The following is a 144,179-nucleotide window of genomic DNA, read 5'->3' as shown; positions in this document are numbered from 1 at the left end:
GGTTTTGCTTCTCCTTCTTTTTCACTAAGATAGACTTGTTGGGACTTTTCAAATTGTCCTAAATCATTTATTTTTAATGGTTGAAAGCACGGTTCGAAGTATATTTTCTCTTTGTAGGGTTTGTGGAACCAATTCTTTTTTGATTTTTTTAAAATTCAATTTAGCTAGGGCTATCATTTTTTCATGAGTAGGTTTTTAAAGAGCAAACTGATTAGATGAGGAAAAATGAGAGAAATTAATTTGAGAATAAATGAAAATGGAAATAAGCAGTATTTGTCATCGCGGTTTCCATATTTGGAATTAGTATCAAATATGAAAGTTTTTTGTATATGAAAATTGCGTAGGCGTTACTACTGCAATATAAGTCTACCACATTCTGCAAAAATTATTCTTCTCAATGGCAGCTGCTATGTGTCAAGTTCTTCCCAGCTTTCAGTCAGATTAAAATAATGAATCATTATTTATTACTGTTTTCAATGAATTTTAGGAAAAATACTTAGTAATCCAAGATTATTTTGTGCCTACTCACAATTTTTTTTGTTTCATGGAAAGTTACAAATTTCAATTAAATTCAATAGGAACATCTCTTATCAAAATTCTTCAGAGATTAGACAAATATCAAAACATTTATCAACAAACTGATTGTCCTTACACTTTGTACAAACACAGATTGTATTCAAGTAATGTCACATCAAGTCGATACGTATTCAATCAGCTTAGCTGCGTTGTTCAGCATAATTTATGATTGAAAGGAGCTGAAAAAACACCAAGCGTATCACGGAAACGACTCGTTTGGAAAAAGTTCAGTAAACCTTATCTAAGTTCTAATCAAAAACTTGCATCTACGCAAACTCTGGGTTCAGCAATTTTAGACAGAGTTTGAAAAAATCAAAATTCAAATTTTGAATCTGATTTGTTCAAAATAACTGATTGTTTTATGGATGGTTATGGTTCTGTAAATACTGAGCATGTCAATTTTTCTATTAAATTTTCAATATTTTACATAAAACTCTTTACAAGTTTTATTTCAGTTAAAATGCTTTTCAACGAATGAATTTAGGTTATTTTTTTTACAAGATGCAAATAGGGTAATAACTTTTTAACAAGTGGGCTGGTTTTTCGAAAAAAAAATTGCTAGACGCAAAAATTTGCAAAAACCTAATTTATTTTTTATTTGGCAAATGCAAAAAATGCAAAGTTTTAGTGATTTTCCTAATGATAAAAAGTGATTCTCCTAATGATAAAAACCAGAAACTTGCCTATCAAGTTTTTTTTCAAGTATACAAAAATTCATGTAAAATTTTTTAATAGTTGTCAAAAATGTTTTAATTTTTTAACACGTATGCGAAAATTTCCAGAAAATTTTTTGCAAGATGCAACTTTCTTATGATCTTTAAAAAAGCATTTGCAAATCCTAACTTCCTTTTTCTTATGAGCACACAAAAATTCAAAGATTTCATTGTAAAAAAAACTTGATAAATTACTGTTTAGAAATTGTCAATATTGATGACTTCAAGTGCTATTCTCTGTCTTAATGCATTGTTTTTTTGATGATTCAGAGCCAAAGACGGGCAAAAATTTTCTTCGTAATAAAAACCAAAAAAAAGAAATTCATACATTTTTTTGATCAACAATGTAAGAAAAACTTGTATAAAAGTTTTTTAAATGCGAAATTTTTGGATCAAATATACAAAATTTTGAGTAAAATTTTGTACAACTTGTCAAAAATGTTTTAATTTTTAACAAATATGCGAAAATTTTTGAAAATTTTATTTGCAAAATCAAAGTTTGTTTATAAATTTCAAAAAATGTTTGCAAAACCTAAACTTCTTTTTTTATGAACAAGCGAAAAATCAGAGATTTCTTTGAAAAAAAAAGGTTAAATTACTGTTTATAAGTTATCAATATTGATGACTTTGAGCGCTATTTCTTATCCTAATACATAGAATGAAAGAATTCTGCTGGCTTTTTCCAATCTCCCACCCCTGAATTTCAGTTTTAGAAAAGTACTTCAACGTTCATTACGAGTCCAAACTGTGCATTTTGTGCATTGTAAGCGGATTCTGCAACAAGGACGCTCCCTTTGTTCTTCCTTTGTTCTTTCATTCTCTTTGATTGTTCCGACAAAATCTTAATATGTTTAAAGACTTGTCTATGGAATCCAGGAACATACAGACACAAAATTGTGCGCCAATCCAGTGCACAGTTTGACCTCGTAATGTTGACAAATTCAATAAAACCTGGTATTGGTATGGTGGACAAAGTAACAATTATGAACAGACTTGTTCTTTTTACTTTGCATGGTAAAAAGCGCATTTAGCCATAATAACTAGTAAAACAAGCCAAAAAAGAGAAACTTAGAAAGGTGGAGATGAGAAAAAGAAAAACTTGTTATTGCTAATATGATTCTATTATTGATAACTTTCGGTGATATCACCATCCTAAAACATCATTTTTCTGAATCTTCTGAACATCATACGTACAAAAATTGAATCTTGTTACAATTTTTTTAAAGCAAAAAATCTAATGAGAATTTTCTTAAAAAGCGAGATTTTCTTTGGTTTTCTCAACAAATTTGCAAAAACTATTATGAAATCTTTGCAAGTTGCAAGCAACGTAATGATGTTCAAAAGTACAACAAAGATATTCATAAATTTTAGTTTTCAATTTTCAACAGTGCAAAAAAATCTTGTTACAATCTTTTTAACGCAAAAAAAACTAATGAAAATTTTCTTAAAAAGCGAGACTTTCTTTGGTTTTTTTAAACAAATTTGCAAAAACTATTATGAAATCTTTGCAAGTTGCAAGCAACGTAATGATGTTTCTATCATGTGTGCAAAATTTTTATGGAATTTTTTACCATGGGTGTAAAAAAAATGTTGAAAAATTTCTTACAAGATGTTAAAATTTTTAAAATTTTTCTATCAAATATGCGAAAAAACTCTCTTTATTTATTTATCAATTGCAAAGTTAGTTTATTTTTCAAAAATTTTTTAAACAATTTTAAAAAAAAACTTTGCGTGTGCAAAACATTTTTAACAATTTTTTATGATCTCCTACCTTATCTCTTTGTTTCTATCTCTTTAAAACAAAATTAAAAGATGCAGAAAAATTGCTTTACAAAATACAAGACGATAACCAATTTATTTGCAAAAAAGAGCTGTCGAGAAGCTGAGTTCTCAAAATTTTGCAAGTTCTAAATGGAGCGCAAAGCTGGTCTTGCTTTCATCACCGTTGGTTGTCTTGGTGGAACCGCTCATCCTCTTCGACGGTAATTGGTTTCTTCACAGATCCCTCTTCTCAAGGAAAGAGGAAATCGTCGACTGGTTGAGCCACATATCTAGAGTCAGGAGTGTCAGAGTAGTCCAATCCCACATGCTCAGCCACTTCCTCCATCATTTTCATTTCTCCAAGTTGGTTCTCTGTCATAGGTACTTGCGTTATATGATGTTCGTTGGAATCCCTGCGAATCACTTCCCCCATGTGCCAGACTTGGATTGGGATGTCCATTCGCGCCAGAAAAACTCCACAGACAATTTCTCGCAATGGATTTGTACTAGATCAGGCGAAAACTCAACCGAGAACAAAAAGTTGGTGTTTTGCACTGAGAAGATCATTTTAAGCAATAAATTGAGTAAAAGATACAAAGTAAAAAGAGCCACTGATTTACAGTTGAGAGGGAAGTACTTGACGTTAGTTAAGTTGAAAAAAAGTGTTTGGAGCTGAGGGAGGAGGTAGTTGCTGTTAGTTAATTTGAAAATAAAATGATTTTTAGTACGGAGAGAAAGGTACCTTCAACTCAAACGTGGGTTTAACCAATCCGAATTCATTTACCTTATTTGGATTGTAGTCGTGTCCATTCAGTTTTCAGCTTCCTTTTATGGATTTTTTATAAGAAAGTCGTGTCCAATCGGAAACAGAGATCCATTTTAGATACTTTTTACACATTGGCGTCTCCAATCACAAAATTTATCACAAATCTTAGGTGGTCGTATCCAATCAGAAGACCCCTCTTCTAAGGACTTAAATCTTCCAAATAAGTAAAAATCTCCACAAAGCAAATTGCAAAAAAATGTACACAGGTTGTTTGCTGTAAAAATAAGAAATGTCACAATACAAGTAAATCAAGAAAAAAAATTATAACAAATAGCATCTCTGCAAATTTTCTCATCAAGTCAATAGAATTTTCTGTATATAATCAATGAGAAGTTGTTTATTTTGATTAGATAGTCAAGTTCTTTGATTTTGACGTAGATTTGAAAAAATAGCTCGAAATTGATGAATTTTTCAAAGCAAATCTCTGGAAATCTTATTCCCAACCTGATCAGACAAAAATTTGAACTATGAAACTTTTTAAGGAAATGGAGGAAAAAAGAATTCTACTGGAGAATTTTGTCAAAATTGGGAATTGGGTAGGGAATAAAAACAGTCTTTAAAATTTTATCAACTTTTTGATTAACTTCAAATTTACTTAAATAAAAAAAAATTCTTTTCTAGTCAGGTGTAATTCAGCACTAATTTTATACTTTGATATTCTATACTTGGTTCACAAGTAAACATTGATTGAGTAAGTTTCCCTGAAAAGATCTTTGCTGAGTCGGAGAACTCCATTTTGGACAACATAAACGTCTGAAAAATTGTGAAAAAAAGTAAGAGTCTACATCTCTTTCATTAATAAGGAAATCACAGGGAATAATTTTTTTTCGTGTAGTGTAACTCGAAGAATTTTGATTGTTTTTTAATTGAAATTTTTCAAAAATGATTATTTTTCATCCAAAGTTATGTCTAGAGTTCTGATTTTGAAAAATGTTCTGGAAAAATTCTAGAACTTTCTCCATAATTAGAAAACTGCGTGGGTGATGATGTCACTTCTATTTAAAAAATGACGTTATCATCATAAAAGGAAAATTGCGTAGGCAGTGAGGTCATTTCTCTTTAAAGAAGGACGTCATGACCATAAAAAGATAATTGCGTAGGCGATGAAGTAGTTATTAGTATAAACAAGCTTAGTTTATTGGATTGAGTCTTTAATTTTGTTTGCCAATCAGAAACAGTCAACTGAATTTAATTTCAAACTTTACAGTTCGTTACTTTGCAAAAAGAATAAAGTAAGTTCTTTTTTCAATTGGTATTTTAAGTTTTTAAGTTTGGAACAATCCAAAAGTCACAAATAAATTTTACTTCAGTTTAAATGCTTTTCAACGAATGAATTTATGTCATTTTTCTTACAAGATGCAAATAGGGTAATCACTTTTTAACAAGTGTGCTTATTTTTTGAAAAAAACTTCTGCAAGACGCAAAAATTTGCAAAAACCTAATTTGTTTTTTATTATGAAAATGCAAAAAACGCAAAGTTTTAGTGATTTTCTTAATGATAAAAAGTGATTTTCGTATTGAAAAAAAACCAGAAATTTGCTTACCAAGTTTTTTTCAAGTATACAATAGTTCAAGTAAAATTTCTTAAAAGTTGTCAAAAATGTTTTAATTTTTTAACACGTATGCTAAAATTTTCGAGATAATTTTTTCAAGATGCAACTTTTTTGTTAATTTTAAAAAGTTTTTGCAAATACTAACTTTTTTTTTCTGATGAGCATGCAAAAAATCATAGGACTCATTTTCAAAAAACTTGTTAAATTAATGTTCAGAAATTATCAAAATTGATGACTTCGAGTGCTATTCCCTAACTTAATGCATTGTTTTTTCAATGAATCAGAGCCAAAGACTTGCAAAACGATATTTTCTTCGTAATAAAAACCAAAACAAAGATTTTCATTTTTTTAATTAACATTATAAGAAAAATTTGTATAAAAGTTTTTAAATGCGAAAACTTTTAATCAAATGTACAAAATTTTAAGTAAAACTTTTTATACAACTTGTCAAACATGTTTTACTTTTTTAACAAGTATGCGAAAACTTTCGAGAAAGTTTTTCGCAAAGTGGAAGTTTATTCATAATTTTCAAACAAAAATTTGCCGAACCTAACTTCCTTTTTTATAAAAAAGCGAAAAATCAAAGTTTTCATTGTAAAGAACTTGTCCAATTAATGTTTAAAAACTATCATTTTTGATGACTTTGAGCGCTATTCTTTATCCTAATACATTATTTTCAGAATATTTTGATTAAAAATTGCGAAGATATGTTTTTGATTAAGATATAAGATTTTGATATTTTGAAATGCAAAAAAACTTAATGCAATTTTTCTTGTTTTGCAAGATTTCGTTAATTTTTTTAACAAGTGTGCAAAAAATAATATTAAAAAAAATTTTTGCAAGTTGCAGAAAACGTATCAATTTTCCTAACTTGTATGCAAAAATTTGTGAGCAAAATTTTTGCGTGATGCAACTTTTTTCATGTCTTTTTAAATATCATTTGCGAAAACCAAGCATAATTTTCTTATGCAAATACAAAAACGTATAACTTTATGGTAAAATACTTGTTAAATTTTTGCTAAAAAGGTTTCATTATTGATAAATTTCGGTGATATCCCCATCTTAAAACATTGTTTTTCTGACCCTTTCGAACATCATATATGCAAAAGTTGAACTTTTTAATGTTCAAAAGTAAAACAAAGAAATTCATAACTTTTAGATTTCAGCAGTGAAAGAAAATCTTGTTACAGTTTTTTTAAATGCAAAAAATCTAATGAATTTTTTCTTAAAAGCGAAAATTTCTTTGGTTTTTATAACAAATTTGCAAAAACTAATATGAAAAATTTTGCAAGTTGCAAGCAACGTAATGATGTTTCTATCATGTGTGCAAATTTTGTACGGATTTTTTATGAAGTGTGCAGAAAAAGTGTTGTAAAATTTCTTACAAGATGTTAAAATTGGTTTAATTTTTCTATCAATTTTGCGAAAAAACGTTCAATTTTTATTTATCAATTGCAAAGTTACTTGTTTTTTTTTTAATTAAAGCTTTTAACAAACTTTTAAAAACTTTGCGTGTGCAAAGTTTTTTTAACAATTTTTTCTATGATCTCTTGCCTTGTCTCTTTCTTTCTATCTCTTTAAAACGAAGTTACTAGATGCAGAAAATTTATATTACAAAATACAAGACAACAAACAAACTAATTACAAAAAAAAGAGCTGTCGACCAGCTGAGTTCTCAAAGTTTTGCAAGTTCTAAATGGAGCGCAAAACTGGTCTTGCCTTCATCGCCGTTGTTTGTCTTGATGGAACCGCTCATCCTCTTCGATGGTAATATGTTTCTCCACAGATCCCTCCTCTCAAGGAAAGAGGAAATCGTCGACTGGTTGAGCCACATATCTACAGTCAGGATTGTCGGGTAGTTCAATCCCACATGCTCAGCCACTTCATCCATCATTTTCATTTCTCCAAGTTGGTTCTCTGTCATAGGTACTTGCGTAATATGATGTTCGTTGAAATCCCTGCGAATCACTTCCACCATGTGCCACATTTGAATCGGGATGTCCATTTGTGTCAGAAAAACTCCACAGACTGTTTCTCGCATTTGGATTTGTACTAGATCAGGCAAAAACTCAACCGAGAACAAAAGGCTTGTAGAGAACAACCGAGAACAAAAGGCTAGAGATGATCATTTTAAGCAATAAATTGAGTAAAAGATACAAAGTAAAAAGAGCGACTGATTTACAGTTGAGAGCGAAGTAGTTGACGGTAGTTAAGAAAAATAAAGTATTTGGAGCTGAGAGAGAAAGGTACCTTCAACTCGAACGTGTGGGTTTAACCGATCAAAATTCTTTTAACTTATTTGGATTGTAGTCATGTCCAATTAGATTTCAGCTTCCTTTTATGAAATTCTTATAAGAACGTCGTGTCCCATCGGAAACAAAGATCCATTTTAGGTTTTTTTACACATTGGCGTTTCCAATCACAAAAATTAATCATTTATCTTAGTTTGTCGTAGCCAATCATAAGACCCCTCTTTTAAGGACTTAAATCTTTCAAAAAAGTAAAAATCTACACAAAAGAAATTGCAAAATAAATGCACACAGGTTGCTTGCTGTAAAAATAAGAAATATCGCAATATAAGTAACTCAAGAAAGAAAATTATAAGAAGTAGCATCTCTGCAAATTTTCTCATCAGGTCAACTGAATTTTTTGTATAGTCAATGATAAATTGATGAATTTTTCAAAGCAAACCTCTAGAAATCTCATTCCCAACCTGATCACACAAGTTTTTGAACTACGAAACTTTTTTCAAGGAAATGGAGGAAAAAAGAATTTTACTGGAGAATTTTGACAAAATTGGGAATTGGGTAGGGAAAAAAAGAGTCTTTGAAAATTTATCATACGACCTTTTGATTAACTTCAAATTTACTGAAATAAATAAAAAAAAAATTCTAGTCAGGTTCAACTCAGCACTAAATTTATACTTTGATACCCAATAGTTTGTTCACAAGTAAATATTGATTGAGTAAGTTTCCCTGAAGAGAACTTTGCTGAGTCGGAGAACTCTATTTTGGACAACATAAACGTCTAAAAAGTTGTGAAAAAAGTAAAAGTCTACATCTCTTTCATCAATAACGAAATCACACAGAATATTTTCTTTCGTGTAGTGTAATTCGAGGAAGTTCAAATAATTTTTATTTGAAATTTTTCAAAAATGATTAATTTTCATCCAAAGTTATGTCTAGAGTTCTGTTTTTTGAAGAATGTTATAGAAAATTCTAGAAATTTCCCCATAATTAGAAAATTGCTTAGGTGATGACGTCACTTCTATTTAAAAAATGACGTCATCATCAAAAAAGGAAAATTGCGTGGGCGGTGACGTCACTTCTCTTTAAAGGATGACGTCATGGCCATAAAAAGATAATTGCGTAGGCGATGACGTAATTTTTAGTATAAAAACGCTTAGTTTATTAGATTGTGTCATTTATTTTGTTTGGCAATCAGAATTAGTCAATTTAATTTAACTTCAAATTTCACCGTTCGATACTTTGCAAAAAGAGCTAAATAAGTTCTTTGTTCAATTGGTATTTTAAAGTATTAAGTTTGGAACAATCCAAAAGTCACAAAGTAGTTTTTTTTGGATAATGCCTGCCCTCAACCGAAATAAAAAAGTCAAATGTGAGGACGGTGTTCAGGATTACAGGAGAGCTGATGTTGTGAGACATAGAAAGAAATGTGAAAAGCAGGAGGAACGTAAGTGTTCCAACTGTCATTTTTATACGATGAATAAACAGGAGATGAACTATCATGTTGCCTAGAAGCATAATCAACCAAGCTCGAAGCAGTCGAATGTTTGTCCTTCTTGTGAACAAGAGTTCCCAAAATATATTTCTCTCCGACAGCATCGGAGAAAAGAACATGGAGCTTAGCAACTGAAAGCTCGTGATACGGTGGCTGAACTGAATAAGATTGTGGATGAAGAAGGCGATGATGGAGAGACACTCAAAGAGGAGCTAAGCGCTTGTCAACATTTTCTAAAGATTACGGAAATATAAAATGGGAAATTTAAGGTATTTTACTTCCAAATGTTCAAGTTAGATACTAAAATAAGCAATGAGAAACTTGAAGCAGTCTTTTACAAGCTCGATTCTGCCGCTAAAATCAACATTGCTCCGGGGTTCGTTCTTCGAAATATTGAGATTGGTGAATATCGATATTTCTACGCCCATGAAAACAAAACTTTGCCTAAAAAATCCCATTTGCTAGGTACTAAGGCAGGTTTGATAACAATCCAGGGAAAAGTAGAAAAATTTGATATTGCGGAACAATGCACCCAAGAACGTCAAAACACAAAATTGAGATTAAATTTGATTACTAACCTTACACTTTTTGCTGTTTTGCTGAAAAACGTTCCAATGGGATGTCCGGACTCTGTCTTACCCGAACTTTTACCACAAAATACGCAAGTGAACTGTCTTTTATCTAGCAAAAACCAGGAACCATACAAAGATCATTTGTGTCTTTTCCGCGCATTGGCCATGTACATAAATGAACACAATGATCTCGACTCTCACACTTATACATACTACGCAGAAGTCATAACAAAGTCTGGTTATGATCCTTAATTTTTCGTGGAGTTTCAGTAGAAGAATTACCTGTAGTCGAGGAAATTGTGCAAAGAAACATCTTTATAAACGATTTCGATATCCAAGAAGGTGATTATGTAGGAGAGCTAGCTCAAAGAAGTATTGGAAAAATTGATAAAAACAGTTTAACTACTGATAATTACAAATCATATCATTCTTACAAATGATATAGATAGTTGCATCAAGTGCTCTCGGTGCCCTAGCTGTGAAACCTTTTTCCACAAACCAGACCACTTCAATCAGCATCTCCTGAGATGCAAGGATTGAGTGAAGCATGTCTTCCCAAAGAAGCTGTATGAGCTCCGCAAAACCTTGTTTGAAAAGCTGGAAGGATTCAATTTTCCAGTTTCTGAAAACGACAAATTTTTTTAACAATCTAGCAATTTTAGATTTTGAGTCGATTTGTGTTTCTACAGAGGAACTAAAAGAAACACTAATTACAACCTGGAATGGAAACCATGTTCCTGTTTCAATCTCGATATTATCAAACCTGATTGATGAACCCATCTTTTTGCACAACAAGGATCCACAGAGCCTGATCACTGATTTTATAAGCAACCTCGAACTGTTGGCTGAAAAATAAAGCTGGAGATGAGAACAAAATTTCAAGATTTTAAAATAGCTGTCATGGAACGGATGAAAAAGACTTTTGATCAGCTAAGAGAACAAGGTAAAATTAATTCAACCTACAAATTTGAGTGCGAAGATGAATATATTGAAGACTCGGAAGAAGCTGATGTGTCGACCCAGTTTTTGAGAATTCAGAAAAATTAGCTGAATGATTTAAAAAAACATCTTGAGAGATATGTAAATACTTTTCTGTTTTTGGATTTAACAGCGGTAGATATGATTTGAATTTGATCAAATCCTAATTAATCCCTTTTTTCATTCGCGATAATGAACAAGAAACATCAGTGATCAAAAAAGCGAAGGATTTCATTTTATTCAAGTTTGCAGATGTACAATTTCTCGACATAATGAAGTTTCTGGATGGAGCAACAACTCTGGATTTTTTGTCAAATCCTATAAAACTAGCGAAACAAAAGTATCGTTTCCTATGAGTGCTTTGATGACCCAGATAAACTTGATATCTCAGGACTGCCGCCATATGAAGCCTTTTTTAGTGAATTTTGAAACAACAATCCGCTGGACAAAGACTTCATTGATTATGAGAAACTGCGAAAAAGTGGGCTTGGCGAACAGCAAGCACCGAAAAAGCTTCAAATCAAGACTGTGCCTCCATCTGGTTTGGATAATTACAATTACTTACAAAATACTTGGCAGAAAAACGGAATGACTGTGTTCAAAGACTTGAAGTGGTACAATAACAAGGATGTTGTTTCAACCCTGCAAGTAATGCAAAAACTGGTTCAGTTTTATCATGACAAGGGAATTGATATGTTTAAACTTGGATGTACACTTCCAAATTTAGCAAACATATGTCTACCAAAATTTACATTTTTCAAGTTTTATCCATTTTGCGAAAGTGATAAAACGAGAAGACATGACTGGTGGACCTTCCATTGTTTTCACTCGAAAAACTGTAGTTGATGAAACTTTCATAAGAAATTCATCGAATGTTTGTAAATCAATGGTTGGAATCGACGCAAGTCAGCTCTACCCCTTCTCAATGGGTCAAGAGATGCCAACAGGACTTTACACGAGATGGGAGCTTGACACTAATATGGAGAAATTCAAGGATATACATAATCGATCTCGCAGTTTTGAGGATATATTCAAGTCTTTCCACTAAGAACCAAGACCAGAATGCAAAATTAAGAGTTTTTTTACGTCTGGAAACTAGAAGAAAATTGACTGTTATTGAATGTGGACGGTTAATGTGATCACTGTAAAAATAGTGTTCGAAGCTTTGGGTTACTACCACTTCTGTTCCTGTCAAGAAGCTCGTCCCTCCTTAGCCGAACAGGATATTTAGTGAGGAAACAAGAAGAGAGAGATGGGAAGGGAATACAAAAACGAGAAAGGATACAAATTTAAAGAAATGTGGGAGTGTGAGTGATGGGAGAGCTTCAAAACCAATGACAAGATCAAAAATCACGTCAGAAATTTTTATCTCTACAAAAAAACCTCTTTCTACAGACTCTTTTCTAGCAAAAAATTAAAAGATGGATCTCTTTTTGGCTATGTTGAGTGCAATTTAGAGGTTCCAAATGAACTAAAATCAAAACTCGTCATTTTTCCTCCAGTTTTCAAAAACGCCGAAGTTTGAAGAAATGATCTTTGGAACCTACAAGAAAAACTATGCAATCGAGAACAAAATGTTAAAACAACCTCAGAGAATGCTGATATCTTATTTCAATCTAGAAAATTGAACAGTTATAACCTTTTCTCTTCAACTTTTCTTTGGAGCTTGGCCTGCAGTGCACCAAAATTTACCGCTTTGTTCATCATACTCCACAAAAATGTTTCAATAAGTTCGTTCAATCGGTAGTTGATGCAAGAAGAGAAAAAGATGAAAACCCTTTGTCAGGAGTTGTAGCAGAAAATATGAAGTTTTTGGGTAATTCCTTCTATGAATATCAGATCATGGATAGATCCAGACATGCAATCACGAAATATCTCAATGATAAAAAAACTCATAAGTCACTCAGTGAACCAGTGTTTAAAAGACTGAACACAGCTGAGAAAGACTTATATGACGTTCTGGATGTTCTGAAGTTTCTGGATGGAGCAACAACTCTGGATTTTTTGTCAAATCCTATAAAACTAGCGAAACAAAAGTATCGTTTCCTATGAGTGCTTTGATGACCCAGATAAACTTGATATCTCAGGACTGCCGCCATATGAAGCCTTTTTTAGTGAATTTTGAAACAACAATCCGCTGGACAAAGACTTCATTGATTATGAGAAACTGCGAAAAAGTGGGCTTGGCGAACAGCAAGCACTGAAAAAGCTTCAAATCAAGACTGTGCCTCCATCTGGTTTGGATAATTACAATTACTTACAAAATACTTGGCAGAAAAACGGAATGACTGTGTTCAAAGACTTGAAGTGGTACAATAACAAGGATGTTGTTCCAACCCTGCAAGTAATGCAAAAACTGGTTCAGTTTTATCATGACAAGGGAATTGATATGTTTAAACTTGGATGTACACTTCCAAATTTAGCAAACATATGTCTACCAAAATTTACATTTTTCAAGTTTTATCCATTTTGCGAAAGTGATAAAACGAGAAGACATGACTGGTGGACCTTCCATTGTTTTCACTCGAAAAACTGTAGTTGATGAAACTTTCATAAGAAATTCATCGAATGTTTGTAAATCAATGGTTGGAATTGACGCAAGTCAGCTCTACCCCTTCTCAATGGGTCAAGAGATGCCAACAGGACTTTACACGAGATGGGAGTTTGACACTAATATGGAGAAATTCAAGGATATACATAATCGATCTCGCAGTTTTGAGGATATATTCAAGTCTTTCCACTAAGAACCAAGACCAGAATGCAAAATTAAGAGTTTTTTTACGTCTGGAAACTAAAAGAAAATTGACTGTTATTGAATGTGGACGGTTAATGTGATCACTGTAAAAATAGTGTTCAAAGCTTTGGGTTACTACCACTTCTGTTCCTGTCACGAAGCTCGTCCCTCCTTAGCCGAACAGGATATTTAGTGAGGAAACAAGAAGAGAGAGATGGGAAGGGAATACAAAAACGAGAAAGGATACAAATTTAAAGAAATGTGGGAGTGTGAGTGGTGGGAGAGCTTCAAAACCAATGACAAGATCAAAAATCACGTCAGAAATTTTTATCTCTACAAAAAGACCTCTTTCTACAGACTCTTTTCTAGCAAAAAATTAAAAGATGGATCTCTTTTATTGGCTATGTTGAGTGCAATTTAGAGGTTCCAAATGAACTAAAATCAAAACTCGTCATTTTTCCTCCAGTTTTCAAAAACGCCGAAGTTTGAAGAAATGATCTTTGGAACCTACAAGAAAAACTATGCAATCGAGAACAAAATGTTAAAACAACCTCAGAGAATGCTGATATCTTATTTCAATCTAGAAAATTGAACAGTTATAACCTTTTCTCTTCAACTTTTCTTTGGAGCTTGGCCTGCAGTGCACCAAAATTTACCGCTTTGTTCATCATACTCCACAAAAATGTTTCAATAAGTTCGTTCAATCGGTAGTTGATGCAAGAAGAGAAAAAGATGAAAACCCTTTGTCAGGAGTTGTAGCAGAAAATATGAAGTTTTTGGGTAATTCCTTCTATGAATATCAGATCATGGATAGATCCAGACATGCAATCACGAAGTATCTCAATGATAAAAAAACTCATAAGTCACTCAGTGAACCAGTGTTTAAAAGACTGAACACAGTTGAGAAAGACTTATATGACGTGGTAATGCTGAAATCAATCATTGAACTCAAAAAACCATAGAACCAGAGATTATTAGATTGAGTCAATAATTTTCTTTGCCAATCAGAAACATTGAATTGAATTTAACTTCAAATTTTACAATTCATTACTTTGCAAAAAGAACAAAGTAAGTTCTTTATTCAATTGGTATTTTAAAGTTTTAACTTTGGAACAATCCAATTCGCCTTACTTAGCTTTTGCTGAAGAAAATTTATGTGACTGTATCCAACCAGAAAAAGAGTCATTAGGGAAAAATTGAGGGAAAATTACTGTAGAAACTTTCTCAAGGCAGATGCAAAATCTAATTTCTTCCCTCTAACGTGTTGCAGTATCCATAAAAAAATCCGATGAGCGGGAGCCGGAGTTTTTCAAAGAAGAATTTAGATGTACAAAAATGCTCTGTTTGTGTAGCAAAACATATGGCTGCTAAGACAACAAGTCAGACAAGTTCAAATTTAGCAGCAAAGGATGAAACAAACTAGTTCTGGAAGATTCTGGAAATGAGCCTATGGCAAAGTATAGGAGAGTTTTCGATGAAGCAGTTAGCCTTACATCTACTAACAGAGGATTCAGAACTATGAATCATCTGGTTGCTAAATCTGAACAGACAAAGAAAGGACTCAGTTATTTTTACCCAAAAAGATGGAAAAGAAGTTCAATTTGATGGAATTCATACAAAACCATTTAACTTATAAGAACTGTTCTGATTTAGTAAATTTATTTATGACGTTGTATTATTTTGGTTGTATGATATTTAAAGGTGAAATATTGCGGTAAGCTTAATGTACAATGCAGTGGTTGGTATACATTCTTTGTAATTTAATTTTCATTTTCTCAAAAAAAAAAACACTTTTTTCGAAGTTTCAATAAGTTTTACCATAGTTTCAACCAAATATAGCGTTATTTTAAAGAGTGAGATCGGCTAATGAAATATTTAATAGATTGAGTTATACCAAACCTTATCGTGTTTTGAAACTTTTTCAAAAAAATTTCAATTTTTTTTTTTAAAAAGTCTCAATTTTTGCCATTGTACCAAAAACCAATTACAAGAACTTGATTCCACAATCTTCAAGTATTTAACCAGTGATATTTGACAATTAGATCACGCACACCGAGATTTTTGCGAAAAAACCTAGACATTTTCTCACAAAACCTAAAACAAATTCCATTTTTTTTCTCTTACCATCGCACTGTAATCTTATCAAGTCTATTGCCTATCTTAATACATTGTAGACTCTATACCCAAGATGGACCCTAATGATGGACCCCTCTAGAATGATGGACCCTAAATTTATAACGTACCTTGATACATGGGGTCCACCATGCTCCCCTCCTCCGCCCTCCACTTTTGCCTCAACATCTGTTACTTGAGTGAAAACAGACTAGTAAAAAAAACTATTTTTGAAGTAATCACAAAAACAAACTATGGTTTTAAATGTCATCGAGTTTCAAATGTTTTTTAAGAATCAAAATTTTTTGATAAAATTAACTAGATTGATAAAATCAGGTCCCTAGAAATGATTTTTGCTAGAAATGATGATAAGAAAAGTCTATTTTGGGAACAAAAGTAATTCATTCTTTCGCGCCACTTGAACCAGGCTATTAATAATTAATAATCATAATAAAAAGTAACAATAACGTGGAGGCGAACCGGAGTTTAGCATCATTTACGATACCTCAAAAATAGCATTGCAAGCTAGCGTACAGGAGAGGAAAGAAGAGCCGCTAAGTCCAAGAATTTCGGTAAATTTTTGGAAGAAACCACAATTAAAGAATTTCAAAACGCTGCGTAGAATGATATTCTGTTTGCAGAAAACACGTCTAAAACCATATATTTGACGGCGTTTAATAAAAACTCAAAACGCAAAAATTCATTATGGTTCCCTGAAACTACCCATTATTAGGCCAGTAAGCCAATGAAATATAAGCCGCAATCATTTAGGCCAAAAAAATTTTTCAAGCCAAAAAAATTTACAAAGAAAATATACGAGGTCAAGACTAGTAGAATTAAAAACTGAAGGAGTAAATGAAAACATAAAAAGCAGCTACAATAAAAACTGGATACAGCAAAAAATTCTAAGATGTGGCCGTAAAGCCGACGAAACAAGCAGATCAATAATAAGCCGATAATTTTTTTGAAACAGAATATTTTTCGTTTGAGAAAAAACCATATCTTAGTCAGATTCAACCCAGGACCTTCGCCGTCCCAGGTGTAATCGTTACCTCCAGACTAATGGTACCGGTTAAATTTAAAATAAGTAACGGTGTTCGTTTAATTAAAGAAATTGTATACGGTTTTTGTTTTAATTCTTACGTATGGAAAAGAGCACACTGATTAAGCCATTTGACTTCATTCCAATTGCTTCAAAGAATTATTGCAGCTAGTTCCGTTTACTAAAACTGAGTAATGTCAGACTAATTCTACATATATTTTACTCAAGCCAGTCTTTGGTTTCAAAATAAAGATGATTTTTAAATGGCATCACTTGATTTATTGAACGTTGTGAATAAAGTAAACCTGTAATTTTACTCGTACTCTAACTGAAGTTCCTCCGAAGGATAGTTTTTATTTTACCTCGGCTAACTGAGTTTATTTTCTTTCATTTGTTTTGCAACAGTTTCCATGTTTGTGTTTCTTTGTGTTTGGCTTTGTGTTTGGTTGTAATTTTTCACGGAAACAAAAAGGCATCACAATTAATCACCAGTGATATACCATATTACTGCCCGTTTAGTGGTAGTTCGAACATCATTTGAAAAATCATTAAAAAACCGCTATTTCGTGAAAAACCCGTTTGAAATTTTTGAGTTTTAGTCTAATTTTGAGCGAGTAACGCACCCACGTTTTTGATTAACAGACTTCTGAGAAGCTTAGTCAACCTATTGTATCCTGTTCTGTTAGAATGCGTGTTTTAAACGACCTTTGAAGCCGTATTTGTAAAATAATTCTTAAAAACTTAATTTGATTTACCGAATCAAATGCTTTAGATAAATCAATTAAGAAGCAGCGGTAATTTGCACCAATTTGGACGGCTGTTTTAAAAAATTTTGCTTGCGCGTAGAACGCAACCTCTGCAGAACTGAGACCTCAGCTCGGAAAATCGACAAACTTTCAAAAATATCCTGAATCCAGGGGAAAATACTTTAAGGGTTTCAAAATCCACCTATACTTAACCAATGCGTAACCAGCTTAAGCTAGCAATATGATATGCTGTTTTAAAAATGTGTACTGAGAGAGGAAAATGTATTTTAAAAAACTTCAAAAAGTTATTAGACAAAAATGGTTAATAAGCCAGGCAGGGGCAAATGTAGGGGGGGGGGCTTTGGGGCGGACGCCCCCTCTCCTCAGGGATTCGACCCCCTGCCGACCCAAAGGGTCCTCCCTTTGATACTTTTTCAGAAATCCATTTTTGGCCGACCGACCCTAAAATGTTTCTAAAGGCGCCTTCGGCGCCAATATATACTAACTTTGAGGGGGAGCGCGCGCCAAAAAAACGCTTTTTTTGTCAATATATACTAACTTTGAGGGGGAGCGCGCGCCAAAAAAAAACGATTTTTTGTCAAAGTTTTTCAAAAAGTGCCCAAAAACGGCTTTTTTGACTGTTTTTTCAAAAATCCGCCCGCAGCGCAGAAAATTTTGCTAAAATAGGGGCAAAACAGTGCTTTGGGAGAGCTCGAAAAATCAATTTGGTCGAACTAAAAAAAAAAAAGTCGTCAAAATTTTGGAAACTTTTTTGAAAATCCCCCCCCCCCTCGAGAAAATCCTAGATCCGCCCCTGAAGCCAGGGGAGATTTCTACTACCTGTTCTTTCAATTGAACTCTCAGTCGCAACTTCGGCAGGGTAGATCGAAACTTGGAAATTTTCTACGTCCAGGACGGTTTTTGACAAAAATAAGAGCTTAGCCACTTATGCAGAAAAAAAACTTTTCGTTCAATTTGAAATTGGATTTTTTCTAAATCTTTAATGCATACCTGTTGGAAGAATTAAGTGAAGTCCAATTTTTGAAATTTCCAATCTCTAACAAAAAGTTTGAGGTCATATGTTTCGCATAATCGGCTGCGCGTTTTTTTTATGTCGATAAACCGTTCTGGACTTAGGACATTATTGTTTTAATATATACAAATCTAAAGACTAAGAATTCAATTGAAAGACCGAGAATTAGGAATTTCCATCTGAACGGCTAAAATATTTCCTTTTTGTGAAGAACTGCCATCCGTTAAGAAGAAAATATATAATTTCGAAAATAACGCATGTCTCTTTTCTTATAAAACAGAGGAAAAACTCCTAATTCCGGAAAAATTCAAAGAAAAAAATTATTCAATTGAATCTTCAATCTCAGAATTATTGGTGTATTTTTTGAGAAAAATCAGTTGTCAAAAATAATGTCTTTTATTTAACAATAAAGAATAAAGTTTTCAAGAGAACAAACAGAAAAGGATAAAATACGAAGTAAAGGTTAGTAAAATCATAAATTATTGCAAAAATTGAAAACACTCATAGCAACTAAAACAAAAATTACACGCAGCAAAAAAACTATTTTAAGATTCAACAACGAAGCTGACTGCGTATGAGCAGACAGGTAATATACTTTCATTAGGAACCAATATATTAAGTGAATTAATTGATTCAGTTCAAAAAGTTCCTAATCCGAAAAAAGTGTATTTTCCGTTTTTAACACAATTGCTAATCGCGAGCGTATTTAGGTACCATAGGGGTAAATATAGTTGAAAATATATGGTTTTCAGATCAGATCGCTGCAAAAAAATCCAGGCAATTTTCATTAATGAATGAAAGGTATTCATGATACGCACCATTTTCAGAAGGGTGTAGGACATTTCAATTGGTGTCCAATTAATTGCCACCCAATTTTTTCCAATTCTTATTATTGATTCGAGTTAAGCGAGTAACAAAAAATTAACAGCAGAAAATTTTTGGCTTTAGAATTTTCAGCTAGGCCGGGTTAGCGTTTGGTGATTCATGACAGAGCCTTCAGCCAATGAATCTCAAAATGCAGGTATTTTTAAACCGGAACCATCTATTATGGTCATTAAAATACGTTGCTAAAGCCATCATAAACGCTAATCAATCAATTTAAATTAATTGGTAAATGACAAACATGGAGAAACCAATTCAATTAATTGAAATAAATTTCAAGTATTTGACATTTTTTCTCACAGTTGATTTTCCCAACCCCTGGTTTTCAGCCGTAAGTAACGTGTAAATTATCTTGATCAATTACATATTCAACTCAATCATTGTTGATAAAACTTTTATGATGAGTACAAAAAATTTAGGCCACACATTTTATAGCTACTAGCGTGTAACGCACCTCCGGTAATTCTAATTTTTGACAATTTTTTTTTTAAAAATCGCATATTATGGAGACTTGCGTGTACCACACCTCGGGTGCTTCGAGTTTTCATAAAATTATTTAAAAAATTCAGATATTGGAAATAAAATCTGCATCCTTTGAGTGTACTCTGACAGCACCCAATTACAGGAATAGTAATTTCGAAGGTTGTTAAAATTTTTACTCAAATGTATTTATTTATACTTTATAAAATCATAAAATTCTGTGAAGTTTTTTGAAACATTTTAAAATGACATAAGAACACGCCACATCTGGAAACTAAAACCAAACGAGCAGTCGCATTGGAATGCAAAATTTTTAACTTTTGAGAGTATTATCACAGTACCCGACTACAGCGTTGGGAATTTCAACTTTTGAGAAACTTCAAACTCAAACATTCAAAACAAATATTTTGAAAAAACCATAAAAAACGTCATATCTCAAAAACACAAAGATTTGAGCAGTCATATTTGGAGTTAAGATTCACGTCCTCTGTGAGTACTTTGACAGCCCCCAACTGCAGGGTTAAGAATTTCAATTTAAAAAAAAATAACTTTTCTCTTTGAAAAGTTTTTGAAAAATCACAAAAAACGTCATATCTGGGAAACTTAAGATTTGAGCAACCACAATTGTAGGCAAAATTTGCAAACCTTGAGAGTACTTCGACACTCCCCAATTGCTGGGTTGAGAGCTTCGAGAGCTTCAAAATTTGAAAAAAAAAAACATTTTTGTTTGACAAAATCACTCAAAACGTCATATCCACAAAACTACAAGGATTTGTGCCGCCAGTTTTGGAGGCCAAGTTAGCAAATCCTGGAAGAGCAATGTAAAAGCCTCAATTTAGAGGTTTGAACTTCAAATTTTGTTAAACTGAATATAACTAACTTCTTTGAACAATTTTAAGAAACAAGACATAGCAAACGTCACATCTCGGAAATTAAGAGCATTTGAACCCTCGCATTTGAACGCAAGATTCGCAACCGTTGAGAGTACTCTGACAGCCCCCATCTACAGTAGGAAATTCCAATTGTTTGAAAAAACTAAATTTGATTTTTTTCTATAACTTTTGAAAAAATCACAAAAAAAGTCTTCTCTGGGAAACTACACAGATTCGAGCAGTCAGGAATTTCAAATTTGAAAAAAAATAAATTGAACTTTTTTGTGAATTCGTTTAAAAAAAAAAAACGATAAAAAACCGTCATATTTCAACAATACAAAGATTTGGACCGTCACATTTTGGAGACAAGATTTGCAACCCCTGAGAGCTCTCTAACAGCCTCGCTACAAAAATTGGCATTTTGAATTTTGAACAAGAAAAAAATAAGTTTTCTTGAAAGTTTTTGAAATTATCAATAAAAACGCCATATCTCGAAAACTAAAATGATTTGGGCTGTCATTTAAGAGGAAAAAAATTCGCAGTTCCTGGTCTACCCCGACAGAGCCTCACTATAGAGATGGAAACTTCAAATTTTTGTGAAATCTTTTATATCTGAGTTCTTTGAAAAACTTTGAAAAAATCCTAAAAAACGTCATATCTCGAAAATTATAAGGATTTGAGCAGTAATTATCAGAGGCAAGATTCTTAACCCTTGAAGGTTCCCTTAGAGTTTCCAACGAGATGATGGAGACCTTCAAAATCTCCATCTTGTGGTCTGTTTTTTGAATATTTTTGAAAAAAAAATTTAAAAAAACGTCATGTCTCGAAATCTACAAGGATTTGAGAAGTGAGATTCGGAGGCAAGATTTGCACTGCCTGAGAGTACTCTGACAGCCCGCAACTACAGGGTTGGAATATCAAACTTCCTGAACTTTTTCAAACTCAAGTTTACTAATTTCAAAATTGATGAAATAGTCGTTGACATCAAACAGGAAAATCGAAAAAAAAAATCTGAACTATTGTAATGTACGATATAACTTAAGCGTGAAAAAATTCTTTCCTTAAACATGCTAAAATAATACGTTTAGCAAACTTCAACTTGGCGAGATAGTGAAGCCTGCATTCAAATATATAATAGAAAAAAAAGATAGAAAAAAATAGAACAAGAAAGATGGAAAAAGATCGAAAATGAAGCATCGAAAAAAAGACAAAAAAAAGCATAGAAAAAGAAAGATAGCAAAAAAGATCGAAAAAGAAGGATCGAAAAAATATATAAAAAATCAAAAAAGAGGATTGTAAAACAAGATAGAAAAAAAGATCAAAAAGAAGGATCTAAAAAAAGATTTAGAAAAATGATCAAAAAACAAGGATCGAAAAATATATGGAAAAAAGATCGAAAAAGAAGCATTGAAAAAAAGACAAAAAATAGAAAAACAAGATAAAGAGAAAGAAAGATTGGAGCCAACCGTTTAACAGTAGTAAAATTTTGGACTGAATCGTCGAAACATAATTGAAAGTTAAAAAATTTGAAGACGGGTAGACAGACATGATCAAATTAAATGAAAAAGCAGGTATACAGGCAGACAGACTTAGTTTGGCCTCGAAAAAAAATTATTTTAAAAATAATGACCTTGCGAAAAACTAATTGAAAAATTTTCGTAAGCATTGCATTATATGATATAGCTTAACCGTGAAAAAATTCTTTCATTAAACATGCCAAATTAATAGCTTGAACATGGGAGATAGCTGTCACACTAATTTAAATATAGTATAGGTAAGATCTGCATCCTTTTGAGGAATCGTTCACGTTTTTTCGCGTTATTTCCACGTTCGTATTTGGAGAGTGCTATTTACGTATCTTACAGCAGATGAATTTCAATTGAACTCAAAAAGTGCATATATACTCAAAATAATTATGAATGTACATCTGTAGTTAACAGAGCATACACGAAAAAACTCACCAAGACCTATATAAGTCTTCACTACGCTCATTACTCTTAAAAAACATCTTGGGTGCAACTAATTTCAACTTGATATGTGTGAAGTACAATTTCAATCTATATTGACGTTTGGTCCAAAAAAAGGTTCAAATAGCCTTTTTCCGCTTAAATTCACCTATTTGCTTGTAAATAGGCCAACTATTCTACCATTATCTCACCTAATTTTATTGTCCTGATGATAACTCACGAAGTCAACAATGAAATCAGCACATGAATTGGTTATTTAAAAAACTACTTAGCAAATATCTAAACCAAACTAGAACTTCACCATAAATCAATTTAAATCAAATCAATCTGCGCTACAAGCAATAGGCATTGTTCGAAAAAGCTTGCACGTCTTTTGCACGATCATTAGTTATATTACTACTATTACTTCTACTGCTTCTGTTAAAACTAGAAACTGCGCAATCGAGAAGAGATAATCTGTTTTTGGAAATACACGAGTCAGATTTGTGAGAGATCAGTTTTAGTTTTGGTGCTGCTGCCTGAATTAGTTTGCAAGGAGAGGGGCGGGCGGGATCTAACATGGGAACGTACGCGTAATTGTTGTTAAGGCTATTACTATTATTGACATTTGCATGAACAGTTTCTAGGGAACAGTTTGTGCAGTTAGTGTTTGTTGTCGCAGTTGTTTCGAGCCCTGCTTCATTGCTAACGTCTAATAAAGAGAGCGAGGAGCGGATTAACTCCTCTTCTCCTGTCGCCTCAACACAGTTCTCCTCTCGTCCAGCCCATTGCATCCAGGGGGGTACCTGCATCTGCGTCCCACCGCAATAGTGATGAGTAGGGGCTCTGAATACTGATGTTACTATGTTAGGAGTGGAGGTTTGGGCCGGTCCACGTACTGCTGTGTTGTTATTCTTACAGGCACTCAATTCAGGGGAAGACCCCATTGAGGAAATGGAAGAGAAGGGAAATGGTGGCGGCGGCGGCGGGGGTCTTGCGGGGTGAGGGTTGTTTCTATTCAGTTTCGTCGATTTATTCTCTGCGTGGCTTGTATTGACAATGGGTTGCGATTGGTAACTATGTGCATTGCGTCTCTTACTGCCATCCAATATGCGACGGCTATTATCCTTTTTTCCACCATTTAACTCATTGCGGTGCCAGTAGCGCTGATTGAATGTCAAGGGAGTTAGTGCACGCTGAATTAAAGCATTGTCATCACGTGCAAACGAAGTGAGTCTTTGTGGATGCACCTTGTATCTGTAAGCAGGCGCTATGGTGTCTTTTTTTGATTGACGCAAATTGTTTCTGTCTATAAAAAATGGATCAAACTGATAGAGCTTGTTTGTTTTCACCGTATTATGTAATTGTGCATTCAGCGGGCGGCTGGGTTGGACTAGCGTCTTCACCTTCTGCCTGTTTACATCAGCAACTAAACAAAGCAAACATACAATGGAGAAGGGTTAATATATTTGGAAAACACCAGTTTAATAATTAGTGGACAGGAAAGCTCAGCACGAATAATAGACGTCGCACAAGGAAAAGAATAATGGAAATTGCATGAACACATTCATATTTAACATGCTGCTTACACTTGGATTTTCATTATCAACTCCATGGTATTTCAAAATGATGAATTGAAATTCAGATCAAGTTGAAAATTGAAAACACCAGCTCACGCTGGAGAAACTGACCCCCTGAACAACAAAACAAAAAAGAGCAAGACGGAAAAACTCCAAGATACTAAAATGACATCTTAATCTCGGTCTTCCGCCAAAGTCTGTCAAATTTTCGCGTAACAGTAATATTAATTGACATCAACTTTGAGTATTGATCCCAAATATGTTGTCGAGAGGTCGAAATATTGAAGAGGGATAGGGTACAATAGTGCTGATGTATCTGTTCATATTAATGGTGCAATGGAGATTCAATTACGATCGAAAACAGTCACGTCATCACTATGACGGAAGGAAATAGCCATTTGTTTGAGAGACAGAGAGGAATTTATGATCCGCCAATAAGTTTGACGGAGATGTGTTTACAAGTGAATCATGTGATAATTAGCTGAAGGGATTGGCGTTCTATTTCTTTATTAATGAAATAGTGCAGTGGTTATGTCATTTGGGTTTTTTCCCAGGTGCTTACTTTTTGCACTATTTCTCTATCACCACGGGTAGGGAGACGTAACCTAGAAAGAAACTTCTTGATTAATAATCAGAACAGCAACGAGCTTGGGCTCCTCTATTCAAGTCCATTACATCAAAACATAGTAACAGGCTGCATTTGCTCTCCTACCTAGCTGAGCAAACATAAAGGTATATGAGATTATGAAGCGAGTTCAGTTGATAGATTAGATCACGCAATCAGCAGAGCCCACAAACTTGAGAGACATAGGCATTTCGATTGGGTAAGTGTAAAGATTACTATGCTACAAGATGGCCACGTACTTTCTGATTTTCTACCCTTTTAGCGGCTTCTAATTGCCCTAATTTTTGAAATACGGTTTCTCGACATTTTTGTGGAAAAATCGCTTAATATAGCCAATAGGCCGTTAGAAAAACTGAATGACAAAAACAGATATTATTGTTAGAAATCAGTCAGTGCTCTTCATGAAATTCTTCTTCTGAATTTAAGAGAAAAAAAACACCTCTGAAAAGTAGCACTTTTATTTGCGACTTAGTTTTGAAAAAAAAAAATAAAGTTCGTACTAATACAATTTGCTTCGCAAGTGTAAATACTGGCTAATTTACGCCTTCGAAACAAGATAACTCAAATTTTGGACCTTTCAATCTTTTCATTTCAAAGTTTCATTCCATTTTCTCGTTGAAATCAAAAATTTGCAACTTCTATGTCCCGTGACAGTAGAAGTCAATCAAACTTTTCGTGACTTTTCATTTTCTGCTGTTCGATAGTGGTGTTTGCCTTCCTTTAAACAAAGGAAAAGAAGCAAACTTAACAAGAAATCAAAAGTCAAACCGCGAAAAAAAAATTTAGCGTGAACAAATTTTGACTTCTTCCTGAAAAATCACCAAGACCTATAAGAATTTTCAATAGTTCAGGACTTAAGAAACCTCGTCCTGATTTCTTTTTCGATTTTACAAAGTGTGGCCAGCTTGATTTATCTAAAGCCAACAATATTATAAACACCTTTTGAAATTGTTATGCAAGGGTTTATACTTAAATCCACTGCGCGGGGTCGTCTGAAAAGCAAATCACTGCCAAACATCATCCAAAAGACAGAGTTAACATGCAAAACACAAAATTAGTCAAGCGCGGCATGCTTTGACGAAACAGACGCCGTTTACCATGGTTTCATACAACGAAATCATCGAAACACGAAACGAAAAAGTATCAGCGAACAAAACGCGAAAAGTTTCAAACACCTTCACAAATAATAGTTCTTTAATTAGCACAATGACATGTAAACCTGTGAAAAAATATTCCCGAAAACCTGTTTCGAATAACCTTTCCAAGCAAATATTTTGTGAGACGAGCTCTTCAATTGCTTTCAGTAACAGATTTTTTTGTGGGGAATATTTTTATTCGCATCAATCAACACTCGAGTAAGAACAAAACTCAAGATTACATGACCGACTAGATAGCTGGTACTAATCCAGGGTACTTACTGCAAGCGGCGTGAAAAACAGAACAATTACTTGGCTTTAATCAAAAACTGAAATAGATTCCTGGTAGACTTAGAATGTCGAGGACCGGTTTTTTAGCAGACCGGTTTTTTAGTATAAAATAAATTTAGGTCTTTTAGCAGACTTTGAGTGACAGCTTTGTAGAGGCAGCAAAAATAGACGCATAATTGATTGACTGAAGTAAAATGGCGATTAATCTTGGGGTTGAGCTTTCCTAATTAAGACAATTATCTCACAGTTTGTCAACGAAGTTCTAAGCGAAACAAATTAGTTTAACGGCAAACACTGATTCACGCGCAGTATTCCTCTCATGCCGGATCTAAGAGCAGCGGAGCAAGCATATTCTACTTGCAAATGCCGCGTTTGAAGTTAGTGTTCTGACTTTTCAATTGTTTTGAGTCTGCCAAAAAACCTAGCCCCTTTCATTTAGGTGGATGGTGGTTTTGTGTCTTTGTCTTGTTGAACGCATTCTTAAATGCTGGCGGCAAAGAGTGCCTCTTGGTAGTTCCTAGACCATCTCTTTGGCGGCTGCTGCTGCTACTGTCGGCGGAATCATTCGGCGGCAAATTTTGATTGACTCCTATTCTGGGTGCTGGTTTTTGTCTACGGTGAGCCGCTTTGGGCGAACAGGGCACCAACTCAGATTCAAATGCCACCTGGTCGTAGTAAGAATCTAATCCACGTTCAGGGCTAAGTGCTCCATGTTTTTGCTTATTTTTTGCAAAAAGCCCCCGTAGCTGAGGCGGTTCATCTGGCAGACGCCGCGAGCCCCCAATTTCATGTTTTGATTTATTGGGCCCATGATTTGGAGAAAACTGGGGATTAAGTGAAGCAAAGATTCGTGGTGGAGCAACAATCAAAGTTGCATCCTGTGCCACCAGGGTAGGGGGAGCAGCAACTGAAATGGGACCGGGGGCGACATGTCTAGGGTGTTGTTGGGGACAGAGTGGGGGGCTGATTAGGTTACATGGCGGATGGCGATTATGAGGTAACGGTCTGTGTTGTTGTTCACCTGAATGGAGAGTCATTCTGTTCTGGCTGCTCTGACAGTAGGCCTCTATAACCTCGAAAATTTTGGCATCATGATCCAGTGAGCGACAATCCAGTGCTAGACCATAAAACAAAACAAAGCACACTATTAAAGCATGTTGTTGGTACTTGCTTCTCTTGACCAAACATAAGATTTTTCTTATAGTGCGACTGATTGCATTTCGTTTTATGACTCAAAAAGATGATTGGTTCAACCCTCGGAAAAGGGACCTTACAAAGGATAAATAAACGGTCTACTCACTTTTCCTACTGTTCAGCTCCGCTAATTCTTCAGCTCGGATTTTCTCTGAAACAAAAATAAATGAATAAATACGATACTATACGAAGCATTTGTACCGAATATATACGAAGCATTTGTACCGATTATAAACTTTTCAGCAAACAACAAACGCTTAATCAAGGAGTCCAAAGACCCGTAAGCCATACCCCACATCCAGAATAGTATTCCATACAAAAGTAACCCACACCAAAGAATCATATTCCAAATCATCCCATACCAGCACAAAAAATGTCCAGCGTCATACTTGAGGAAACTGATAAAATTAAGACAATGAAGTCATATCATTACATTCGCAGCAAATTACAATATATTTCTACAAAGAACAGATTTTATCTATGACCAAAACTCAACAACGCAAAAAGTTGCTTGTCTTGGATGGAAATGATTTCACTAAAAAGCGTGATAAGAAATCTTCCACTACTCGCGTCGAGCAAAAAAGTTTTCTTATACGTGTCTAATGACACTTATAACTTGCATCGAAGTCATTACCTATTTCAGCCACGAGCACACCCATGAGTTTAACCCTGGTCGCGTAGAAGCAGGGCAGTTAGATACTCAGCTCTAATCCTGTTAACCACGAGTGCATAGCGGCGAGCCTTAAGACAGGCAACGATAGCTCAGCGATTCGGCTTTCACTACCCTAGCGTTCAGCGTTGAACCCTCAATCGGAACAAAAGGGTTAAACCACTTGAAGTGATTTCGACGGCAGACATTGATTTCGACATCATTATCTGTATAGGTGAAAAGATGACAACGAAGGATTGTTTATTCTGAGGACATGAAAAGATAACGGTTCTTCAAAAATTTGCGTTTGCCATCGAATTTTACAGGTATATCCATCTCAATTTTACCAATTCTACACAAAAGTTATATTAAAGCAGTGCTACTACAAATAAAAACCGTAAAAGTATCGAGAAATCAATAAAAATCCGTATGATAATTTGAACCAAAATTTGCAGCAAAATCTTCCAACTTGGGTCCAGTTCAAACCTTCGTAGATTATCGTCATACTGTCAGCAGAAACTTGCCAACATCTCGGCATTTTGATGCATTTTTAATTGATTTTCCAAAATCATTTGTTTGGAGTTATAGCCCTTTTACAGCCAATTTTGCCTTTCCCGCCATTCATTAAACCAGTTATATCTACATGGTGGTTTAAGTTACAAATTTTGTTGATTTCTAACTAAAATTTGTAATCTATCGTGGATCGATTGTTTGATTTTTTGAAAAATAGTCAAAGGCTTCGCCAATCAAGCCAGTTTGAAATAGTCTTCAGGCTTTGACATTTCAAAACAGCAGAAACCAATTATGAAAACGCAGTTTTCAATAGAGCAGGAAAAAAAACTAAGTAACAGTGCGGGAGCTACAGACTTATTTGACCGAAGTAATTAAAGCTGGACAATATAAGAAACATCAGTTATTTTGTCACTAATTTCCAATTATTACACAAAACTTTTACTGTTCCTACCAAACTTTTAGAGAAGGAATGAGCTATCGCGAAGGCAATATTTCCTGCCAATTTAGACTACCTCAAAAAAGCTCAAGGTTCAAGCGAGGCATCAGATTAAAGACATTTCTTTAAAAATTGAAGAAAAAAATTGTCAAGCAAAAAAGGCCACTCTAATTCAAAGCAAAAGCCATTATCTTTTATTTTAAGCGAATAGCTAATTAAAAACCTTGAGGTACTTCACCAACGTGTTGTTGGGGACAGAGTGTGGGGCTGATACCTCTACGCTACAGATTCATGATACCTTGAAGCTAAAGTGCTATTTGTAATATAATAGTCTGTGTTAATATCCTTAGCATTGGCTGTACTTAATAGCTGGTTATTGATCAAAACGAACACTTTCAAAGTGAACACATTTTGTCGCAACAATACTTGCGTCGCAACAATATTTGCGTCTTAGGTTGGAAAAAAGAAAGATCATACTATAACACAAGATTTGCTTGTTGTGTAAAAAACACAGTTAATTAAATTACAATTTGTGAACTTCGTTGATTATCTCGCTAAGCTCTTTAAACTTGAAAAGTAATTGACTTATAGCCGTTTTTGATCAAATCAACAAAATTTGAGAGAAGCCGTATCAAAAAAATACTTAATCGTGTTAAAATTCTATCTCAACTCGTTTAAGCAACAAATTAAAGCAACTTTTTTGAAACTAACTTAGGCGGCGACTTTCCACTTTTGTTGTTGGAGGGCGTAACTTTGCATAGCTCAAAAAATTAGAGTTCGGGTTAATTCATGCTATCGAAAATATAGTCAACAGACGATTTGGAACAGTGTTAGTGAACAAAAATGAATTGTACGAACTTCAATTAATGAAAGATAGAACAGAGAGCTAAACCCAGAAAAACCACAACAACGAGTCGTAAGATTTTCACCATACATCATCAACATCAACATTAAAAAAACGCGCAATGCCTGAAGTCAAATTTCAAGCCTGGTTTTTTTTCGTATAATTGCATGGATAAATCCAAGTTCTGATAAAAAAGCAATATCTAAAAATATACTTGGTCTTTATCATCAGCTCTTAACTAGATGGTTTTGCTCAGGATAAAAATTTTTGGATGTGGTGAGAAGCCGTAGCGTGGGGTATGTAGCTTGCTAAAAAGCATGGAAGAACAGTGAGTGACGAACTTTTTCGGAGCTAAACAAAACGTACGAGCGCCTTCTTGATTGCCATATATTTAATATTAGCATAAATAACGCATGGATGCTCGATTTTTCTTTACCCTTCGGCGTGTTCGAGTGTCCAGTTCTGCTAGTATAAGCATATGTACTTGAACTGGAAGAAACGGATACTGGGTTGGCCATACACAACCAATCTAAACAGACCTCCGCCTATTCTTAATTCACACTAAATTCTCACTTCTATATTTTTTATGCACGCTTACAATAGGAATATTTCACTTGGAACAGATAATTTTAAAAAGGCCAACTGAAAAAAAGTTTGAAAAGAGTCAATGAACGCATGAAAACAGAAACTGGCATGTTTTTTTGAAAACATAGCCAACTGACTGTTGGAAAAGAGTAATGAACGCAAAGATGATGAAAAAAACGCCTTGTTTTTTCAAAAACCTTTAATTTTTTGATTTCAAAAAAAATATAGACAGCCTCTAAGCTCTTTGAATTTGTAGAACAATTTTTGATGGACACTTTTTTGTTAAAATTAACCCAATTTAAGAAAACTGGATCAAAAGACAAAACTTTTATGTCGCTGAGAAATCTGATAATTTATTTCCATTTTCGAAATTTTTATTCCGCTGGGAAATCTAAAATTAAAGCCAACTTTTGTGACCTGTACACTATAGTTGCTCGATAGTGGAGTTGGTTTTCCTTTAAAAAAAGGAAATAAGTCAAAACAAGAAATCAGAAAAATAAAATTTGAGCGTGAACAACCAAACTTTTTCCCGAAAGAAAACGACTTTTGAATTTCAAAAAAAAATAGACGGCCTTTAAGCTCTTTGAATTTGTAGAACAATTTTTGATGGACACTTTTTTGGTAAACCAGAAAAGCATTCTATTTATTTGAAAGTCAGTCGATAAAAAAAACTGGCAGGCAAACAATAACCCAAATACGCAATGACTCCCAGAAAAAAAATCAAAAAAACGTGTCGACAAAAAAAATAGTTCCGACCGGGATTCAAACGTGAGACCTAAGGTTCGCAAGGCACGCGCGCAACAGCTAGACCAGATTTCATACCAAAACTGTGATTTCTACTTCATTAACTTATTCAAGGCCCTCTTGAATGCGACAAACAACTTAACAACAACAAAAAAACTTCAGTCTACTCGATTATACTGCACCTTTTAGAAATAATGCCAATATACAGCTGGAATTTTTGAAAAGCTTAAGGAAAATTCATTGATTAACGCAGAAGCGAAGTTGAACTTCGCATACACAAGCAAAAACATGACCGATAACGCTACTAGGCTACTGAATGATTTAAACTTGGAATTTACAAAACTTCGCAAGCGACGCAAGCCACTTATGACGCATCAGCAATACCAGTAAATTTGAAAAAAAAAGAAATATATCAACTAACATGTCTCAATTTAAAGAGCGGACGCATTTTAGCTAGTATACGAAAAAGTTCATTAAGAAACATCTGACCCCGCCCAGGTTCAAACTCTCTTATTTTGTTGCTGGTCTCATTCCCTACCTCTACGCTACAGATTCATGATACCTTGAAGCTAAAGTGCTATTTGTAATATAATAGTCTGTGTTAATATCCTTAGCATTAGCTGTACTTAATAGCTGGTTATTGATCAAAACGAACACTTTCAAAGTGAACACATTTTGTCGCAACAATACTTGCGTCGCAACAAAATTTGCGACTTAGGTTGGAAAAAAGAAAGATCATACTATAACACAAGATTTGCTTGTTGTGTAAAAAACACAGTTAATTAAATTACAATTTGTGAACTTCGTTGATTATCTCGTTAAGCTCTTTAAACTTGAAAAGTAATAGACTTAGAGCCGTTTTTGATTCAAATCAACAAAATTTGGGAGAAGCCGTATTAAAAAAATACTTAATCGTGTTAAAATTCTATTTCAACTCGTTTAAGCGACAAATTAAAGCAACTTTTTTGAAACTAACTTAGGCGGCGACTTTCCACTTTTGTTGTTGGAGGGCGTAACTTTGCATAGCTCAAAAAATTAGAGTTCGGGTTAATTCATGCTATCGAAAATATAGTCAACAGACGATTTGGAACAGTGTTAGTGAACAAAAATGAATTGTACGAACTTCAATTAATGAAAGATAGAACAGAGAGCTAAATCCAGAAAAACAACAACAACGAGTCGTAAGATTCTCACCGTACATCATCAACATCAACATTAAAAAAAACGCGCAATGCCTGAAGTCAAATTGCAAGCCTGGTTTTTTTTTTTCGTATAATTGCATGGATATATCCAAGTTCTGATAAAAAAGCAATATCTAAAAATATACTTGGTCTTTATCATCAGCTCTTAACTAGATGGTTTTGCTCAGGATAATAATTTTTGGATGTGATGAGAAGCCGTAGCGTGGGGTATGTAGCTTGCTAAAAAGCATGGAAGAACAGTGAGTGACGTGAACTTTTTCGGAGCTAAACAAAACGTACGAGCGCCTTCTTGATTGCCATATATTTAATATTAGCATAAATAACGCATGGATGCTCGATTTTTCTTTACCCTTCGGCGTGTTCGAGTGTCCAGTTCTGCTAGTATAAGCATATGTACTTAAACTGGAAGAAACGGATACTGGGTTGGCCATACACAACCAATCTAAACAGACCTCCGCCTATTCTTAATTCACACTAAATTCTCACTTTTTCTATATTTTTATGCACGCTTACAATAGGAATAATTCACTTGGAACAGATAATTTTAAAAAGGCCAACTGAAAAAAAGTTGGAAAAGAGTCAATGAACGCAAGAAAACAGAAACTGGCATGTTTTTTTGAAAACATAGCCAACTGACAGTTGGAAAAGAGTAATGAACGCAAAGATGATGAAAAAAACGCCTTGTTTTTTCAAAAACCTTCAAGTTTTTGATTTCAAAAAAATATATAGACAGCCTCTAAGCTCTTTGAATTTGTAGAACAATTTTTGATGGACACTTTTTTGTTAAAATTACCCAATTTAAGAAAACTGGATCAAAAGGCAAAACTTTTATGTCGCTGAGAAATCTGATAATTAATTTCCATTTTCGAAATTTTTATTCCGCTGGAAAATCTAAAATTAAAGCCAAATTTTGTGACCTGTACACTATAGTTGCTCGATAGTGGAGTTGGCTTTCCTTTAAAAAAAGGAAATAAGGCAAAACAAGAAATCAGAAAAATAAAATTTGAGCGTGAACAAGCAAACTTTTTCCCGAAAGAAAACGACTTTCGAATTTCAGAAAAAAATAGACGGCCTTTAAGCTCTTTGAATTTGTAAAACAATTTTTGATGGACATTTTTTTGTTAAAATTAACCCAATTTAAGAAAACTGGATCAAAAGGCAAAACTTTTATGTCGCTGAGAAATCTGATAATTAATTTCCATTTTCGAAATTTTTATTCCGCTGGGATATCTAAAACTAAAGCCAACTTCTGTGACCCGTAAACTATAGTTGCTCGATAGTGGAGATGGTTTTCCTTAAAAAAAAGGAAATAAAGCAAAACAAGAAATCAGAAAAATCAAAATTGAGCGTGAACAAACAAAAATATTTTCCCGAAAAAAAAAACAACTTTTGAATTACTAAAAAATATAGACGGCCTTTAAGCTCTTTGAATTTGTTGAATAGTTTTTGATGGACACTTTTTTGCTGAAGTTAACCCAATGTAAGAAAACTGGATCAAAAGGCAAATTGTTGATGTCGCTGAGAAATCTGATAATTAATTTCCATTTTCGAAATTAGAAGTCGATCACAGTTTCCGTGACCTTTACACTTTTGCTCCTCGATAGTGGAGTTTGCCTTCCTTTATGCAATGAAAAAACACTGAACTTAAAAAGAAATCACAAGTCAAACCCCGAAAAATTAAAATTGCGATTGAGGAAATTCTAACACTTTTTCCCGAAAAAATACCAAAAAAATCAGCAAGACCTATATAATAGTACTCACTGCGTTCAATACTCTGCACAACTTCTGCTATCTAATTTCAAAGAAAAAAATGTGGCCTTCAAGTACTTCGAACTTCAAGAAAAACTTACGATTGCCACTTTTTAGATAAAACTCACCCCATTTGAGAAAACAAAGCAATGGGTAAATTTATATTCCACTGGGAAAGCTAAAATTGAAGCCAACTTTTGTGACCTATACAACATAATTGCTCGATAGTGGAAATGGCTTTTCTTTAAAAAAAAAAGGAAATAAAGCAAAACAAGAAATCAGAAAATTCAAATTTGAGCGTGAAGAAACAAAAACTTTTTCCCGAAAAAAAAAACAAGACATAAACACAGAAACGAAGTTGCACTTCGCATATACAAGCAAAAATATGACCGATAACGCTGCTGGGAAAAACTGAATGAGAAAGACTTTTACAAAGAAAACAAAATTTCTTTTGTGACGCACGCCAATTATGACGCATTCGCAGTACTAGTCAATTTAAAAAAAGAAAAGTAACTTGTCTCAATTCATAGAGAAGTCTATGTAGCAGTAATGAATTGAAAAAATAAAATATAATAAAAAAAAAAACGATTTTTTTTAAAATTGAGACTTTTTGCGAAAACCAACCCCACACACGCTATATTAACTACAAAGTGATAAATTTCGCTCATAGTAACAAATCATTAATGGCAAATAAGCTCCTTCAACCCATTTAGAACGATTTCTGTGACGAATAAAATCTCCTCTTACGCGTTTATAGCGCGAAATACATCGCGCGTTAATTGTCTCAAATTGTCCAAAATGGCAATTTTTAAACCCCGATAACTTTATGAAAAATAATCACAGGTAAAATATCTTATCAAATTTAAGGTCAGAAAAACAATACTTTTTGAATGATATAAAAAAAATCCCGTCAAAAATGGCTAGTTAAGTCGAAATTTGTCTGAAGAAAAAACACCCCGAGCTTAAATATTCCGCTACTTTCGTTGCGAAAGTCGGAACAATAAAAGTCTGTGTTAAAATCCTTAGCATTGGCTGTAATTAATAGCTGGTTATTGATCAAAACGAACACTTTCAAAATGAACACATTTTATCGTAACAAAATTTTCGTCGCAACAATATTTGCGATTTGGGTTGGAAAAAAAAGATAGTTCATACTATAACACAAGCTTTGCTTGTGTAAAAAGTCATCAGTAAGTACATTCATTGACTCTACAACAATTTCTACGGACAGGGCGAATTTACGATTTTTGCAAGGGGGCTGATGTTAAAAAACTGACTACTGAATTCAACTTTCGATGAATCGGCGACCGATCATTTTTGAGAAACATGAGGGGTAGCCATAAATTCGCCCCTGCTTATGTATGCAAATAATTAAATTTTCTTTCGAAGCACGCATCTCAGCAAAAATATCAAATAGCCAAGAGTTATCTTGGTTGTTTTTCTTGTGCGAGAGATGCCTGAACGGAATTTCTGTTGACTGACCTGATTTGCGATTGCTCTTTTTGCGTGACACTTTGGGGCTTTTGACTGCGTCCTTTAACAAACAATTCGGACAATTGATTTTGAATGAATTTTTTGATAATTAAATTTTTGAAGTATTAATTGAGTGAGCTCACATTAGACTGTCTGGCACAGAGAATGAGTTCAGATGGTGTCATTGGAGGATTGGGTCTGAGCTGAGTAATGTCGAAACCCCCTGTAGTGACAGCAGTCCCGTTGCAGCGTCCGGCGCCCATCGAACTGGGACTGTGATTTGCACCTGTACTTCTCTAAAAACAATAGCAATCACATATCATTGGGTCTAGGTCATTTTGCAGTCAAGTTTTTAGCAGACCGATATCTTAGCAGATTCAAAAAACTAACATGTCACAACGCTAACTTTAAATGCCGCATTGGCAAGTAGCGAATGCTTACTCCCCTTTGCTTTGCAGCACTTACAATATACACGAGCAGTGTCCGGCAATGAGATCACCAGCGGTTAAGACAATCATTTTTGTTGGGACATTGAGACGACAATTTAATTCTACAATCGCTTCATTTCTGAGGAATAAAAAACCGCTTCAATGTACGTACGAAAAATTCACTAAGAAGGTTCGTACTACAGCACTAGCTTCTCGCTAGCGTAAATAACAGATCAATTTGCTTACTCATTTAATATAAAATTTCAATAACAAAATGAATTTCAAACTTGTTCCTCCCAAAAGTCGAGGTTAATAGTCAACAGTTGTTTAGTTGAACAGTTGTTTAGTTAACAGAAAAAACTACTGATCTGTTTTTTTGAAAAATAAATCAACTTTCGAATTTCAAAAAAAAGTAGATAACCTTAAAGCTCTTTCATTTTTAGAAAACTTTCTGATTGACAATTTTTCGATGAAATAAACACAATTTGAGAAAACTGGATCAATGGGTAAATTTTTTTATTCCGCTGTCGAAACTAGAAGTCGCTTACGTTGTTGGTGACCTTTACACTTTTGCTGTTCCATAATGGAGCTTCCCTTCACTTTAACAAATGAAATGAGCTTGAAGTCAAACCACGAAAAATCAAATTTGAGCCCGAACAAACTTTAAGACTTACTGAACAAAATTAACAGAAATCATTAAGAACTTTATGAGAAGCTTCACTACATCCATTGTCATGTCGTCTTTTTCACCTAGCACCGGCACGAGGGGTAATTTAAATTATTCAGCTTTTTGCAGCTTATTTAGATTACTGTATTTCGAAATTAATAGAATTTCTTGAAAAACAGTCAGATAATTGTCCTAACTAGGGAGGCAAAACCCCAAACTACGCGTCTTTTTAAAACTGTTAATCAATTATGCGTCAATTGTTTACTAAGCAAAGTAAACACCTAGCATAGTAGTAAGACTTTGACATTGAGAACGTCAAATCGACTTCTAGCTGCCCTGCCATGACAACGATATATTCAAAGCTTACCCCATTTGAGAAAACAAAGCAATAGGTAAATTTATATTCCACTGGGAAAGCTAAAATTGAAGCCAACTTTTGTGACCTATACAACATAATTGCTCGATAGTGGAAATGGCTTTTCTTTAAAAAAAAAGGAAATACAGCAAAACAAGAAATCAGAAAAATCAAATTTGAGCTTGAACAAACAAAAACTTTTTCCCGAAAAAAAAACAAGACATAAACACAGAGGCGAAGTTGCACTTCGCATATACAAGCAAAAATATGACCGATAACGCTGCTGGGAAAAACTGAATGAGTAAGACTTTGAGAAAGAAAACAAAATTTCTTTAGTGACGCACCCCAATTATGACGCATTAGCAGTACCGATCAACTTAAAAAAAAGAAAAGTAACAACCTCAATTTATAGAGTAGTCTATGCAGCAGTATTAATTTGAAAAAATTAAATGTACTAAAAGTAAAGCGAATTTTTTTTTAATTTGAGACTTGCAAAAACGATCCCCCCACACGCAATATCAACTACAAAGTGATAAATTTCGCTCCTAGTAACAAATCATTAATGGCAAATTAGCTTCCTTCAAACCATTTGGAACGATTTCTGTGACGGATAAAATCTCCTTTTACGTGTTAGTACGCGAAATTCGCGCGTTAATTGTCCCAAATTAACCAAAATGGCAATTTTTAAACCCCGATAACTTTATAAAAAAAAGTCACAGGTAGAAAATTTTTTCAAATTTAAGGTCAAAACAACAATACTTTTTGATTGATAAAAGAAAATCCCGTCAAAAATGGCTAGTTAAGTCGAAATTTGTCTGAAGAAAAAACACCCCGAGCTTAAATATTCCGCTACTTTCGTTGCGAAAGTCGGAACAATAAAAGTCTGTGTTAAAATCCTTAGCATTGGCTGTAATTAATAGCTGGTTATTGATCAAAACGAACACTTTCAAAATGAACACATTTTATCGTAACAAAATTTTCGTCGCAACAATATTTGCGATTTGGGTTGGAAAAAAAATAGTTCATACTATAACACAAGCTTTGCTTGTGTGAAAAGTCATCAGTACATTCATTGACTCTACAACAACTTCTAGGGACACGGGCAAACTTCGGATTTTTGCAAGGGGGCTGATGTTAAAAAACTGACTAATGAATTCAACAGTCAGATAATTGTCTTAACTAGGGAGGCAAAACCCTAAACTACGCTTCTTTTTAAAACTGTTAATCAATTATCCGTCGATTGTTTATTAAGCAAAGTAAACACCTAGCATAGTAGTAAGACTTTGACATTGAGAACGTCAAATCGACTTCTAGCTGCCCTGCCATGACAACGATATATTCAAAGCTTACCCCATTTGAGAAAACAAAGAAATAGGTAAATTTATATTCCACTGGGAAAGCTAAAATTGAAGCCAACTTTTGTGACCTATACAATATAATTGCTCGATAGTGGAAATGGCTTCTCTTTAAAAAAAAAGGAAATAAAGCAAAACAAGAAATCAGAAAAATCAAATTTGAGCTTGAACAAACAAAAACTTTTTCCCGAAAAAAAAACAAGACATAAACACAGAGGCGAAGTTGCACTTCGCATATACAAGCAAAAATATGACCGATAACGCTGCTGGTAAAAACTGAATGAGTAAGACTTTCAGAAAGAAAACAAAATTTCTTTAGTGACGCACGCCAATTATGACGCATTAGCAGTCAATTTGAAAAAAAAGAAATTTACCAAGTAACATGCCTAAATTTATAGAGCAGTCTATGGAGCAGTAATAAATTGAAAAAATTCAATAAAACTAAAATAAAACAAAATTCTTTTTAAATTTGAGACTTTTTGTGAAAACCATCCCCCCACACGCTATATTAACTACAAAGTGATAAATTTCGCTCCTAGTAACAAATCATTGATGGAAAATAAGCTTCCTTAGTAGCTCCTAGTAACAAGTCATTAAGGGCTAATAAGCTTCATTAATAGATTATTGTATTTCGAAATTAATAAAATTTCTTGAAAAACAGTCAGATAATTGTCTTAACTAGGGAGGCAAAACCCCAAACTACGCGTCTTTTTAAAACTGTTACTCAATAATGCGTCAATTGTTTATTAATTTAAGTAAATACCTAGCATAGTAGCAAGGCTTTCACATTGAGAACGTCAAATCGACTTCTAGCTGCCCCGCCATGACAACGATAGTGCGTGAGGACGAGTCCCACTTAACCTCTAGATTCAGACCTACCAGAGCATGATCAGCTTTGCTACACTCGTAGCACCACTTTCTAGACGAAAAAACAACGCTAAAAAAAATAATTTATCCTGAACTAAGACTGGCCTGTTAAAGCCTTCTGATATCAGGAACCACAATTATTGCACAGAGGCAACGCCGAACTCCGCAAACAGAAAACGTGAGTGATCTTTCAAATGGCAGGAAAGTGCAAAACAATTAAATAACTGAAATATGTAAAAACAAAACAGCCAAAATACAGTGGGAAAAAAGTCAATGAACAAGTAAAGAGAAAAAAACTGACTTATTTTTTTTGAAAAAATCGCAACTAAAATAAAATGAAACCAAATTGAGGAAACCAAATTGAGAAAACTACATTAATAGGTTAAAAAAAGTTTTTGCTGGGAAATCTGATAACTAACATCCATTTTCGAAACTAGAAGTACATCACGTTTTTCGTGACCTTTACACTTTTGCTTTTCGATAGTGGAATTTGCCTTCCTTTCAACAAAGCAAATGAACTGAACATAAAAATTAATCAAGAGTCAAACCTCGAAAAATTATATTTGGGCTTGAACAAATTTTCAAGACTTTTCCTGAAAAAAAAACAGAGAAAATAATCGTGACTTATAGTCTGAACAACATATCAACTCTTAAACAAAACATCCCCTCCGGGAAATGAACCTCCGCCATGGAGGACTTGCAGATTTAGAGTCAACTGCCTTACCAATGGCACTAAGTGCACTTGTTGTCAGCTAAATACCAGCTATAATATATAGTGACTGGTGTTTACCAAAGACCAGCTACACAGATACTGAATTTTTAACACTTTTGAGAAAATCACATTAATTTATGCGACTTAGGCAGGGTAAAAGGTCGATTCGTAGTATAACACAAGCGGTTGTTTGCGTATTTATTATTACGTTGGTCTGCTATTAGACTCAATTTGAACTTCTTATGGTGGAAGATTGGTCTGCTAAAAATTTCGAATTATTGCACATTGCAGCGCATAATTTTGACATGAACTAAACGAATCAGACTAAATAAGTCAATCGTGAACATATAGATGGCAGAACTATCTGCAATTTCAATTCAGATACAATCATAAGCCATATTCGTTTAACATCAAGCATTTCAATGTCAACTAGCGTGTACCGCACCTCCGGTGCTTCGAATTTTCAACAACTCAAAAAAACTATTCTTTGAGTGTACTCTGACAGCACCCAATTACAGGGTTCGTAATTAAAAATTTTGCAAAGTTTTTATTCACGTTTTTTAAACAAATTTTGAAGAACCATAAAATTTTGTGAAGTTTTATATAAGTTCTTCGAAAAATTTAAAATGAACTATGAAACGTCACATCTGGGAAACTGAAAGCAATTGAGCAGTCGCATTTGGACGCAAGATTTGCAACTCCTGAGAGTACTCTCACAGTACCCAACTACAACGTTGGGAAGTTCAAATTTTGAGAAAGTTCACCTTAAGTTTTCTAATTTCGAAAACAACCAATACTTGAGCAGTCTTTTTTGATGGCAATATTCGCAATCTTTGAAAGTAGACAACTACAGGGTTAGGAATTTCACTTTAACGAATTATTTTGTAATTTGAGTTTTCTGAAAATTTCCAAAAAAAATCACACAAATCGTCGTATCTCTTGAACAAAAATGATTTGGGTATTCTTAGACGGAGGCCGAATTTGCAATCCCTGAGATTACTCTGACAGCCCCACAACTACAGGTTAGGAATTTCAAACTTTGAAAAAAAAATAATTTAATTTTCATAAAAAATGTAATATCTGGAAAATTGCACGATTTTGAGCAGTCCTATTTGGAGGCAAAAATCGCAACTACAGAGAGTACCCTGACAGAGCCTCACAACAGAGATATTAATTTCAAGTATTGGAAAATTTTTTATAATTAAGTTTTCTGAAAAAATTAGAAAAAAAAATCCAAAAAAGGTCATATCTCGAAAATTCCAAGAAATTTAGCAGTCATATTGGGAGGCAAAATTCGCAACACCACAGAGTACCCTGGCAGAGCCACACTACACAGATAATAGTTTCAAGTTTTGCGAAATTTTTTATAATTAAGTTTTCTGAAAAAGTTTTGAAAAAATCCTAAAAAACGTCATATCTCGAAAACTACATGAATTTGAACAGCGATTCTCAGAGGCAAGATTCGCAACCCCCTGAGAGTACCCTCACAGATTTCAATTACAGGATTGAAATCTTTAAAGTTTTGGAATTTTTTAACATGTAAGTTTTTTCAAATTTCGGATAAAATCATAAAAACCGTCATATCTCGAAAACTACAAGGATTTGAGCAGTTTTAATTGGCAGAGAAATTTGCAACTCCTGAGAGTACCCCGACAGAGCCTCACTACAGAAATGGTAATTTCAAGTTTTGTGAAATTTATATCTAAGTTTTCTGAAAATTTTTTAAAAATCCAAAAACGTCATATCTCGAAATCTACAAGAATTTGAGCAGCCATAAGTCCTCTTACAGTACCCAACTACAACGTTGGGAAGTTCAAATTTTGAGGAACTTCACCTTAAGTTTTCTAATCTCGAAAACAACCAATACTTGACCAGTCTTTTTTGATGGCAATATTCGCAATCTTTGAAAGTAGACAACTACAGGGTTAGGAATTTCACTTTAACGAATTATTTTGTAATTTGAGTTTTCTGAAAATTTCCAAAAAAAATCACACAAATCGTCGTATCTCTTGAACAAAAATGATTTGGGCATTCTTAGACGGAGGCCGAATTTGCAATCCCTGAGATTACTCTGACAGCCCCACAACTACAGGTTAGGAATTTCAAACTTTGAAAAAAAAAATAATTTAATTTTCATAAAAAATGTAATATCTGGAAAATTGCACGATTTTGAGCAGTCCTATTTGGAGGCAAAAATCGCAACTCCAGAGAGTACCCTGACAGATCCTCACAACAGAGATATTAATTTCAAGTATTGAAAAATTTTTTATAATTAAGTTTTCTGAAAAAATTAGAAAAAAAAATCCAAAAAAGGTCATATCTCGAAAATTCCAAGAAATTTAGCAGTCATATTGGGAGGCAAAATTCGCAACACCTCAGAGTACCCTGGCAGAGCCTCACTATGCAGATAAAAGTTTCGAGTTTTGCGAAATTTTTTATAATTAAGTTTTCTGAAAAAATTTTGAAAAATCCTAAAAAACGTCAGATGATCTCGAAAACTACATGAATTTGAACAGCGATTCTCAGAGGCAAGATTCGCAACCCCCTGAGAGTACCCTCACAGATTCCAATAACAGGATTGAAATCTTTAAAGTTTTGAAATTTTTTAACATTTAAGTTTTTTCAAATTTCGGATAAAATCATAAAAACCGTCATATCTCGAAAACTACAAGGATTTGAGCAGTTTTAATTGGCAGAGAAATTTGCAACTCCTGAGAGTACCCCGACAGAGCCTCACTACAGAGATGGTAATTTCAAGTTTTGTGAAATTTATATCTAAGTTTTCTGAAAAATTTTTAAAAAATCCAAAAACGTCATATCTCGAAATCTACAAGAATTTGAGCAGCCATAATCAGAGGCAAGATTCGCAACTCCTGAGAGTACCTCAAAATATCCAACAACAGGATTGAGATCTTCGTTTTGGAATTTTTTAAAATGTAAGTTTTTGAAAAAATCATAAAAACCATCATATCTCGAAAACTACAAGGATTTGAGAAGTGAGAATTGGAGGCAAGATTCGCAACCCCTGAGAGTACCCTGACAGCACCCAACTACAGGGTGAGAATTTCAAAAATTGAGAAACTTTTTAAAATTAAATTTTCTAGAAGTTTTTGAAAAATCTCGAAAACTGCCTATCTAGTAAACTAAAAGGATTTGGCTATTCATATTGTGAGGCCAGAATCGCAAAACCTGGGAAAACTCAGACAATATCCTACTATTGGGTTGCTAATTTCAAACTTGATGAATTAAACACTGAAAAAAAAACCATACGATATAGCTTAAACGTGAAAAAAATCTTTTGTTAAACATGCAAAAATCATACGTTGAAAAAGCTTAAACATGGCGAGATAGTGAAGCCCGCAAATAAATATATAATAGATAGATAGATATTAGATGAAAGTTAAAAAATTAGGCGACGTGTAGACAGACATAATCAAATTAATTTAAAAAAGCAGGTATACAGACAGACTTAATTTGGCCTCGAAAAAAATACTGAAAAATTCATGACCTTGCTAAAAACTAATTGAAAAATTTTCTTAAGCATTGCAATATATGCTATAGCTTAAACATGAAAAAAATCTTTCGTTAAACATGCAAAATTATTATGCTTAAACATGGGAGATAGCTGTCACTCGCATTTAAATATAGTATAGATAGATAGATAGATAGATAGAGATAGATAGATAGATAGATAGATAGATAGATAGATAGATAGATAGATAGATAGCTATAGATAAAATATAGTATAGATAGGTGTAAATTCAGACCTCGTTGCGCATGAATGGTGGTGGTCTTGAAACTGCATGGGCATGGTGCGATGGTGGTTGTGGGGACATTGATGGGTGAGATGCAGCCGCTGATGACCTTAGTCTAGCATGTGAGGATACTGCCGACAATCCCTTGGAGCCTGCTGGAACATTATGCTGCTGGGAAGGGTAGCCAGTGAGCGGGGAAGTGGATTGGAGAAATGGACGTGGACTGTTGCTGGGACCCAAAGCAGCAGACCCGGAGATGGCTGAGGATGCCGCTGACTGGTCTCCAATCATCTTCACCCACTGCGCCCTTTGCTGGTTCAATCGGAACAACACTGAATATCTCTCGCCATCTTGATCTAGTGTTTGGAAATTCCATTAGTTTATTCATCTTCACATACCGAGAAAACTCAAATTGCCTTTTGCAAGAACCCTCTATCTACTAGTAATAGATTCATCGCTCTAATCAGTTCGACCAATTAACATAAAAGAGGGCCGATTTTATTCTATTTTTTCGCAATGGCCCCACAAACCGTTTTCTTCCACAAAATTCCTTCAAATGCGGGCAACAATATTGTTACTACTTCAAGTTGGCAAATCAAACAAATATTATATAGACTTTAAATTTATAAATTTATCTAAATTCATATAGATTCAAAACTGCTCGATGAAAAAACAGCCAACAGATAGATGGAAAGAAGTTCATGCACTCAAGAAAACCAAAAAAATTACCAAACTTTTTAAGTATTTCAAAACAAAAAATACATGCGCAGAAACTTTTTTGATAAAAAGTAACCCAACTGTACAGTGCTGATTTAAATTATCCGGACAAAACGAACAAAATTTGAACTTTCAATTGCGTTTTTCCCAAATTTGGTTAAAATTAGACAAAAAGTGAAGTGTTTAAAAGTGGCTTAGAAATTCGCCAGAATTAAAAAGGTACAATTTTTTCACCAAAATTCTCAACTTAAATTTTACCCAAAATGGATAATTTTGGCATTTATAAATAATCAAGATTTACGCTGAAACTACCTAATTAATAGCTGAGAAACTTATATCACAAGAAGCCTGTTACACATCCCAACAAAATTCTAGAAGGGTTGAATCTCTAAAAACTTGTATCAGAGAAAATATTTTTGCTTGTTAGTCATGAAATGTGATTTTTACTAATAAAAGCCAAAATTTTGGACAAAATTAAAAGCAAATTTACTTTTTTATTCCTTGCCCAATTTCGAGGACCACTTTGGACAATATTTACTTAGAATTATCAAAAACAAAAGTAGAAATAAGCCTCGAATTAGCAAAAACTCGGATTTGAATCTGCGACCTAGCAAATTTGAGTCTCACGCACTAACCACTCAGCCACGGACGCTTAAAATCGCCAAAAAAAGACACCAATAACGCAGCTACAAATGCTAATAAATTGCCAATTCGATGCAGCAAAAGCAGCACCAAATACAAAAAGACACAATTCTGCATGTAATAAATTGGAATGCATAAAGCCAAATTATGTATAAATTATGCATTTCAAAAAACTGCGAGATACATTGAGTTAGAAGATTTCTGAAATCGAACTTTTTATCATTGTACAGCTGTTTGAAACAAATCACTTTTTTCGGTTAACTTTTTACGAATCAAATGCAACGCAACTGATGTTATGCTGATCTCGCAGCCTACCGATTCAAAATTGCCACCAAAAGTAGCACTATTATTTGCGTTTTAGTTTGAAAAAAAGAAAGTTCGTACTAATACACTTTGCTTCGCAAGTGTACAAAAACGACATAATTAAGAAAACTTGTCAGACTGAACAAGTCAGTTTGCTCGTTCAAAAAGTTTCACATCACATGATCAATTTCTTTTACTCCACTTCTTCAAGAAAAAACTTATTACAGATGGTGAAAAATGGAATTTTCAGACCAGGAATTAACAGATAGGTACTTCAGATCAAAAATTGAGACTTACAGAGGGAACTTCAGATCATTTACGTCGGTCAATGTAAAATTTTTTGCTTGAATTCTTAATCAATATTGGCCAAATCGGTCCTTGAAATTAGGCATTTACAGAGTAAAAACCTAAATTTTTGGTTGTTTTTTCCACATGGGTAAAAATTAAACTAAATTTCCAAAAAAAAAACATATGGAAATCGTAGTATAGCTTCTTTTTTTGCAAATTACTTCGAAATGAACTCAAAAAGTGCTCTTATATACTTATTAGAGCAGCTTTAAAAAAATTTTGCTTAAAAACAAAAAATTACAAGAGCTATGTAAGTGTTTCACTACATTCATTGACTCTTAAAATATTAAAACATACCCAACATACTGTTCGAAACGTTCTTAGGAACTCAACGATACCGAATTTAAAGGATTTACTTTCTTTTGATCATTTTCAACTTTCGAACTTAGGAGAAACTACTCACTTAAGACTTTGAACTTCAACAATCTATACTAATTGGCACTTTTTTCGTTAAAATAAGCCCAAATAGAAAAAACTGGGTGCATAGGTATTTATTTTCCTCATTAGCACTTTTTGTTGTAGAGCGCAATTTTCCTGCCTTTAAGCAAATGAATTCAAAATAACTGTTGACAAGTGAAAAAAGAAATCGAATTGCGAAAAACAAATATAAGAGTGAACAATTTCTAAAACTTTTTCTGAAAAAAACACCATATTCCTAAATACAGGAAAAATCATTATGTTCATTAACTCTCAAGTCAAATTGAACTCACAAACCGATGAGAATAAGAGGGTATTTTGAAGAATGGTTAGATTTTGCATCACTAGCTGGATCCTTCGCATGTGCCACCAACTCGCGCATCTCAATTAGGTGCTAGAAACAGTTTTACATTTGATGACATTCAGAGCTTTTTAACGCAAACCGTTGCTGAACTGTTCAGGAGCTTAAAAAAATTAATCTTCCTCATTATAAACCACTGCCTTAGACTATAAACGCATCAACTATATCCTATCACAGAACGCCTTTAGTTTTCTGGTGCGTTATAATTTGCAGTAGGACCTAAAAGGGAAAAAGACATAAAAATTTGAAAGTCCACGGAAAGTTTAGGCACTTTTTGGAAAGTTTTGACCAAAAATTTTTTTCAGCGCGCGCACTATTAGAATGTATTGTCGCCAAAAACGCCTTTAGAAAAACTTAGGGTCGGTCAGCCAAAAATTATGTCACATAATATTACCAAAATTGGGACCTTTTTGGTCGTCAAGGGGTCAATTCACCGATAGAGAGAGGAGGGGAATCCACCCTCCTAAATCCGATACTGTTTACAGTATTATTTCCACTGGAATATACTGATATGGGATAATTTGGGATGGGAGACTGAAGACTAAAAATCAACATCGCTTTTTAATACCGTTTAATATCGCATCGAATAAAATACTCTATTACTTGGCACTTATAGCATTTCGGATCCGGTGTAGGTTGAACTATCACCACATAGTCAGTGAACATCAGGAGGTAGCTTTCTGCCAGACTCTAAAACGGCAAAACTTTCAGCTTACTAAACTTAAAAGTGAGTCGCGCGAGTTTTTCGAGCCGTTTCCATTTTAGTTTATTGTGAGCTTTCTTTTCTTTCCTTTGTAAAATGGATTCACATTTGAGCTTTTGTAAAATCGCCAGTCAAACCGTCTAAATTTTAAAATGAGTGTGAGCAACAGGACTTTTCGCAGTAATAAAAACACTTCGTACATATTTAACGCTATCAACAAATTTTGAAATTAATATGACAGGACCATATTTGCGATCAATCGACTTATTCTTATCTGATATTAATGGGTTGCAATAATAGGGAAAATATAGCTCAAAAAAGACAAAATCGGTATTTGAAAACCAAAGAATCTAATAAAAGGTTCTTGGTTTGGTTCTCACGTGCCACTATTGTTACAAAAATGTATCACCAGAGAGTGATTTTTTTTTAATTCAGCAGATAACACGGCTAAGATGATATTCATGATCCAACTTGCAATGTAAATGGCAAAAGGCACACTAAGGAATGTACACTCATATAAACTAAATAGCATTGATGCAGATGTGAAGTTCTTACAGATGAATTTGGCTTCGTGGTCCATACGGCTGCCATGCTCAAAACTGGTCCGATCGCTGATAGAGGAGCGTTGGCTGTGGCTGGATCATTTATGGGGCGGGGCCAGTTGTCCATACGAGCAGAGAGAATCTCCATCTCCCTCTCTTTCAGACCACGCACTTCCTCCAGCTCATTCTTAAACAGAGCCCAAACTCAAACTCCTACCAACAGTTCTTAATCACGAAGCATCGCCATGTTCTAGGCTTGATAATCAATCAATTATGTTGGCTATAAAGTATCGAAAAATTAGCATTACACGCTTAAAAACAGATACGATGGCGAGCTGGATTTCGATTTGCGTTTAATCCAAAAGAACTGAACAAATCAAAAGAGGGCTGAGAAATTAGACGATAAGCAAATTAGACGGAGGTACTTAAAAGGAAATTAGACGGTTTTGCAAAACTGCAATTGTGAGAAAATAGACGAAAGTGAGAGAAATTAACTTTGTTTGCACACAAATTGCGTAAGAAAAATAAAATTGTTTGTAGACAACAGTTCAATTTCGGTGGCCAAAAACTTTACAAGTCAATCATGCATAATTTATTCAATTCAAAACTCTCCTGTAATATTCAGATTTGACATTTTATGTTCATTTAAACTAATTGTTTTTATAGGTATTGACATTTTATGTTCTTTTTGTATTTGTGAAACTTGACTCTTAAGAAAAAAATTTTGTTGGTCCTTTCCTTTTCATAGCTTTTTCGTCTAAAATCCAAGATCTGTAAGTCTATGTCTAATTTATTTTTGTAGTATCCGTCTAATTTGCTTATCGTCTAATTTCCTAGGCCGCAAATCAAAAACATCTAATACCGTATTTTCTCAAAAGCCATCACCTCCAATTAGGAGGCCCTCAATTTAGAGAAGCATTGTTTCAAGAAATTAAAAGATGTCCTCAAATAAAAGCCGCAATTTTACAGGTGCATACCCACGGAGCCGCTTTCCCGGATAGTCGAAAATTTTGAGACGCATTCTGATTGGACAAAATGCGCAGCCTGTTACAGCTAACAAAATTCCGAACATTTTTAAGAGATTTGATTGGTTAATACTTTTGCTCTCATTGAATTAATTAATAGCAAAAGTCCGACTACTACAGGGATTTGAACCCCTCAACAACCAAAGGGTCCCTCTTTGGTATGTTTTATGATATCCATTTTCGGCCGAGAAACCCTAAAATTTTTCAGTATATGCTAATTTTAAAGGGGAGCACGCGCTGAAAAACGGAATTTTTTGGTCAAAATTTTTTCAAAAAATCCCAAAAACGGGGGGGCATGGTGGGGGTAAATGTGGGTAGTCAGAGGAAGTAATTGGGAGGGGGAAGGGAATGGGAAGGAAGAATGATCGGACTAAGTGTGTGTGTGTGTGGGGGGGGGATGGGTAGAGAAAGGGTACCGAAACAAAGGGTAGAGAAAGGGTAATGAAAACAATGAAAACAAGGTTTTTAAGTAAGTTTGTAGAATCTCTTTCACCCCTATGCAGGGTGGCCACTTGGTTGGGAATAAAAAAGATACCTCATTCAGGGTGTCTACAGACCTTGGCAGCCGACGACCTTTTTTTTTTTAGGTCCGACCTTTTTTTTTTTTTTAGGTCCGACGACCTTTTTTTTTTTTAGGTCCGACGACCTTTTTTTTTAGGACACAAAAAAACTGGGGGAAAAGTTGAAAATTGATCGAAAATATTACGCAACAAATCCAAAAATTGTTGAGAGTCCTGGTTGCCCTGCACTTTCCCATTCACGTCTGAAAATAGATACTTACGTAAAAAAAGATACCAAATAGTGACTTTTAGATACCAGTATCTAAAAAGATACCAAGTGGCCACCCTGCCCCTATGGTACCTAGTAACGAATCTCTCCCCCTCCCCAATTAAGAAATGGGTAAGGGGGCAGAAGGGAGGTAATTGCTAAGTAGACCCAAAATTTCAGCTATCCGGGAACGAACTTATTTTTCGGCTATCCGGGAACGAATTTATTTTTCGGCTGTCCGGGAACAAATTTATTTTTCGGCTATCCGGGTATTCGGCTCCGTGACACGCCACCAATTGTACTAAAATTTTCGTTTAAAATTTATGATAATTTGAGAACCGTTCAAGATGAAAAAAATCATGTTGGAATATAGCTATATAATTTGTTGAATGCTCACCACTAGTTTGTCGGACAATCGGATTGCTTCTGTGAGCTGATTGTAGTCAGGATGCGAGTCCTAAACAAGCACAGATGCATAAGAAAGCGAATAGGAAAATAGATCTACAAGTAACAGCAATTAGGCATGAGCTTGTTGCTAATCTAATACTATAATATAATAAATCTTCGCTCTAAATTAGTTTAGACTAACGTTTTGAGAACTTCAATCAAGGCTGAAAGATCTTCAATATGTTCAATTCGACTCCCTTGATTTAATGATCGAAACAAACAATAATAATCATAATCATAATAATATAATAATAATAATAATAATAATAATAATAATAATAATAATAATAATAATAATAATCATAATAATAATAATAATAATAATAATAATAATCATAATCATAATAATAATCATAAAAATAATAATAATAAAAATAATAATAATAATAATCATAATACTAATAACAACAACCTCAATAATAATCATAATAATAAAAATCATAATAATAATAATAAAAATCATAATAATAATAATAATAATAATAAAAATAATCATAATAATAATAATAAAAATGATAATAATTACTCAGAGGCGAAAATGAGCTTCGCCCCAGTTGCGATATCACACTAACATAGCATTTCAAGCTAGCAGTCAAAAAATCAAAGTAAAGCCAGATGTCGGAAAAAATGAAAACATTTTGAAAAATTTCAACGGCCATAATTATGGAAACATATGAGGCAAAAAAAAATTTCAGCAAAAAAATCAAATAAAGAAATTTAAAAAACTGAATTAGTAAATTTAAACTTACAGGAAAAAAACCAAGATCGGAAAAGAGCAATGAACGCAAGTAAACATTAAAAAAACACTCACTTCGTGAGAGACAAAATAGTCGCCCTTTAAACTCTTTGAATTTCTAAAATGACTTATGATTGCCGCTTTGTTGATAACAATAACCCAGCTTGAGAAAACTGGACGAACAGGTAAAGTTTTTATTCCGCTGTAAATCTAAAACTTAAACTCCATTTTTGAAACTAGAAATCGTTCACAGTTTTTTGCTCCAATTCCACCTTCGTATTTGGAGAATGCTATTTACGTCACTTTTAGCATATGAATTTCAATTGAACTCAAAAAGTGCATATATACCTATCTGCATTCATAAATTCAGCAATATGTATGAATGCACATCTGTAGTTATTAGAGACTTTCGTGAAAAAAAACTAAAAAATCAGCACGACCTACATAAAAGCCTTCACTACGTTCATTACTTTAAATCACTTACAGTACAAGAAACATCCACGGTATGGCAACTAAACCGACAAAACATTAGCAGACAAACAAAAAGCAGGTCGTAACCAGATTCAAACCTAAGACGTTTCTACATGAACAAGACGTGGCCGCTTCTACATGAACAATGATTGCAACCGGTTCTTTAAATTGAACTTTTCATCTCAGATTTGATTGTGCAAATATTAGGAAAACTCAAAAAAATTCTTTAAAAAAACGGTCAAGTTCTAAAAAACGGTTAAAAGACTTTCCAAAATTGATAACTTTTTTTGCAAAAGTAGGTTGTGGCCACTTAAGCAGAGAAAATTCCAAAGACCGAGTTTCTCGATTGAGCACCTAACTTGAGAATTGACACGGTAGTTCTCGCGTAAATTCAAAAAAAAATTCAAAAACGCTCATTTTTCAACTATTTGAAGGCCATGATTTTTTCTTTAAAAAATGGGCTCATTATAAATGTAGGTCTTCTACAAGCTGTAGTTTTAATTAAAACTATGATATTAGATTTGGCAGGATAGTTCTACTCAAAATCAAACAAAGGTCAACAATTCGAAAATTGGACATTTCGAGAATCATTGCTTTTTGTGTGAGATATTAGGACATAGCCGCTTATGCAGAAGAGACACGCCACCAATAATTTCAATTGAACTCAAAATCTCAGATTTCCGAGGATTGTTCTCGAGAAAAGAAAAAAACAGTCAGAAGTTCAAAATTTTGACTTTTCCGAGGGACATAACTTTGGTGTCAAAAAATTGAGCGTAGTCACATAAGCAAAAAAAAGCTTCCCACAACCCATTCTTTGAATTGAACCTATAATCTCAGATATGACGATGTAGTTTTTGAGCAATGAGAAAAGTCAGAAAAAAATTAAAAAAACGGTTAAAAAAATCGAAAACTTGACTTTTCCGAGGGCGATAACTTTTTGTGCGAAGACCATTGTCAGTATCCGCTAAAACAGGGTAGCTTTTCACTACCCTTCATCTCCATTGAACCCACGACATCAGATTTGAGAGCTTCGTTTTCCAGAATATTCACAAAACGATTAAATGTTTAAAAAATTTGGGCGAATGCAGGGGAGCTTTTCAAAACCGTTCTATTCATTGCAACCAAAAACTCAGAATGGAGGGGTAGTTTTTGAAAAACGAAATAAAAAACACTGGTCAAATATTCTACCCACAGACTTTTTCGAAGGCTTTAGATAGAGGGGTAAAGTAAAAAGAGACTAAGGGAGTATGCAGGCACACAGTAGAAAAAGCGTTTTTGCGTTGTTAACCTTTTTGAAAATCAGTAAAATTTCATAGAAAAAAAAATTTTGCTAAAAAATGAAAACATTTCCAGAAACAGAAAACTGCGGAGTGGAGTGCTCTAAGATTTTGCTTGAAACAACCAAAAATTCGGCCACTACGCTAAGAACTAGGCCAAAATAAATTGGGCCGAAAAAAATTTTTAAGCGAAAAAAAAACGAAGGAAATACTAAATGTAGGAGTAAATCAAACACTCAAAGCAACATAAAAGAAAAATTCGAGCAGCAAAAAACGACGCCAAGATGTGACAACTAAGCCGAAAACAGACAAAGAATTGACCTACACTATTATTTGAAACAGAATAATTTCCGCTTGAAAAAAAAGGTCCTGGTCAGATTCAAACCCAGGACTATTGCCGTTCCAGGCATATTTGTTACCTCCAGGATAAAATGACCGGGAACGCTAAAAAATTTGAATAGATAATGAAACAAAATACCACAAGAGATTGAAATTTTAAAACGTTCCTTCACTCTCTCAACACGCACATGCATCGAAAACTTTCATTCATCAAATAACACAAAATGAATCAAATGAGCCGATATACTGGAATTCAAAACCTTTCAAACACAAAAGAGCTAGAAAAAGAGATCAAAAAGTAAATTAGATCAAATCGGAGTTGGCAATATTAAGCAATATTGAAAAAAAAATCAAAAACAACTGGAAATTAAAACGCAGACATGCTTAAAACATGTCTGTTGGTTGACGAAATGGAAGAGTTGACATAAGTTTATCTAGTATGAACTGGTTCAGTGATTTTCTCGCAAGCGTAATCACTTGTCTAATCAGAGAAAACTGTGCTAAAAGTATATTTTTATTCCGCCGGGAAAATAAAGACCATTTTTGAAAATAAAGTAGTTTGCGTTTTTGTTATTAAAGAGCTTAATTAGCTTTCACTTAAGGAAGTGGATTGAAATTGAACTAGAAAAAATTCAAACCGCAAAAAAAATCTAAGCATGAACAAGACTTTTTCCTTTAAAAAATTGACACGACCTTGATAGTGATAGACTCTTCGTTTATTGACACAAAAAAATGTAACCTACCTTATGATAACAGATTTATGTTAGTCATCTACAAATTAATGATGGCACGACTACATCGGTAAATTAAAGGACAGGCATAAACTGAACTGAGTAAGAAAAAAAGCATAATAGTAGCAGTGGAAGCGAAGCGTTAATAGTTAAGTTCCGCCGCTACAGAGGGAAATGAAAAAAATACAGATAAATTCAACCAATAGATGCATTGAGAGGAAACAGATCAAATCAAGGTTAATGGAGTATGGGAAGCTCCTTCGGAAGAAGTCGGGCGGGCTATCTTCTTTCTCCCATTCATTTAAACATAGCCAACAGACAGTTAGAAAAGAGTCATGCACGCAAAGAAACTAGACAAAATACTGAATCAGTTTTTGATAAAACTTTCGAGTTTGAAAAAATACTGAATCAGTTTTTGATAAAACTTTCGAGTTTGAAAATTTAAAAAAAAAAGATGGCCTTAAAGCTCTTTAAATTTCAAGAGCAATTTATGATTGACACATTTGTGCTCAAATTAACCCAATTTGAGAAACTGGGTCAATAAGTAAATTTTATTGCTAAAAGTCGATCACGTTTTTCGTGACCTTTAGGCTTTTGCTGTTCGATTGAAGAGTTTGCCTTCCTTTCATTTAAAAAAAATTAAAAAAATCATCAAGACCTATATAAGAGTATTCACTAGGTTCATGGCTCTGAATATAGTGGATACTATTTAATAACAAACACTATGCTCAATGCAGAGCAGACGGCCACACAACAAGCCGATGACAGCTGATAACTTGAACACTTCGTTGTTTCTTAATAAGCAAGAAATAACCAGGAAAAAAGCTAAAACAAATAAGCATTAGGCTGACCCGGTTAGCCTTAAACATTTTATTTCAATTACCATCATTTTCATATCAAGTGCACATAAATTGCGTTGAAAAGTTAAGTCAATTTTTGGTACAATTTTATTAGTATAAATTTGATTTTTTTAAAAAGCAAACAGTTACTGTGTACGTGGCCGAAATTTTCCGGACACAGTAATCAATGCAAAAACTGACAGAGGATCCATCAACGGAAACAATCTCAAATCAATTTTTTTCAGAACGCAATTTTTAGTCATTTTGTTGGGTGGTTAAACTAAAGCAATAAATAGCAAATAGTTCTTCTGATCAGCCCCAATCAGATGGGACATTCATAGAGTAGTTTCAGATAAAGCACCTTGGTCCGTTTGCCACGCTTTCTATATTTGACCGGATGCGATCGTGCAACTTTGGTCTAATACTTGTCGTGGTTCCTGGTCTCAATAGATCTGTAGAAAACTTTGGCTAAAGCGAGATTTTTTGAAACCACCTTTACTACAGGTATACTAAAAAAGTGTCTGATCAGTCAAACTGAATAAACAGATAGGTGTACAATAGTAAACAACGAATCATGATCATGATTGGAGAGAATTAAATATTTTGATTCAAAAATTTAGTAAACACCTGCAATAAACACTCTTACGAAATGGAAAATCTCTCGAACTTAAAGCTATCGATAATCCAAAATGATGAACCAGTTAAATTGAAAACATTTAAAAATAACCGATTGACCAAGATTCACAAATACTAATCTAGTCTTGATAAACAACTTACAATCTTTTACACACTCCTACAAAATATAACAAACAGAGGCAAGGCTGCGCTTCGCAAACACTAGCGAGAACACAGCAAAAAGCAGCTGAGTGCAATCAGAAAAAGCCTCAAATTAGTAAAAATTCGGCTGAATCTCGGATTGCAAACTAAAGACTATTAGTCTCACCCATAAACCACTCAGCCATGGAAGCTTATTACACCACAAACACGTTTTTAGAAGAAAGCTGAACCTCCAAAAGAAAGTCGAGCTTCGTTGTTTAGAAGAAAGCTGCATCTTCAAAAGAAAGTCGGACTACGGAAACTAAGACGACAAAATTAAATAGACGGACAAGCACAAAAACTCTAGTTTGAAAAAAAACAGGCCTCAGGCGAGCCGGATTCGAAACACAAGCCTTTGTCGTCGCAGGCAGTTTTGCTACCTCCACACCAAATGCTTGTTTGAACTGTAATTATAACACAGAGTCTTGTGAACAACGTGATTTACGGCGAAAAAGTCTAGTACCGGATTGCAATACTCTTGTTTATTGCAAGGCTAATAACTAGCGGTAACAAAGCCCAAAATATCTGAGCAGTAACACTTCATGTCGAAGAAAATTCAAAAACATTACACACTAAAAAATTGAAATCTTTTTTCCCTCAGAACACAAACCCTCAAAAAACCTTTTTCGGTCATCAAACAACGCAATAATAGGCCACTAAGTCGATATAATAAAGGCGAAACCTATTAGGCCGAATAGACATAAAAATTGAAATTAAAAATGACACTTAGACAAATATTTTTGGTAAAAGAACAGCTTACAAAACCAAATTTTTCAACAAGGCCGGATAATTAAAGCATTAACCAGCTCAAAAAAATCTGTTGCAACAGAAAGGCCCAAAACGCTCTCCGAGTATTTTCCGTTGCATAGTCAAGGGAGTTATGCAACGAAAAGACTCACGGAAAAGACTCCTGTAGCTGAAAAGACTCCTTTTAGCGGAACAAAAACTCGTTGATATCCCTACCCTAATTTTCGGCAAATTTACCAAAAAACCAAAAAAAAGAGCAAAAAATACACCATGTTCCTGTGACTTCAACGGTAGCCACGAACTGGCTCAAAAAATACAAAACTGGGTCCGAAACTAAGGTTTATAAAAAATGAGAAAAGTTAATTCAAATGTTTGAAAACATAGTGCTCATTCAGCTTAAAACTTGAGTCGGTGCTCCCAATTGCTAAGTCCAAACACCAAAATCACCAGGAACATTGTGAACCTCGATAATTTGGGGTTAGGTTAAGACATCCATATTGTTCTTTTTGCTATGCTAAAGTATGTTAATCTCTACTGTTTTCGTTTTGGCTATCTAAGCTACTTATTATATAGCCTAAAATGTTATAAACAATGTCTTTAATCAGGGACAAATACATGAAATTGGACACAATTGTCTATAAGAGATACGAAAACCTTACGGTTATCTTTAGGAGCAGATATAACCATAATAATCGAAGAAATAATTCTAGTAATCTTTGTTTTTTTAAGCCCAGTAAAAAAAATCAACTAAAAGTTGGCTATTTTTGTCTACAATCAGGACAAACTATGTAATTTAGATAACAAAGAGTTAAAAATTACCTTTATATAAACTCTACAAGAGCTTATAAGCCACAAATATTCAGAGAGACTTTTCTCTAGAAATCGTGTTTTTTCCAAACTTCAGTATCGCTAAAAACTTCATGAAAGACTGTTAATAGTGTCTGCAACCTTAGAAAAATATAACATTCTGATCAGAAAAGTTCGATAATGACAATATACTAGCGCTCTGGAAGCTTAGATAGCCAGACACTCATTAAATGTTTCGACAAACCGGATTCGATTAGAACTGGAAAACCCTTGTCTATGAAGGGATTTCTGAGATCCGGTTATACGTACATAGCCCAAAGCGACTAATTATTCCGGATGTTTGACACTGCAAAAATTTCAATGGTAGAAAATTGAATTTTCAAAACTTACATACATCACAGCCGATCAAATTTACGTCCCTTAGATCCTTTCGTCCCTTTTAAGCTTGTCAAGTTTTCTGGAGACCTAGGGTTAGCTCTCAGTAGTTTTTAATTGTATAAATTTCACCTCCCTTACTTACGCGAACACGAGTTCTTCAAGTGGGACGACAAACACCTCGAAAGATTATTACCCAACCAAAAAAAATTCTCGACGTGCGAAGATAGATATATGAGCGGGCTATCGGAAACACTTTCAATGCGCATTTCGATAAACACTAGATCAACTGAGAGCCTCTGAAACGCGAGAGAAGCATCCACAAGATCAGTTCTCATCAGTCAACCTAAGCATTAACAATTTGAAGACTTCGCTGATCAGCAGCATCGACAAAAAATAGAAAAAATGACGAAACTCAATAATGCAGTCGCTCCGATCAAGAAAGAGTTTACTTCTCAATAAGCCTCTGGTAAAAGTAGTTGCCTCTGGTAAGAGTAATATTGGAGTTTCTTTTCTTAAAAAAATAGATCATCTGCTTGAAATAAGTCTTCACGGAGTACCGGAAATTGTAGCAAACAACTTTGTACAATCAATGCAGTCTAGTCATTTTAATTTATCTGCAGCCTTTTCTCATCTGTCGGATAACCAACAATAACTGATTTTAAACGGTTAAGGAAGCTGCAGCAGGAGAAACAAGACCTCGAGCAATGCTTGTCAAGCTTCAAAACGCTTGAGACGTCCAAAAAATTTATCAAAAGCTCCACTGCTCCTGTCTTCTGAAAAACAAGTTTGAGAAATAAGAAAGAAAAATTGAGAACGCATGCCTGAAAAAACGTTAAGAAAAGAATAAAGTGGCGTAAACGCATCACGTCTAAAAATTCGATCACTGAAACTTTTCCTGAACGCAAAGAGCGTTGCTATAGACAAGTCTCATAAAACTAATATCGAAGCAATAAAAAGGTCAGAAACCTTCGAAAAATTACTTAAGGTCAAAGAACTTATTCGTTTCAATGTACGAAGCTTAATAAACTTGGAACGACGGTTATGTTTTTCAAAAGCTATCGCAGCAACAAAGCCTCACATAATTGCATTAACAGAAACCTGGTTTACACCCATCCTATCTTGACGCCGAACCTCATCTCAGCCAACTTTCCATAAAACGCTGCTACCTCCAAACTGATGGACTCTCAATACGGCGATTTTTTTCTTGGAGTTGACAAAAAACACCTCATTCGATTGTTCCAATTCAATTGAGTAACGATTTCCTTGTATGCCGTTTAATTCTAGTTGACCTGAGTTGTCTTTTCGTTAACTTTTGTAATCCAACTAACACCAGCGAATATCGATGGAGCTTGGAGAAGCATGTTATCTGTAGTTAAGGCTAAGGCTGCTCCGAATCAGTGAGTTGGTCAATTTTGTATTCAATTGATGACTATGAGTCTAAAATTCTTGACGAGTTCGATAAGCTAAATCTCTAACAAGTTATTGGGTTCCCAGCAACCCACTCATCTACTTAAGATATTGTACTGAGAACCCAGCCAGAAGCAATCGTATCTTTGGACGTAGAATATTTTATTTGCCAACTTCATCCTTACTCTGATCATTACCGAATAAAGAATTGCTTGAACGGTTCGACTAAAGCTGCACAAAGTTCTTCGAGGAGAAAAATTAGCTACGCAATGGCTGATAAGGAAGAACTCTCTTTGAACATCGAAATATTCCATTTTCGCCAAAATTCTGGTCAAATGTCAACGCCATGCTCGAGCAATTGAACATCTGGATGAATTTTAACTTGAAAGAGTGTGTTCCGCTCGAAACAGTTCATCGAAGCAGTCTAAGTCCATGGGTCTCAAGAGTCTTACCTAATCAAGAAGTCAAAACAGTGAAGCAACAGCAGCAAAGATATCCAAATTTGTGCCTGAAATTAAAAACATCACGCTTAGAAAAACAGATTACATCAATGATTGAAAGTTATCAACAAGTTTACGAAACTAATTTAGCAAATAACCTAAGCACAAAGCCGCTTTTCAAATATTTTAAACCTTTAAGATCAGGGTCACAAATCCCACTTATTGTGCGATATCGTACCATCACTGCTGATATGTTAGGAGATCAAGGCAATTTGTTTAACGCTTATTTTCAATCCATCTTTTCTCCTTTGGTTGCGCAAATTGTAGTTTGCAAATAAAGAGTGAGGTAATCATAAGAAACTGCGACATATCACAACCTAAGAAACTTTCCATACTGAAGTCTCTCCCTATCACGAAGTCCAGAGGACACGCTGACCTGCCTCCTGTGTTAATCAGAAACAGCACAATTATTTAATTTGCTCTGGGAAAATTCTTCCACAAATAGCGCTAGTTGAAGTTCCGGAAAATTCAAGGTTGGTCGGGTGGCTTCGTAAGACGGGCTCAAAGAGAAGTAAGTAATTATCGACCGATAACTCTATTGAAAATTGCATACAAGACTTTTGAAAAAAAAGGTTGTTTGATACGCAATAACTGAACATTACAAGTTTTATCCCTCCTTATCAGTACGGTTTCCAGAAAATACGTTCGAATTTTCTTCAACTTCTCCGTTTCATGGACAATATTTATAAGGGAATTCAATTTTCCGATCGTCTGGAAGCAATTTAATTACACTTTTTTGGACCCAGTCCTTTTTTGGACCCAATTTGAGAAAAAAGAGTTCAAAAAAATTGATCATTCGATAATGACGAAAAAAATACGACAAAGACAGTTTGTACAAAAAGATGATGTAGCATCAGAGTACATTGTTACAAGCGGATGCCGCAAGGCTTCCTTCTTGGTCCACTGCTGTTTCTTTTTAAATTTTCGAAATTGATCGTCAGTTTGAAATCAAAGCCTTTTATGTGTGCTGACGATGCTAGGTTATTACAAATACGCTCAATAAAGGACGTGTCGGTTCTTCAGAATGATCGTAGAGAAATGGTGCTTCAAAAATCAAATAGTTTTCAACTTCGATGTCATTTCGTTTCGCTCTATCGAAAAAGCGAAACAAAACTACGAATTGAATGAGATGAACCTGAACAACCACGTTGCGAAAAAGACCTGGGAATAATGGTTGTCAAAAAATTGATGTGGAGTGCTCATACAAATGCAGATTGTGGTAAGCCAAACAAAATCCTGCCCTTGACTGAAAGCTCAGTCTTCACAATTAAGGCTCGTTCCCATCTTTATGTATGCCTGCGTTGTCTGCTATCCAAACAAAGCAGATCTGAAAAGAGTTGAAAAAATTCAGCGACGGGTGACAAAACTAGGCGGACTTTTAATTCAAGAGCAGATTGCGCAAAGTGATCATTTTGCCGTTGTCAAAAAATATGCAAATTAAGGATGGTTTCACCATAAGCAAGATCATTGAAAACAAATACAACTTCACTTGGACGAATTATCGAACACGAAATTATCAATGACTACGAAAGATAAAGTCAAAAAATTGGGCTGCCGGCCTACCAACTTGCGAAGTTGGAACCTGTAGAGACAATTTTTCTTTTCAAACCCCCAGACTTCTCAATATCCTGAGAAGCATTTACATGTTCTCCAGGCAAATGGACTTAGTCTTCAGTCCTTTTTTGGACCCAATTCGAGAAACATTTTGATGTTGGTATTTGGCTGCTACCTCCAAACTGATGGACTCTCAAAATAGGGCGATTTTTTTCTTGGAGTTGACAAAAAATACCTCATTCGATTGTTCCAATTAAATTGAGTAACGATTTCCTTGTATGGCGTTTAATTCTAGTTGACCTGAGTTGTCTTATCGTTAACTTTTGTAATCCAACTAACACCAGCGAATATCGATGGAGCTTGGAGAAGCATGTTATCTGTAGTTAAGGCTAAGGCTGCTCCGAATCAGTGAGTTGGTCAATTTTGTATTCAATTGATGACTATGAGTCTAAAATTCTTGACGAGTTCGATAAGCTAAATCTCGAACAAGTTATTGGGATCCCAGCAACCCACTCATCTACTTTAGATATTGTACTGAGAACCCAGCCAGAAGCAATTGTATCTTTGGACGTAGAATATTTTATTTGCCAACTTCATCCTTACTCTGATCATTACCGAAGGAAGAATTGCTTGAACGGTTCGACTAAAGCTGCACTAAGTTCTTCGAGGAGAAAAATTAGCTACGCAATGGCTGATAAGGAAGAACTCTTTGAACATCGAAATATTCCATTTTCGCCAAAATTCTGGTCAAATGTCAACGCCATGCTCGAGCAATTGAACATCTGGATGAATTTTAACTTGAAAGAGTGTGTTCCGCTCGAAACAGTTCATCGAAGCAGTCTAAGTCCATGGGTCTCAAGAGTCTTACCTAATCAAGAAGTCAAAACAGTGAAGCAACAGCAGCAAAGATATCTAAATTTGTGCCTGAAATTAAAAACATCACGCTTAGAAAAACAGATTACATCAATGATTGAAATTTATCAACAAGTTTACGAAACTAATTTAGCAAAAAACCTAAGCACAAAGCCGCTTTTCAAATATTTCAAACCTTTAAGATCAGGGTCACAAATCCCACTTATTGTGCGATATCGTACCATCACTGCTGATATGTTAGGAGATCAAGGCAATTTGTTTAACGCTTATTTTCATTCCATCTTTTCTCCTTTGGTTGCGCAAATTGTAGTTGTCGCTGAAATAAAGAGTGAGGTAATCATAAGAAACTGCGACATATCACAACCTAAGAAACTTTCCACACTGAAGTCTCTCCCTGTCACGAAGTCCAGAGGACACGCTGACCTGCCTCCTGTGTTAATCAGAAACAGCACAATTATTTAACTTGCTCTGGGAAAACTCTTCCACAAATAGCGCTAGTTGAAAATCCGGAAAATTCAAGGTTGGTCGGGTGGCTTCGTAAGACGGGCTCAAAGAGAAGTAAGTAATTATCGACCGATAACTCTATTGAAAAATGCATACAAGACTTTTGAAAAAAAAGGTTGTTTGATACGCAATATCTGAACATAACAAGTTTTATCCCTCCTTATCAGAACGGTTTCCAGAAAGTACGTTCGAAATTTCTTCAACTTCTTTGTTTCATGGACAATATTTTTAAGGGAATTCAATTTTCCGATCGTCTGGAAGCAATTTAATTAGACTTCTCAAAAGAGTTCAAAAAAATTGATCATTCGATAATGACGAAAAAATTACGACAAAATCAGTTTGTACAAAAAGATGATGTAGCATCAGAGTACATTGTTTCAAGCGGATGCCGCAAGGCTTCCTTCTTGGCCCACTGCTGTTTCTTTTTACATTTTCGAAATTGATCGTCAGTTTGAAATCAAAGCCTTTTATGTGTGCTGACGATGCTAGGCTATTACAATTACGCTCAATAAAGGACGTGTCGGTTCTTCAGAAAGATCGTAGAGAAATGGTGCTTCAAAAATCAAATAGTTTTCAACTTCGATGTCATTTCGTTTCGCTGTATCGAAAAAGCGAAACAAAACTACGAATTGAATGGGATGAAATGAACAACCACGTTGCGAAAAAGACCTGGGAATAATGGTTGTCAAAAAATTGACGTGGAGTGCTCATACAAATGCAGATTGTGGTAAGCCAAACAAAATCCTGCCCTTGACTGAAAGCTCAGTCTTCACAATTAAGGCTCGTTCCCATCTTTATGTATGCCTGCGTTGTCTGGTATCCGAACAAAGCAGATCTGAAAAGAGTTGAAAAAATTCAGCGACGGGTGACAAAACTAGGCGGACTTTTAATTCAAGAGCAGATTGCGCATAGTGATCATTTTGCCGTTGTCAAAAAACATGCAAATTAAGGATGGTTTCACCATAAGCAAGATCATTGAAAACAAATACAACTTCACTTGGACGAATTATCGAACACGAAATTATCAATGACTACGAAAGATGAAGTCAAAAAAATTGAGCTGCCGTCCTACCAACTTGCGAAGTTGGAACCTGTAGAGACAATTTTTCTTTTCAAACCACCAGACTTCTCAATATCCTGAGAAGCATTTACATGTTCTCCAGGCAAATGGACTTAGTCTTCAGTCCTTTTTTGGACCCAATTTGAGAAACATTTTGATGTTGGTATACTATGTATTGGCGCTATGGGTGCTTATGTAGTGATTGTCGCAAAAACGTCTTAAAAAAATTGAATGAGATCATTTTCAGTGGCCGGCCGCGAATTTGTAATCAGATTAATCATAATAAAAAAAAATTCCAAAGATATTTTTCTAGAAATCCAGGTTTTATAATAATTTTTGACTAACAAAAAGTTTTTCCAAAAACGTTGGTTTTATTGTCTGCAATAAACGACAACTTGACTCACCAAGGATCGCCATTGGCTAAATGCTATCGAGACATAATTTTTTTCATGAAATCTACTTTTTTCTGAAAAATTTCAGCCCACAACCTCTATGAGAACTTAGAGAACTATGTTTATTCAGGAATCTCTTGATTTTCCTACATACTCCAGCGTAGCAAACAACTTTTCCATTAAAAAAATTATTTAAAACCAATGCAAAACATAGAAGCATCAAAGAAAAAATACAAATCGAACCAAGTTATTTTCATTAGAATTTATTGAGCATTTAAAACTTTGGTTCCTGGCGTTGAATCAACATGCGGGAGCGCGTTTTCGGAGCAAGCGCGATCTACTTATGCAGAGCACGGAGCTACGTAAAACGGCAAAGCTAAACGTGGTGCGGATTTTGATCACGTCTGCGTAGCTGTCGTTTTTTTGGCTAATTCTGTGTGCTAGTCTTTTAACAACACGCGAGGACGATAGTCCTGTCCCTCCTGACATGCAAAAGACTAAAGCTAGCCTGTTTGACATTATAATGCGGTTCTTTCTTCAGCTTTTTTGCCTTTTCAAGCTATTTGTAAGCTTCCTCGACGTTTCGTGAGCAGATACTGGCATGTGGATTGAAAACCTTCACGTCAAAGTAGGTTTTACTGAGCCGAGATTCCCAAAATCCATTGGCTTGGATATCTTGTCTTGCTTCATCATCAGTGCCAGTTGACTTCTAATTAAGGCGTCACCTTCTAGCGTTTGAAGATGCGGCTTAATTTCGGCATCGTACCAGACTGTGTTCACCAAATCAGCAAAAATAATTATCTACCTTTGCGGCGTGTGCATTTCCGCGGAGTTTTGGGTTCCCAACCACATCTTAGTGCACTTCCGTCTTTGATTTCTGCCTTTGTGAACAGAAATTATATCACTTCAACGGTAATGCGTTGAGCCAGCTGGATGAACACTTCTCTGATGCTAAACTCAACTGTAAATTTTCGCTGTCTGACAAACTACTCCTTACGTCTCTGACAAATTACTCATTACTTCGACTTATTTTGAATTGTTCTTGGGTTGTCGTTATTTCGTATTAGTGGTTGCAATATGTTTCTGTTACTAGTTGGTGTCTGACTTTTTCATTTTCACCTATGGGACTGGACATTTTGTGGAAGTGGAACATTCGTTAATTTGTTCTTCTGGTAAGGTCAAGTTCAGACCTCCATCTCTCACAGGCAGAGAACAATCTGCGAAATTTCCCTTTATATGATGTGCTTTTAATGAGAGCTGGTATGAGTTCATTCGCTAAAATGTTCTCAGTGTCCTCAAAAAGAAAACAGGTGGGTGTTCACCGAGTAATGAAATATAATTTTTATGCATTGGAAACGGTTTTTTAAGCACTTTGAGAAATTTTGCGTGTGCCAACTTCTGAAGCAGGTTAACGTGCTTTTCGGTTTTGTCCAGCACAAATTGCTTACAAGACTGCTCATCGCCTATAACAGAACCTAGGACTCGATGCCCATCAACAATTTCTACTAATTGATTTTTGAACAATTTTTTGCTTTAACAATTCAGATTTTACTATCAAAAAGCACTTCGTTACAAGGTAGCCGAAGGCTTGTCAAAGTTCTTTTGAATCATCAAGAAGATTTTTCAATTGATCTAAACTGCCTTTAGCAATGTCATCATCGGTGTACCACCTTTGAGTAGGACTATCGCTCGAGTTGATTTTCATTATTGGGTTTATAGCGATACCGTGCATGGCCATAGCCAATGAATCATTTTATGTTGCACCTTGTGACAAAATTGTCTTTTAAACTGCACAATTTCGATGGAATCGAGCAAGAACTTCCCAGGGCATAATAAGCGAGGTTTCTATTTTTCCGTGTCAATAAGCAATATACCTTGAGTTTCTCTCCTCGATAAGTCTCTTTTGAATCAAGGGCATACTCGATTCCGCCTTTTTTCCAAGACAACTGTATTTCAGCGATTCTTCCAATGATTCTTCAAACGACTTCTCCCATAGAAACTAGCCGCACACCAGGAATTCATCGAGAGGTTCCAGAATGTTAGTTCTGCAGAAATCCTGATATAGAGTTTGCTCAATGTTTTTTCATAATCTTTCGATAGTTTTCGGAAAGTTGTTGCAAATTGCCACCAATCATTCACATCGAGACCAGATAGGCCCTGACTTCCATGAATTTGGTGGCAGAACGTCTTGAGCATTTAATTCTTCGAAAATTGATTGCTGATACGGCCGAGTACTTTTATCATAAGTGCAATTATTGGCTGGAAAACAGGTCTTGGGGCTGGATGTTTCTGCTCAAGTAATTGGAGAACAGATTTACCATCTTATTTATGGTCAGTTGTTAAAATTTCACCTTTAGAATCATCACTTATTCTTTGAAGGGCGTTAGAAACCTTCCTGTGGTCATCAGCTTGTCAAACTGTTCAATTCATCCGGTTTCACAACCTGTTTGGGATTAGGTAGCCTTTCTTGAAGGGCCAATGAGTTGAATTTACTCTATTGATTAAGCCTTATCGCAATGATTTTTGCCACTGATCCATCACTGCCGTGTTAAGCTCTAGCTAAAATGAGATAAAGACAAAACCACGATAACTTTCATTTAATGCGAGCATCTCTTACAGTGAGCGTTCTGAGGCTGTATTCATAGTTTGACCGAACTTGAATCCTGTCTTGTTCTTGCTGATTCTGAAGAAAACCGGTTTGCCGTGATTATTTAGTTGTTCAATTTCGTCAAAGTGGTTGCTTTAGAGTCGCTCACATTTATCAAGAAAATCTGGGGCACTGGGGTTTCAAACTCTACTTGGAAACAGGGCAATTGGGTTCCGACTTCATTTGTTATCTGTGCCTTTGCATTTTTAGTAGGCGAAGCTTTTCGAGTGTTCTTTCTTAGTTGCCAAACCACTACACTCCACGTGCATTAGCGTAACACCAGAAGCCGCCACCTTTTAGATGATTAGCTTGAATGAATCAATGGGTTTGGGCTGATCCCAATGAGACATTTAGGGAGATTTGTGACACACTAATGGCGCAGAAAAATGAAAAAATTCTTTGAGAAAAATCAATTGCCGTTATATGAGAAATGATAGCCATCTTTATTAAACATAGAACTTCCTAAATTAAAACAGAGGCGAAGCTGCACTTCAAGACAAAAAGGCAAAAACAAGATAAAAACCAGCTCCATAAAGTGCAATAAGAAGAGGTAGAAAAGGTTGGCCACCGCGTCTGAAAAATTGCAGTCACTAACGGCACTGATACTCGCACTCGAAAATAAAAGCCAGTCTTTCTTGGCTTTGTGACTCAAAGTTTGCCATTGGCTCAACTCTTTAATCCAATTTTTTAGCCCAAATTTTTTTACCCGACCAGCTTCATAGAGCTGCTCATTCACCTGAAAAAACGTACTGGGTTAACCTGCATCGATTTTTGATTTTGAACGATTCAGTAAAGCAGCACGATGAAAAAACTAGCACCGATATTCATTTGCTGACACTGATATGACACCAACAGATCATGCTTCGCACTGATTTGTCACTGACCGCATGCTACCGTGGCCACCCTGTAGAAGTCATACTCGAATTAGCAAAAACTCGGCTAGGTCTCCAATTGCATCTGCGGCCAACGGGAATCTCAGGCATTAACCACTATGCCACAGACTCTTAATTAACCACAAACACGCATGAAATAAAGCTATCAAAATTCCAAGGCTACAGATCGTGATTATTGCAAGTGCCATCAAAAACTGAACGCTTTGGCACCAAAGAACAAACACTTTTATTTGCGAGTTAGAACAGAAAAAAAGTTCGTACTAAAAGACGCTGGCAAGCTGACTAGTGTAAAAACGGACAATTATAATTCTACCATAAAAGACATTACGAGGCGAGTTAAATAACAAAAAAAGGCTCGAAATCAAATGGAGCAGCTTCTTAAAAATTGAGGTAGCGATTGCTTTATGGAAAATACGAATGAGGGTTCAAATATATAAATGACCGGTCATTAAATCCAGCAATAATAGTGACAGTATCCATATATTGGTAAGGATATTATTTTATAACATCTCTGAGGTAATGGAGAGAAATTTTTTGCTAAAAACTGTCAGCTGCATCAACGTCCTTCTTCCTGAAAGTATAAGGAGATGCCTAAGACTAAACTTTTTCCAAACCAGGTATCGACATTTGCTTTGATTGTTGCCAGCATCTGCCTGAAAGTTCAATAAACCACTTTTCTCAGCAACCAGTGCTTTCGTGGAGAGTCACTTGCTTAAAGCTGAGAGTGCTAGACTTTCGATTTTTTAATTAAAGGATGAAAGCACAGAGCGCTTTCAATTTGAAAAAACAACGGAGGTAAATTTGAACAAACTTTTTTTAAAAAAATTATCACAAATTAGGCTTTTTCTCATATAGGGTTGTTATTATTGTCTGCAATCAATGAAAGTTATATCATATTGATCGGAAAAGGTCGAAAATTACAGTACACGATCTCTATAGGAGCTCAGAGAACCATAAAAAACATGTTTTTTCTTGAAATCTTGATTTATTTTGTATAATTCAGCAAGCGAAAACACTTTCCTCAAAAAAACGGTTCTGACTGATTTCAGCAAAAAATATACTTAACCATACCAAATAGAATGGTCAAAAATGATAATATAAATCCTCTTATTGAGCTTAGATAACCATTTTTAACCAGCGGTAGGATTTTTCTGGGAACCCTGTTTTTTTTCAGCCTTGCACTAAAGTTAGGATAAGATTCTGAAAATAAAATGGACCATAGTAAAAGAAGCTCGATAATTGCAACTCACCACCTCCATCGGACCTTAGTTGACCTGAATTTTTATACAAAAAGAAATAATGCTTGTTTATTGAATCATGCGAAACTTTTGTCGAATCAAGTTTGTCACAAAAAAGCCTACATGAGGTGTTTCAGCTACTACTGAAACACTTCAATTTTCACCTACGACGTCTCCGAATGACTGTCCTACTATTTAAAATCAGTTGAACGCTGTAATCTTATCTGAAAACCTGATTGAAAAGAAGAAAACTCAAACTTCACGAATTTTTTTTTGGATGTTTCTTCAAAACTTTATGAACGACTTATCACTGGAGAGCTATCAAGCACAGCTTGCTAGACATGGTAAGTTGAACAGGCGGATAAAATTTGTTCTGAGGTCAGCATAAAAAAATGGGAAAAGACTCATGAGCCGCAGGAAAACTAAAATTATTTTTAAAATTTCAGCCTGGCAAAAAAAACCTTCTTCTAAAAAGTTGTTAATATTGCCTGCATTTAAGGACAGCTCCACTAAACTGATCACAAAGGATCGATATTGACATTACGCTACATCGATATAATTTTTTTCTGACAAAATTCAATACAGCATAAAAACAATTCGACAAAGCAAAAAAAAACTATTATCTGCAATCAGGTGAAATCATATCATTTTGATCAAAAACTGTCAATAATTACAAAACACATCCTCTATAGGAGCTCAGATACCCATATCAACGCAGAAAGATTTTTTTTCTAGATATCAATTTTTAAATAGAAATCACCTTCAGAAATCATTTTTAAAAAATCATAAATAATTCAACCTGGCAAAAAAAATTGTTTTTAAAATATTGGTATCACTTTTTTTTGTACAAATTTCAGCCAATCAAAAAACTTTTCTCATAAGATGTTGTTGATATTGTCTGTTATAAAAAATGGACCATATTGATCAGAAAGGGTGAAAAACTAGAGCACACAATCTCTATAGGATCTCGGAAGACTATAATAAAGCAGAGATATTTTCTAGAAATCACTTTTTCTTATATAATTCAGCCTAGTAAACAACCTTTCTCAACTCAAAAAAACTCCACGATACTGGTCAGAAAAGTTTGATAATGACAATATACTACTTCTATAGGAGAATAGAAAACAATATTTATACAGTAAAACTTTTTTAAGAAATCTCGTTTTACTCTTACATATTTCAGCCCATCAAAAAAAGCTTTTCGATTCTAAAAATGCTTTTATTTTCTGCAACTAATCACATTAAAATGATATTAAATTGATCAAAAAAAGAATGGATAATTAAAAAACACTAAGGATCTCAGATAACCATATCAACACAGAAACACTTTTTTCTAGATATCATTTTTTAATCATCTCTAGAAATCATTTTAAGATCATTTAAATAATTCAGCCTAGCAAAATCTTACAAGTTTCAGCCAAACAAAAAAAAAACTTTGCTCATAAAAGGTTGTTGATATTGTCTGTTATAAAAAAATTATCATATATATATGATAATGATCAGACTGGTTCAGAAATAAGAACACACAATCTCTATAAGATCTCAGAGAACTATGGAAAAGCAGAAAAATATTTTCTAGAAAACACTTTTTATTACACAATTCGGTCGAAAATTACACTAGACTATCTCTTGCAGCTGCATGTTTTTCTTGAGGTCTTGATTTTTTTAATAGAATTCAGCCTAGAAGAAACACTTTTTCTCAAAAAAAATGTTATTACTGACTTTACTGACAAAACTTAAACATATCAAACAGAGAGGGACAAAACTTAATCATATCAAACAGAGAGGGACAAAAATGGCAATAAATTCCTCTAAAGGAGCTTAGATAACTATTTTTAACCAGAGGTAAGCTTTTTCAAGATGCCTGGTTTTTATTTGGACTACAAAAAACATTTCCAAAAAACTAAATATTATGGTCTGAAATTTGGAGATACTGGACCCTATTGAAGATTAAAAAAAAGGCCAAAATTACAATTCACCACCTCTATCGGACCTTAGTTGACCAAAAATGTTTATAACAAAAAACAATTCTTGTAAGAGAAAGTTTGCCGAATCAGAAGTCTAAATGAGGTGTTTCAGCTAAGACTCTCCGTAGAACAAATTGATTAATCCGTGGATTAGCATTATGATTTGAGTGATCATTGGAAGGATTAATTGCATCTTGGACAAACGATTAGTAATGTTTAGGTATTTTCTTCAGGCTACATTTTTTATGCACCCATTGATTACAGGAACTGCAGCGTATTGAATTAGGACTGATTCCCTTCAAACAACAACCACACGTATATATTTTTTTGAGGAATAGACTTTTGGCCTGAAATCAAATGCTTTGTCTTATCCACGTTGATTTTTAAACCGCGTTTTTGCAAAGCCTTGTTCCAACTATTTAACTCCAACTATTCCAACTATTTCACCGTTTCAGCGGATAACACAAAGTCATCTGAATATATAATATCCCATGGTGCCATAGAACGACAGTTTCTCGTAGCCTCTTTCGTTACTATTAAAAATAACAATGGGCTAAGTGCCGATCCTTGATGCATGCCTACTTTAATTTCGAAATAATCAGTGCATCCTTGGGGCCGGCGAGCTCTGGTTTTCGACTCGCTGTTCATGCGCATTCTTAGTCGTACCAGCTTTTCGGGAACTATCAGTAGCCTCAGAGCCCATGCGATCAGTTCCCTAGAAACACGACTTTTTCGAAATCAACAAATATGTGATGCAGGGGTTTTTCTTTTCCACAAACAGTTACTTCAAATGTCTAATAAGGAAAACAGCATCGGTAGTAGATCTTCCACCCATAAAGACCAATTGCATGCCATCTATTTTTATCAATTGTCTAGTATAACAAAAAATATATAACAAAAAATATATTTTTATATAACAAAAAATAATTCTTCGAAGAGCAAGTTTGTCGGATCAAAAGCCCACATGAGGTGTTTCAACTACTACTGAAAACGCTTTAAATTAAACATGCGGACTCCAGATCACTGCCCTACCACTTAAAATCCGTTAAAAACTAGTATCTAAAAACTGATTGCAATTGATAAATCTCAAATTTAACGAAAAAATTGTGTAGTAAGGAAATAATTAGTTTTTAGATTATTTATCATAAATTGTTGAAAAAATATATAGCACAGCTTAGTAGTCATGGTAACTTGAGTAAGCTAGTAAGTTTCGCTAATAGCACACAATTAGAAAAATTAACGGAAAAGACTCATGAGCCGGGGGCAAAAACCAAAACTGCCCAAAAAAGCTCAAAACTTAACCTGACTTTTCGGAACATGATAGGATTTTTACGCTTTTTTGATTGTGATATAACGTTGGAAAGATCTGTTATAGGCCCACCGATGTGCTTATTTTTTCCATCCGAGCATTATTTCGAAAGGTTATGGTCCCAATCTTATTTTTGCCAGCCTTAAATTAGGGTTAATTTTTTTTAAATCAAATTTCAATCCAATTTTAATAAATATGACATCTGCAGACAGCTTATGAGCAGGACTATACGGAAACACTCAAATTTACACGAAAAAAATCCTTCACGGAGAAATTAATGTTTGACAACTTAACGAATAAGATTTATGATTTGGGGGATTTTTTGGAAAGCAACCCCAAAATCCATTTCAAAGTTCAAAAAGCCTCTACAGTGGTAAATATTGCCTAACAATTGCATTGGTGGTAAAGCTCTAGGATGCCAGGAACATACAAAATCCATCAAAATTTGAGCCGGTGCGATGCAACGGAAAAGACTCCTGGAGCAGGTTTATTTACGGGAAAGTCTAGCACCCACTTGCAATACCCTTGCTAATTACAAGATTCAAACCAAGGAGCTCCAAATTCTGGATAACCGCCCGATTTATCTTATGAAGTCAACACATCCACTTTCAGAAATTCCAGATAGCAGTTCTTGACAGTCAACATGATTTTAAAAACAAAGTAAATATAGCATGCAACAGCTCGAGCTTGAAATATCTGAAAAAAATATATACATCAAAAATGCCGCTTCGACTTGTAGTTTATATACAGGGTGTTTTCAGAACGCTTTTAGTATAAATCTTCTTTCATTTCAGATATTTGTGCTTTTGAAAGGATTCTTTTTGCAGTAGCCTGCAAAAGCTTGCCGAATTCGGTTGATAATTTTTATTAAGTTGGATTTTTTGTTCATGCTTGTTTTCACGGTTTAATGAAGTTTCTCTGCATTTGTTTCACGACCAAAATAACACCCTAAAAGGGTTCAAATCAATTGGTACAAATTTAGTGAGTGAAAAAGGTTCAATTGAAGTTGTTCTTACATCATTTTACCATGTTTTACGCCCCAACTTTGAACCATTTGAGTTGACCCGTTTTAAGGTGTAACTTCACTTTAAAGATTCCCAATAATATTTGCATCATGAAAATGCTTGTTAAATTTCAAACAACGTTTTCCTCCCCCTTTTAATCCAAAATTTCCGAATTTCATAGAAACTATTTGAAATTTTTGTTTTAGTTCATTTCATCCGGTTGTTTAAGATTGAAATCAGCTCTTTAGAAGCTTGCTCAGCACAAAACACCATGAAAGCCGCCAAAACAAGCGTGATCAGAAATTATTAAAACAAACAATCAGAATTCGGCAAATTTTGGCTGCCTAATGCAAAAAAGAATCACTCCAATAACACAGATATTTGTGAAATGAGAGAGGATATATACCAAAAAAAAAACGTTTTGAAAATTGGAACAAAGCCGTCAAATTATATTGCAAAAATTTTCCGCTGAAATCCATTTTCGAGATTGAAGTTATTCGCCCTTTTTTTCTCTTATTTTGACAAATGGAACTGAATTGTAATTAAACAGAAATCAAAAATCAAATCGCGAAAAATTTTAAATTTTCCACTGAAATCCATTTTCGAGATTGAAGTCATTTGCCCTTTTATTCCCTCGTTTTAGCAAATGGAACTGAATTGTAATTAAGCATAGCCAACTGACAGTTGGAAAAGAGTAATAAACCCAAGGAAACTGAAAAAACTGACTTGTTTTTTTTTTTTCAAAAATCTTCAAATTTTGAATTTCAAAGAAAAAAATAGATGGTCTTAAAGCTCAGTTACTTTGTAGAACAATTTATGATGGACTTTTTTATGTTAAAATTAACCCAATTTGAGGAAACTGGATCAATAGGTAAACTTTTATTTCGCTGGGAAATCTGATAATTCATTTCCATTTTCGAAATTAGAAGTAGATCACGTGTTTCGTGACTTTTACAATTGTGCTGTTCGATAGTGGAGTTTACCTTCCTTTTAAAAATAGTAATGCACTAAACTTAAAAGGAAATCACATGTCAAGCCGTGAAAAATCAAAATTGAGTGGACAAATTTTAAGTCTTTTTCCTGAAAAAAAAAACAAAAAAAATCAGCAAGACCTATATAAGAATACTCACTTCGCTCATTACTCTCAAACAGAAATCAAAAATCAGACCGCAAAAAATCAAATTTCAGCGTGAACAACTATTTAGACTTTTTGCAGAAAAAAGAAGAAAAAAATGAACATGACCTATTTAAGTGTCTAAATTTCGTTCATTGACGCTTGAACGCAATTATTGCTTTGCACCAGACAGAGAAGAGTAATACTGACCGAAATTGAGGCCTTAATTTCGCGGAGGATGCCAGAGTAGGTCTCGATTTGTCTGAAAGGCTGGGAGAAGGCGGCTGTTAAGTCCAGAATGGTACCACTGTAGCCACTACCTGCTGCTGGAGATGGCGAGGAGGAGGCGGGAGCACCCAGGGATGATCTACTGGCCTTGGCAAAGCTGTCTAGTTGAGAGCTGAACAAACAAAAGATAAAGTCCGTTCTACTCCGCTGAAGAGATGTTCTCTAGGTGAAGTAAAGCAGGATAATTTAAAAAATCACTAGTAGGAAAAATTACTTCCGACCTATAATTTCAGAGAACGACATAGAACTCAACTCCTTTTGTGTTTATAACTTGAAATTTGACACAAAGAGGAATAGAAAACCATGCCAGCTAGTTGGTAAGCAATTTGACAAATTCCCATTTCCCATGACTTGTTCTCGCTCAACTGAGCTCTGATCAAAGCAGAGTCAGAGCGAGGTCTTCTATTCTATTCTGTTACTAATACAACTGTATCCAGTTATGTTCTGATTCGTTAAGCAATACAACTTATGTTCAATAGAACTCTTTTAATGGGTGGGATCAGATTGGCTGGTACAAAGGCACTAAGGTGCGAGTCCAAAACTGTTTATCTTACTTAGACAAGTTTCGCTGCGTGACGTAGAGCAAATTGGGCAGGAAGGGAAAAGAAGCAACGGACAGTCAATTCTATTAAGCCCTCGCCAACTCAAATCACTCGTATAGCTTTTGTCAGACTTAAAAAACATAGACAGCAGCCAGTTGTAAGAGTGTCAATGAATACTAGAAAACAAAAAAGCCTTGTTTATTTATGAAACATCAATTTTCGAATTTTGAAGAAAAAATTATGCTGCTTTAAAGCTCCTTGCATTTCAAGTTTTTGTACAACTTATGATTAACAATTTTTTTTTGATGACAATTAATTTTTATATTCCGTTGGTGATTACAATTTAAAATCCACGTTCGCAACTTAAAGTCGTTCATACTTTTTCGCTCAATTTCCATTTTTGTAATTGAGGACCACAAACTTCCTTCCTTTCAACAAATGAAATTGAATGGAACTTAAAAAGAAATCAAAAGTCGATTTGAAAAAACTTAACACAAAGGCGAAGCTACAATTCAGAAAAGCAGCTCTAAACGCTAATAGAGATGCTACAACAGCTACAGATGATAATAAATTGCCAACGATACGCAGCAAAAACGTCACCGAAAAACAAAAAAGGGCTAAGTGCGGCATTGAACCTCCGACTTGTCGACGAGCAGTCTCGCTTCCTTTCATCTGATCCACTGTCGATTGACAATCAGCAAACACTAGCCACCAAGCAGAGAACAGATGCTCTGCTATTTCCAATGCTACAGATCGTGCTTCTAGCAAAAATGCCATCAAAAGAGCTGTTTTATTAGCGAGTTTGGTTGAGGCAAAAATGTGAAAATACAAGAAACACCACTATTAAAATTTTAACTCAAGAAAGAAACGCGACAAACACGACCCATTTGAGTGTGTTCAGTACAATCATTGACACTTAACTTTTTGTCCAAGTCTCAATCATATTTACAAATAAACAAAACAAAAACGTATCCAACGAACTGTATCGTTACTTAAAAAGTAGCCGACATTAAAGAAAACAACGCCACGCTATTCACTCTGTATAGTTAAAGTTATTTTAGCTACACTAAGCCTTGTTTTCGAGCATCTGATTGAATTAGAAAGACCGCTTATGTCCGATAGGTAAACACTTACAGACTCACAGACCAAAACAAAAACATCTAAACAACTGTTGAATCATTAAATTATTTATATTCAAATGAAAAAAGATCTTTATATACGGATGGATATACATATTTTTTTTTACAAATTATTACTTGTACATGCTTGTTTGACTGTTTAGGCCGGAATTGCATGCATAACTAAAGAATACATAGCATCTAAGACACAATTTCCTACATGAACTAGCTGACCCATGCATAGATAATTATGTGCTTAACCATTGCGAAGAACGCTTCAGCATGGCAAGAAAGTCTCACGCGCAGGTAAAACGTATCCAACAACCCAACGCATAGTTCAACTTCAACCTACAGAAAAAATTGAAATTTCGAAATTCAAACAAAAAATAAGGCCTTAAAGCTCATTGAATTTCAAGAAAAATTTATAATCGGCACTTTTTTTTAGAAAACTAGATTATTAGGATTAAGATTATTAAGATTATTAAGATTATTCAATCCTCAATGATTCATCCCACATTTGTTGTTTGTTTTGTATATGTAAGCAATTTTTATTTTTTAGAAACCTTTAAAAAAAAAAAAAAAAAACCTTTAAAAAAAAAGATTATTAGGGAAAATTATTATTTTGCTGTATAATCTAAATATTAAATTCCACTTTCGATAATAAAAATTGATCCCATTTTTGTGCGCCATTTCATAATCGGAGAGTGCATTTTGTCTACCTTCTAGGATATGTACTTGAATTAAACCCAAAAAGTGCATATATACCTAAGAGCATTCATATGTATGAATGCACTTCTTTTGTTATTAGAGCATTTTACAACTTTTCCTGAAAAAAAAAACGAAACAAAACCACCACGACCTATATAAGAGCCTAAATAAAGTTCATGGACTCAGAAAAAATTGAAATTTCGAAATTCAAACAAAAAATAAGGCCTTAAAGCTCATTGAATTTCAAGAAAAATTTATAATCGGCACTTTTTTTTAGAAAACTAGATTATTAGGATTAAGATTATTAAGATCATTAAGATTATTCAATCCTCAATGATTCATCCCACATTTGTTGTTTGTTTTGTATATGTAAGCAATTTTTATTTTTTAGAAACCTTAAAAAAAAAAAAAAAAAAAACCTTTAAAAAAAAAAAAGATTATTAGGGAAAATTATTATTTTGCTGTATAATCTAAATATTAAATTCCACTTTCGATAATAAAAATGGATCCCATTTTTGTGCGCCATTTCATAATCGGAGAGTGCATTTTGTCTACCTTCTAGGATATGTACTTGAATTAAACCCAAAAAGTGCATATATACCTAAGAGCATTCATATGTATGAATGCACTTCTTTTGTTATTAGAGCATTTTACAACTTTTCCTGAAAAAAAACGAAACAAAACCACCACGACCTATATAAGAGCCTAAATAAAGTTCATCGACTTTTAACAGAGGCGAAGCGAAGCCTCGCACCACTTGCGATACAACACAAACAAAAACCCTGAGTTGAAAAAAAAATTAAATGTTAAAACTAGGTGATCCAAAATTTTTAAATTTCGAAATAAAAAGCAACTAGGTGCCCAACTAAAGCTGGAGGCATGTAATTGATAATGAATGAAATTGCTAAACTGATGCGGCACGAAAAAGGTGATTTCAAAAATTGGACTTTGCCCAAAACCTTGGTTGTTTCTCTTCTGAAACAAGTTAGAAGAGTAAGTTGTGTTTCCCTTGAAACGATCAAAAATTAGGTCATCAGGCCAATAAAAATAGGCCGAAATATTTAAGGTCGAGGAAGTTTTAAAGCCAATTTAACAAAACGAAGGAAATACGAGCTCAAGGTAAGTAAAATTACGAATTGTACCAGTAAATCAAAACCTAAAAGCAACATTGAAGAAAAATGCTCGCAGCAAAAACAAATTCAAGATGTGACAACTAAGCCGACAACAGATAAGCAGACAAGTAATAGGCCGACAATTTTATTTGAAACAGAAAATTCCCGTTTAAAAAAAAACAGGTCCTGATCAGATTCAAACCCAGGACCTTTGCCGCACCATGCATGTTTGTTACCTCCAGGCTAAGTTGTCCGGGAACGCATAGAAAATTGAGTTCGTTATGAGCCAAGATACAAGTGATTCTGTTAAGCAAGTTTTTAACCCGAAAAAAGTCTATATTCCAGTTTGATAACGCTTGCTAATCGCAAACGTAAAACGTATAGATAAATAGATCAATTACACTGATAACCAAAAAATGCGAAATAGATTGTAAAATGAAGGAGTGTTTTAATATCAGGATGGATCAGTGTGTTTTTCCTAGCAATTAAATGGCTGGGAGACTTGAACTTGATTGCTTGGCTGCTTAACCTAAAAACGTATTGATGATCAAAGAAAAGCCAGCTATTTGATGATATACTTATGTAAAAGCATTAGCTTAATCATGCATAGATGAGTTTAAATATTTTGTCACGTGAATCTCAATATAGTTATAGATGCGTGATGTCACTTATTCTCACTAATCCCGTAATTGTTTTTAAACTATATATTTTTTCAATTTCAAACGTGTCTTTTGGTGTTACTTAGTTCGCTTTAAAACCCAAACTGTCGTTTAAGTTGTGCGCAGTGCTTCTTTCGAATAACCTTATGTTGAATCAGCGATGTCTAAAAACCTTAACGCTTTTTCAGAGTTTGTGGCAGCTCTTTTTAAAAGTGTAGTCGAAAACGCCATTAAATAGGTCTATATTCCCTTCTAGGAACGCTTGATAATCGCAAGCGTAATAAAAACTTTGAACCGAAACTCTCAAGATACACGAAGCAGAGCTTCCCACCACGTGCGACACCACGCAAACATACAACTCTTTAATAAAATATCTAGAAAGCTATAACTACATCTACTACATTTCTTTTAAATTATGTTCAAATTGAGGAAAACATGTATAGAAACAAAATCGGCAGCTCTAAAAAAAGCATTCGAAAATCTCACGAGCGGCAGCTAAGCTGACAAAATTGGGTAAAGCCAGTTAATCGGAACACAGCTGTTTGGAAAATACAAAAGATGAACATCTTTTACTCTCAAATAACGCAATGTAAGGTGATAAAGCCGATATCTGAGTCGAAACATTTGAGCCGAAAAAACCTTGAAAACTTTTTAATTACAGAAAATCATGATGGCAAATTCGAAAATTCTAGGAGCTAATCAAATGTCCAATACAAAAAAGAGTTGACAAGTCAGCGCAGTGAAAATTACGGTGACCAAAAATGAGCGGAGAAACGATAGATTGTCAATTTTTTTCTAACGTAAAATTTTTTTTAATTTGCAAAAAAAAAACAGGTTCTGGCCAGACTAAAACTAAGAACTTTTTTCGTCGTAGGCAAAAACGTTATAGCTTGAGACAAAAAATTGTACCGTGTTTGAACGCAAAATGTGGTAAGCATTCGAAACTATGCAAAGATTTAGCTAAACAAGATAAAACAGAATGTCGCGAGTGTAAAAATACTTACAAGGTCCACAAAATTTCCAATTACATGTTCTTCTTCGAGTTTAGTTATATACGTTATTACCTATGGTTTGAGATGACACGCAGGGCTAGAGGATGATTGGCGCAATAAACCACCAGCAGGTTTCTATATCTGGACAGGAACGAGCACATCTGCTTGGCGAACTTCCCCCCCTGCTGACTGGAAGGGGATGATGAGGAGGATGTGGCCAACTTACATGCATCTGTCAGCTCTTTCGTGAGCGTTTTTACCAACTGTGTAATCTCATGCAAATTGCAACACAAGATGTCATAATCCTTCGCAGACAATCTACACAAAACAAAGCCTTACAATTAAAATTCAGCAAGTGGCAATTAACAATAAGGAAAAGATACTAACCACATTTAGAAAAATTGTTGAGCCCGAAAATTGAAGAACGTCGAAACGAAAATTCAAAAAATTATATAAAATTCAGAAAAATTTTATAAAAATGGATAAAAACAAGAACACATAGCCAGCACAGTAAAATAGGTCTTTACAAACAAAAAAGGGAATTTTTTCAATTGTCGAATACCATAGAAAACGATAGCTAACGCAAAATGAAAAATATCAATAATCTCAAGAAACAAAAAAATTCTTTCCGGAAAATTTATCTGATATCAGGGCACTAGACATTTACATTTATATGAGTTAATCCAAAATTATAATCGCGCAAAAAAGAAAAAATTTGTTAAAATTAACTGTGTCATCGCATCAACCTGAATTCAAACGAAATCGTAAGCCTAAAACCCGTAGCCGGCAATAACTAAACACAGTGAAAATTTAATATACAGTTGCAATCGGTCTCGATAAATATAACAGTGAGCATGATCAGTTGAGCATGTCAGATCTTTCCAGTTCCGAGTATGGCAATAGCTCTCATATCAGCAGCCCAAAATTTAACAAACTTGTGGCTGGAGAAAAGACTAGCGCCCTGGTGTAAAAAAAATGTTACCACAAATATAATCGCCTAAAACGTAACGCAGAGTAAATCGAAGAGTATATGACCAGAGAAAGAAAAGAGCTAAAAAATCTAAATTTAAAAAAATACATTCAAATGAGTAAAATCCCGCAAACAACTCTTTTTACTAAGAATCAAGATTCCAAATCAAGCCCGACATACTGTTTATCAGAGGGTGGGATTTTATGGATAAGCTCAAAATTACATGTTACTGTTTCCGAGTGGAATGAGCGACTTCTCCAGGAGGTTGTTGAGACTGTCCTCGAACCTCATCTGTGACTCCAGCAACGAGTAGAGACCCTGCATATACAAACATTCTGTTTTCTACAGAAACATGCCAATTGCACGAACAACGAATCAAACTGAACAAGCACGTCGAAATTTAAAAATGACATAAGTTTAAGTTTTCAACGTTCAACGTAATAACTCGTAAACACTCAAAACAGTTTTTTCATAGGCATTTTTAAAAAAGGATATACAAAAACCTGAACATGCAACATAAAATTTCAAAAGAATCAAATAGTTGAAGCTGACAGCATCTTCAAGACTGCCAATTGCTTGTTTCACATAGAGGCGATTTATTGTTTCACATGAAATAGAAAATAAAAGCGTTCAGATAGATATATTTTTTCAAATTTTCAAAAGTAACTACGATCCATTCATTCTCTTGAAGAACAGCTCTTAAATTAAAATCTGACACGGACAATTTTTTTGAACAAAAAACAACTCATGTACGTAATCAAATCCAGATGCTCTGCCGTCCCAAGCATGGGCATTACCTCTAGGCTAAATAAGCAGAAATTGTCATTGGATTCGAGTGCTGTTTCTGTTAGCAACAATGTGTGCGGAGAAAAGCTATTACACGAGTACCATAACCTTGCTAATCGCACGGATAACAATAGCCAGCTGTAATATCATAAGAATCGGTTGTACTTTATAGCTGATTTATGCACATACTGCAACAATACTCGTCGTATCAGGTCAAAGCCACAAATTGTCCGACTGCAATTCAACTAATCTCGAAAATTTTGGAAATTTGGAATTTGATACAGAGGCGAAGCTGACACTAGCGAGAAAACGACAAAAAGCAGCTCTGTATAATAAAATAAGAAAAAGTAGAAATCAGACTCAAATTAGTAAAACTATTGCTATGCGACGAATTCAAACCAGCGACCTCGAGTATAAAGCAGAAACATGCTATGAAATTTCTAATGCTACAAATCGTGATTATAGCAAAAATTTTATTTGCGAGTTAGGTTAGAAAAAAGTCGGTTCATACTAAAACACTGCGCTGACCAGCTCGCAAGTGTAATAAACTACAAATATCTTAGCTTGTTTTTCATTCCCCAATAGCCAAAATCGAAAATGACGATAAAATTTTGAGTAGATGAGGTAATTATTATGACCCACTAGCTTGCCTCGATTCAAATTGGAATGACTTTGACTGCAGAAAAACTTAGTCCGAACAACAAAATTTAACACAGAAACTGAACAAGCAAAAAAGCTAGCTATATGAGACGGAACTGTCGGAAAAGAGTGCACTTGTTATTAAAAAAAAAACAAGCTTCTATTTTAGGACCAAGTTAACTAGCAAAAATCGAAACACAAATTTGGAAAAAAATCTGTTTTTTAATAACTTTAAAGAATTTACAGAAATCGTTCTTCGCATTGACCTTTGAAAACCATTGTTGACACCGTTTATGTTTTGTGGAAAGGCGTAAACGGACAAAGCCGAATAAAAAAGTTTTAATCGTCAATTTTTCTGAACTCTAAACGTCTGTAGCTATTACTGAAGGCTGTAAAATATATAAAAATTATATAAAATTTAAATTTTATTTTAAATTATAATTTTATAATAAATATTTTTATAATTTTATTTTAATAATATTCAAATTATTTTAAAAATATTTAAATTATATAATTAAAAAACTCGGATAGACATAATTAATTAAAATGAGCACTCAGTGCATTTCGGCCTTTTTTTGCATGCAAAATCTGAAGCTGAACAACCTTGAATTTTGGACAGACCGAATTTAAAATGCGAGTTCGTCGATTATCCGATGATTATGCTAGCCTAATTTTTAAATACTGCGATGAAAACTCTGATTTCACTATAAAACTATTAGTAAAATCAGTTCAAGAATGTAATTCCACCGTTTATAATGTTTTACAAAAACGATTATCAGGGACTTATTTTTAACAAAAAAAAAACAAACGAGGTGAAGATGGCAACTTATTCAAAATTTGAAAACTAATCGCAGAAAAATATTAGCAACCCTTAGCAATAATTTTCATTATTCAAGAAATAGTATTCGACGCTTCGGATGCAATTGCCCAGCGTGGTAACAGGTTTTGAGCGAAAACTATGCTTTATGAACTTTCGAAGATATGTTTATTTCAGTTTTAATTTTCGTTGATGTCTAAACAGTTGCTCTTTTTAATTAATTCTGTCTGTCCGAACCTTTTGCAATTCTCAAAAGCGTTTAACAAACTCATCGGACAACGTCTTAAATTCTGAAATAATTCTGTCCTTGAGACAGTGAAATAGAGTTAACATTGCAAACGAAATTTCCAAATTGAACTTGAACTGTCAAAAGAGCAAACCAAATTGATTGCTCTCTTCCAGAAGTCAGTTTCTTAGCACAATTCAAGCCTCTATTTTCAAATTTCAAAGCAAATTTCATTCCGCAAGATTGGATGTGCCCTTTTTCAAAAAAAGAACCCATAAAACGCCGACAAAAGGCAAACGCGAAACGTCGAAAAAAAGTTGCTAATAAGTTTCAGCTTTAAAGTCAGAATTATTTCAAAATTTAAATGGTTGCCTGATCAATTTGTTAAAAGCTATAAAAAGCACGAATCAACTTGTCAAAACCATTGTCAACAGAAAGCTGAAAAAGTTTCAATGAACTCAAACAAACCGAAAAAACATGATCGACTTGAAAACTTTCAAATATCCTTGGAAGCTCTTTGAACTTCAAGGATGTTTTTTTTGAATAGAACATTTTTATAAAACTGGCCTAATTAGATAAAACTGGGTCAATTGGTTACTTTTTACTCCAGCGAGAAATTAAAATATACATTTGTTATTGGAAAGCGTTTTTGCCTAATTTGCTTGAAACAAATCAAATTGAATTGAACTTAAAAGAGTGAAACTTGAGCGCTATCTGAGTTCTAAAAAAGTAGACCTGAACACACTTTTTACTCAACATGAACGGACCACCAAATAGCACGTTTTGAACGTCAACCATCAGCATATCAACCGAAGAAGCCACTGGTTTAAACTAAAGAGTAATAGCAATCAAAATATCAGCAGGTGCTCCTTTTTGATAAACAGGAAACGAAAACTCTAATTTTGATAACAAAACTTGGCTCTTTTCCACCCCCTCCCTTCCCTCCAAACATTTTAAAATTTTTCATTTTCTAGTGGTCTTGAAGAGTTTTCATGGCTAAATCCGCGATGTTAATTTGTTCACCGTGCCAATTCTTATTGAATTATGACAACATTAAAATAGTTGTCAAAAAATTAAAGGGAAAAGGTGACAGGGGCAGTGGAAAAGAGCTCCTAAAAATCCAGCAACCAAAAATGTGCTCAATTATACTTGGGAATGTATGATGAAATGACAAGTATCATGCACAATTACTCCGAACTGCCATACATACACTACGAAAAAACCACATACCGTATCGACCTAAAAAATCAAAATGTTTGACATGGGTTTTAACATTTCAAATATAAAACTCAAATCCTAATTCAAGCTGATTCTGTGCACAACTTCGAAAACTTCATATTTACATATCAGTTTATATCACAAATATTTACTTACAAGTGAATAATGCGATGTTTTTTGAGTATTTGTGGTGTTTTCTGGGCTATGCATCGTGTTTTCTCTCGGAGAAGATGAACCTTAAATCATAAGTCCGTTCAAAAATTTTATACAGAGGCGAAGTTGCACTTCGCATACACATGCAAAATTATGCCCGATAACGCTACTGGGAAAAACTGAATGAGTAAAACTTTGGGCCTACAAAATTTCCTTAAGTAACGCACGCCAATTATGAGTCTACATAATTGCTAAGTGAAGCAAGCCAATTATGACGCATTAGCAATACCAGTCAACTTGAAAAAGAAATTTACCATTTAACATGCTTCAATTTATAGAGCGGACGCATTTTAACTAGTATACGAAAAAGTTCGGTGATATGTTACAACAGGTGGTAATTTTGAGTATAGTGCATGTATTAAATTTGAGAGCTATAATGCATATTATAGAGATTTCATTTTCAATCACTTGTACTACTACTAAGATAGTTTTTGTAAATACATTACTCTGCCAAATGAAATGCTATTCAAAAATTCATACTTTACACTTCTTTTTTCAAAAAAATTGACTTTTGAAATAAATTATAAATAATGCCGTAAGTATAACAAAAAGCGACCCAGCTATTGACATTGAACCTAACATTTAAAGCAAAAGATCACCATAAGATCATTAAAAAAACATCCAAACCTGCCGAGGTTCGAACCCTCTTATTTTTGTTGCGGGTCTTCTTCCCTACCTATACGCTACAGATCCATGATTATTTGAAGCTAAAGTGCTATTTGTAATATAATAGTCTGTGTTAATATCCTTAGCATTGGCTGTACTTAATAGCTGGTTATTGATCAAAATGAACACATTTACAATATTTGTGTCGCAACAATATTTGGGACTTAGGTTGGAAAAAAAGAGAGATCATACTATAACACAAGCTTTGCTTGTGAAAACAGAGATGAAGCTACACTTCGCAAACACTTGAAAGAAGCGAGAAAACGGCATAAAGTAACTCTGAAAATGTTTAAACAAAAAGAAAAGGTCAAAATAAGCTTTGAGAAAAACGACGACCATCAAAAATCTTTGCCAAACTTTAGCATTTTTCGAGCCTGATGTGAAGCAGCATGTGATAGAGTTAAAAGGCAGCGGTAGTCAGAAGCTTCTTTTCTGAAGCTGCGCTGGTGTTCTTGGAAGTTCGTAATGAGAGTAAAACCAGGTAGTTATCTCTCCTGATCTCAGTGATCTCTCCTGAGAGATCACTGAGAAGCATACTAAATTGCTGGCGGTTTGTTTCCCAATCAAAAGCATATGGGTCGGCTTGAAAATGTCGGGCCCGACCGAGTTGAGTTTCCTATTAGCCTTTATTCCATCTTCGGCCATTCTCATAGAGATTGCTACTATTTTATGTTCTAGTAGTATTAATTTTTGAATAACTAGCATTTTTCCTTATTTGCAACTTTTGGGTGTTGTGTTAACTGATACTGAAATTTGCTACCAATCTTTTGTGCGTCATGAAAAATTGAGTCTTTAAACACCATGCATTTTCCCAAGGTTTTAGCTGAAGTAATCGAAAGTCTTTTAATTTTAGACCAGAGTTTGCGAGTAGCCTCTCCGACAGTCAAAGTTACCTATCAACTCAATCCGCTCCTTTTTCGTTATCTTCGACTAATTGTTTGATTTTCAGTTTGAGTCTCCTGAAAGTTGCTGATAGAGATTTTTCCTGTTTTGTGAGAAATTAGGAGCTTCTGTTGGCAAGTTTGGCTCTACCTCTTTGATGCATCCTATAGGTATGTGTCTAGAAACTGCGCCAGCTCTTCTTCACTCATTGCTCGAACTATGTAGTCAAATTTAAAGAAATTCAAGATAATTTTCTCAGTTATTTATGTTTTAATTTTGCAGGTGATTTCCAAGGTAAGGGCTGAAAGATCTGATCTCAGTATGCTGAGTCAATACGAGCCAGTTGACAAAACAAGATTTGATATTGTTGGGCTAAGGTCAGGTAATCTCAGTATGTTGTCAAAATCAACCAGTGGACAAAACAAGATTTGATATTGTTGGGCTAAGGTCAGGTAAGCTCAAGACTCGAAGCCAGATACATGTAATTCTGCAACCTTGAGCCGCACGAGTCAGGCTGTAGTTCAAAGAAATTTACTTCGAATTAACCCATTTATGTTCAACAGGAGACGTTGAAGCGAAGCGATAACGTTATTATTGGAATGTGGACATGGTGGATATATCACTGGGATTAGTCCCACTGTTGAGATCTAGGATTTGCATGACAGTTTCAACAAAACAAATAAAAATCCATGAGCAGTATTCTGTTCGTTCCATTTCATTTTGAAGTAGCTGCTCATCGAAAAGAATAAGGGGCTTTGCGTAGGGGAGAATGGGACATTGGAAAACAAAGTTTCCTGTGACTCTAGGCGACTTTAGTGTCGGTGGTTGCCAACATCCATTACTCTCTAGATGACATTGACTCTGTGCCCGTCCTTTGCCAGAAGTTGAATCTGTGCACTCCATACCTAATCTCTGGGAGGACTTTTCTTCGTCTTGTCTTCGCCAACAATTTGTAATTCATCTGTAAATTTTACATCGTGTTTTCCACATATCTATTTCATTGCTATCTTGAAGGATTCTATGATATGATAATCAGATCCCCAAGTTCCCAGCACTCAGATGGGAAGCATAGAGCTGACGATAAGATAGCTCTGCATAAGTGTACTTTTGAAGCTATCGTTGTCGCAGGCGAAAGAGATTTTATTGTTTTGCTTAACATCGTTGTTTAACATCGTCAGTCCAAAAAAAGTTTTCGCTGCTCGCCAGACCAACAACCTTCACGGGATGTTTCCCTCCAATGAAGTGATTAACATGAACAAAGTTATCTCAATTGGTGGCCTTTTTCGATTTCCAACTTTGAACTCAGTTATAGAACATTTCTTGCTAGTTAAGCAAAGTGTGATTTTGAAAGCTCCAACAAAACTCATTGTTTATTTATTCTTGTAACTTTGTCAGTTCTTTAACTTTACCCTCGAAAATAACTTTCAGGTCATCCGCGAATAGGAGGGCAATTGATGAAAACTCGGATCAACAAGGTTACGAGGACAGATCCTTGAGGGACCTCCGATGTGATCATCAGAGGGGCAAATGAAAAGAACTTACAAAGTTACAAGAAGATCTGCACTGTTCATTTTGTTGGAGCAATTGAAGTCACCTTTTGATAATTACAAGAAATGATGTATTCAACTTGATTTGCTTATTATAATTTAATTGCATTTGATCTATGATGGGGTCATTTAAAACGATTTTATGTTTTGATATTTGACCTCTTTAATAATGATTGCAAGCCCGCCACCTTTGCCACCGTTAGGAGGTCTGTTTTGGGAAACGATTTGTTTTGCGTAGGGGAGAATGGGACAATGGAAAACAAAGTTTCCTGTGACTCTAGGCGACTTTAGTGTCGGTGGTTGCCAATTGGTATATTATTTTATTTTACTTTGGTCTGGGGCCATTTTGCAGAACCCTCTGCTGGTATTAAATTTTCTGTAGTGGGGTTTGTGGTTAACTCTTGAAGGTATCTAAGGGGTTGATTTGGCAATAGTCACAGTTCCCACCGTGATATCAGGGTGACAACAGATTTTACTTTGCTAATTGAGAAGCAGTTTAGGTGCATCCACCCTCTATAATGGCACGAGACACTGTATTGGCTAATCAGAAACTTGTTTTGGCAAAGTCTAAAGGTAGATGGCGGGCCGGGGTTTGGTTCAATTACGCTTCGGAATAGTAGGGTGACTAGAAAATCAGCCATTACTAAGTACATGAGCAGGAAGGTTTTCTTGTTTTTCTCGTTGTTCCCTCGTCTTTTCTCTGTTTTTTTTTCTCCACGTCTCTCTCCACCTTCTCTAGATCTCTCTCGTTTCCTCAGCTTTTCATCCCTCTCATGCAATCTCTCGCGCGCAGCACTTTTTCGGGCTGTATGGCAGTGTGAAGGGAAGTTGGGCACCCCCGGATAGGGACTACATGGTCCAGCTGCGTATAGGAACTAATACTTTGAACCCAGGGTCCCTCCGTCATGCGACGCTCCGTGAACAGGTTAGACAAGACAAGCTTGATAGACAAGAAACTAGCAAGCCCGTCTCAATCAAGTTTTTCTTAGCACGCAATTCAAGCGATGAAACTTTGAAATAATTCAAGTTATTTCAAAAAACGATATGGTTCGCAAAAATTTAAGTTTTTCTAAGCAAGCTATTCAAGCAATGAAATTTAAATGTATTCAAGTTGTTCCCTAGAGCAAATAAATTCAAGAAAAAATTAATTTGCGTTAGCAAGCTATTCAAGCGATGAAACTTTGAAAAATTTCAAGCTACTTCGTAGTGCTCATTTTTTCGGAAAAATTGTGTATGTTTTTCTTAAGCAGGTAGTTCAAGCGATGAATTTCTGAAACACTTCGAATTATTTTACAAAAAGATTCGGTTCGTGATAGTTATAAGTTTGTCTAAGCGATCTATTCAAGCGATGAACTTTTGAATATTCCAAGTTTCTTAGACCGAATCATTTTGCGAAAAGTTGCAATTTTCTAAGCAAGCTAATCAGGCGATCAAACTAATGAAACGATGCATTATTTCATGGAGAAACTCAATTGGCGAAAAAATCAGTTATTTTTCTATTGAAGCCATTCAAGCGATGAAGCTTTGAAATTTTCCACAATGTTTCATGGAGCAAATCATTTCACAAAACGTTCAAGTTTTTTGAGCAAGCTATTCAAGCAATGAAACTTTTAAATATTTCAAAATATGTCCTAGCAAGATTTGGTTTGCTAAAAAATTAAGCAGGTTTTGCAACCCATAGGTTTTGAAGTATTCCAAGTTATTTTCGGAACATATCGGTTCCTAAAAAGTAAAAGCTTTCCTAAACAAGCTATTCAAGCGAAAAATTTCGCTAACTTTTCACGTATTTAGCATGCAATAAAAACTGAGACTTGAAAAATTAAAAAAAAAACTTATTGCAAGCATTTGTTTGCAGAAAATTAACCTTTTCTTAATCAAGTTGTATAGCAATTAAATTCAAAAAAACTAGACAGTTATCAACATATCGAATCGGTCCGCAAAAAACTACAGAGGAAATCATTTCTCAAAAAGTTTAAGTTCAAGTAGCACGTTCATCAAGCGATGAAACATAAAAACAATTCAAGTTGTATCTTATGCCAAATCAGTTTGCAAAGAAGGTAATTTTTGCTTAGCAAGCAAGTCAAGCAAGGAATTTGCAATATTTCAAGTTAATTCATTTAGAAAATCAGTTCGCGAAAATCTTCACTTTTCTTCGCACGCTATTCAAAAATTGAAGAAACTTTGAAAAAATTCAAGTTATTTCATCACGCGAATTATTTGACAGAAAATTCTGGTTGTTCTTTTGAGTCCACCAGGCGATGAAACTTCAAAAAAATTAAAGCTAATTCATAGAACAAATCAGTAACAAAAAAAAATCAAAAGATTCTCGGCAAACAACAAGCTACGAAAACTTGAAATATTTCAGAGTAATTCAAAGAGCAAACACTTTCGCGAAAAGTATTATAGGTTTTACTATTGAAGCCATTGTAGCGACGAAACTTTGAAACATTTCAAATTATTTCATAAAGCAAATCGGTTCACAAACATTTTGAGTTCTCAAGCAATCGATGCAAGCATTAGAACATTGAATTAATTCAAGTTTCTTCAATGACCGAATTTCAAAATATTTCATAGCAAGATTGGGTTTGCTAAATAATTCAGTTTTCTTAAGCAGGTTTTGCAACCCATAAGCTTTTGAAGTAATCCAAGTTATTTTCAGAAAGGATCGGTATCCAAAAAGTAAAAGCTTTCCTAAGCAAGCTATTCAAGCAAAAAATTTCGCTAACTTTTCACGTATTTAGCATGCTATAAAAACTGAGACTTGAAAAATTAAAAAAAAAACTTATTGCAAGCATTTGTTTGCAGAAAATTAACCTTTTCCTATTCAAGTTGTATAGCAATTAAATTCAAAAAAACTAGACAGTTATCAACATATCGAATCGGTCCGCAAAAAACTACAGAGGAAATCATTTCTCAAAAAGTTTAAGTTCAAGTAGCACGTTCATCAAGCGATGAAACATTAAAACAATTCAAGTTGTATCATATGGCAAATCACTTTGCAAAGAAGGTAAGTTTTGCTTAGCAAGCATGTCAAGCAATGAATTTGCAATATTTCAAGTTAATTCATTTAGCAAATCAGTTCGCAAAAATCTTCACTTCTCTTCGCACGCTATTCAAGAAATGATGAAACTTTAACAAAATTCAAGTTATTTCATGACGCGAATTAATTGACAAAAAATTCTGGTTGTTCTTTTCAGTCCATCAGGCGACAAAACTTCAACAAAAATTAAAGCTAATTCATAGAACGAATCAGTAAAAAAAGATTCTGGGCAAACAGCAAGCTACGAAAACTTCAAATATTTCAGAGAAATTCAAAGATCAAACCCTTTGGCGAAAAGTATAGGTTTTTCTATCGAAGCCATTGAAGCGATGAAACTTTGAAACATTTCAAATTATTTCATAAAGCAAATCGGTTCACAAAAATTTTGAATTCTTCTTAAGCAATCTATTCAAGCATTAAAACATTAAATGCAAGTTTCATTACTGCCCGAATTTCAAAAAATTTCTTAGCAACATTTAGTTTGTTAAAAAAAATTCAGTTTTCTTAAGCAAGTTTTAAAACCCATAAGCTATTGAAGTATTCAAAGCTATTTTTAAAACGGATCGGTTCCCAAAAATTTAAAGCTTTCCTAAGCAAGATAATCAAGCGAACAATTTTGCAACTTTTTCACTTTTTTAGCATGCTATACAAGCTATGAGACTTAAAAAACTTTAAATATTTTATTGCAAGCATTTGTTTGCAGAAAAAAAAACCTTTTCATAATCAGGTTGTATAGCGATTAATTTCAAAAAAAAATTATAGATTTATCAACATATCAAATCGGTCCGCAAAAAGCTACGGTAAATCATTTTTCAAAAAGTTTTAAGTTTTTCGCACGTTCATCAAGCGATGAAACATTAAAACAATTCAAGTTGTATCATATGGCAAATCACTTTGCAAAGAAGGTAAGTTTTGCTTAGCAAGCATGTCAAGCAATGAATTTGCAATATTTCAAGTTAATTCATTTAGCAAATCAGTTCGCAAAAATCTTCACTTCTCTTCGCAGGCTATTCAAGAAATGATGAAACTTTAAAAAAATTCTAGTTATTTCATGACGCGAATTAATTGACAAAAAATTCTGGTTGTTCTTTTGAGTCCATCAGGCTACAAAGCTTCAACAAAAATTAAAGCTAATTCATAGAACGAATCAGTAAAAAAAGATTCTGGGCAAACAGCAAGCTACGAAAACTTCAAATATTTCAGAGTAATTCAAAGAGCAAACACTTTCGCGAAAAGTATTATAGGTTTTACTATTGAAGCCATTGTAGCGACGAAACTTTGAAACATTTCAAATTATTTCATAAAGCAAATCGGTTCACAAACATTTTGAGTTCTCAAGCAATCGATGCAAGCATTAGAACATTGAATTAATTCAAGTTTCTTCAATGACCGAATTTCAAAATATTTCATAGCAAGATTTGGTTTGCTAAATAATTCAGTTTTCTTAAGCAGGTTTTGCAACCCATAAGCTTTTGAAGTAATCCAAGTTATTTTCAGAAAGGATCGGTATCCAAAAAGTAAAAGCTTTCCTAAGCAAGCTATTCAAGCAAAAAATTTCGCTAACTTTTCACGTATTTAGCATGCTATAAAAACTGAGACTTGAAAAATTAAAAAAAAACTTATTGCAAGCATTTGTTTGCAGAAAATTAACCTTTTCTTATTCAAGTTGTATAGCAGTTAAATTCAAAAAAACTAGACAGTTATCAACATATCGAATCGGTCCGCAAAAAACTACAGAGGAAATCATTTCTCAAAAAGTTTAAGTTCAAGTAGCACGTTCATCAAGCGATGAAACATTAAAACAATTCAATTGTATCATATGGCAAATCACTTTGCAAAGAAGGTAAGTTTTGCTTAGCAAGCATGTCAAGCAATGAATTTGCAATATTTCAAGTTAATTCATTTAGCAAATCAGTTCGCAAAAATCTTCACTTCTCTTCGCACGCTATTCAAGAAATGATGAAACTTTAACAAAATTCAAGTTATTTCATGACGCGAATTAATTGACAAAAAATTCTGGTTGTTCTTTTGAGTCCATCAGGCGACAAAACTTCAACAAAAATTAAAGCTAATTCATAGAACGAATCAGTAAAAAAAGATTCTGGGCAAACAGCAAGCTACGAAAACTTCAAATATTTCAGAGAAATTCAAAGATCAAACCCTTTGGCGAAAAGTATAGGTTTTTCTATCGAAGCCATTGAAGCGATGAAACTTTGAAACATTTCAAATTATTTCATAAAGCAAATCGGTTCACAAAAATTTTGAATTCTTCTTAAGCAATCTATTCAAGCATTAAAACATTAAATGCAAGTTTCATTACTGCCCGAATTTCAAAAAATTTCTTAGCAACATTTAGTTTGTTAAAAAAAATTCAGTTTTCTTAAGCAAGTTTTAAAACCCATAAGCTATTGAAGTATTCAAAGCTATTTTTAAAACGGATCGGTTCCCAAAAATTTAAAGCTTTCCTAAGCAAGATAATCAAGCGAACAATTTTGCAACTTTTTCACTTTTTTAGCATGCTATACAAGCTATGAGACTTAAAAAACTTTAAATATTTTATTGCAAGCATTTGTTTGCAGAAAAAAAAACCTTTTCTTAATCAGGTTGTATAGCGATTAATTTCAAAAAAAATTATAGATTTATCAACATATCAAATCGGTCCGCAAAAAGCTACGGTAAATCATTTTTCAAAAAGTTTTAAGTTTTTCGCACGTTCATCAAGCGATGAAACATTAAAACAATTCAAGTTGTATCATATGGCAAATCACTTTGCAAAGAAGGTAAGTTTTGCTTAGCAAGCATGTCAAGCAATGAATTTGCAATATTTCAAGTTAATTCATTTAGCAAATCAGTTCGCAAAAATCTTCACTTCTCTTCGCAGGCTATTCAAGAAATGATGAAACTTTAAAAAAATTCAAGTTATTTCATGACGCGAATTAATTGACAAAAAATTCTGGTTGTTCTTTTGAGTCCATCAGGCGACAAAGCTTCAACAAAAATTAAAGCTAATTCATAGAACGAATCAGTAAAAAAAGATTCTGGGCAAACAGCAAGCTACGAAAACTTCAAATATTTCAGAGAAATTCAAAGATCAAACCCTTTGGCGAAAAGTATAGACTTTTCTATTGAAGCCATTGAAGCGATGAAACTTTGAAACATTTCAAATTATTTCATAAAGCAAATCGGTTCACAAAAATTTTGAATTCTTCTTAAGCAATCTATTCAAGCATTAAAACATTAAATGCAAGTTTCATTACTGCCCGAATTTCAAAATATTTCTTAGCAACATTTAGTTTGTTAAAAAAAATTCAGTTTTCTTAAGCAAGTTTTAAAACTCATAAGCTATTTAAGTATTCAAAGCTATTTTTAAAACGGATCGGTTCCCAAAAATTAAAAGCTTTCCTAAGCAAGATAATCAGGCGAACAATTTTGCAACTTTTTCACTTTTTTAGCATGCTATAAAAACTGAGACTTGAAAAATTAAAAAAAAAACTTATTGCAAGCATTTGTTTGCAGAAAATTAACCTTTTCTTAATCAAGTTGTATAGCAATTAAATTCAAAAAAACTAGACAGTTATCAACATATCAAATCGGTCCGCAAAAAACTACAGAGGAAATCATTTCTCAAAAAGTTTAAGTTCAAGTAGCACGTTCATCAAGCGATGAAACATTAAAACAATTCAAGTTGTATCATATGGCAAATCACTTTGCAAAGAAGGTAAGTTTTGCTTAGCAAGCATGTCAAGCAATGAATTTGCAATATTTCAAGTTAATTCATTTAGCAAATCAGTTCGCAAAAATCTTCACTTCTCTTCGCACGCTATTCAAGAAATGATGAAACTTTAACAAAATTCAAGTTATTTCATGACGCGAATTAATTGACAAAAAATTCTGGTTGTTCTTTTGAGTCCATCAGGCGACAAAACTTCAACAAAAATTAAAGCTAATTCATAGAACGAATCAGTAAAAAAAGATTCTGGGCAAACAGCAAGCTACGAAAACTTCAAATATTTCAGAGAAATTCAAAGATCAAACCCTTTGGCGAAAAGTATAGGTTTTTCTATCGAAGCCATTGAAGCGATGAAACTTTGAAACATTTCAAATTATTTCATAAAGCAAATCGGTTCACAAAAATTTTGAATTCTTCTTAAGCAATCTATTCAAGCATTAAAACATTAAATGCAAGTTTCATTACTGCCCGAATTTCAAAAAATTTCTTAGCAACATTTAGTTTGTTAAAAAAAATTCAGTTTTCTTAAGCAAGTTTTAAAACCCATAAGCTATTGAAGTATTCAAAGCTATTTTTAAAACGGATCGGTTCCCAAAAATTTAAAGCTTTCCTAAGCAAGATAATCAAGCGAACAATTTTGCAACTTTTTCACTTTTTTAGCATGCTATACAAGCTATGAGACTTAAAAAACTTTAAATATTTTATTGCAAGCATTTGTTTGCAGAAAAAAAAACCTTTTCTTAATCAGGTTGTATAGCGATTAATTTCAAAAAAAATTATAGAGTTATCAACATATCAAATCGGTCCGCAAAAAGCTACGGTAAATCATTTTTCAAAAAGTTTTAAGTTTTTCGCACGTTCATCAAGCGATGAAACATTAAAACAATTCAAGTTGTATCATATGGCAAATCACTTTGCAAAGAAGGTAAGTTTTGCTTAGCAAGCATGTCAAGCAATGAATTTGCAATATTTCAAGTTAATTCATTTAGCAAATCAGTTCGCAAAAATCTTCACTTCTCTTCGCAGGCTATTCAAGAAATGATGAAACTTTAAAAAAATTCAAGTTATTTCATGACGCGAATTAATTGACAAAAAATTCTGGTTGTTCTTTTGAGTCCATCAGGCGACAAAGCTTCAACAAAAATTAAAGCTAATTCATAGAACGAATCAGTAAAAAAAGATTCTGGGCAAACAGCAAGCTACGAAAACTTCAAATATTTCAGAGAAATTCAAAGATCAAACCCTTTGGCGAAAAGTATAGGTTTTTCTATTGAAGCCATTGAAGCGATGAAACTTTGAAACATTTCAAATTATTTCATAAAGCAAATCGGTTCACAAAAATTTTGAATTCTTCTTAAGCAATCTATTCAAGCATTAAAACATTAAATGCAAGTTTCATTACTGCCCGAATTTCAAAATATTTCTTAGCAACATTTAGTTTGTTAAAAAAATTCAGTTTTCTTAAGCAAGTTTTAAAACTCATAAGCTATTTAAGTATTCAAAGCTATTTTTAAAACGGATCGGTTCCCAAAAATTAAAAGCTTTCCTAAGCAAGATAATCAGGCGAACAATTTTGCAACTTTTTCACTTTTTTAGCATGCTATACAAGCTATGAGACTTAAAAAACTTTAAATATTTTATTGCAAGCATTTGTTTGCAGAAAAAAAACCTTTTCTTAATCAGGTTGTATAGCGATTAACTTCAAAAAAAATTATAGAGTTATCAACATATCAAATCGGTCCGCAAAAAGCTACGGTAAATCATTTTTCAAAAAGTTTAAGTTTTTTAGAACGTTCATCGAGCGATGAAACATTAAAACAATCAAGTTGTATCATTGGCAAATCAGTTTGCAAAGAAGGTAAGTTTGGCTTAGCAAGCAAGTCAAGCGATGAATTTGCAAAATTTCAAGTTATTTCATTCACAAAATCAGTTCGCGAAAATCTTCACTTTTCTTCTCACGCTATTCAAGAAGTGATGAAACATTGAAAAAATTCAAGTTATCTCATGACGCGAATTAATTGACAAAAAATTCTGGTTATTCTTTTAAGTCCATCAGGCGATGAAACTTCAAAAAATTGAAAGCTCATTCATAGAACGAATCAGAAACAAAAAAATCAAAAGATTCTGGGCAAACAACAAGCTACAAAAACTTGAAATATTTCAGAGTAAATCAAAGATCAAACCCTTGGCGAAAAGTATAGGGTTTTTATTGAAGCCATTGAAGCGATGAAACTTTGAAACATTTCCAAGTTATTTCATAAAGCAAATCGGTTCACAGACATTTTGAGTTCTCAAGCAATCTATGCAAGCATTAGAACATTGAATTAATTCAAGTTTCTTCTATGACCGAATTTCAAAATATTTCATAGCAAGATTTGGTTTGCTAAATAATTCAGTTTTCTTAAGCAGGTTTTGCAACCCATAAGCTTTTGAAGTAATCCAAGTTATTTTCAGAAAGATATGTATCCAAAAAGTAAAAGCTTTCCTAAGCAAGCTATTCAAGCGAAAAATTTCGCAAAGTTTTCACGTATTTAGCATGCTATAAAAACTATGAGACTTGGAAATTTTAAAAAAAACTTATTGCAAGCATTTGTTTGCAGAAAATTAACCTTTTCTTAATCAAGTTGTATAGCGATCAAAATCAAAAAAAAATTATAGACAGTTATCAACATATCGAATCGGTCCGCAGAAAGCTACAGAGTAAATCATTTCTCAAAAATCTTAAGTTTTTTCGCACTTTCATCAAGCGATGAAACATTAAAACAATTCAAGTTGTATCATATGGCAAATCACTTTGCAAAGAAGGTAAGTTTTGCTTAGCAAGCATGTCAAGCAATGAATTTGCAATATTTCAAGTTAATTCATTTAGCAAATCAGTTCGCAAAAATCTTCACTTTTCTTCGCACGCTATTCAAGAAATGATGAAACTTTGAAAAATCCAAGTTATTTCATGACGCGAATTAATTGACAAAAAAACTCTGGTTGTTCTTTTCAGTCCATCAGGCGAAGAAACTTCAGAAAAATTAAACTAATTCAAGAACGATTCACTAACAAAAAAGCGAAAGAATCTGGGCAACAACAAGCTACGAAAACTTGAAATATTTCAGAGAAATTCAAAGATCAAACCCTTTGGCGAAAAGTATAGGTTTTTCTATTGAAGCCATTGAAGCGATGAAACTTTGAAACATTTCAAATTATTTCATAAAACAAATCGGTTCACAAAAATTTTGAATTCTTCTTAAGCAATCTATTCAAGCATTAAAACATTAAATGCAAGTTTCTTCACTGCCCGAAATTCAAAATATTTCTTGGCAACATTTAGTTTGCTAAAAAAATTCAGTTTTCTTAAGCAAGTTTTGCAACCAATCTATTGAAGTATTCAAAGCTATTTTTAAAACGAATCGGTTCCCAAAAATTAAAAGCTTTCCTAAGCAAGATAATCAAGCGAACAATTTTGCAACTTTTTCACGTTTTTAGCATGCTATACAAGCTATGAGACTTGAAAAACTTTTAAATATTTTATTGCAAGCATTTGTTTGCAGAAAAAAAACCTTTTCTTAATCAGGTTGTATAGCGATTAATTTCAAAAAAAATTATAGAGTTATCAACATATCAAATCGGTCCGCAAAAAGCTACGGTAAATCATTTTTCAAAAAGTTTTAAGTTTTTTAGAACGTTCATCGAGCGATGAAACATTAAAACAATCAAGTTGTATCATTGGCAAATCAGTTTGCAAAGAAGGTAAGTTTGGCTTAGCAAGCAAGTCAAGCGATGAATTTGCAAAATTTCAAGTTATTTCATTCACAAAATCAGTTCGCGAAAAACTTCACTTTTCTTCACGCTATTCAAGAAGTGATGAAACATTGAAAAAATTCAAGTTATCTCATGACGCGAATTAATTGACAAAAAATTCTGGTTGTTCTTTTAAGTCCATCAGGCGATGAAACTTCAAAAAATTGAAAGCTCATTCATAGAACGAATCAGAAACAAAAAAATCATAAGATTCTGGGCAAACAACAAGCTACAAAAACTTGAAATATTTCAGAGTAATTCAAAGATCAAAACCTTGGCGAAAAGTATGGGTTTTTTATTGAAGCCATTGAAGCGATGAAACTTTGAAACATTTCCAAGTTAATTCATAAAGCAAATCGGTTCACAAACATTTTGGGTTCTCAAGCAATCTATGCAAGCATTAGAACATTGAATTAATTCAGGTTTCTTCACTGACCGAATTTCAAAATATTTCATAGCAAGATTTGGTTTGCTAAATAATTCAGTTTTCTTAAGCAGGTTTTGCAACCCATAAGATTTTGAAGTAATCCAAATTATTTTCAGAAAGATATGTATCCAAAAAGTAAAAGCTTTCCTAAGCAAGCTATTCAAGCGAAAAATTTCGCAAAGTTTTCACGTATTTAGCATGCTATAAAAACTATGAGACTTGGAAATTTTAAAAAAAACTTATTGCAAGCATTTGTTTGCAGAAAATTAACCTTTTCTTAATCAAGTTGTATAGCGATCAAAATCAAAAAAAATTATAGACAGTTATCAACATATCGAATCGGTCCGCAAAAAGCTACAGAGTAAATCATTCCTCAAAAATCTTAAGTTTTTCGCACTTTCATCAAGCGATGAAACATTAAAACAATTCAAGTTGTATCATATGGCAAATCACTTTGTAAAGAAGGTAAGTTTTGCTTAGCAAGCATGTCAAGCAATGAATTTGCAATATTTCAAGTTAATTCATTTAGCAAATCAGTTCGCAAAAATCTTCACTTTTCTTCGCACGCTATTCAAGAAATGATGAAACTTTGAAAAATCCAAGTTATTTCATGACGCGAATTAATTGACAAAAAAACTCTGGTTGTTCTTTTCAGTCCATCAGGCGAAGAAACTTCAGAAAAGTTAAACTAATTCAAGAACGATTCACTAACAAAAAAGCGAAAGAATCTGGGCAACAACAAGCTACGAAAACTTGAAATATTTCAGAGAAATTCAAAGATCAAACCCTTTGGCGAAAAGTATAGGTTTTTCTATTGAAGCCATTGAAGCGATGAAACTTTGAAACATTTCAAATTATTTCATACAACAAATCGGTTCACAAAAATTTTGAATTCTTCTTAAGCAATCTATTCAAGCATTAAAACATTAAATGCAAGTTTCTTCACTGCCCGAAATTCAAAATATTTCTTGGCAACATTTAGTTTGCTAAAAAAATTCAGTTTTCTTAAGCAAGTTTTGCAACCAATCTATTGAAGTATTCAAAGCTATTTTTAAAACGGATCGGTTCCCAAAAATTTAAAGCTTTCCTAAGCAAGATAATCAAGCGAACAATTTTGCAACTTTTTCACTTTTTTAGCATGCTATACAAGCTATGAGACTTAAAAAACTTTAAATATTTTATTGCAAGCATTTGTTTGCAGAAAAAAAACCTTTTCTTAATCAGGTTGTATAGCGATTAATTTCAAAAAAAATTATAGAGTTATCAACATATCAAATCGGTCCGCAAAAAGCTACGGTAAATCATTTTTCAAAAAGTTTCAAGTTTTTTAGAACGTTCATCGAGCGATGAAACATTAAAACAATCAAGTTGTATCATTGGCAAATCAGTTTGCAAAGAAGGTAAGTTTGGCTTAGCAAGCAAGTCAAGCGATGAATTTGCAAAATTTCAAGTTATTTCATTCACAAAATCAGTTCGCGAAAATCTTCACTTTTCTTCTCACGCTATTCAAGAAGTGATGAAACATTGAAAAAATTCAAGTTATCTCATGACGCGAATTAATTGACAAAAAATTCTGGTTGTTCTTTTAAGTCCATCAGGCGATGAAACTTCAAAAAATTGAAAGCTCATTCATAGAACGAATCAGAAACAAAAAAATCATAAGATTCTGGGCAAACAACAACCTACAAAAATTTGAAATATTTCAGAGTAATTCAAAGATCAAAACCTTGGCGAAAAGTATGGGTTTTTTATTGAAGCCATTGAAGCGATGAAACTTTGAAACATTTCCAAGTTAATTCATAAAGCAAATCGGTTCACAAACATTTTGGGTTCTCAAGCAATCTATGCAAGCATTAGAACATTGAATTAATTCAGGTTTCTTCACTGACCGAATTTCAAAATATTTCATAGCAAGATTTGGTTTGCTAAATAATTCAGTTTTCTTAAGCAGGTTTTGCAACCCATAAGATTTTGAAGTAATCCAAATTATTTTCAGAAAGATATGTATCCAAAAAGTAAAAGCTTTCCTAAGCAAGCTATTCAAGCGAAAAATTTCGCAAAGTTTTCACGTATTTAGCATGCTATAAAAACTATGAGACTTGAAAAATTAAAAAAAACTTATTGCAAGCATTTGTTTGCAGAAAATTAACCTTTTCTTAATCAGGTTGTATAGCGATCAAAACCAAAAAAAATTATAGACAGTTATCAACATATAAAATCGGTCCGCAAAAAGCTACAGAGTAAATCATTTCTCAAAAATCTTAAGTTTTTCGCACTTTCATCAAGCGATGAAACATTAAAACAATTCAAGTTGTATCATATGGCAAATCACTTTGCAAAGAAGGTAAGTTTTGCTTAGCAAGCATGTCAAGCAATGAATTTGCAATATTTCAAGTTAATTCATTTAGCAAATCAGTTCGCAAAAATCTTCACTTTTCTTCGCACGCTATTCAAGAAATGATGAAACTTTGAAAAAATTCAAACTATATCATGACGCGAATTAATTGACAAAAAATTCTGGTTGTTCTTTTAAGTCCATCAGGCGATGAAACTTCAAAAAATTGAAAGCTAATTCACAGAACGAATCAGTAACAAAAAAAATCAAAAGATTCTGGGCAAACAACAAGCTACGAAAACTTGAAATATTTCAGAGTAACTCAAAGATCAAACCGTTTGGCGAAAAGTATAATTTTTTCTATTGAAACCATTGAAGCGATGAAACTTTGAAACATTTCAAGTTATTTCAAAAAGCAAATCGGTTCACAAAAGTTTCTGAGTTCTTAAGCAATCTATTCAAGCATTAAAACATTGAATTAATTCAAGTTTCTTCACTGACCGAATTTCAAAATATTTCTTAGTAAGAATTGGTTTGCTAAAAAATTCAGTTTTCTTAAGCAGGTTTTGCAACCCATGAACTATTGAGTATTCAAGTTATTTACAGAACGGATCGGTTCCCAAAAAACAAAAGCTTTCCTAAGCAAGCTATTCAAGCCAATAATTTTGCAAATTTTTCACGTTTTTAGCATGCCATACAATCTAGGAGACTTGAAAAATTTAAAATAAAAAATTGCAAGCATTTGTTTACAGAAAATTAACCTTTTCTTAATCAGGTTGTATTGCGATTAATTTATACAAAAAATAGACAGTTATCAACATACCAAATCGGTCCGCAAAAAACTACAGAAAAACTCATTTCTCAAAAAGTTTAAGTTTTTTAGCAAGTTCATCAAGCGATGAAACCTTAAAACAATTCAAGTTGTATCATATGGCAAATCAGTTTACAAAGAAGGTAATTTTTGCTTAGCAAGCAAGTCAAGCAATGAATTTGCAATATTTCAAGTTAATTCATTTATAAAATCAGTTCGCGAAAATCTTCACTTTTCTTCGCACGCTATTCAAGAAATGATGAAACTTGAAAAAAATGCAAGTTATTTCATGACGCGAATTAATTAACAAAAAATTCTGGTTGTTCTTTTAAGTCCATCAGGCGATGAAACTTCAAAAAATTTAAAGCTAATTCATAGAACGAATCAGTAACAAAAAGATTCTGGGCAAACAACAAGCTACGAAAACTTGAAATATTTCAGAGAAATTCAAAGATCAAACCCTTTGGCAAAAAATATAGAATTTTATATTGAAGCCATTGAAGCGATGAAACTTTGAAACATTTCAAGTTATTCCATAAGGCACATCGGTTCACAAAAATTTTTGAGTTCTTAAGCAATCTATTCAAGCATTAAAACATTGAATTAATTCAAGTTTCTTCACTGACCGAATTTCAAAATATTTCTTAGTAAGAATTGGTTTGCTAAAAAATTCAGTTTTCTTAAGCAGGTTTTGCAACCCATGAACTTTTGAAGTAATCAAGTTATTTTCAGAACGGATCGGTTCCCAAAAAACAAAAGCTTTCCTAAGCAAGCTATTCAAGCAAATAATTTTGCAAATTTTTCACGTTTTTAGCATGCCATACAAGCTATGAGACTTGAAAAATTTAAAATAAGTTATTGCAAGCATTTGTTTACAGAAAATTAACCTTTCTTAATCAGGTTGTATCGCGATTAATTTCAAAAAAAATATAGACAGTTATCAACAGATCGAATCGGTCCGCAAAAAACTACAGTAAATCATTTCTCAAAAAGTTTAAGTTTTTTAGCACGTTCATCAAGCGATGAAACTTTAAAACAATTCAAGTTGTATCATATAGCAAATCAGTTCGCAAAGAAGGTAATTTTTGCTTAGCAAGCAAGTCAAGCAATGAATTTGCAATATTTGAAGTTGATTCATTTAGAAAATCATTTCGCGCAAACCTTCACTTTTCTTCGCACGCTATTCAAAAAATGATGAAAATTTGAAAAAAAAATCAAGTTATTTCATGACGCGAATTAATTGACAAAAAATTCTGGTTGTTCTTTTAAGTCAATCAGTCGATGAAACTTCGAAAAATTTAAAGCAAACTCATAGAACGAATCAGTAACAAAAAAAATCAAAAGATTCTGGGCTAACAACAACCTACGAAAACTTGAAAAATTTCAGAGTAATTCAAAGATCAAACTTTTGGCGATAAGTATAGGTTTTTCTATTGAAGCCATTGAAGCGATGAAACTTTGAGACATTTCAAGTTATTTCATAAAGCAAATCGGTTCATAAAAACTTGGAGTTTTTCTTAAGCAACCTATTCCAGCATTAAAACATTGAATTAATTCAAGATTCTTCACTGACCGAATTTCAAAATATTTCTTAGTGAGAATTGGTTTGCTAAAAAATTCAGTTTTCTCAAGCAGGTTTTGCAACCCATAAACTTTTGAAGTATTCCAAGTTATTTTCAGAACGGATCGGTTCCCAAAAAACTAAAGCTTTCCTAAGCAAGCTATTAAAGCGAATAATTTCGCAAATTCTTCACGCTCTTAGAAGGCTATACAAGCTATGAGACTTGAAAAACTTAAAATAACTTATTGCAAGCATTTGTTTGCAGAACATTAACCTTTTTTAAATCAGGTTGTATAGCGATTAATTTCAAAAAAAAAACATATAGACAGTTATCAACATACCTAATCGGTCCGCAAAAAACTACAGGGTAAATCATTTCTCAAAAAGTTTAAATTTTTTAGCACGTTCATCAAGCGATGAAACATTACAACAATTCAAGTTGTATCATATGGCAAATCACTTTGCAAAGAAGGTAAGTTTTGCTTAGCATGCATGTCAAGCGATGAATTTGCAATATTTCAGGTTAATTCATTTAGCAAATCAGTTCGCAAAAATCTTCATTTTTCTTCGCACGCTATTTAGGAAATGATTAAACTTTGAAAAATCCAAGTTATTTCATGACGCGAAATAATTGACAAAAAACTCTGCTTGTTCTTTTAAGTCCATCAGGCGAAGACACTTCAGAAAAATTAAATCTAATTCATAGAACGATTCACTAACAAAAAAGCGAAAGAATCTGGGCAAACAACAAGCTACGAAAACTTGAAATATTTCAGTGTAATTCAAAGATCAAACCCTTTGGCGAAAAATATAGGTTTTTCTATTGAAGCCATTGAAGCGATGAAACTTTGAAATAATTCAAGTTATTTCAGAAAGCAAATCGGTTCACAAAAACTTGTAGTTCTTCTTAAGCAACCTATTCCAGCATTAAAACATTGAATTAATTCAAGATTCTTCACTGACCGAATTTCAAAATATTTCTTAGTGAGAATTGTTTTGCTAAAAAATTCAGTTTTCTTAAGCAGGTTTTGCAACCCATTAACTTTTGAAGTATTCCAAGTTATTTTCAGAACGGATCGGTTCCCAAAAAACTAAAGCTTTCCTAAGCAAGCTATTAAAGCGAAAAATTTCGCAAATTCTTCACGCTCTTAGAAGGCTATACAAGCTATGAGACTTGAAAAACTTAAAATAACTTATTGCAAGCATTTATTTGCAGAACATTAACTTTTTTAAAATCAGGTTGTATAACGATTAATTTCAAAAAAAAACATATAGACAGTTATCAACATACCTAATCGGTCCGCAAAAAACTACAGGGTAAATCATTTCTCAAAAAGTTTTAAATTTTTTAGCACGTTCATCAAGCGATGAAACATTAAAACAATTCAAGTTGAATCATATGGCAAATCACTTTGCTTAAATTTTTTAGCACGTTCATCAAGCGATGAAAAATTAAAACAATTCAAGTTGAATCATATGTCAAATCACTTTGCAAAGAAGGTAAGTTTTGCTTAGCAAGCATGTCAAGCGATGAATTTGCAATATTTCAGGTTAATTCATTTAGCAAATCAGTTCGCAAAAATCTTCACTTTTCTTCGCACGCTATTTAGGAAATGATGAAACTTTAAAAAAATTCAAGTTATTTCATGACGCGAATTAATTGACAAAAAATTCTGATTGTTCTTTCATGTCCATCAGGCGACAAAACTTCAACAAAAATTAAAGCTAATTCATAGAACGATTCAGTAACAAAAAAATCGAAAGAATCTGGGCAAAGAACAAGCTACGAAAACTTGAAATATTTCAAAGTAATTCAAAGATCAAACCCTTTGGCGAAAAGTATAGGTTTTTCTATTGAAGCCATTGAAGCGATGAAACTTTGAAACAATTCAAGTTATTTCAGAAAGCAAATCGGTTCACAAAAAATTTGCATTCATCTTAAGCAATCTATTCAAGCATTAAAACATTGAATTAATTCAAGTTTCTTCACTGACCGAATTTCAAAATATTTCTTAGTGAGGATTGGTTTGCTAAAAACTTCAGTTTTCTTCAGCAGGTTTTGCAACCCATAAACTCTTGGAGTATTCCAAGTTATTTTCAGAACGGATCGGTTCCCAAAAAACTAAAGCTTCCCTAAGCAAGTTATTCAAGCGAATAATTTCGCAAATTGTTTACGTTTTTAGAAGGCTATACAAGCTATGAGACTTGAAAAATCTAAAATAACTCAGTGCAAGCATTTGTTTGAAGAAAATTAACATTTTTTAATCAGGTTGTATAGCGATTAATTTCGAAAAAAATTATAGACAGCTATCAACATATCGGATCGGTCCGCAAAAAAACTACAGAGTAAATCAGTTCTCACAAATTTTCAGCACGTTCATCAAGCGATGAAAAATTAAAACAATTCAAGTTATATCAGATGGCAAATCAATTTGCCAAGAAGGTAAGTTTTGCCTAGCAAGCAAGTCAAGCGATGAGCTTGCAAAATTTCAAGTTAAGTCATTTACCAAATCAGTTCGCGAAAATCTTCACTTTTCTTCGCACGCTATTCAATAAGTGATGAAACTTAGAAAAAATTCAACTTATTTCAAGACGCGAATTGATTGACAAAAAATTCCGGTTGTTCTTCTAAGTACATCAGGCGCTAAAACTTCAAAAAAATTAAAGCTAAATTAAAAAACTAATCAGTACCAAAAAAATTAAAAGATTCTGGGCAAACATCAAGCTACGAAAACTTACTACGAACATCAAGCTACGAATATTTCAGAGTAATTCAAAGATCAAACCTTTTGGCAAAAAGTATAGGTTTTTCTATTGAAGCCATGAAGCGATGAAACTGAAACATTTCAAGTTATTTCACACAAATGTTGAGTTCTTCTTAAGCAATCTATTCAAGCATTAAAACATTGAATTAATGCCAATTTCTTCACTGACCCAATTTCAAAACATTTATCAAGATTTGTTTTGCATGCTATACAAGCTATGAGACTTGAAAAATCTAAAATAACTTAGTGCAAGCATTTGTTTGAAGAAAATTAACCTTTTCTTAAACAGGTTGTATCGCTATTAATTTCAAAAAAATATATAGACAGTTATCAACATACCGAATCGGTCCGCAAAAAACTACAGAAAAACTCATTTCTCAAAAAGTTTAAGTTTTTTAGCAAGTTCATCAAGCGATGAAACCTTAAAACAATTCAAGTTATATCAGATGGCAAATCAATTTGCCAAGAAGGTAAGTTTTGCTTAGCAAGCAAGTCAAGCGATGAACTTGCAAAATTTCAAGTTAAGTCATTTACCAAATCAGTTCGCGAAAAGCTTCACTTTTCTTCGCACGCTATTCAATAAGTGATGAAACTTAGAAAAAATTCAAGTTATTTCAAGACGCGAATTGATTGACAAAAAATTCCGGTTGTTCTTTTAAGTACATCAGGCGCTAAAACTTCAAAAAATTAAAGCTAAATCAAAAAACGAATCAGTAACAAAAAAATTAAAAGATTCTGGGCAAACATCAAGCTACGAAAACTTACTACGAACATCAAGCTACGAATATTTCAGAGTAATTCAAAGATCAAACCTTTTGGCAAAAAGTATAGGTTTTTCTATTGAAGCGATGAAACTGAAACATTTCAAGTTATTTCACAAAAATTTTGAGTTCTTCTTAAGCAATCTATTCAAGCATTAAAACATTGAATTAATGCCAATTTCTTCACTGACCCAATTTCAAAAAATTTATCAAGATTTGTTTTGCATGCTATACAAGCTATGAGACTTGAATATATAGACAGTTATCAACATACCGAATCGGTCCGAAAAAAACTACAGGGTAAATCATTTCTCAAAAAGTTTTAAGTTTTTGAGCACGTTCATCAGGCGATGAAACATTAAGACAATTCAAGTTGTATCATATGGAAAATCAGTTCGCAAAGAAGGTAAGTTTTGCTTAGCAAGCAAGTCAAGCGATTAATTTGCAAAAGTTCAAGTAAATTCATTTAGCAAATCAGTTCGCAAAAATCTTCACTTCTCTTCGCACGCTATTCAAGAAATGATGAGACTTGAAAAAAAAACAAGTTATTTCATGACGCGAATTAATAGACAAAAAATTCTGGTTGTTCTTTTAAGTCCGTCAGGCGACAAAACTTCAACAAAAATTAAAGCTAATTCATAGAACCATTCAATAACAAAAAAATCGAAAGAATCTGGGCAAAGAACAAGCTACGAAAACTTGAAATATTTCAAAGTAATTCAAAGATCAAACCCTTTGGCGAAAAGTATAGGTTTTTCTATTGAAGCCATTGAAGCGATGAAACTTTGAAACAATTCAAGTTATTTCAGAAAGCAAATCGGTTCACAAAAATTTTGAGTTCTTCTTTAGCAACCTATTCCAGCATTAAAACATTGAGTTAATTCAAAATTCTTCACTGACCGAATTTCAAAATATTTCTCAGTGAGAATTGGTTTTCTAAAAAAATCAGTTTTCTTAAGCAGGTTTTGCAACCCATAAACTTTTGAAGTATTCCAAGTTATTTTCAGAACGGATCGGTTCCCAAAAAGTTAAAGCTTTCCTAAGCAAGCTAATCAAGCGAAAAAATTTGCAAATTTTTCACGTTTTTAGAAGGCTATACAAGCTATGAGACTTGAAAAACTTAAAATAACTTATTGCAAGCATTTGTTTGCAGAATATTAACCTTTTTTAAATCAGGTTGTATAGCTATTTTTTTCAAAAAAACATCTAGACAGTTATCAACATACCGAATCAGTCCGCAAAAAACTACAGGGTAAATCGTTTCTCAAAAAAATTAAGTTTTTTAGCACGTTCATCAAGCGATGAAACATTAAAACAATTCAAGTTGTATCATATGGCAAATCAATTTGCAAAGAAGGTAAGTTTTGCCTAGAAAGCAAGTCAAGCGATGAATTTGCAAGGTTTCAAGTTTATTCATTTAGGAAATCAGTTCGCAAAAATCTTAAAAAATTTTAAGCTAATTCATAGAACGATTCAGTAACAAAAAAATATAAAATCGAAAGAATCTGTGCAAGCAACAAGCTACGAAAACTTGAAATATTTCAGAGTAATTCAAAGATCAAACCCTTTGGCCAAAAGTATAAGTTTTTCTATTGAAGCCTTGAAGCGATGAAACTGAAACATTTCAAGTTATTTCACAAAAATTTTGAGTTCTTCTTAAGCAATATATTCAAGCATTAAAACATTGAATTAAAACAAATTTCTTCACTGACCCAATTTCAAAAAATTTATCAAGATTTGTTTTGCATGCTATACAAGCTGAGACTTGAAAAATCTAAAATAACTTAGTGCAAGCATTTGTTTGAAGAAAATTAACCTTTTCTTAAACAGGCTGTATCGCGATTAATTTCAAAAAAATATATAGACAGTTATCAACATACCGAATCGGTCCGAAAAAAACTACAGGGTAAATCATTTCTCAAAAAGTTTTAAGTTTTTTAGCACGTTCATCAGGCGATGAAACAATAAGACAATTCAAGTTGTATCATATGGAAAATCAGTTCGCAAAGAAGGTAAGTTTTGCTCAGCAAGCAAGTCAAGCGATGAACTTGCAAAATTTCAAGTAAATTCATTTAGCAAATCAGTTAGCAAAAATCTTCACTTCTCTTCGCACGCTATTCAAGAAATGATGAAACTTAAAAAAAATTCAAGTTATTTCATGACGCGAATTAATTGACAAAAAATTCTGGTTGTTCTTTTAAGTCCATCAGGCGACAAAACTTCAACAAAAGTTAAAGCTAATTCATAGAACGAATCAGTAAAAAAAAGAAGATTCTGGGCAAACAGCAAGTTACAAAAACTTCAAATATTTCAGAGCAATTTAAAGATCAAACCCTTTGGCGAAAAATATAGGTTTTTCTATTGAAGCCTTGAAGCGATGAAACTTTGAGACATTTCAAGTTATTTCATAAAGCTAATTGGTTCACAAAACTTTTGAGTGCTTCTTAAGGAATCTATTCAAGCATTAAAACACTGAATTAATACAAGTTTCCTCACTGACCCAATTTCAAAAAAATTAGCAAGATTTGTTTTGCATGCTATACAAGCTATGAGACTTGAAAAATCTAAAATAACTCAGTGCAAGCATTTGTTTGAAGAAAATTAACATTTTTTAATCAGGTTGTATAGCGATTAATTTCGAAAAAAATTATAGACAGCTATCAACATATCGAATCGGTCCGCAAAAAAACTACAGAGTAAATCAGTTCTCAAAAATTTTTAGCACGTTCATCAAGCGATGAAACATTAAAACAATTCAAGTTATATCATATGGCAAATCAATTTGCTAAGAAAGTAAGTTTTGCTTAGCAAGCAAGTCAAGCGATGAACTTGCAAAATTTCAAGTTAAGTCATTTACCAAATCAGTTCGCGAAAAGCTTCACTTCTCTTCGCACGCTATTCAAGAAATGATGAAACTTTTAAAAAATTCAAGTTATTTCATGACGCGAATTAATTGACAAAAAATTCTGGTTGTTCTTTTAAGTCCATCAGGCGACAAAACTTCAACAAAAATTAAAGCTAATTCATAGAACGAATCAGTAAAAAAAGATTCTGGGCAAACAGCAAGCTACGAAAACTTCAAATATTTCAGAGCAATTTAAAGATCAAACCCTTTGGCGAAAAATATAGGTTTTTCTATTGAAGCCTTGAAGCGATGAAACTTTGAGACATTTCAAGTTATTTCATAAAGCTAATTGGTTCACAAAAAATTTGAGTGCTTCTTAAGGAATCTATTCAAGCATTAAAACACTGAATTAATACAAGTTTCCTCACTGACCCAATTTAAAAAAAATTAGCAAGATTTGTTTTGCATGCTATACAAGCTATGAGACTTGAAAAATCTAAAATAACTCAGTGCAAGCATTTGTTTGAAGAAAATTAACACTTTTTAATCAGGTTGTATAGCGATTAATTTCGAAAAAAAAATATAGACAGCTATCAACATATCGAATCGGTCCGCAAAAAAACTACAGAGTAAATCAGTTCTCAAAAATTTTTAGCACGTTCATCAAGCGATGAAACATTAAACAATTCAAGTTATATCATATGGCAAATCAATTTGCTAAGAAGGTAAGTTTTGCTTAGCAAGCAAGTCAAGCGATGAACTTGCAAAATTTCAAGTTAAGTCATTTACCAAATCAGTTCGCGAAAAGCTTCACTTTTCTTCGCACGCTATTTAGGAAATGATGAAACTTTAAAAAAATTCAAGTTATTTCATGACGCGAATTAATTGACAAAAAATTCTGATTGTTCTTTCATGTCCATCAGGCGACAAAACATCAACAAAAATTAAAGCTAATTCATAGAACGAATCAGTAAAAAAAGATTCTGGGCAAACAGCAAGCTACGAAAACTTCAAATATTTCAGAGCAATTTAAAGATCAAACCCTTTGGCGAAAAATATAGGTTTTTCTATTGAAGCCTTGAAGCGATGAAACTTTGAGACATTTCAAGTTATTTCATAAAGCTAATTGGTTCACAAAAAATTTGAGTGCTTCTTAAGGAATCTATTCAAGCATTAAAACACTGAATTAATACAAGTTTCCTCACTGACCCAATTTCAAAAAAAATAGCAAGATTTGTTTTGCATGCTATACAAGCTATGAGACTTGAAAAATCTAAAATAACTCAGTGCAAGCATTTGTTTGAAGAAAATTAACATTTTTTAATCAGGTTGTATAGCGATTAATTTCGAAAAAAAATATAGACAGCTATCAACATATCGAATCGGTCCGCAAAAAAACTACGAGTAAATCAGTTCTCAAAAATTTTTAGCACGTTCATCAAGCGATGAAACATTAAAACAATTCAAGTTATATCATTTTTTTTAAATTTTTTTTATTTTTTATTATTTTTTAGTTATATCATATGGCAAATCAATTTGCCAAGAAGGTAAGTTTTGCTTAGCAAGCAAGTCAAGCAATGAACTTGCAAAATTTCATGTTAAGTCATTTACCAAATCAGTTCGCGAAAAACTTCACTTTTCTTCGCACGCTATTCAATAAGTGATGAAACTTAGAAAAAATTCAAGTTATTTCAAGACGCGATTTGATTGACAAAAAATTTCGGTTGTTCTTTTCAGTACATCAGGCGCTAAAACTTCAAAAAATTTAAAGCTAAATCAGAAAACGAATCAGTAACAAAAAAATTAAAAGATTCTGGGCAAACATCAAGCTACGAAAACTTACTACGAACATCAAGCTACGAATATTTCAGAGTAATTCAAAGATCAAACCTTTTGGCAAAAAGTATAGGTTTTTCTATTGAAGCCATGAAACTTTGAAACAATTCAAGTTATTCCAGAAAGCAAATCGGTTCGCAAAAACATTGAGTTCTTCTTAAGCAATCTATTCAAGCATTAAAACATTGAATTAATTCAAGTTTCTTCACTGACCGAATCGTTTTGCGAAATGCTTGAGTTTTCATTTTGAAGCCGATTAAGCAACGAAACTTTGAGCTACTTCAGATTATTTCAAACTAAATCATTCCACGGAATATTAAAAATTTTGCGGAATAAGCTTTTCAAGCAAAGAAACTTTGAATCTTTTCAAGTTATTTCATAGATCGCATCGGTTCGTAAAAAATCAAGTTTTTCTGAGCAAAACATTCAAGCTATGAAACATGGAAAGTTTGTTTTTCTAAGCATTAGGATTGTTTTTTTTAGTTGATTGGGCTGATATGAATCTGTTGAGGGCAATTTTTCTGACAGAAAGTAAGCAGGAACTGTCTAGACATGAAGTTGAATCGAGTTCATGTTGTTTAAAGTTTTTCGGACTCTTTTTTTTTAAATGAATCGTCGTAATGTTAAATTATCTTAGCCGTCCCTCCTTTACAATAGCGCTAATGGACTTGTTGATAAATTAAACTATGCGCAGCGATCTGCACCCCCTTATACAAAATACAGAGCTCCTCAGGAGCGCGAAGCTTATTTTAGTTCTTATGTAGTTTATCGATTCTGGGCAGCTTTCTTGTCTTTTTTCACTTAGTTTTTCGGCTAATCGCTGCATCGTCCGCGTGGCTGTTGGAGCAGCGCCACCGGTGCATCCGAAAACTAGCGGGTAGAAGCTACTCTGCTCTACGTTTAAAACTCCAGCGTTTCGTGATATTTGTATGCGTCTTTATGCAGTTTTCGCGATGTTTTGGCATGGGAATTGAAAATTTTCACAGTAAAGAAAGGGCGGCTAAAGTGTGAACCCCAGATTCCGTTTGTTTCAAAGCCAAGTCGGGTCTCATCTTCAGTTGTAGTTGAATTGTTGACAAAGCTTTCGCCTTGCAACGGCTGAAGTTTCGGCTCAATCTCGACGCCATGGCAAACCTCGTTCATGAGGTTGGCGAATGTGTCTCAAATTTCATTGTGTCTCATGTGTGTGTAACCGCCCTTTGCACAGTGTGGGGCATGTGTCAAGCTAAAATTAGCACCACATACATGCACACGTGAGTGGGGTTTTGGTCGGTTCCCATCCGTACCTTCAGTAATACCATATCTGAATTCTGATTTTTTCAGGTTGAAGTTGTATCTGCTCAGTGATAAATCATTGAGCCAGTTAGAGGCTCCCTTTTCAGAGGCCAGGTCGATTGCGTATTTATCTGTTCCATTCATGTAGTTAATGGGGTTTATTTTCGGTTTGTTCTATCAGTTTTCAAGTTTTTGATTTTCGTACAAATTTTTTCTTGCTTTGTTATTGCTGTAGCAGGATCTTGAGATTCCAGTACTAGTGATGTTTCCTTAGACCATTCTAGATAACTTTCATGGTCGGATGGCAGCTTGATGTTAAGGCCGCCCATTTTAAGGGGCAAGGAAGATATCTCACGGAACTGTGTCCTAACCGAACCGACTAGGTTAGGTATTAGTTGTTCTTTGATAATCTTTTCACATGATTCTAAGTTTTCCATACTGTTGAGCGTTGTTCTGGTTAGAAATGAAAGCGTCTCTTGAACTCCATCAGTAAAGCAGGCATAAACATTTTGTAGGAGGTTTTAGCTACTTTCGTTAGTTTTTTCAAAATTTTGATTTTCTAATTCTGTTGAAACTCGAGGAACTTTTTACATTCAGATTCTGTTCATATATCAGAACCAAGCACTCGGGCGCCTGCCTTTATAGTGACTCCTGTATTTTCGAAGATTTTCTCAGCTTCACCGAGATTTTCATCTTTGTTTTGCATATGTAAGCAATTTTTATTTTTATTTACAAATTAATTCTTTGACAATGAGTTGGCATTTGGATGCTATAACATGGTAGCCAAAAAATCTAACAAAAGTACAATTTTAAGGAGGACGGTTCGTAGATTTTTTAACTTACCGACTGCGTTACCGTTGTCTGTGTACCATTTCTGGGTTACGTTGTCTACTGATAATATTTTTATGAGGGGTATAAAAGTTTACTGACGTTCTAATACAAGTCTTTTTAAACTTTGCGCTCGATAGCCCACCACAATATGAGATTGTCGTTTAAAGTATACCTTTCTCTAGCACAGCACTTATAGAACTTTCTGTTATTTCGAATTTTTTTCAATGTCTTGCATTCCCGAAAAAAGACAACCCAAGCCAATTTATTTAAAGTTCTGAAAGCCGAGGCAGTTGAACTGATAGAAGGCAAAGAAAATAGATGCATTCCCTCCAACTGAGCAATGAGCCCCAATGACAACAGCAATCTTTACTTACTATGAACATGTTTAGGGACATTCGGGTTTGCTTTGATTTGAGCTAAATCATCAGGGGAAACAATTTTGATATGGTTTGCAGGGAACCATCCAACTGGCCCAGAACACTGGGCTGACCCATGACCTTGTAGTTGCCCTTCCCACCAACCTCCGTCCACTACCTGCAAAACGGTGAGGTAGTCTCCTTTCCTGAACTGCAACTCATCTTCGTGATTTCCCACGAAATTATACAGCGCTTTGGCTGTAAATGGTACAGCTGAAGCGGTCTGCTGCGAGGACATGACAAATTTTCAATTATGAATACATTAAATTCTCGAAGTTTTCATTATTATATCTGGAAAACATGCAATTCGAGGAACTTCTTTTACTATAGAAAAAAAAAACGTTTTTATTCAATTAATCAGAAGGTCAGAAGAATCATAGTAACCGAGTTTACATTCAGGAGTCCCTTCATCACATACTTTTGCCTAATTGTTGTGATAAACTTATTAAATAGATTTGTTATGTTTAATGTTTGTGGAGCGCCCTCTGAGGGATTTAAGAGACAGGTCTACAAAATGGTTTTCTGTGGGGAGGTGGGAAACTAGAACTTGAAGAGTCTGGTGGTGCACCGCTGGACCTACTGAGCTCGGGCGAGATTGTTCCTTGTTTTTGATTTTTGTAATTCGATTTTAAAATTTAAATTAAATTAATTGTGTCAGCTCACTTGAGCTAAATCATCAGGGGAAACAATTTTGATATGGTTTGCAGGGAACCATTCAGGTTGATATGGTTTGCAGGGATTTGGATGCTACAATTGAAAAAAGCTGACTAAACAATTTAGCTGGTCCAAGAGCAAGCCGACTTGTTTAGTCAGCTTCTCGGCACAGGGGTGCTCATTATTCCAGCTACAAAACGACTACTCTCCAAGAGCAAGCAAAACAACCCGGAGCAGCTCAAGGAATATTTGAAGCTGCACCAGAGTGCTGATTTGGAGCTGAAATCTCTGCGATTGGTAGTGGCACACAGAGAAAGGCTGTCAGAGCTGATTGGCAATATCAGGGGCAAACAACAGAGACCATCACAGACAAGGAGGAAGGCGAAAGCAAGACGTGAGCAGAAGCTGAGGGCAGAGGAAGTGTCTGCGCTTCAAAGACAGGGGTGAGAAGAGTGTGATTTGTTTTGCTTTGTGCCTTGTGAGTTTCAATACTCGTGGCCTGCAAAACAATGACCACAGTACTTTTGCCTGCTGTTTGGCTCAGACAAATTTTGAAAAGGAAACTAACTTGGAAAATTGTGTTAGACTATTTAAAATTCTTTAAAAAAGTTCAAGTATCTGTACATAGACTGAAGTTTCTGAGAAAATGTCTGAAAAACGATCTAATACCGGACTTTTTGAAGTTTAGGGTCCCCGAGAACGGGGTTTTTTCGGACCAAGCTGTGCATAATTTTCAATTGAAACTACTAAGGATTGAAACTTCTAGGGCAAATGAGGATAGGAAAAGGTACGAGGAGATGCTAAGGAAAGCAAGATCACTGGTGCAAAAAGAAATTGACAAACAGTGGTGGGCATCCATTTTCCGATTCGTGAGGCGTCAAGTTGAGGCAAGCTTAAATACAACATCAGAAAACCATAGAAAAAAGTTAGAAAAACTGTCCGAGAGACAAGATAAACCTCTTGGGGGGAGAAATGAGCAATCAGTTAAAGTACTTGATAATATTGAACTGCCTGAATGGGTATATGAGGTGCTACCAATGGGCCCCAAGCATCCAATTAGAGACAAATTTAACGAAACACATTTTTTGGCGGATATCGACATTTTCCTCTCACAATTGAAAAATCAAAAAACATCTGGTGAAACGTTATGTGAAATAGAAGCCGCGGCAAAGGCATATGCAAAAAACGTACGGCAAACCCCAAGAGACAAAGCCGTTGAAAAAACGAGGAAATATCTCAAAGATAATGGGTTGCTGGCTGTGCCTTTTGATAAGGGGGTTGGTTTTTGCATAATGAGGAAACAAACATATGAATCCAAAGCTGGAATCCTTGTTGCAATCTGCTCAGTTTGCGAAAAAAGATGCAACCACTGATGGGGTGATACTGAAAATTGAGAAAGAACCTAACAAAGAATTACTAGCCATGAACAAAAGAGACGAGATAAGTGATCAGTTATATTCTAAGATGAGATCAACAGGGGGGCAACCCGCCCGATTGTACGGTTTAGCTAAGGTACACAAGGATGAGACACCCCTACGACCTGTACTATCACTTCCCGGCAGCTCGTATGAGAATCTTAACAAAATGCTTGCAAAGTTTTTTGACAACATCGATGGAGCAAATATAGAAACCAATACTAAAGAGGCTAGAGAAAAAATAGAAAACATTGCTCTAGATCCGGATGAAACCATAATATCTCTTGATGTGAAAAGTTTGTACACCATCGTTCCCCTGAAGGAGGCAATTGAAATTGCTTTACAGAAGCTGTACAGCCAGGAGTCTCCTCCTGAAAATCAAAGAGCAACCATGAAAAGGCTTTTGAATATGGCGGTCAGCAAAGTATATTTCAAGTGTAATGATTCATGGTATGTACAAGTTGATGGTTTAGCAATGGGCGCGTCCCTCGCTGTAATTCTGGCAAATTTATGGCTGAAAGAATACGAAATTGCTCTACGACAACAAATACCGGTGGGAACGGGGGTACAGCAAATTAATGACAAAAACGGCTTGTGCCCATGTTGCAGCAGGAAAGTCACATAGGGGGTTGAATGCGAGAGTTGCCGAAACTGGTATCATCTAAAATGCGGAAAAAAATCCGATGACGTATACGCATCAATAACCGAGATAGTCTGGTACTGTGAAAGCTGTTGCCGAGCTAAGAACAAGGAGAAGAATACTCCCCAGGTGAAAATGTTCCTCAGGTATGTGGATGACATTGTTAGAACAGTCAGAGGGGAGCCGAGTTGTCTTCTCGATGCCGCCAATTCTCTTCATCCAAATTTGCAGTTCACTCTAGAGAAAACTAATTCGGAGGGGAATTTGCCGTTCCTGGATTTGAACATAAATGTATCGCAGGATAGGCGTGTAACTTGCAGTTGGTATCAAAAACCAACAGATACAGGGACTATACTGAACTATAGAAGCTGCGCCCCAACTCAGTATAAGCGTAGTGTTATCCAAGGCACTGTACACAGGGTTTTTAGGAGTACATCTAGCTGGGAGCAATTTGATAAGGCTATGGAAACTAATAGGGCGCAATGGCTGACAAATCAGTACCCTGAAAATTGGTCCGCAAAGGTGGCTTCAGACGCCTTGTGCAAGATCATCGAGGGTAAAGGCAAGCCCCTGGATAGTGACAGGGGTTTGTCAGTTCAATCACCAAAGGATGAGAAGCCCCCAATGCTGATGGTGCATTATAGAGATAACCAGAGCCAATATTTTGCTAACAGGTTACAAAAAATAACGAACGTTCAAGTGGTTTTCACCACAAGAAAACTACAATCATGTTTACCATCACTGAAGTCAGCATTTTCTAATGACCTCAAGTCAAGAGTGGTTTATAAACTGTCATGTAGTGGATGCACTTTCACCTATGTCGGACAAACTGTTCGACATTTGACCACTAGAATTGAGGAACATAAGAAAGCAGACTCACCGGTAGGCCTCCACCTTCAGCAATGCCAACTTGAGGGAAATAGCGCAGATCTTAGTTGGGAAATTATAGATAGGTCAAACAACCAAACAAAATTGCTAACACTAGAGGCAATACATATCAGGAAAGAGAAACCGGGCTTGAACACGCGCGATGAGTTTAGGAGCAGGGAGTTAACACTGAAAATTTAGTCCCAAAATACTTTTGGTTTTTTATTCAAAACGTACATGTCTAATTCGAAATTATGACTCAGAAACTTCCAGACAAATTAATTTCAAAATGTTTAATTAATTTTAGAGGTTAAAAGTATTTTAATCTTAATAGTAATTTAGAGGTCAACTGTGATTGGCTAATTTTTTATCATGATGGTTTAGAACCAAATTGTATGTGATTTATTGTAAATAACATTTGTAAATTGATGTTTTATTGTCATTTAGAGTAGTTTATTGTAAAAATCCTGACGATGCACATAGTTGCGAAAACGTTTGAAATTTACTTTTTAGAAAAAAATTTCTTAAATTAATTGTCTTTTACGTTTTTGTATTTGCTGATTTATAAAATTCCCACTAACCGCTTATCATGGGTTAGTTCAGTCCCCTAAAGTCCAGTCAAAATCCTTTTTTTAACCTTTATGCTGCGTCAAGATGACTGATAAATTGGATTGGACTGATTAAAAACCTTCAGGACTGATAAATTGGATTGGAAGTGATTGTTGTTCTAGTTGGTATCATATCAGTTGTGTAAATATTTCTCATAGCGACTCTAAGAAAACCCAATGGTTTCAGTGTCCTTTAAGCGTTGATGTACAATCTGTTATTAAAGCAACAATAAATCTGTTATTACATCTGTTTGTAACATTCGCCCGGAAGATACAGATCGACGGAGAACAAAACTAAGTCCTAAGACGACTGGCTAACGTCTAAACAGAGCTTTGCATGCTTTTCACCGTCTCTACCAAGCCAGTACTTTCGGTGGTCTTTCTAACATCGGGTCGACAAAAACCGTTACTGCTTTCGGCTTCGGTCAAAACACTCGAATTAACTTAATTTCATGCAGAAATAGTGAGCTCATGGCTGGGTCTCAGTATCCCCAGACCACGAGGTCACTCCTAAAAACAGGGCTACTACTACTTATTGAATTATTATTGTTTTTGTTCAGTAGATAAAAATCATCATCTCCATCGAAGATGGATCAACCCTTTCCCCCAACTCCTAGCTTCTCATCTTAGTAGAATGAATTCGGATGTTAATTAAATTCAATTCAGGACATAATAGGGAAGCTAAAAGTTCATATAAAACGATAAAAGTTTCAGTCCCGAAACCCCTCCTGATTTTCGAATCCACTGAATCAAGCACGTTAAGCTTGATTTCTCTATAACCCGGAGGGCTGGTTTCCACCCCTCACTGTTGTTAGCAACTGCCTTGCAACTATTGTAGCGTCACAATAGTTGCAACTTGGAGCGGTCTCTGTTACTTCTGTTTCTCTCTGTGGTTTTTCTATCACAATCTTCGTTGTTTTCGTCAGCGCAACTATCGTTGTTGTGTTGCTTTTCAGTTTTTCTGCCAAAATGGCCGTTTTTGACGTTTCTGAGAATTGTTACGTCATCACTTCGAAAATTTAAAATTTAGGAATTTCCGAATCCTTCAGCCTTCACGATTTGTCCAATCGTTCGAATAACGTTCTTATTCCTTCTAAATCGCCAAGTCGGAAGGTTCGCTGCTAAAAATTCGAAATCGCCAAATCCGCATTTTGTCACATTCTGGTCGAATGTCACATACTCCCCGGACAGTCCGGTCAATGTCCTCATTGAATCTCGCAATGTTCGTAAAATGGATACAGTGTCATCGAACAGAATTTACAAAATGCACGAAATTACTTATATCCACGTCATATCGACTCACTGCAGAATATAAATGGCATCATACTACATCACTATAGCCTTCAAATTCTTTCATTAATCCGCACATTGAGGATATGACCTAAGATAAAACATATTTTCCGACTTCCAATGTCAATGTCCTGATTAAAACTTTTTCTCCTAGATTTAAAAGGTGTTGGTTTGCAGGACAGTCCTGCCAACCAACAAGCTAAAATTATCCTACATTTCTTCTTCCCTTCGGAAATCTTGCTTGTTATTGTCCTGAATATTAAAACTAAGAAACTCTGTGGTTAGAAAGAACAATGAAACAATCTCCCTCTTCGAGAGATTACCCAAGCCTTTCACGTCACCACAAAGTGATCAGTTCTCCTAGCTGATTAAAAACAGTCATGTAGGCTGGAATATTTAAATATACTCCTTCACTCAAGCCTTTCTAAATAAATAGTAAGTAAGTGTCTCTAAAGCCACTCAAATAAAATCAAAATGCAAATTTATAAATGCAACAATTTCAAAACTCAACTAAATGTTTCAATTTTCAATTTTAACTCGGTTGCTTGGTTTCTCACTTGAGTTTTTTCACACACATAAAACAATTCTGAGTTTTAACTTTTTCTTCATCACTCCTTTGTTTTCTTTTTTTATCGTCGTTTAGAAGTTCTAAAACTTCTAAATTCTTCTAATTTCATCTCTTTTTGCATCTCGTTTTTTGACTATTCGTCAGTGTTCCATTTCCTCCTCCTGTGATAATGACTCTGCACTCTCAGTTTCTGTATCCTGCAACACGTCGTTAGCTATCCTGACGCTGTTGGAAGCCATCCTCCAACACTTCTGCTCTTCTACCCTCTGTTTGCAACAAGGTAGGGGATCCACTTTAGATTCTCTGTTCCTGCAGAAGCTGTTGTGGAGACACAACGTCACATTTCTCTCCAAATCTTCCTTTAATATCTCTGCCTTCTCCTTTCCACTACGTTCACTTGTCCTGGAATTTCTTTTCACAGCAGTGGTCACTGCATTCCGATGAGTCACGAGAGCCCGCTTGAAAGCTCCTACTCCAATGTCCAGCTGATATTCACTGTACACTCTGCCGTGCTTCGACATATGCTTTTTAGCATATTCGTACAACCATGCAGTCATGTTAGCTCTGAACCATGGCATCAATCGTTTTCTTGCCCATATCTTCTTCACTTCCATCGGAATGTTTAGAATTTTGCACATTGTCTCAAAAAAATCTAAATCTTTTAGTCAATCCAATTTCCGCAACTGTTCTCTCGTTGGCACTTCCTGTCTATTGTTCTCTCTTATGTGAGCTTCCAGCCATCGTACCGCCATCCTAACTCCCACTATCACTATTGTTATGGGCTGTGATGAGTCTGGTAAACCCATGGAGAGCAGCTCTCTAGAGTCCCAGATCAACATCAGATTACTACGCTTGGGATACCACCAGGTCTGCAGCAAGCAGTGGCAAGGAAACTCGTCATGTGTCAACATGATGCTCCTCCAATTACGTTTTCCCGAAGCTTCCAGTAATGGTTCCACTTCCATCATCACTCGGTGGACTTCATCATTCTCGTCTACTGTATTGTAATCTGGGACAGTTGATCCTCTCTGTTTCTGTCTCTCAAAGTCACTGAAGTTCCCGCTCACGTATCCCATGAACTTCTTTCCTAGTATTGATTCCAACTCTTCCTTGGTTCTCTCTGGAACTGCTGAGAACATCTTACATAGCAACTCGTAAGATTTCTCGGACATCCTCGCCAGTCTCACACACTTCGGCACTGAGAAGGCTTGATCCACGATCGTTCTCGTACTCTTTACATCCACGGCTACGAAATGTACCGGGTATCTGCTCTTGCACATTGGAGCCAATGACGAACCCACCAAATATCGTGCTCCTGATGGCCTACAATAAGTCTCACTGTGTCTGATGTTCATTTCCGTCTCGATCGCTTCCCTCCATTTTCCTATGTATTTCTGCTCAGTCTGCAGAACTCCTGGGAATACTTCTACACTGATGGCTGTGACCATCTCATGTTTCTGTTCTAGATTCAATAGTGACTCTAGAGAACCAAACATGCTGTAGAATCCTAGTGCAGTCACTAAATTCACCTCGGTCCCTCCATGGCAATCTGCTATCAGTTCCGTTTCTGTTCTTGCTTTCATCACTACGTTTCCAAACAATACCGTCAACTGCTTGTGTTGTTTCTCTAGGGTCTTCACACAGTCCAGACCTCCACAAACGTGACCTTCCAGTCCACAGACTTCCGCCAGACAGCTACCAGGCTTGACCCAGTCTTCTGGTCCCCAGCCAGGCAACTCCACTTTATCTTCTCCGTTGCTCCTAGAGGCCGTTATTATCATATTATATATGATGTTAAGGTCACGCAGGTTACAGTCTGCATTCAGTTCCCTCGTCACGTCTTGTGTCGCCCGTAATATCGAGTCAGCGTTGGGACTAGGACACCATGATGGCCTCATCAATTCCCAGACTGCCATCAAGCTCGTTCTCAGTAATTCATCTGAGAATTCCAACCCAAACTCCACTCTTTTGTCGGATTTTGGTACGGAAGGTGCAGTCACCTCTTCTTCCAAGACCAGTCCCAATTTGGCCTGTGGATTGTTAACGCTCTTAATCGTTACAATTCTGGACGTCCAGAATCTTAGTAACCCCGCCTGCTCGTAATCGAAGAAGCAATCGCGTATGTCTTTACTCAGGAAAGGATTGTACGCTATCCCTATGATTCCGGATACGTAGCTATACGATTTCTTCTTGATCGGTCCACAGTATTCACTGGACTTCGGCAGTGCCCCCATAGATTCTTTAGTGAGTCTCAGCTCCTTGTTTGAAAATCTCCTGATTTCATCTATCTTTCTCATGGGCTCTAATTCCTCGGGTTCTTTCATGTTCACCCTCATCGGTTTGCTTTGCTGCATATCCAGCAGTGCTAGCAAGAGCAAGGCTTTCGCTCGCTCATCGCCTTCCCTCAGCATCTTAACACAAGTGTTCAATACAGGTACTGAAATCTGCTCTATCATGAATCGAATGAAACAGAGAGCGTCTCTCCGTTTCGCACACGCTACTGCTGCTCCCTCTTGGACTATCAGATCCGTCAGGTTCGTCATAAGGGAAACCTTCTCTTCTTTTGACCTCTTCCTTTCTTCTGAATCATACTCTTCGCGAGTTAGTCCCATCATGCACCAGGCAAAACTCAGTTGTAACTCTGTTCTTACGTAAGGTACTGCCATGAGAGCGTGTATTCTTGGCGTAGTCCTCATCTCTTCTTCGAAGTACCTTAATACCACTGCTTTCCATGGAAGGCTCACCAACTGCTCCATCGTTTCTGCCTGTATCTCATACGACGCTAAAGTCCCGTACGCCTTCTGCTTGAGGGTGGTGCCTTGCAACATTGTCTCTAGATAACCTTCCATGGCACCGTTGTCTTCCAGAGCCATCACGTACCCTCTAGCCGAGTTTCGGTATTCCAACATTTCCATGTATCCACCTTCAGGTTCATCTATCGACACAGCCTCCGATACTGTCAGTCGGTTGTATTCTACTGGTACTAGTTGTCCTGTGACATTTCCCTTTCCATGATTCATGGGAGATGGCTTAAAGACTTTCATTGTGCTCTCCCCACATTGGCTGAGTATTTCCATTTCTAGGGTTGCTCCAGTCAGAGTGCGGTCACTCCTTTTGGATTTATAACCTGTTGACTTTATTCCCGCCATGAGAATGGGTGGCACCCTCGCTATATCAGTTAACATTTTATCTGTGCCAGGCAATTGATAATCACCTTGTCCCAAATCCATGACCTCCTCGACTCGTTTCCTTTTCGCTGAGTTAACAGCTTTCACCGATATCTCCGAATCCACCTTCGTCTTTCCGACTCTCCTCGGTATCACTCTGCTGCCCAACTTCATTTTCATCGCATTGATTTTATCAATCACCAGTTTTGATCGCATCGTCCCTCTCCTGGTTCTTGACAGATACACCACCTCTCCTTTATCGTCCTGCGGTGTCATCTTGATGGGAGAATTCGCTTCACTTTCATCAGTGGCCGAGTCGATCAACAACTCACTCAGTCTCCCTTCTCACTCATTAAGCTTGTCAAGGATTTCCCTCATCAAGGGTTGGTTGAGACCCGTTTTCAGAATGGACTGGGTCCCATAGCTCTGAACAACTGTCCAGACTTCTTCTATGAACGCCACTCTGTCCAATTTGCATCCCGTCCTACTCTCGTGGTCTCGATGATGTACTTCGCATTCTTCTTCGGGCAGCGTTCCCAAGAAAGGTACTCTGGCTGAGGCCTCTACTCTTCTTCTTCTAGGTGATTCCATAAGGATTCTTTGTTCGTTATTTCTTGATTTGCCAGGAGAGCTGCTCTCCGGCAAATTCCATTTCATTTCTGTAAAGACTGACGGAGGTTCCAGTGTCGAAATGCCTTCATCAGCTGGCTCAGTCGCCTCCAACCTATACGCGTTGTTCTCAAGATCACTGAAGATATTGAAATCCAGGCTGGATGCTCCTCCTGTCGATGCCCTGTCGTCTTCCCCACCAGCTTGACTTGCATCTTGTTGCATGGGTTCTTCGGTCTGACGGCTTCCTCCCTGTCCGTCATCTCCTTCTGACATATCCTTCTTTGAGCTCGAGGGTCCTTGCTTATCATTGTCGGTTCCTTCCGGAAACTTCGGTATTATCAATATACCGGCCGATCTATCTTCCTCTTCTCCATGGACCACTTTGGGGGTGCTAGAAAGGTTCTCGCCTGCAGTGTTTCTTCCACTTTCAACTCCGGTTTCACACTAGTCAGGATCAAGGAGGGTTCAGGCAGTTCGGTCCTGCCTCTCATCTTCATCGGAGCTAAGCCTAATCCCGTCCATTCTTCGTCAAATCCTCCAGGCTTGGGAGTCGCGGCGTTACTTATTCGCCTTCTCGTCGCTTGATCCGTATATGCAAATCGTGTGTATATGCAATTCCGTATATGCAAAATATGCAATTCCCTACTCTCCTTTCATTGGCTTCGAATGCTCCCAATCTAGGAGTCTGCACCACGGAGACTGCTCCGAGCAACATCCTTCTTCTCAGAGGGAATTCAGGGATTGCCTCCGGCAGCTTCTCGTAATCACCCCAGTCCTTCGTCTCTTATCTCACTTTATGATATGCTGCAGTGAGACGAGGCACTCTGGTTATTTCACCATTCGTTTTATCATAGGGTCTCAGATTCCAAAGCTTCGGAAACACTTCGATGTGTCCTCTTTCTACTTCTCCCATGCGATCACGGAAGTGATCGTCAAAATTGATGACTGTCATCTCTGGTTCCAATATTTTCGTAAATAACAGATCCTCACTCATGAGCTCCCGCAATGTGTGCTGTTCACACCAGTTCAGTGTACTACCGTCCACTGCTGATATGAGGTTCAGGTGCAGCACCGACCTCCTATAAGCCTCCACCTTAACGTCAGGGAACGCAAACGTGACTGCTGGTCCATAGATCACTGTCACAAACTCCGTGACTCCTCTGATCAGTGCTAAGGAATCGGTTCTCATAGCCAAGCTCAGATCAGTTAACAGGGGCATGCCTCCTTTATGTCGCCTAACAACTTCCTCTCTTTCAATAGTCTCGTCTTCTCCCGTTCCAAAGCGATTTTGTTGTAAGAGATATTGGATAAGAGTGTGTCTCAGGTCTCTAATCTTATTCCACGAGTCCGTGGACTTCTTCATATCTAAGTTCCTCACTCTCTCTCTCATCTGCTCTGGACAACGTGTCAGTTTCATCAGTCCTCCCAAGTTTCCGTGGGTAATCGCAATCAATGTCAGAAGTCCATCTAACCGCAGGTTCTGAATTCCTTCGGTACACAGCATCGCCGGTCCTTTCACGAAACTCTCTGCTCCAAATGTAACGAACAAGGCTATTAGTTCCACTATTGACACTTCCACTACTGCTGGGAGGAATTTTTTTATTCAGTAATGCGAGACTTTCGGGTAGACTTTTGCCAAGAAGGACGCGGTCCATCCGGCTCCCAACCCTTCCAACATGCTGTCTGTCCGTTCAAAGCCCTCCTGTCCCTTCACTTCCTGGGTCCAGAAGGTTTCCAGAGTAATCTGACACATTCTGTTCACAAATTCAGCGGTCTTTTCTCCGGCATTTTCCGCCAGGTTCACCTCCTTCAACAAGTAGGCATGTATCTTTGTGATCATCACGGGGCCTTGCTCAAAAGCATCTGCACCCAATGCCGCTACTCTAGAATTCAGGTGTAGCCACTGGTTGGCTTCCGGCTTGGTTCTCAAAACCATCGCCTCCAAATGAGCTCTAGTCTCTAGTGAATTTTTCCTTCTCGTGTTCTCACATGTCACTTCCATTGCTCGGAACCATAAGTCGTTGGAGGTGAGCTTACTTGCCTGAACATCTTCACATGTTGTCCGATCGGCGCCCTTGTCACTAGAAATCTTCCAGGTCTCTCTTCTCAATTCCCTTCGTCATGATTCAACCTCACGTCTTGCAATGGTCTCGCGTTCACTGGTCCCATTGTGTTGTTAGAGGGCAGTCCCTCTAGGTCAGCAAATCTCAAGGCCGTCGTGGAGCTGAAATTTATGCTAGCGGCTATCAACCAGTCTACGCCGGTTATCGAGTACAATCTGCTGACGGACAGCGTCGCTCCATTCAGCATCCTCCTTGCATTTTCGATGAAGCTTACCCTCTGGAGATCCAGCTTCATTAGCTCGTCTTTGTATACATGCCAGGGAGACGGTATGGGTTTTGACCACATCAACGAGCCTCTGCCCGGGCGTCTCTCCTCTCGACTGGTACTTGTCGTCTCCGATCTAGTGTCCGATCTAGACGTGCCGGCTGTCTCTTCGATTGGGTTGACAGGTCCTATTCTTCTCCTAGGATGGATGGTCCTCCTCATCGGCGCTTCTCCCAATCGATCCTGTACGTCTGTCCTTTGACCTGGTTCGCTGGAGCTCTGATGCCTGTAGTTCGTGATTGCCGGGACCGTACCCAAGCGTGTTTCCAGAATAGGAGGCACAAAGGTGGTAATCACCGCGTCACTCGCTGTTCCTTCTTCCTTCAGCACTCCTGTGTCAAAGAGTTCCGCTTCTAGTTCGTCCAACCGCTCTTGGAAGACTCGATTCAACCAAGCTTGTCCTTCGATACTGTCGAAGTGGATGCCGTCCGTGGTCAGTCTGGCCTGATCCATAGCTCTCAACTCATGTTCGATGTCCATGAGGATCATTCTTCCGGCGTTTCGACTTGCGAGGTTCCTCAAGATGTTATTGCACCTGACGACTCCCTCGTTGTGCCTTCTTCCTGCTGCGATCAAGCTTCTCGTGTTCATGGGCACAGTGCAAACGGTCAGTACCGCGCAATTGAATTTCTGCCAGAGGGTAGTAAACAAACACACCATCATTGATTCCCATAGTGCTTCCTGCTCATCTAAACCTCTGGAGATGTCATTCGTCCCAACCAGGATCATCACATTGGGGATCCTCCCTGGATTCATCAATTCCACCATTCGATATAACTGGGCTATCGTCGCGCCTCCAAAGGCCATCACCGTGGTGACCCACGAGGTCCTCAAATTCGATAGTACTCTGACCAAGCTGTCTCCCAGTATCAGATGAGATGTCCCCAGTGGTGGTTGCTGCAGGTTTACTGCCGGGCTCCAAGTCGCTCGATTGAAGCAAGCTCTCGGATCTGTCTCCGGAACTCCCGTGAAATTATATTTCAATTGATTGTTCTTTTGTACGTCTATGATGCGAGACACTTTCTTCGCTGGCATCTTCTGTATTCTTCTCTCTGGGGCCTTCGAGCTCCCCATGAGTGGCGTCACGTCCCTTATCCCCTGTCTGATCACGGTCTGGGAGAGTCGTACTCTGCCCGTGTCGTCGATTGTTCCATAGGGTGCAGTCACCCCGGAACCTGGCGCATTCTTGTTGGCGACCAGTCGTCCAGCTGTCTCTATCAGCTTCCTCACCGTTTGTTCCACGACGGGGTCACCCAAGGTGTCACTAGGGTCCGGGATCGTTACTCGATTTGTCTCTGTCGGGAGCCGTGTCTCCGTTGTTTGACTCATTTCTCGAGGCGTCAAGAGCTCCATCGGGGACTGCCCACGAGGAATATTCCTTGCAGGTATCACTTTCTCCACGGCCGTTGTCAACGCCATCTGTTCCGAACGCTCTTTGTAGTCCTGCCTGAAGCGCTCAATTTCTTGACCCTGCTTTTTGTTACAGTCTTCGAACAATCTTCTCCACATGTCCCGATCGTCCTCCATCTTGAGCATGCTTTTGGTCATCTCGTCCAGCTCCTTCTTCGTACTTTCCAGTTCATCCTTGATCTCATCCAGATCTTGCATGGTTTGGTTCGACTGAACCTTCTGTCCTACTTTCGCCCTCTTTGGTGGCACAGCTGCTCTCAGTGGTGAACCAGACGAGGCAGCCTCGCTGTTCATCTCCTGATGCATTCTCGTCAGCCCAGGTTTGGGCTTGGAGGGCATAGGCATCTCACCTGGTTGGTAAGTCCTAGAACTTCCCAATCCAGGCTCATTCGCCAAGTCACTCCCTGAGAGAGCCCCGTTTCTCCACCTCATCACTCTCATGTTCGGGCGGTCTAGTACTCCCCTCTCTCCATATGCTGCCATCAACAGGACTTCCGTGGGGCGGTCCCCACGGTTGTCATGCCCCAAGATGTTGATCAGGGCGGTCAGCAACATGACTACCTCTGGGTCCTCCAGAGCGAAGTCTCGATCGATCAGCCGACGATAGATCGCATCTACCATCGGTCCCACATATGCCTCTGCCAGGTCCATCAATTCATCCAAGTTGAAGTTATCCATTCTATTCTTTCAAGTTCGATTCGGTTTTGATTCAAAGATTTGACTCAAGTGAGTAATTAAACGATCAATCAGGATCTAGAAAAGAGGTCACGAATATTACACTTGTCAATTTCATCTTATCATATATCGCTAAAATGCTAAAATTTGCTTAAAAACAATTCAGATAAAAAGATATCTTATCCTAAAATTTATTAAAATCAATCAGTCTCTAAAATTTTGGAGTTCGACCTAAGATTGGACAGTCCAATTTTTGGATCTATTCCTAAGATCATCATTCAGTTGTTCATGGTCACTAACCCCTTCTTACCCAGGATCTTAATAACATAACACATAACATAACACAACACACATCTCACATATATCACACAATACATACAACTTAGTCGTTAGCCTAACACCCTCTCGCACGTCACTCAGCCTATACTTAAATAATATTTCTTATGTAAATATACTTGTATATTAGTATCAGAGAATATCACGTGTACAAGCGCGTACAATTCCCGAGGATGCAGTCGTCCTCTGTTTGGATTGTACACTGGAAGCGAGAGCTCCTTCACGTCCATTTCCACGAGGAAGTCTCTCAGCCTCGTCAAGGACAAGACTAGGTTCTCTGGGTCCACGTGCTGCTTCTCCGTCGCCCTCGTCACCAAGAAGCATAGTTATTTTCCCGGTATCTGTGACGCCGCCGGAGGTAAGGCTGCTACGCCCCCTACTCCTGGTCGTTGCTTCCACAGGAACTCTATGTTTTTATATTCTCTCTTAAAATCTGCCCCTAACGCTGTCCTAAAAATCATGTCTGCCGTGATTGCTATCGCACTTGTTCTATTTGTGAGTATTAAATCACTGTCTGTTAGTATTATGTTGCTTGAATATTCATTTGGTAAGTTAAAATATGACTCAACTACCCTCCCTATGTTAGGTTTCTTAGGTTCTTTGCCTGTTTCTGCTTCTAAGTCTCCTGTTTCTCTTGCTACTCTTAGTTTTTTTATTATCAAGTTTTCAGTGTGGGTAACCTACCCCCACTCCCCGGACAAAAATATCCATTGACCTCCCCGTCGATCGCATACCGGGTATCAAGTCGAGATTAGAAGCTGAAATGAGTAGTCGTCCTTCCTGGGCAGCCCAGGAAGGATCATCTCGTTCGGTCTTGATGTATTTCATGCTTTCACGATCTACGTCTTGAATCGTGACGCTGGTCTCCTCAGGATCCGAGGTCGTTTCATTCAGCCACTCTAAGACACGCATGTTCGTCCAGTCTTGTTCATTTGACTGCTGTTGCTCGTCGTCGAATTCTACCTCGGGTTTCGACCAGTCGTCAACCCACTCATCGTCGTGATCATCGACTATGTCAATGTCTTGTGACACAGTTATTTCCTCTAGACCCACTACTTCCTCCACTATCTTCTTCAGATCTATCCTATCCACTACAAAGTCGTCACCGTAAGGATTGTACTTTCTTCTTGTTCTTTTCCCGTCCTTCTGACGAGTCTGTATCGCGAACGGAAGATCCGGTTCCAAATTCTTGGGAACCTCTATCTGTTCGGGATCCTGCCAATCTTCCTCTGCGTAGGGTAAGGTTTCATCGTCCGCTTCGATCTCCTCGTTTGGATCCAGGTCCAGCGGTGTGTCCGTTCCTTCCTCGACGACTTCGTTTCCATCGTTCTTCTCCCTGGTGCCCTTCTTGTTGACCTCACAAGCAGGATCCATCATTAGATAATCCCCTTCTTCCATGTCCGCAGGTATACACCAGTCTTCTGTCGATGGATTGTGTGGCTTGATGTTCTCGTAGTGGGCTGCTCGGCCAGTACTCAGTCTATAAAAGCGTCCCTCCTGGTGCACCTCTGTAATCATGAAGGGTCCCCTCCATTTTTTTAGGAGCTTTTTCGTCCCTTTCGGTGGTAAAACGTTCTGAAATACCCATACGTAGTCCCCCACCGAGTAAGCCTTTGCACCAGCTGCTTTCTTGTCGAATCTTTTCCTTTGCCTTGCCTGTGCTTGCTGAGTATTTCGTCTACACAAATCGTTCAACTCCTGTTGGCGTCTGATCACATCCCTCACGTAGACCTGTGGGGACGTTTTCTTTCCCTCATACTCTGGGTAGAAGAAGGTTAAGGGTAAAGACTTTTCGTGTCCAGTTAGCATCATGTGTGGACTGACTCCGGTGGTGGAGTGCTGCGTGCTGTTGTATGCTCCCATCACCTGTGGAAGGTATCTGTCCCAATCGGTCATGTACCTGAAACAATATACTCTCAGCATCGACACTAACGTCCTATTCTGTCTTTCCACTAAACCATTCGTCTGAGGGTGGTATGTCGTGGAGTGAGCTTGAGCGACCTGTGAGCGTCTCATGAGCTCTTTCGTAAGCTCTCCTACGAAAGCTGTTCCATTATCCGATTGAAACGTCATCGGACAGCCATGTCTCGCTATCCACGTATTGATCAGGTGGTCGCATGTCTCCTCCGCCGAGGCAGTTATGCAGGGCACGGTCTCTGCATACTTCGTAAAATGATCTATCATGACCAACACCTGATTATAACCACTGTCTGTCATGCAAATTTTCTGGTGATCTATCTGCACCACCTCATTGAATTCAGACGACTCGATCGATTGTAATGGAAATCGCAACTTCCTTGGATCCTTGACTTGTTGGCATGACAGACATGCTGTTACCCACTTCTCGCATGCCTTTTTTCATTCCAGGCCATTCAAAGCGCTTCAGGATCCTCTGATATACTATGTCGATCCCCTGATGGCCCATCTGATCATGTGACCTGAATAATAGTTCTGTCTGATAGAGTTGCGGTAACACTATCGCGTTATACTGGTATAGGACTCTGTCTTCCTCTCTTCTTTTGCAAGCCACAATCCCGTCCTTGTTCAAATATAACCTCTCTTCCTTCTGCATGAAGTACTGTCTCAGGATGCGATAACTATCTTCCTCAAGGTCCCCTTTATCTGGAGAACCATTCTCGATCCACCTTTTCAGGTTGCTTGTCATGCGATCATTTCTCTGCGCCCTTAGAAGATCCGAGAGTCTGTATCTCGCCTTCAAGTACGTCTTCATGACCCTCATCTGACTATTCAGCTCATTAGGCTGGTGTGTGTCATCTTCCATCTTAACGCACCAAATCTTCGCCAACGGCTGTGATTCTTGTTTAAACGGCTGACGATCAGTCCTGACTACCTCTTTCTGCGGCAACAGACTTATCGAACGTTTCGATACCGCTATTGTCTCCAAGTCATCCGCTGCGTTGTCAAAGACTCTTTCGCTTGGTATAAGATAGCGATCGCTGTCAGGATCCTGGTACACCTCTCTGTCCAGATCCCTTGCCCGAGTTTCCACTAGTAGTGTGTGGATCGCTAGTTCGGACAAATCTGATCCCGAGCTCGAGTTCCTGTCTGAATAGGTGTCCATTCCTGAGTTCCGGGAATTGTCATCCGTTGAAGAAATTGTGCTGGAGACTGCACGCTCCTCCAGATCATGTCTGTGCCTTCTTCGCATCCATCTGAACTCCCCGGACAAAACCTTGTTCTCTAGGTCCTGTTTCTCATCAGGAATTTTTTCGTCTATTTCAGACTCCCCGGACAAACTTTCTTGTTCCGGGCGTTGATCTTGTGCTCGCTGGTTCTTCTCATCATTCGTCTCCCGGACAAATAGTCTTGCAGCGGATTTTGTTCTAACTTTTCACCTTCCTTATCCTGGTCCACAAAGGTGACGGTTTTCTTTCGCTTGCTGCTCCCCTGTTCTTTCTGTCCGTAAGAAGTACTGGTTAAAATCTCGTGGGGTATTGAGGATACTAGTTGCTGAACTATTGTCCTACAATCCCTCTCGTTCTCTGCGTGCTGTCGTCTAGACGGCATGATCTTCACCTTCTCCCTGACTGTTAGCGATGCCACTGCTGCTGTCCAATCGGGGTCATCTCTGGTCAGTTCTCTTTCTAACAATCCACCCAGCATCCGCATCACTTGCGGTGTGACCTGCACCGTTTTATCCAATAATGAGAGACTGTTTATGTTCATGCGAGAGAGTTCTTGCTGGACCAGATTTGAGCGCAGCAACAGATCCAAGGGGACCGGGTCCTCCTTGGATAGGATCTTTATCTCGGCTGCTTTCTCCACCGGTAACTCAGTATGCCCTGGAATTGGATGTCCAGACTTATCCAACCATCTCGTTAAGGGAAGCGCTTCATATGTTTCTTTGTCCAGAAACGAGAATCCCTCCTTTATTTCCGCCTGATTGGCCTGCTTCTGCTCCAATCTTTCATAGAACTCAGTTTTCTTGCTGAGGCTGTCAGCATTCTGGTGTTTATCACGCATCCTATGTTCGATTATCATATGGTAGCCATCCAATCTTACTATCCATCTACCAATATAACTCTGATCCATCGAGTAGGTTTTCAACCAGGATAACGCTCTGTTGTCCACGCGTAACTTGAAGGGAGCGCTCCCCAAGTATGCACGGTACTTTTCCACGAAAGTGACTACTGCAAACATTTCTGCTTTTGGTGCGCCATACTTCATCTCCGTGTCACTCAAGACCTTGCTGCCGTATGCAATGGGACGGAGAACCGTTCTTTCGTTCCACTCTTGCTCTTGATGCAATATTCCTGAGATGGCTACTACCGATGCGTCTGTGTCAAGAACATACATGCCCTTTTCTGTAGGCATGCCTAGCACTGGCGCTTCGCACAGTTCCCGCTTTATGTTTTCGAAAGCAACCTGTGCCTCATCGTTCCATTCGAACTTTTTCCCCTTGTTGCGCATCAGCTTCTGCATCGGATACACCTTGTCCGCATGTCCTCTTATGAATTCCCGGTAGTATTTGGCAAACCCTAGGAAGCTCATTAGCTGTGTGTCCGTTCTCGGAGCCTTCCATGTCAACACAGCCTCTACTGCTTCCGGATCTGGCCTCACACCATGCCTGTCCACCATTCTTCCCAGGTACTTGATCGAATCCCTAAGGATTTCACATTTTGATGGTTTGCATTTCAAGCCTGCTCTTTTCATACATCCAAAGACCTCATCGAGCCGATCAATGTGGTCTTCCAGGGTCGGTGTCGCTATGACTACGTCATCCACGTAACACATCACGAGATTCTCGTACTTCTTGGTCACTCTGGTCAAAGCCTGAGCCATCAGTCTTTGAAAAGTGGCCATTGTATTGCACGAGCCGAAGGGCATCCTCTTCCACTGGTACAATCCCAATTCGCACGCGAATCCGGTTTTCTCTCTATCTTTCTTCCGCAGAGGGACCTGCCATAAAGCAGAACCCAAGTCCAATGTGGTGAAGAACTTGGCATCACCAAGCTTAGAGAGGCTCTCGTCTTTCCGCGGTATCGGGTACGCATCTTTAATTGTTACCGCGTTCAAGTAACCAAAGTCGCAAAAAAATCTAAGCTGCCCCCCTTTCTTTTTCGCCATTACCACCCCGCAAGCCCACGGCGATTTCGAGGGTTCTATCATGTCGTATTCAAGCAGCATTTCGATTTCCGCTCGGCACGCTTCCGACTTGTGTGGCGTCATCCGTCTCGCGCCTTCTCTGTGCGGAACGGCACCTTCCTCTAGTTTAATTTCGTGTTCGACGAAGTTACAGCAACCGATATCCGCCTTATGTTTTGGAAATACATCTGCGTTCCGATTTAAGAGGTCCCGCAATTTTTCGAAATCTCCCTCACCTATTTTCCTTTTTAAATGTTCTATCTCTGGCAAAACTGGTTTGTCAGATTCTAGTTCAAATGACGAGGGGCGTTCCAGAAAATTCGAGCAACTCGATAAGCCGTCGTCCGTTTCGGATTTCATTGAAAACAATTTATGAATAGATTTTAATTCGTTAATCCTCTTTAAAATTTTATCTTTACTTGCATGAAAAGGACAGTCTTTTACACTGTGTTTCTTCAAGTTTTGTGTCTCCTCATAGTCGGTCCTCATCGGCAAAGCGTAACCAAGCTTCTTTCCACACTGGATTGAAACCGTGGTGTCCAGTGTGATCAATAACACACTGACACACAGTCCGTTTCGCGTTACCGAGAAGGTCCGGCCTAAAATCACCGAACTTTGACAATTTGGATTCGGTACTAAACAAACCTGTTTACTATCGCTTAACGAATTTAACATTCTCATTCTTAAAATTGCTACCACAGCTTGTCCTGGCTGTAGCTTCACTTTCCTATCTAAAGAAATTGGTACCTTGTTTTCGTCTGTTATTATCCTATTAATTGGTTTCTTAACATACTTCCGGTCTGGGTTTCTAATCCGTATCAGACCGTTGTTCAAGTCAATCATCACGTCAAAATTCCTGACAAAATCTCTGCCCAAGATGAATTGGTCGGCGTCGTCCAAATTGTCTACCAGCAGGAAGCTCATCCAAAGATCCCGTCCCCCCATGTGGAGGACCGTTATTGGTGTTCTTCCGGCTATGTAGATAGCTCCTCGACTGGCGGCGGCCAGTCGGAGATTCGTTGGAATTAGATCTTCCCTCGTGAAGCCCATTCTTTCCCAAGTTTTTATCGGCATCACACTCACTACCGCTCCTGTGTCCAGAAGCCCTGTGACTCCGATTTTTGTTCCGTTGGTGTCGAGCAGATGTGCAGTCACATCTGCTTCATACCCAATGTGTACTGCATCTTGTTCCATCATGGCGTCATGGCCTATCCTACGGACTTTGAGTTCCTACTCACCCAAATAGATCTGCCCCATTTGGTCATCATCTGTTGTCACATAAGTCCTGGTGTAGATACTGATTCCATCCACGTTCAGCATCACTTGATACGGCCCATAGACCTCTAGGTAGCGTCCATGAAGTTTCTTCATGTGAGGGCCACCCGTTGTTAGTAGTGCTCGCACAGCTCTCGACTCAGTGCTCCACCTGCCTCAGATAATCTGCATATGTGTCCAAATGCATCAAAGTGAACTCGGATGGTTCACTCAGATTCCTGATTACCTGGTGTCCAGCCACTGAAATTATCGACTGTATCTTGCTTCCTTGTGGCACCATGCCGAACCTCTGACCGGAGATCACATTAAGTTTCATGCTCAAACTGCTTGGTGCTTTGGTCTCCCCAACCTCCGTTGCTTCGAAGGTATTCAGTTGTTCCTGAAGTTTCTCATTTTCCAATTCGAGTTTCACTTTTTGTTCGGTCTCTTTCGTCACCAGTTCCTGCTGCACTCTATTTAGAGCATCCCTTGCGGCTGCCCTATAATCAATCTTGAAGTCATCGGCCGCAGTCACTGGTTCTGGTTCACATGTCTCTTCAGTTACCGCTTGCATTTTCTTCGTTCCCAGCTCTTGCGGTTTGTCTTTTCTGCGCGCCTCCGCTTCACTCAACAGGCGAGCCTTGCTGGCTTTCACTCCTGATAAAGCTTCCTCATGCCTTGGATGCTTGATGTCTGCCACTGCATCCCAGAATTGTGGACAATCTGATTAAAAATGACCTTCCAAGTTGCAAAAGAAACACCTCGGGCCGAATTTCGCAATTACTCCTCTCATGAAATCCTCATGGTCAACTTCTGACGCATCTTCGTCCTCGAGGCTAAAACCTATTGCTTTCATCCCTTTTTGTAAGTTGGGCATGCTGACACATGATGGTCCGTTGAACTGCAATTGGCACAAGAGCGTCTCTTGTCCATATCATCCCTCGGTTTGTACCAGTTGTTCCCTTGGTTTGCTGGTCCGTTGTTAAAATTGCCATAATTGTTCTTGTAGTATCCAGATCTCGAAGGAGGTTTCAACAAAAGATACTCTTTTGACTTGAGCCTCAACTCCTCTGGTGTTGGCGCATTGGTTGATAGTGGTGTGTAATGCGTTGCTAACATTGTTCGAAGTTCATCATTCTTCACACCATCGATGAATTTTGAGGCTACTGCCAGGTTCATTCTCCGGTTTGACTCATCCGGTTGGCTGCGTCTTCTCAGCATTTCCAAGTCGTCGAGAAACTTATCTATCGTTTCATCTTCTCGTTGCCTCCGTTTCTCGAAGCGCATCATCGCTTGGTGTCCCTGCACCCCTGATCCAAAACGGTTTAACAAGATTTTGAAGATTTTTTCGGCTGTGTCACGCTGATATTGCTTCTTTGCCATGACACAGTTCAGGGCTGTCCCTTCCAAGTTACTGGTAAGCGCACTGCATTCCTGTCTCTCCGACAAGTCCTCTTCCTCGAAATGCAGTTTCATTACCTCTATCCAGGTATCAATACAGCCATCAGATTCATCTTTATAGCATCTTGGTTTCTTAAAGACTCTTCTGGACTTCTCACTGCGTTCATTGGTTCTGGATAACCTTGTAAGGAATGTCTCCAAGGACCTGTTTAGGGGTTCAAAGGCTGTGGCCATTGCCGTAGCATCCCTTGAGTGTCCCGCCTGAGTGTCCTCACACCTTGTCAAAGGCTCTGTATGCGGTGCATCCCTGCAATCCGAATCGCCGTGAGTGTTTCCCGCCTGGCCCACATGACTCCTCCCCGGGCTTGCATGCCCTCTGTTACCGGAATCACTTCTCCCAGTCGAATGTGTGCCTTGCGTCGGTCGTTCGTTAGAGGTCTGTCTGTTCCCCGATGAACTTGCTCTACTGTTCGGTCCCCATGTTCTATTATCCCTTTTGGCATAGCCTGATGAACTGCCCCTGCCTCTAGTGGATCCATATGTCCTCCTCCTTTGATGGTCATTGAAGTTCACCTTCGGCTCCCTGCTGGGACCTCCCGAGTTTGGTCCCCCTTCTTTTGGTCCACTTTTGCTGCCTAGTAGCCCGTCCAACCTATCCATGATAGCCTGAGTTCGCCTCTCCATCATCGCGTCTATCTTTGTTTCAAGAGTCCCAAGAGACTGCTCTTGCTGAATTCTTAACTTCTCCATGTCATCTCTTAAGCGTAACTCTCTCTGTTCCGCTTCTCTTGTCATTCTCGACAAGTTCTTCGCTATGTGCTCGTCCGTTCTTTCTTTCAAGCGTTTTTCGCTCCTACCAACTTCTTGTCGATTGCGGTTTATTTCTTCCCGCAGACTTTTTCTTTCAATGTGAACTGCTCTTTCTAGCTCACTCATTCTTATGGACATCTGTTCATTTTGTTCTCCTAAACTGTCTACTATGTTGTTCAAGGCTTCTTCTAGTGCTGCCCCGTTATCCACGAGTGACTTCACTAGTGGCGGTGTAACCCTGTCGGTCCCAGGTAGCTTCGTGCTGGTCGAGATTTGGGCCTTGACTCTCTGCCTCGACGTCTTTTCATTATCCACATCGGGATCCGCCAATGCATTGGCTAGCCCTCTGTTTCTACTCTCCCCAGTTTGCAGCTCTGAATTTGTCATAATCGCGAAGCCTCTCGACTGGCCCGGTGTGTTTATCTCCTTGCTTATCGTTCTCACCACACCAAATTTGTCCATGTTTCCAGTCTCTTTTTCGACGTATGCCTCATTCACCTGGGTCGAACTATTGAGGCTGCCTTGAGATCCAAAATCCACTTGCTCTTCTTCGTCCTCCTCCTCCTGGGATTCACCTTCATTTACTGCGCCCCCTCCCATGGTGAATGGAAATATGTTTCCTAAGGTGTTCCTCATTCTTTCTGAGAACGATGATGACGTTGTTTGTTTCTCAGTTCCGCCTGCCATCATAGTGTTGTCTGTTGGAGATTTTCTAGTTGCCTCTATTTCAGTTGAGATGTCGGAAAGTTCCGACATCTCCTCTCGATCCAATGTCCCGGTGGAAGTGGTAAAATCATGGCCTTGTTCCACCGGAGTAGATTCACTCGCCAGCCTTCTGCCTCTCCCTTCCAGTCCATGTACTTCCTGGTTGTCGTTCATGGCATGGTCCGTATTTACCTCCACTTCTAACAGTTCTTTTCGCTCTTCTGAGGTCTTCTGACTCCTTGTTTTAACCATTCTGCCTGAAACCGTCTCCCCTTTGTCGGTCCGGGCTCGTTTGATCCAATCCACAAAAGGATCGGTCATTGTTCTTCTTTGCTTTTTAGGTATGAATTTCCTAAAGCTATTACCTCGTTTAGGTATCCTTGACTTGTCTAGACTCATTCTCAATTTGTCACTTGTTAATGCCTGTACACTTAATTCGATTGCTATTGACCTTATACTTTGACTACCAATAATAATGACACAACACAATAAATTTCACAAGATTCTATTAAATAGTGACCACGAATCCCTGTATGTTATCAGAGTACAGTTTTGTATATAATTTATTCACACTAACCGATTATCGGTCGTAAGATTTGAGAACTAGCACAATATGATGTTATCAGTCAATTTAAAAGATAGTGTACTCACTACCCAATCAAGAACAAATTATGTTGATTTAAAATCAAAAACAAAAAAAAATATATAATGACAGAATATGAATATCTCTATAAAAAAACGTATGTGTATTGTACTTTTAGTTGGTCTCAGTACAATAGTCGAACTTATATTTTAAAGAAAAAGCTTTCCCTGCTTGGTGCTGCACCAAACGGACAAAACTTTGAAGGCAGTAATTTTCTCACGTGGGCGTCTATTGCACCCACCAAGTACTGTGTTACCTATCTGCCTTCGGACTGCCCGAGCTAGACCTACTAAAATCCTCAGGGCAGTCACTTTTCAAAAAAAACGTATTGGGTGTCAATCCACACCAATGAATTACGCTCTCTTTAGTTTAGACTTAGTGTCGCGAATAACCGAGTTCGGACCTGTTTTGTTTTGGTCTGGTTTTTATTGATTCCTAGCCCGTCTGCTAATAACCTAATACCTCTCACTTTAGTCTTTCTTCCGTTTATCTAAGTCCTTTAATAAAATAATACCCCTCCGGATTGGGAAAGAGAAAAAATCTATATATATAGGACCCTTCCGGACTAACAAAATTTAGAGCCCTCCGGATTGGGACCCCCCTGAGTTAATAGATATAAGAACCCTCCGGATCGGGACCCCTCCGAATTAGCAAATATAAGACCCCTCCGGATTGGGACCCCTCCGAATTAGCAAATATAAGACCCCTCCGGATTGGGAGCCCTCTGGTTTGTAATAGTAGCTTTTCGGAGATTTCCTTCTTTCAACCTATACCCCTTCGGATACGTTCTCCGATGCGACTTTGCTGTTTCAATTAAGTAGGAAGGGTATGTGATCCTTTCCTAGACCCTTCCGGATTGAAGTTAAACCCCTTATTTGACAATTCACGCATACGGTGAAGGGTCTTATCGCTAGCCTAACTTCGGCTCGATTAAGGTTTTCCTGTGCCTTTAGCCTTCCCTTTTCGTCTAGAACAGCCTAAAGTTACTCTATTCAACCGCTGTTACCTTTTGGTAGGGATGTAAGGGCTTTCCTAATAAAAATCTATAAAACGTGAAGAGTCTACCCCTCCCAAATTGGTGATTTTGCTAAAAACAATTTCAAAAACTTTTCACGCTTACTTCTTCGAAAAACTTTTGTCCCTATCAGTAAGCTCAGCTAATTTCTGATCTATTGGTACCAAGATCAACTGGATCTGTTCAGTAGTTCCAAAGTTATTAACCAAAACGTCTTTTTCTAAAGTCAAAAAAAAAATTTATCTCTTATAGGTTCCGCCTAAATTTTTCCGCAATTCTGTTCTTTTCGACCTAAAAATTATTGATCCGAGCTCAGAAGGCCTATACTCTTCTAGTTCAATGCAAAAGACCCGATCTAAAACGACTTAGTAGAAAAAATTTGCGAAAAACTATGCTACCTGGACCCCTCCGGATTGATGAAACCACCAAATCAAACACGTTAAGTTAGATTTGTCTGCAACCCGGAAGGCTTTCGGGTAGCGGGTTTTAAAACTTGTAGATTCACTAGTGGAAATTGTCCGAACAACTATTTTTACTGTCCTAACTCAAAAATTTCAAAAAATTTTCCGAATTTATAGTGTTTCGTACCATCGAAAATAGCGAAAATTCGGTTTTCGGTACCAAAATAGTTCCAACCACTTCCGAACTAAACTTAACCGGTTCTATCTATTATGGTAGTGCAGTTACGATGTAACACGCCACTTCAGCGCTTTTTTCCGTTTCAAAAAATATCGATATCTCAAAAATCGCGACTTGTGGGGGGATCAAAATATCTCTATTTTGACCCTAAAAACCGGTCTGCTTTCTGTGTTTTTCACTGAAAAACGATATAGGAGTATTAATATAGGCTATATAAGTAATAATATTAGTAATACTATACCCCTCCGGGTTTGTTTAATATCCGAATTAAGGTGCTTTACTCGGATATTCGCAGTTCGGTGAAGGGTCACTACAGTGCAGCACTGTCGAGCCCCCCACAGATTACTATCTTAATTTTTGTACTAAAAGGGATACAAAACTCGTTAACGATACCCAACAGTCGGTTGTTGTTGTCGTTGAGCCCCTTCTTCTTGATCCTTGTACTGCTTGCCGGATCAGTCTTCTCCCAAGACCCCTCCGGATTGAGCGCAAATCAGCTGACCCTTCCGGATTGAGCGCAGTTTATCATTAACGTGCTTAAATGCTCAAATAACCCTACAGTAAAAGCCTCACAAACGGGCCACAAAATTGATCGTAACAATCTTGAATGATATAAATGCGTGTAACAACAATATGTCTATCAACAACAAACGGGAGGGTCGGATCACATCTTGTCTGGGGGGTTGATTTCTACTGATTTTTTACTTTTTTAATGTTTTTGGTTTTTCCGGTTTTTTTTCATGTTTTTTGTTTTTCTTGGGTACTATACTACTTTTTGTTTGGTTTTATGTATATCTTTAAGTGTTTTTGGTCACAAACCTCTCAGGGAACGAGGGGATGACCGACCCCCCCCCCCCCCCCCCCCCCCACCCTTCCTGATTCGTGAATTTTCGGTCTTAACTAGTTTAAAAAGCTATTCACGGTAATCCGGAAGGCTTCCGCGTTCCGAACTACCCTTCCGCCCCGGCGGATTAGACCTATTAAGGGCGTTAATGTGAGCATACGCTCGGCGCGGAGTGCTCGTTAACGGTTCTGCCGGTCATGATGTTAAAAAAGAATAACACCCAGGAGCGCCATAAAAACATGTATTTAACATTCGCCCGGAAGATACATATCGACGGAGAACAAAACTAAGTCCTAAGACGACTGGCTAACGTCTAAACAGAGCTTTGCATGCTTTTCACCGTCTCTACCAAGCCAGTACTTTCGGTGGTCTTTCTAACATCGGGTCGACAAAAAACGTTACTGCTTTCGGCTTCGGTCAAAACACTCAAATTAACTTAATTACATGCAGAAATAGTGAACTCATGGCTGGGTCTCAGTATCCCCAGACCACGAGGTCACTCCTAAAAACAGGGCTACTACTACTTATTGAATTATTATTGTTTTTGTTCAGTAGATAAAAATCATCATCTCCATCGAAGATGGATCAACCCTTTCCCCCAACTCCTAGCTTCTCATCTTAGTAGAATGAATTCGGATGTTAATTAAATTCAATTCCAGACATAATAAGCAAGCTAAAAGTTCATATAAAATGATAAAAATTTCAGTCCCGAAACCCATCCTGATTCTCGAATCCACTGAATCAAGCACGTTAAGCTTGATTTCTCTATAACCCGGAGGGCTGGTTTCCACCCCTCACTGTTGTTAGCAACTGCCTTGCAACTATTGTAGCGTCACAATAGTTGCAACTTGGAGCGGTCTCTGTTACTTCTTTTTCTCTCTGTGGTTTTTCTATCACAATCTTCGTTGTTTTCGTCAGCGCAACTATCGTTGTTGTGTTGCTTTTCAGTTTTTCTGCCAAATATGGCCGTTTTTGACGTTTCTGAGAATTGTTACGTCATCACTTCGAAAATTTAAAATTTAGGAATTTCCGAATCCTTCAGCCTTCACGATTTGTCCAATCGTTCGAATAACGTTCTTATTCCTTCTAAATCGCCAAGTCGGAAGGTTCGCTGCTAAAAATTCGAAATCGCCAAATCTGCATTTTGGCACATTCTGGTCGAATGTCACAGTTATTAAAGCAACCATCGCACTAACAGCTATACGCCCTGCCCACTTGATGAACTGGCGTATCTACAATCTAAGCGTAGACAAATAAGTGTCATTGTCTACTGCAGGAGAATGGGCTGTCTACTGCATCAGAACGGGCACTCCCGATATTTTGTTGGATCTGCGGAAGACAGAGATAATCGTCATAAAGACAACCGGTAACCTTATCTCTAGAAGCAAGAGACCAAATCCTGCGGTCCTCAGAGAGTATCTCCATATGCACCAGTCAAGCGAATTGGAATTGAAGTCACTAAAGGTGGTGCTGTCCCATCGAGACCACCTGGCAGGCACTTTCTTAAGATTCCGGGCCCAGACCAAGAAACCATCGCAGGGATGCCGCCGGATAAAGGCGCGGAAAGCAGAGGTGTTGGCTTGGGACCTTCAGCTGGAGCCGAACGACCAATAAGGAGTAAGATATTATTGAGGCTGTTTTTCTCTGCTGAGTGCCAGACGAGTTTAAGTGCTCGTGGCCTGCAAAGAAGAGATGACCTCAATTTTGCTGCCACCACCACTCCTTAGATTGGCCCTGAAAAGAAAACTCTTTTGGAAACTTGTGTTAGATTATTTAAAACATTTTAATAAATTTAATAGCAGTTTGCTCAGAATTTTTTTTTCTGAAAAATTGTCTCGATAACGACATTATAACAGATTTTTTACGTTTCGCGTGCCTGATAACGGTGTTTTTTCGGAGCAAGCGGTGCACAGCTTCCAATTGATACTCTTGAGATCTGAGATAAGCCAAGCAAATGCGGATAGGGCCAAGGCATTGGGTAACCTAGCAAAAGCAAGGAAAGTAGTGATGTATAGATGAGAATTGGTGGCCTTCAATGATATTCTATCTGAACCTGCAATCAAGGTGTAGTGTTAATAACCTGATAACATCCGGTACGACACAAATATAAGGAAATTCACTTTCTTGCGGACATTGACAGTTTTTTGTCTGAATTGAAGTTAAATATATAACCCGGGGAAAAATTATGTGAGATTGAAGCATCTGCAAAGAGATATGCTAAGAATGTGAAACAGACCCCCTCTGGAAAAGGTGTTGAAAAAGCTAAAAAGTATTTGAAGGACAAGGGTTTTCTGGCAGTGATGTTTGATAAGGGCGTGGGTTTTTGTGTAATGAAAAAGAAGACATATGAGAAGAAACTGAAAGATTTATTACATGCAGAACAATTTAGTGAGCGGAAGAATCTGATGGAGGTCTGCCCTGGATGTCAAAAAAGGTGTCATATCGGACTAGAGGGGTAGAATGCGAAGCTTGTTTGAATTGGTAACACATAGGATGTGGTAACATAACGGAATCCGAATACGCAGACATCGCTGAAACAGTATGGTATTGCATTGCTTGCAAAAAACAACAGGAAGCAGATCGGGCTGAGAGTGGTGTGAAAGTTTTCTAAAATATGTGGACGTCATAGTTAGAACTGTCAAGGGCAATCCTGGGCTAGTTCTCGGAACTGCCAATAAGTTGCATCCAAACTTGCAGTTCAAAATAGAAGAAATTGATAGTAACGGTAATTTGGCCTTCTTGGATTTAAATGTCAACGTGGACTCCGGAAAAAAGGTCACATGTGGGAGTACCAAAAACCCACTGATACCGGTACCATTCCAAATTTCAGAGATTGCGCACCTTTGCAGTACAAAAGAAACGTCATTGATGGGACGGTTCTTAGGGTTTTCAGACGTACTTCAACATAGGAAAATTTTGACCAGGCATTGGAAAAAAAATCGGAAACAATGGATTGAAAATCAATATCCGAAAAATTGGTCGGACAGGGTAGTGTTAGAAACTCTGAAAAAGATCATTGGGGGAAAGAAAAATTTGGAGGTGAAGGTATCAGAACCGAGAAATGATAAATGGTTAAAAGACTTATCCCCCCCCCCCTTTCACAATGCAATATCGACGCAATCCATCTCAACTGTTAGCTGCAAAAATCGGCAAACATCCGGGGCACAAATAATTTTTACAACAAGAAAATTGAAAACATGCTTGTCATCTCTCAAAACTTCCGTTGCTCGTGAACTGAGATCCAAAGTGGTGTATAAGCTTACATGTAGTGGATGTAACTCCACCTATGTCGTCAGACAGTCCGACATTTAGCCACGAGGGTTGATGAACACCCCAAAGAGGAATCCCCAGTAGGACAACACTTGTTAGAGTGTAAGAAGGAGGTAGGCGGTACTGCTGAGCTGAAGTCAGAGATTATAGACCAAACAGCCAACACTCATAAGCTACTCACACTAGAGGCTTTGCATATCTGGACGGAGAGGCCGAGGATCAATACACTCGATGAGTTCAGGAGCCGGGAATTGACACTAAAAATATAGTCTATGTATAACATGGTTAAAAGTTAAAACACTGACATGTCAGAATCAAAAATATTCCCAAATCGAATTTTATAACCATGAAAGAACAAAGAGCGGAAAAGAAATATCAGAAATTAACAGGAAAATGTTTTTATTGATTACGTAATTTATTATGTAATTACAGTTGTATAAGTTTGATTCGT

At 36.0% G+C, this 144,179-nt stretch overlaps 1 protein-coding gene across 10 annotated transcripts; it reads right to left on the bottom strand.

Moving 5' to 3' along the window:
- Positions 1–22,819: 22,819 nt before the first annotated feature.
- LOC134840622 (rho guanine nucleotide exchange factor 7-like) lies at positions 22,820–113,698 on the bottom strand. Of its 10 annotated transcripts, XR_010162432.1 has the most exons (17): positions 113,370–113,698; positions 83,835–83,914; positions 80,216–80,310; positions 79,095–79,340; positions 73,814–74,003; positions 49,951–50,010; positions 47,774–47,947; positions 47,119–47,205; positions 46,452–46,548; positions 43,740–44,083; positions 35,732–35,884; positions 35,598–35,649; positions 27,500–27,544; positions 27,221–27,316; positions 25,712–25,764; positions 24,710–24,752; positions 23,978–23,996 (listed from the first exon to the last, which is right to left on the bottom strand). XR_010162432.1 is itself a non-coding variant. In XM_063856562.1 (16 exons), exons 1-15 carry the CDS (start codon positions 113,647–113,649, stop codon positions 24,718–24,720), a joined length of 2,034 nt encoding a protein of 677 aa, XP_063712632.1. In that variant the 5' UTR covers positions 113,650–113,698; the 3' UTR covers positions 23,885–23,996; positions 24,710–24,717. The 10 variants fall into 10 exon arrangements, 8 of the variants coding, with proteins under 8 accessions (XP_063712629.1, XP_063712630.1, XP_063712632.1 ...); XM_063856562.1 differs by lacking the exon at positions 25,712–25,764 and having other exon boundaries at positions 23,885–23,996; XM_063856564.1 differs by lacking the exon at positions 24,710–24,752 and having other exon boundaries at positions 23,917–23,996.
- Between the last annotated feature and the right edge of the window lie 30,481 nt (positions 113,699–144,179).

Source organism: Symsagittifera roscoffensis, chromosome 2 (genome assembly GCF_963678635.1).
Source record: "Symsagittifera roscoffensis chromosome 2, txSymRosc1.1, whole genome shotgun sequence".
NCBI classification, from domain to species: domain Eukaryota; kingdom Metazoa; phylum Xenacoelomorpha; order Acoela; family Convolutidae; genus Symsagittifera; species Symsagittifera roscoffensis.
This window is presented reverse-complemented; position numbering and strand designations above follow the sequence as displayed.

What these genes read in the sequence shown, in the direction of transcription:
- LOC134840622 (XM_063856559.1), bottom strand. Translation starts at nt 113,649, where the DNA reads ATGTCCTCGCAGCAGACCGCTTCAGCTGTACCATTTACAGCCAAAGCG. An exon ending in TGTCCCTAAACATGTTCATA is followed by an intron (nt 83,915 to 113,369) that starts GTAAGTAAAGAT and finishes TTATGATTTAAG; the next exon opens with GTTCATCTTCTCCGAGAGAA. An exon ending in CGTGTCATCTCAAACCATAG is followed by an intron (nt 74,004 to 79,094) that starts GTAATAACGTAT and finishes TTGTTTGTTCAG; the next exon opens with CTCTCAACTAGACAGCTTTG.